The following is a 132,972-nucleotide window of genomic DNA, read 5'->3' as shown; positions in this document are numbered from 1 at the left end:
GGGAAAGTCTCTAGATGTACTGACCTTTTTGTTGGCTTCCCTAGTTCTGCTTGTGGATAGCTGTTCTTGTTAACTGAAGGATGTCAACCTAGGACATGGTTTTTGTGCTTAAAAGCTCACCCTGAGAAAGGCTGGGGGTTATAATGGGATCCCAAATATCCAGTGTAGTCATGGGCTGGCTTAAGCCCATGTCGGCGAGAAGTCTTCTCTGGTGCGTACCCCACATCAAGAGTGTGACATGGCTCTATCAAGTTGCCAGCCAACACAGGACCCACTGTGTGTAAACATGAGAGGCACCATTAGTCCTCTCTTGTCCCCTCACCAAGCATTGCCCTGTGCCAACTGCTGGGAAAACAAAGACATGCTCACAGTTGCAGCCTTGTGAGGTTCATTTGATGGAAAAATAAAAACTAAACTTTCCACCATATTCCCGGCTGAGAAGAGTGCTCAGTGGGGCAAGAAGCCAACAAGTGCAACACACTAGCAGAGTCTCATTCAAGTCTGTTCTAGTCAGGGCTGTTCCCTGTATGCTGCCAACTGGTCATATCTGCCATGTGACTACCTGGCTTAGATTCTTGGCAGAGAGCACAACCAAAACTGGAAATTGTCCTACACTGACTTCTGGACCAGTCCTCCATGGCTTAAAGACCCTGTGAAGTCAACTGTGGTGGTACATAGCTATAATTCAAGCATCTGGGAAGGAAGCTGAGGCAGGAGGATTGCTTAGAGTTCAAGGTCAACCTGGACTACATAGTTTCAGGTCACCTGGGCTAGACTGTGAAACATTGTCTCAAAACAAAAAAATGGCCAACCCAGCGTTCTAGAACTCATCCTTAGGCTGAGAGGGGGCCCTCGCACTTCTGTGGTCCTCACGCTCCTACATCAGACAGGCAGTAAAGATGGCTGAGTATAGAAGTTTCCAAGGCTACCCAGCCTGGCATATACAATAGCAAACAACATAAAATGGTATCCTGTCTTAAACGTGGAAGGTGACTGTCCTATGATCTCCACATGCTACAGTATAGCATGCTTTGGTAGCTATGTGTGTGCACACGTGTGCACACATAGATACATACATACACAGACATACATACATACACATGCGCAACACACACACAGACACACACAAAGAGAAAACAAAAGGATCTTGGGGCTCAGCTGTCAACAGAATATGATCACAGGCTGTCAGGAGTGCCAGGTGTCACGAGGGCTGAGATTTGAGGCACTCAGCATCCAGACTTTTGTCTTCTAATAAAAAGCACCAGATCGGGAGCTGGAGAGATGGCTCAGTGGTTAAGAGCACCACCTGCTCTTCCAAAAGTCCTGAGTTCAATTCCCAGCAACCACATGGTGGCTCACAACCATCTGTAATGAGATCTGTGCCCTCTTCTGGCTTGCAGGCAGAGTACTGAGAATACTGTATACATAATAAATAAATCTTTAAAAAAAAAAAAAGCACCAAATCTGTGCCGGTGGCGTATTCACCATACCATGTAGAGGTGGGACAGTTCCTAACTGACAGCCTGTTACGTGCCAAGTTCCTAGCTAGATGCTTGGCACATAGAGGGTCTCCTTCTGGGTCTGGGGACTTGATACTAAGATATATCTTCAAATGTTTAATAAATTCACACTAATCTACCTATTATCTATATGGAGCATCTTAGTATCAAGCCCCCGGATCAGAAGGTCTGCTATGGTGAAGTGGGTATTGGGAATCGGCTCCTCAGACTCTCACAGTGCCCTTCAAACGTTGGCTAATTCAGCCACAATGGGCACGGCCAGGTGGTTTCATTAGAGTAGTCGGATGGGAGGAGCCCAAACTGGAGCCAAGGACAGGAATAAGAGTTCACGTTTCTCCATTCACAGCTTTGGGACCCCTAGTGGTTCTGCTCCCTGAGCTCATAGTGACCGGTCAAAAGGGCCATGATTCCTACCAGTATTAAGACCTAAAACATTTACATTTCAGGACGGCACAACCCTGAGTCTGTGCAGCCATTCAGGAAATAAACTGCTCTCCCTATCGTCTTTGTTGTTTGGTGACCCTTCACCTTGCCTGCCTTGTTCCCTCTCAGTACCCATGAGATCTGTTTAGGCTACATTAATCATGATTGAAATACCCCTCACTGCCCCATCATCTCAATCTTTCCAAGTTTAACTATGTACAAAAATGGCATCCTGAAGTGTACACAAGTCTCAATACAAGTGTCTTGATGCCTGGTGTAACTGGCTGATGAATGCATGGATGCAGGTCCATAAACACTGCCACTGGGTGAATGGTGCAGAAGCTGGGGCATGGGTGTCAAAGGACAGTTGAGTACCCCCCCCCATTCCATTCACTAGCCACACGTCCTTGAAAAGTGATGGCTCCTCTCCAAGTCTCAGGACGCTGAGATAAACATATTGGTGTCTTTGCTCACGCTACTTAAGGGTTGTTCGCACTCTCTCAGCAACCTCAGCAGCCAGTGATGCCCAGGGAAGCAGTTCTACCTAGCAGGCCAGACCCACAGCAAAGCTTAAGAAAAGAGGACAAGGGACAGTGAGGATGTAACTGGATACTTGGGAGGAGGCTTAAAAGACCTGGCCAACTCTTGCTCTATGCAGCTGCAAGTGTGAGCCCAAAGAGGCACATGGGACTGTTCCACTCCACCCTCTCCAAGTCAGAGTCTTGCCCAGCTCAGACTGACCTGGGTGGACCCCACCCTTTCTATCTCCTGACTCTGACACAGCAATCTCCCCCCAAAGGCTACTCAGGCAGACCTTCTACAGCTCAGAGAAGGTCCCAGAGTGAGTGGACTAAAGGAAAAAAGAAACTATATTGAGTTTGGCTGCAGGCTGTGCGGTTTTAGGAAATTTATCATGTAACCTAAAGGAACCATCCCTCTCCTGTCCCATTACTGGGGAGCACTGCGGCATTAGTTGTCTCTTGGCTGACCTATCCCATCATGGCCACCTGAGAATTCTGTCTACTGTCCCTAGGTCCTTCCCTTCAGAAGGACTCCCTGTATGTCTCCCTCCAGTTCAGTCTGAAGTCTGCGGTAGTGTAAACTGCTCCTTTGACTCCCAACCTGCGTTTTAGCTCCCAGAGGCTAAGAGATGGTTGCAAGTTCCTCCCAGGATGCAAGAGGTGCAGGACTTCCTCCCCAAGTCTAGAGTCCAGATTTTGACTCCCAGGAGTTTGGGATACAAACTCCTACTTAGAGAAGCCACAGGAATGTTGCCAGCTGTCAGCAGGCCCCTGGAGTAAGCTCAGAGCAGATAGACCAGGGACTGAGAGCTCAGGCTGTCACAGAATCCGAATGCCCACGTCTCATAGGCTCATTGCAGGATTCAACAGGATTCAGATACAAGCTGGTGATGGAATTCAGGGAGGGTAGAGGCTCGCCTGAGGCACCACAGCAAGTAAAGGAGAAGACCAAGGAATGAGCTGAAGAAAAAAACTGCAGTTGGGTAGGAAAGGAGTCTCCAGAACTTTCTGTCACCCAACTGGTCCATAGGTATCACCCTGGGCGCTCTCCAAGGCTTCCCCAACCTGGAGTGCGGTGCCTCTGCGCCGACAGGCTGAAAAAGGCACTTCACCTCTGGGACTTCTCTCCTTTCCTCTGGTCCACGCTTGCAAACTCAGAAGACTGAGACAAGAGAGCCTGTGTGACTGCAAGGCCAGCCTGCTCTACAGCGAGTTCCAAGTCAGCTTTGGTTAGAATGAGATCCTGTTTCAAGAAAGACTGGGTCCAGTCCCTTCAACAGTGACCCAAAAATAAAAGGAAAGTTCAAAATACTGAACTGCTCCAATTCACCCTTGACCTTTAGTGGAGTAGAGCCCTAGACCAAGAGGAACCAAGCGGCTGTATCCAGCTGGCCCAGCGTCTCCACTCGAGGCTGAAGTGGTTGGCCAGCCCTTCCCCAGCCTCGAGTGGGCACCTGGAGAGCTCGGGTCTTACTGAGTGCGGCGCACGTGAGTTAAGTTCTAGTCTGTGAATGTGGACTGGGTTGAGATGGTAGTTAGATCAGGCTGTGGGTTGCCATCTAGGAATCTTTTTCTTTTTTCTGTTCATAAGGTTTTCATTTTTGGCCAGGTGTGGTGGTGCATGCCTTTAAATCCCAGCACTCAGGAAGCAGAGGTAGGCAGATCTCTGTGAGTTCGAGGTCAGCCTTGGTCTACAGAGTTCCAGAACAACCAGTGCTGTTATACAAAGAAACCCTGTCTCGAAAAACAAAAACAAAAACAAAAACTCCCAAAAACCACCCCCCCAAAACAAAAATAACTAAAGTTTTTAAATTTTAGTCAGCTGTAATGGCTCACACTTTGTTTGTTTATTTATTCATTCATTCTTCTGGTTTTTTGGGTCAGGGTTTCTCTGTAGCTTCAGAGCCTGTCCTGGAACTAACTCTTGTAGACCAGGCTGGCCTCAAACTCAGAGATCGACCTGCCTCTGCCTCCTGAGTGCTGGGATTAAAGGCGTGCGCTACCACACGGCCTGGCTGTGGTGTACCCTTTAATTTCTGTATTCACGAGGCAGAGGAAGGCAGATCTCTGTGAGTTAAAGGCCAGCCTGGTCTACAAAGTGAATTCTAGGACAGCTAGAGCTATATAGTGAGATCCTGTCTCAAATGAAACAAGAAATAATAATTGACAAGTATTGAATTCCTAGTTATTGGGTTTCTCCGCTGATGCAATAAGTCAAATCAAACAGAATTAATAAGTCCTGATTTAATAAATAGAGCAAAGCAACTCCGGGTGACTCTCAGAAACAGGTCTGGGAACCAGGTCTTGAGCAACTCCAGGGGAGGAGGTGACCCTTGGTGGGCTTTCTGAGGAGCAGGGTCTGGAATGAGAGGAGTGAAACTGAGCAGAGATTCCCAACAGTAATAATCATTTTTTAATGTGTAAGAGTGTTTTGCCTATGTGTATGCCTGTGCATGTGCATGCCTGGTGCCTGTGGAGGCCAGAAGAGAATGTCAATAACCTGGTACTGAAGTTACAGACAATTGTCTCTCTATGTGGATGCTGGGAATTAAACTTGGGCTCTATGAGAGAGCAGCCAGTGCTCTTAACTGTTGAACCATCCCTCAAGCCCCTTTACTTTTTTCTTTTTTAAGACAACTGTGTAGCCTTGGCTGTCCTGGAACTCACTCTGTAGACCAGGCTGGCCTCAAACTCAAGAGATCTGTCTGCCTCTGCCTTCCTACTGATGGGATTAAAGGTATGCTTCTACCTTCTAGTTGCTTTTGTTTTTGAGACAGGGTCTCACTATGCAGCCCTGGTTGTTCTGGACCTCGCTCTGTAGTGTAGACATGAACTCGGAGATTTACCTGCCTGTCTCCCAAGTGCTGGAATTAAAGACATATACCACCCCCAGCAGCATCCAGGAATCTGAACAAGACTGCTATTCAGGATCTGACCTAGTCACTCAGGCTCCCCACACAATCCCTGACTAATATGCTATCTTGGTCTTACCACCAAGGTCCCTCCGCCACCTATCAGGCCTGACTTGCCCCTCACAGGCACTCAGCAGGCAATGGTACAATTATGGTGCAATTAGACAACCTTGCGGAGAGAGGACAAGAAGGCTAAAGGATCACCAGAGCCCAGAGGCACCTTTCAAGTTCCCAGGGTCTGCATCTCTCATGTATGGGATTCAGCATACTCCCGAACACAGTATTTGATGGATACCCGTTTCTCCATAGATGTTTCCTGAGCAGATGAGAAATTTTCCCATGTGGCATTTATGGCCCTGGTTGTAAGTTGTAGAGTGGTGGTCTGAATCTCACACAAAGCTCTGCTGTCACTGTTCTACAATTCTAAACCTGGGCACGTTTTGTCTGGCTAACACAATGGTCCGAATCTTCCCTCAGCGAGCAGTCAAGGCAATCCCCCACAGCCACATCCACAGGGCAATCTAATCTAGATAACTCATTAATACTTCCCAGGAGATTCTGGGTTCTGTCAATTTGACAGTTAAAACTAACCAGCAAACGTGGGCAGGAACCTCCGCAGCAGGACTCCTTTGAGATCACAGGAGGCTCTAAAGAGTCTGTGGACATAGGTGGGCGGTGGTGGTGCATGGTCTTTAATCCCAGCACTTGTGAGGCAGAGGCAAGAGGATCTCTGAGTTAGAAGCCAGCCTGGTCTACAGAGTGAGTTCCAGGACAGACAGTTCCAGAAACCCTCTCTCAAAAACAAAACAAAAACAACCCCCAAACCAAAACAAAGCAAAGACTCTGTTCACATTAAGAGCCATGGCTTCTGGAGCTAATTTGGAGGGACACACCTTTCTTATCTTCCAATAGCAAGACCTTACCCTAGGGAATTGGCTCAGTGACAGAGACAGTAACTAGCCATACCTGTTGTTCACACACCCCCCATGCCACTTTCAAGCTTATATAACCTGTTGTTCACACACACCCCATGCCACTTTCAAGCTTCTATAACCTCAAGTAAATCAAAGCAGAGAGAATCGTTCCCATATCTGTCTAAGAGAGTTTCTAGGAGTGGGACGGAAGAACTATGCCTTCTAGATCTTTGTGTGTGCTCATGTGTTTGGGTGAACATGCATGCATATATGCTGCCCTGTGTGTGGAAGCCGGGTCACCATAAAGGGTCTTCTTCAGTTGCTCTCCTTGTTTATTTATTTTGAGGCAGAGGCTTGTTATGTAGTCCTGGCTTGCCTGGAACTCATTATAGACCAGGCTGGCCTCGAACTCAGAGATCTGTCTGTCTCTGCCTTCCAAGTGCTGGGATTACAGGTGTGCACCACCATGTGGGTGTTGGGGATCTAAACTCAGGTCCTCATGCTTGCCTCACAAGCACTTTACCAACCAAGGCATCTCTCTAGGCCCTATGGCTTCCTGATTTATAAGCAAGATAACAAGACCAAACTAGGGGTGATAAAACAAGCTAGTCAACTTGAAATATGGCAAGAATCCATCTTTAAACATATAAATATACATACATATATATATATATATACACACACACGTATATATTCTGAAGAATGCATATAAATAAAAAATGATAGGACTAGATACGAGGGAACCAGAGTGATGTTCCGTGAAGCCGCATCTCCATTCTCTTCCTGCTGGTCCCCTCTAGCCCAGATCTGCAGACGCAGGGCTGCTGCCCAGGTCAGCTGCATTTCCATGTAGATTCCTGAGGACTACTAGCCAGGAGGGGCAGGATTTGAACAAAACAAGGCAGGCTTGAGGACAAACATACGCCGCTGTGTGTTTGGAAGGCCACAGCCACCTCTGCACAAACATGGCACTCAGTGATCCCAGCTCACAAAAGTTCAACCTGCAGCCCCCTTCCTGATTACTACAGCTATATTTACTGCTTGTCACCAAATGGCTCAGGGCTTCAGTTTCTTAGTCTCTAACAGCACTAAGGCCCCTTCCCCTCTACATTGCCTCCTCCCCCAAGCAGTCTCCAGGGAAAGAAGGCTTGAGGCTAAGCAGACCTGAGGTTAAGTCTTCTAACTGGACACTTAACTACCACACCCAGGGGCCTGACCCAGGGCCAGATGGGTGGGGTTGAGTTACCCGCCAGTCCACTGCTCTCTGACCCCTTCTCACCATGGGGTCTCCCGCCCAGAGCCTTAGACACACACACACATCCCTGGCAGACTCCAGTCTGTCTAAGGCCCCTGCTGGGCTCCGCTGCACAAAAGCACTCTTGTATTCCCAGCCCCCACCTGGCCCCAGACTTGCCTGTTTTCCCAGTCTCTGGCAGGTTCCCTCAATCCTCAGGCCTCTCCCTCTTTAACCCTCTTCACCCCTCCAAAGAGCTGCAGCTCATCTGTGCTCACTCCTGATCCAGACCGCCTGTTGAAGCCATCTCTCTCCTGTAGCCTCCTGGGCTCCTCAGGTATAAGGAAACCCCGATGAACTAACTCGCAAGATAATGTATGGCTTCAGGGTTTGAGGCTTCCAAGGTGAGCAGCTCTGCCCGAGAATACTGTTATGGCGCGTGCAGTGGGGTATGTCTAGGGCCTTCTTGAAGTTCCCCGTAGTGACACAGTGTCTAGCAACAGTCCAGAGGTCCTGAGCTTAAGCTAGACTTGATTCACAAAGATAAAAATAAAACAGGACTCATCTCCTCTGCAGTTGGGTGGGTTCCAAAGAGGCCAGAAACCTACTGTGTGCGATGCCTCGCGTTCCGTCTGGCTGCTCCAGTAAGCCAGATTCTGCCACCCATCTTTAATAGGCCAACTAAAAGAGCTGAAAATAGTGAAAAGCAGAAAAAGGAGATTTATTCAATGTAGCCACACTGTGAAGAGCAGCAAGGAGCTGCAGTGACCGTCCAAGTCTATCTCTGGAGTCCCAGTGTGAGATTTAAACGGAAACCAAGAGACACATGATTAAGCAGTCCTGGTCCAGGTGGCCCTGCTGCCAGTGACCCATTATTGTCTCCTCTAAGTGCTATGACAAGCTGCAAATCTTTTTCCAGGTTCTGACTAGCTCAGGCTTTAGATGATTTTTCTTTCTAAGTATAAGATTCCTTGGGAAGTTCAGATTTCTTGGGTATATCTGTTGCTAAATAGTCCCATAATCAAACAGAGGGACGGTTGTCTTTTTAATATATACTCATCCCTGCCAGGCAGGCTGGTTATACTGGCACTGCTAAGAGGACTCACAACCATCCTCCCCAATGACCCTGCCATAGCCACTCCAGGGCAGGCGGACAGGTGGGCAGAAACAGCACCGTTCCAGGCTCATCCTGCCCTAGGTGTCTAACTGTCCATAGCTATGTTCTCAAACATGCGCCTGGATCAGTACCACCTAGAAGTAATGGAGAAATTTAAGCCTCTACCGGCAGTTTTTGACAGTGGGTGGGATGGGGGCTCCAGACTCTATACATCAAACTCCCAGTGTTGATGCTCCCAGACTCAGCCGGAATGAGACCCACTGACTGACACTGAATGGCCAAATGATCTCCTGCCAATGTAGCAAGAAGGTTCTGAACTTGAAACCAGTGAACTCAGGGGTTCGAAACTCAGCTCCTCTTATAGGGTCTTGTCATCTTTCTTAAATATTTTTTTTTATTGAAAAAAAAAATTTCCCACTTCCTCCTCGCCTCCCATTTCCTTCCCCCTCCTCCCGCCCCTCTCCCCCTCCCCCTCCAGTCCCAAGAGCAGTCAGGGTTCCCTGCCCTGTGGAAAGTCCAAGGTCCTCCCACCTCCATCCAGGTCTAGGAAGGTGAACATCCAAACTGTCTAGGCTCCCACAAAGCCAGAACATGAAGTAGGATCAAAACCCCGAGCCATTCTCCTTGGCCTCTCGTCAGCTCTCATTGTCCTCCATGTTCGGAGAGTCCGGTTTTATCCCATGCTTTTTCAGTCACAGTCCAGCTGGCCTTGGTGAGCTCCCAATAGATCGGCCCCACTGTCTCAGTGGTTGGGTGCACCCCTCATGGTCCTGACTTCCTTGTTCATGTTCTCCCTCCTATGGTACTCCTGTGTAACAGGCCTATTACCTACCTTCTATCTAACTTATTTCCACACAGTACAAGATATCCCTGAAGCTTGCAAAGATAGATTTGAATTCAGGTCTAACTTTAAAGCCTGAGTGAGTTTGTCTGAAGAAATGACAGAAGAGGACAACGAAGAGGAGGATGAGGAGATCTTGGGCTATCAGTAAGGGAGAGAAGAAAGGCATCTCAGAAAGAAAAGAAAATCACAAAGTGTGGCCAAGTTACATGCCATCTTCTTAGAAATGCTTGCTTCTAGTTCTAGGAGCTTAGATAACTGTTTACAGACAGTTGTTTTCTAAACTGAGACACACAATGCTGTAACTGCTAATCTTAGCTAGAAGAAAACCTGCCCCTCCCAGGCTACAGTGAAGGAACAGATGTGTCTCCGAAAGATAGCCAGTGTTGCAGGTCAGTCACAGCAGTGGGATTCTTACAGCTTAAGAGGCCCCCATATTCTGTCTCCTTAGGCCGGCTCTCACGGGACTGTGAGCCCACAAGCAGGCCTTCATCCAGTATGCTCTTCACTGCCGCATCTCCACCACCAAGGCTAATTCTTGGCATGTAAGAACCACAGAGTACATGAATCAACACATTCCCAATGCCTGTAGGACTCGTGGGAACCCTACCAGCTACCAAGATTCTATCCCCCTGATGATAAGAGAGGGTCCTGTGTGAAGCTGGAGAATCTGAACGAAACCAAGAGGCTGGGAATTAATTTCTTTTAAAAATTACATTTATTTATTTGTGTGTGGGTTATGGTGGTACCAAGGTAGGTATGTGGAGGTCAGAGGACAATTTGTAGGAGTCAGTTTTTTCTCATCACCCTAAAATTCACTTATTATAATTTATTTTTAATCTATATCCTTTATTGGGAAAAGCCAAAAACAGTCTGGATAAGCTTAATTATAAATTAGTACTTTTTTTTTTTTTTTTTGGTTTTTCAAGACAGGGTTTCTCTGTGTATAGTCCTGGCTGTCCCGGAACTCATTCTGTAGATCAGGCTGTCATCAAACTCACAAATATCTACCTCATCTACCTATCTCTGTCTCCTGAGTGCTGGGATTAAAGGCCATGCATCACCACTGCCTGGCCATAAATTAGTACTTTTTTTGGTCACTGTATGCAGGAGAGTTCCACCATGGGCCACATGTGTCCTGGGACAGTCATGAGTGCAGCCCAGCATACTTTTATAGCTGACAATCACATCTCAATGTTAAAAGGATGGATGTCATGGAGAGAGTAATCAACACTGTGGCAATAAAGGAATAAAGTTTAGAGAAGGTGAAACTCATCTTACATTAGAGAAACCCTATTTACCTGCTCCTTCAAAGTGAAGAGGTCAGTTTGTGTGTGTCCTCTGGGGCTGCTCCAGGCAGTCGGAAGATGCCCTGCGTGCCCAGATTCCAGTCAGGCCGGCCAGGAGCCAGACTGAACCACAGCAAGGAGAGGGTGCTCTTCTTCAGGATGAGAGAGGAGAAGCAGACCATAAAGCAAGCCCTGGCACACACTGATAAGAACATAGGAAATGGGGCAGGAAGTGAGGGAAGACCTAAAGAAACAGCATCCTTTCCCAAACCGAGTCAAACATTAAAACCCGCAGGATCACTACATGAAGGGTAAAAGGTACAAACCGAGTTCCTTTGAGTTAGCTGAAATGGCTTCTGTTTCAGCCACTCCTCATACGCGTGGACACCACTGCTGAGCACTCTGCTGAGCTACCCGAAGGCAGTCACTGGGCGGGGGAGGCTAGCAGTTTAGCTGTAGAGTGCTTGCTTGCCTGGCCATATGTAAGGCCTTGGGCTTCAGCCCTAGCATTTGGTCAGGTGAGGGGTACACACAAAATTTCTATTTCAAGAAAAAAAATAGTTGTCTTAAAAGCTGGGGACATCAAAGCCTCAGGAGCTAACTTTTTCTTCAAAATGCCATGTGACAAGACCTGCCTACAAATTTCCTTTGGTTTGGAATGCTCTGCCTTCCTCTAAGATCACTTGATTCTGATGAAAGTGGGGCAGGACTACAAAACACACAGGGTCTTAGCAAATGTGTTCTTGGTGCATTTTCACATGTACAGAGCACTAGAGTCATGAATTGCTGAAGAGCTCTCTGCCCTCCCTGACTCCCCGCCCCCGCTCTGAACTCTGCATCTTTAAGTATTTCTGGCTGGCCCTCTTGCCACATGTCAGTAACATTCCAAGCTGGCTACCACATGTGCAGGCCCTGGCCTCCAACCCTCTCCTGCAGAGTGCTCTGTTGTTCCAAGGGCACAGTGGGGCCAGACGGCTCCCATTTCAGCTCAATCTTCAGCTGATCACACATCTCAGAAAGAAAAAAAAAAGCTTCAGAAGAGCCAGGCGGTGTTGGCGCACGCCTTTAATCCCAGCACTCGGGAGGCAGAGGCAGGCGGATCTCTGGGAGTTCGAGGCCAGCCTGGTCTACAAGAGCTAGTTCCAGGACAGGCTCCAAAGCTACAGAGAAACCCTGTCTCGAAAAACAAAAAAACAAAACAAAACAAAAAAACAAAAACAACAAAAGCTTCAGAAGAAAGTTCATACCTGAAATACCTATATTCCTTGAGATGTTTTCTTTTTTTTAAAATTCCACCAGATGAATCTACCAAAGAGAGTTAGAAGACCATACATCTCATAGAAGAGCATACATCTCAGATACGCACACCAGCGCATATTCACCGAATTCAAATGTCTGGGAGAGGCTGTTTTCTCCCCCAAAGACCTAAGAGGGGGAAAACTCACGTGGCTGGTCAACAAGAAATGCAGCCCACCCTGTGAGCAAGCTTGGCCTGGGGCAAGAGCTGCCCTCCCCCACCCCCAGGCCTTCTGTCTACTCAGAGAATCCAGGAGGACTGACTGCATGGACAGATGAACCTTTATTTAAAAAAATAGCACTTCAAATAAATTAAAAGGGACAACCGTCAAGTGTTCAATTGAAGAAATATCTGAAAACTTAGAGAGCCTCCAGCTGCAGTCTTCTCCCCTCACTTTGTCGATGGCAAAGCCCCGGCATCTCAGAGCCCCCACGCCATCTCTCCCAGGGAGTTGAGGGAAGCCCTCCCCAGTGAGAGACCAGACGGAGGGAGCCGCATCTGACTGGAATGAACATTGCCACGTACTTGCTAATACGGGTTTCACTTTATGACCAAATGTAATCTTTCAAAAATAAAAAAGGGGCGAGGGAAGCTGCATGTTTTTTAAAAATTGAAATTATTTAGGGATAGAACACTAACTCTAGTGCCTTTAATGGGCAATAGCAACTTTTTTCCTCCGAAGTCAAACACCATCCCCAGCTGAGCCTCTGTGCTACAAGCTTTTCAGGAGATGTCACCTAAACTTTATTAAAAGAAAAGAGCAAGTTTAAATATAGACACTGGACTAGCCCAGTCTGTGTTTTCAAGTCCACATTCTTCATCTGAAGCACTGCATCAGGGAACCCCCTGAGTCTGCATGTTTTCAAGTTCACAGTACATGGAACCAGTTTTTTCTTTTTAATTTTTCCTCACTCAGAGCAGCCACACACAGTGACCGTTGACGCCAGAACCTCGGGCAGGGCCTTCTCCTATGAGGCCTGGCCAGAGCTGCCCAAGGCTTCTCCTCAATGAGAATCGATGCTGTCATGCTCTATGGATGGGAAAAAAAGCAAGAAATAAAAGCACCTGGTACAGGTTTCATGAGATCCATTCGGATTCACTATGTTCCAAACCCACTGCTGATGCCTTGTGTCCACTTTGTGTGCTCAACAGTTTGTGGCCTTGGAGTTGGTCTCAATTCGAAGAACTGTTATTGGATGCCCCAGAAGTTGATGCAATAGCAGCTCCAGCAGGGCTACTTGTAGAGACTGACTTTCGGATGTGAGGCAACAAGTAGGGGTCACAGGCCAGCTGCTGGACATCGATACGGTCCTCCTTTCGATAGGCCAAGCATCGCCGGATAAATGCCTATAAAAGGAAGTTTCACACAAAAGACTGAGGAGATAACCCTGGTACACCAGTAGGAACCACCTGAGAGACCCACACCACTGCTAGACAGAACAAAGATCCCCTCAGAAAAGGTTTATAGTTCTTTCCAAATCCATCAGGCAGAGCAGAAAAGACAAGGGCCAATGCCAGTACTGGGGTTTGTTGAATATTACAGACATGATTTGACTTCAACCACACTATCAAAATGGAAGCTCCCTTCCCACCCAGTCAGAAGACTCTTATCAAAAAACTTTTCAGTCTTTTCTGGCTTCCTATTTTTAGATCAGGGAAATCAATTTATTCAAATTTTATAATGCAATTTGTTTAAATAAATCAACTTGTTTGTTTTAGCCTATATCCCGTGATGGTCTCAAATTCAGTATGTAGCTAAGGGTGACCCTGAACTTCTGATCCTCTCGCCTCCACATCCAGAGTGGCAGGATTACACATGTGTACCCAACTACATGTGCTTTATGCAGAGCAAGGGATGGAACCCAGGGCTTTACGCATGCCAGGCAAGCACTCTATATCCTCAGCCCCAATGAATCAGTTTTAAAGTCTAAAACATCACATTTATCACAAGTCTGCATTCATAGTAAGCTGATAATGAAGTGTGGTAGCCTCACAGATGACAACACACAACCCTAGCCTGAGGATGGCATGTTGACAGGAGAGGTTACAGAGCAGGGAGAGAACATATATGGAAACTATGTTCTTCATGCTCTATTTTGTTACAAATCTGAACCTAAAACTGCTTTAAAAAGTAAAATCTATCTCTGGATAGAGCTCAGAGGTAGAATGCTTACCCATTAAGCAAATGGCCTGGCAATTAGACTTCCACATAGATTAAAAAAAAAAAACAGGTTTATTTACAAAAAAAAAACCAATCTAAAACATAGAAAGTGATTTTCTTTTCCCATGTTTAATTAAAAAAATATAAAAGTAGAAGAGCAATTCTGGCTTTTCAAAAGCGAAGACACAGGTATCTGCTTGATTGAGGTATTTAGAAGCTAAGAGACATTCCCAAAAATGAACAAAGAACTCCTGGCTTTGAAAACAAGCTTTTCCTAGTAAAAAACACAAGCCTGGGGTTTTAACAGATTCTCGTAGGTTGTAACATGATCAAACAAATGTGATGTCTCTACAGAGCTGCTGGAACAGGCTCTTCAAACTGGGCCACACAGCTGCCATGCTCACACCATGGCCTCCTGCTTTTCCCCATCTCACAATGGTTCTGCCCCCTTCTACAATTCTCTTTCCTTCTCTGCAGAGCACACTTCCCTCGAATCTACACATGGCTCCGCCGTACACATTGGTCAAGTACTGATCAAATAGCATTTCATCATCAAGGTCTACCCTAACCATGCCATAAAAAACGGAGAGGAGCTATCACCTTTCCACCTTAGTACTCCTACTTCATTTCTCCTATTTAAGTCTTAGCTTCCCAGACAGGCCAGCCTCCCTGACAGGCATGAAACTGGGTATCCTTCCTATTACACATCTGCAGGTCTAACTCTACTGGAGTCTACCTATCCTTCCCTGTCCTGTCTCACACAGCCACTGTGAATGACAATCTGCTTGTGAAAATTCCTTTTGCTGAACCTGGGGATGAGGTGGGCAGATTATAAGCAATCTTCTACTCACTGTTCTTTTTTTTTTTTTTTTTTAAGATTTATTTATTTATTATGTATACAACATTCTGCCTTGATGTATGCCCGCATGCCAGAGGAGGGAACCATCAGTACAGATGGTTGTGAGCCACCATGTGGTTGCTGGGAATTGAACTCAGGACCTCTGGAAGAGCAACCAGTGCTCTTAACCTCTGAGCCATCTCTCCAGCCCCCCTACTCATTGTTCTTAAGAATAGTAATATGTCCCCATTCTGCTGCCTAATGATGGCTGAATTTCACATTTAACAATTCAGTTACTACTACCCTAAGAACCGACACTGGCAGCCAGTCATTTCTGTTGACCAATGAATCAAGCTTACCTTTGCTTCAGGTGTGACTACTGGCTTTGGCGGGAACTGTACTTCAGTAGCTTTAAGAATAGTATTTTCTTGTAGAATATCTTGCTGGGACTGATTATGGCCAAAAGGCTATAAAATAAAAACAAAATAAACAAAGGTTGGCCTCTGGTTACACAATTCAGCACTACAGAAGTCTCCACACTCTGGGGATGCTCTCCTTTAATTCTCACCTTTGACTTTAATGGGGAAGGTCCAAAGCTTAAAGGCCAGGCCAAGGCAGAACAGGAACTAGAAGCAGTTTCTCCTATCTCTAGCTTTCCTCACAGCACAGCAAAGAAAGATTCAGCAGACAAATGAGCAGCCTCTTGAACTCTGAGTCACATCTTAGGTGACTACACTTGTCTATGTGCCAGCCAACCCAAGAGGTGCACTAAAAATGGAAAAATAAATCAAGGGAGGCTGGAGATGTGCAGCAACTGAGAACACTGGCTATTCTTGCAAAGGACTGGGGTTTGTTCCCAGCACCCACATGAAGGTTCACAAATATCTGCAGCTCCAGCTTCAGGGGATCCAATGCCCTCTTCTGAACTCAGAAAGTACATACACATACATGCAGGAAAAACACTCAAGTAAATAAAGTAAATCTAAAAAAAAATGCTAATAAAGAACAATTTCCCTCACCCCCAGTATGAGGGATGGAGTGGTGATTCACACCTGTAATCTCATCACTTTGAAAGCTGACACAGGAGAATCACTGTGACTTTAAAGCCTGTGAAGGCTACACAGTGAGCTCTAGGCCAGTCTGAACTACATAACAAGATCCCACCTCAAGAAACAAAACCTAACAAACAAACAAACAAACAAAAAAGTGCTGAGACCACTTAGGGGTTTTAACTATGCTTCAAGTTCCTGATAAACTTTTAAAAACAGGTTCAAGTTTACTATAATGCCTATAATATTAGCAACAACTCAACACTTAGACAGTGCACAAAATAATTATGCTCCACTAGAGTTTTCTTGTTTTGGAGAGGCAGATACAGAAAGAGCAAGAGGTTAAATAGGAAGGCGTTGTCTGAGTTAGAGTTTGGTCTGGAAATCTCATCAAAATATTAAGAGTTCACAGGAACTACAAAACTTCCATTTGTCTTCCTGCCTCAGACTCCCAAATATTGGAATTAAAGGTATGAATTACCATACTTGGCCAAGGAATACTTTCTGACACCACCTTCTCAGCACGTGTGTGCGCATACACACAAAGAGTTCGGAAATGGCTCAGCAGCTAAGAGCACTATCTTCTCTTGTGGAGAACCCCAGTTTGGCTCCCAATGCCTATGTCAATCAACTCACAACCTCTCATAAATCTAGCATAAGGTTTCTGTGCTGCTTAGTTCTGTGTCAACTTAATACAAGCTGGAGTCATCTGGGAACCTTAATTGCCTCCATCAGACTGTCTGTAGAAAAGCAGTGGGTATTTTCCTGAATCTAGATTGATATGGAAGGGCCCACCCCACTGTGGGCAATGTCACCCTGGGAAGGTAGTCCTGGCTGATATAAGCAAGCAAGTTGAGCCAGTCACGAAGTGCAAACCAGTAAGCAGCACTCCCCTATGATTCCTGCCCTGACTTCTCTTCAGTGGTGGTTCAGTGGTGGACTGTGATCGGATACATAAGCCAAACACCCCCTCCTGTTGTTGCTATTTTCGTTGTTTATTTGTCATGGTGTTTATCAGAGCAATAGAAAGCAAACTAGCAGAGTATCTGACACCCTCTTCCAGTATCTACGGGCAAACACACTCATGTACTCAGACAGACAGACAGTCACACACACACACAAGTAAGTAAATAATAAAATTAATCTTTGCCAGATATGGTGATTCATTCCTTTAATCTCAGTGCTCACTCAGGAAGCAGAGATAGAACAATCTCTGAATTTGAGGCCAGCTTGATCTAAACATAGAGAGCTCCAAATTAGCCAGGGCTATGAAGTGAGACCCAGTTCAACAAAACAAAACAAAATACTAACAAACAAAAAACGTATAGGGGGCCTGGGGCGAGGGATAAAGTACTTACTATAAAAAACAAGAACCTGAGTCTGATCCCCAGCACCCACACAAAAGAGCCAGTTGTAGCAGCATGTACCTGGACTCCTAGCACAGGAAAGACTGGGCCAGCAGAATGTGTGACTTGCTGGCCAGCTTGTCTAGCTATGTTGGGTTCAATGAGAGATTTTCTGTACTAAGGACAGACCTGAGGTGGATGGACTTCCAGCCTTCACAGCATGCACAAGAGCATGGTATATTTTTATTCACACCAGCTTATCTGATGAGGTGGTTAAAAATAAAATCTAGGAATTTTTTAAGTTTCAGATCTTATTAGAACTTTGAGAATGGATCTTGGGCAGATTGTTCAATTATTAAATGATTTCCAGACAAATGTTGATATAATTTCAGCAGTCAAGAGGCTGAGTCAGGGGGATTGCCTTGACTCTGAGGTCAGCCTGGACCAACCACGGCTACAAAGCAAAACCTCTCAAAATAAAAATCAACCAACAAACAAACCAAACCACCCTGTTTCACACTGAGTTCACACACGTATCAGAGTCAAATGTCTCATTTTTAAGAATAGCAACATGCATGCCTCTGATGGCTTGGGAGAATTCAGTAAATGCTTTCCAGTCTGGAATTTCTAGATATACAAGAAGCATTTACTGAGAACCCTGTATTTTCTTGAAACCAGTACTTGCAGGATCCCAGTGATTAACTGCAAAGAAGAATCCACACTGAGGGGGTGGACATGGCCACAGGCTGCTGCACTGCCTTCCTCCTCACCTTCCTCCCATAAAGACACTGGTAGAAGATCACACCCACTGACCAGACGTCAACTTTATTTGAGATCTTTGGTGGCTCTTTCCCAACCACAAAACACTCCGGTGGTAAATACCTAGGAGAAAACAGAAATAAAAAACACTCAGGAAAATGAATATATAACTCAAGTCATACACACACACACACACACACACACACAAAAACCAAAATAAAGGACCTTGTTAAAAATATAACACTTAGGCAGGCATGGCGATGCACACCTTTAATTATAGCATAGGCAGAGGCACAGATGGATCTCTGTGAGTAGTGACTACCAGAATAGCTGGCACTGAGGAAAGAGACCTTGTCTCTCAAAGAAACCCAAAAAACAAAAAAATAAACAAGTGTGATTGCATAAAAATCTACATTTGTCTGTGAGTGTGTGTGTGTATATATATATACATATAAATTAAACACTCCAGTTTCAACCATCAGCTTAGAAATATATACAAGTAGGGGCTGGAGACATGACTCCATAGTTAAAAGCACTGCCTGCTTTTCTAAAGGTCCTGATTTCAATTCCCAGCAACAACATGGTGGCTCACAACCATCTGTGATGAGATGCCCTCTTTTGGCCTGCAGATATCCATGCAGACAGAACACTGTATATATAATAAATAAATAAATCTTAAATATATACATATACACATATACCTATACACACACATACACGCACACAAGTAAACACAAAAACACTTGAACTTATGGAGGTTCTTTATATGGCATTAAAGTATTTTATTTCTCAATTTTTGTTGTTGTTGTTTTGTTTTTCAAGACAAGGTTTCTCTGTGTAGCCCTGGTTGTCCTGGAACTAGCTCTGTAGACCAGGCTGGCCTCGAACTCACAGAGATCCGCCTGCCTCTGCCTCCTGAGTGCTGGGATTAAAGGCCTGCGCCACCACCGCCCGGCTTGTTTCTCATTTATGGAGACATAAATATCCTCTCTAGTTTCACTTAGCTCACTCCCCGCTTCCTTTATCAGGCTTGTGCCGACTCTAAGTCTCATCACCACTTTGTTGTCGTAGTGTTTTAAAAATGGGGACCACACCAACGGTCTCATGCATGGAATGAAATGTTCTACCATTGAACTACACACTCCACTCGGCCCACAATACATAGACTTTTCTTTCTTTTTTCCAAAAAAGAATTATTTACTATGTATTCAGGGTTCTGCTGTATATAGCCTGCAGGCCTGAAGAGGGTGCCAGACCTCATTACGGATGGTTGTGAGCCACCGTGTGGTTGCTGGGAATTGAACTCAGGACCTCTAGAAGAGCAGTCAGTGCTCTTAACTGCTGAGCCATCTCTCCAGGCCCCTATATTTAGACTTTCCTAAAATCAACTTTTTTGGGGTGCTGAATATTGAATCTGTTTTAAAGTCCAACTGCATTCAGACCTAGAGATCTCTGAGAGCAGCTTTTTTTGGAAACCTCTACCAGAAATAACTCAACATAAAACCCAGAGAGACATTAAAGTCCAAGTTAACAGAAAATGTTTTATTTTTCCACATTAAGGGCAGATAGCTTGCTGAAGACTAACAATTAGTATAGCAAAAGCCACATAAAGACCCTCATCTAAATTCCTTCTCTCCCCACCACTGGTCTCTAAAGAATCTAGGGGACAGTGGGTTACAACAAATTGTATGGTGTGGAAGGTAAGAACCTCTGAGCATTTAGGAAACCAAATAAATATGCTTGGAATCCTAGCCACAGCTCAGCTGGAAGGCAGAATTCTAAAGATACTAGAGCACTGGTTCTCAATCTTTTTAACACTACGACCTTTAATACCTCATGTTGTGGTGACCTCAACCATAAAATTATTTTGCTGCTACTTGATAATTACAATTTTGCTACTGTTATGAATTGTAACATAAACATCTGTGTTTTCTGATGGTCTTAAACAACCCCTGTGAAAGGGTCACGACCACAGGTTGAGAGCCACTGTGATAGATGAGTTTCTGTAGACTCGGGCCAGTAAAGCCCAGCCTATGGAAAATCTTTTACGTGTTCCCTGCTGTGGTCCTGGTCTAAAAATCTAAACCGAAATCCTTCTTCATTCATCTACCATCCCTGTCAAGCTTGTCTTTTCCATGGCAGACATCTGGAATCCAGAGCTAGACTATTTCACAATGAATACTTTAGCTCAACACACGCTGAAGGTGTAGATCAGTGGCTGTGGGGTTGTGGGTTGAATTGCCAGTGCCAAAGCAAAACACAGAACAAACAAACTACCTTAAAAATTGCAATGAACAGCCAGGCGGTGGTGGTGCATGCCTTTAATCCCAGCACTCGGGAGGCAGAGGCAGGCGGATCTCTGTGAGTTCGAGACCAGTTTGGTCTACAGAGCTAGTTCCAGGACAGGCACCAAAGCTACAGAGAAACCCTGCCTCAAACCCCCCCCCCAAATTGCAATAAACAAAATAGCCTATGAAGGAAGAAGAGAGGGGCAATGAAATAAAAAATGTAATGTAAACAGAAGAAAAAAAATTAAGAACAGCTCTTCCAAGCAGCGCTCAAACTTTCCTGGACCTTTGACTTCACAGTTGCCAGTTCTTTAATACACATCAACTTAAATATGGTTCTGCATAAATAACAAACATAATTTTGATTCTAAAAATGACCACTGAAATGTATCCCCCCCCCCCCGAAAGGTGGCAGGGAAGAAGAGGGGTGGTGAACTCATTCAACGGGCAGAGTGGTAATTTGTTAAGATTTTTAAGAATGTAGCCAGGCAGTGGTGGCACACGCCTTTAAACCCAGTAGAGGCAGGTAGATTTCTCTGAATTTGAAGTCAGCCTGATCTACAGGACATCCATGGCTATACAGAGAAACCCTATCTTGAAAAAAAAAGATTAGAGTGTAAAAGATACTTCAACTTGACAGTACATGCTTGGTAAATCAACTCAGATTCAGTTTCTCCATCATAAATGAAGAAAAACTAGTTTTTCCATACAAATAATACAACAGTAAATATTCTCATTTCCTGCCAAGAGCTTTGGGAGGATTGAGGAAGACAGGCCTATGGTAACAAGCGGTGCCAACAAGCACACTGCATTTTCATCACAGCACCAGTCCTCATACAGCAGAAATGGAGCTCAGAGACGATGCTCAAAGCATAATGTGAGCTCTTGTCTGCTTTTGATTTTGTTTGTCTGTTTTAAGACAGGGTCTCACTTTGTAGCACAGGCGGCCCTTGGATTCTCCCGCCTCAGCTTTTCGGGGGTTGCAATGAAAGGAATGCACCTCCACGCCCTACTCATTTATCTTGCATGTGTTGGGATATGTGTATGGTGTTCACACAAGCCTATCTATGCAGGGACACACACTTGTGTACTGACAGGCGACTATCACAGTACTGCTTGCTCTATCACTTACTCTTCCTCCCATACTTCTTACGAGACGATGTGGTCTCACTGTGTAGCCTTGTCTGACCTAGAACTGGCTATGTAGACCAGGCTGGCATCAAACTCATCGCTTCCGCCTTAAGGGCTGGGATTAAAGGCATGTGCCACCACACCTGGATATCACTGGAATCCTAACTCAGATCCTCAAACTGGCAGTGAAAGCAGTCTGAACCACTAAGCCATCTCTCAAAACCCCCAGCTCACGTACCTTAATGTAGAATTCCGGAATAGCTAAAACCCACAATGCCTTATTTAAAATGTTCTAAACCTACTCTCCAGGCTACTTTTATCTCTCTGGGTCATCATCCTAAAAAAATAACATATTGAGGCTGGTGATTATGACACCATTATTACCAGTACACACTTTAAAAAGTTATGCAGCCGGGCAGTGGTGGCACACGCCTTTAATCCCAGCACTTGAGGCAGCAGATCTCTGAGTTTGAGGCCAGCCTGGTCTACAGAGCAAGTTCCAGGACAACCAGGACTATTATACAGAGAACCCCCAACCCCAAAATAAAACAAAACAAAACCTTTATAGAAACTGATAAATTTTAATAGTCTCAGAACGCTCTATCTTTCATTCACTTGGTTATTAAACTTTTGTTTTGTTTTGGTGGGTTTTTTGTTGTTGTTTTGAGACAGGGTCTTTCTACATAGCCCTGGCTATCCTGAAACTATTATGTAGACTAAACTGGCCACAAACTCATAGAAAAAAACATTCATCCCTGCCTCCTGAGTGCTGGGATTAAAGGTGTGTGCCACTACAGCCAGCTCATTTATTTTACTTTTCATTATAGAAAATACTCAAATATAATAACTAAAGTAGAAAGAACACTCAAACAACCAAGTAACCATATTTTCAACAGCCAAGTAGTGGCTCTCTACATCATCTAATAAGCTACTTTGGGGGAAAATATTGTATAATTTTTATTGAAACTTTAATTTCTGATTTCTACAGATTAGCAAAAATAGTACCAGAGAGCAATGACACAGTGACATCATCATCATCGTTTTGTTTTCCTCTTTTTTTTTTTCCTTTTTCTTCTTTCCTTTTTTCTTGAGACAGGGTCTCAGGGTCTCTGTAGTCTGGATAACCTGAAACTCACTATGTAAACCAGGCTGATCTTATATTCATGGAGATCTATCTGCTTCTATCTCCCAGTGCTGGGATTAAAGTGCACATTACTATACTGAGCATATTTTATTATTTTTAATAGCTATTTAAACGTGAGGAAAAGAGTATGTGAGACAGACTGAGAACAATTTTTTTTAAGAACAAACTTACAAGCATAAAATTCAAAATTCCAATGAATTTTCCTGTGGAGTAATCCTTCTGTACACTGTGCAAATTATGCTGTTATTGGTTTAATTAAGAAGCTGACAGGCCAATAGCTAAGTAGGAGAGACTGGGCAGGAGAGTCAGACTAGGAGAATTCTGGGAAGAAGGGTAGAGTCTGAAGTCGCCAGCCAGACACAAAGGGAGCAGGAGATGAATGTGTCATACTAATAAAGGTATTGCCATGTGGCAGAACATAAGTAACAAATATGGGTTAACTTAAAATGCAAGAGCTAGTTAGTAACAAGCCTGAGTAATTAGTATTAAGATTCTGAGTTGTTAATTCGAGAATGACCACCAGAACAGGGAACCTTCTGCCAACAGAACTCATAACAGAGGTACAAACCTCTTCCCCCAAACTACCAACTGTATATAATTTTTGTGTCGCTTAGTGACAGGGAGACTACTCCATAATAACCACTATGGTGAGTAAACACTATAAATATAACTTCTATTTTAAACCTAGAATTTCAAAGTTTTAATTTAAGAACTGACTCTTGACTATAGATACCATTTCCACAAGCACACGGAGCAACAGAAAGCAGTCCACTGCCCACCCAACAGCAGGCTCAGCTAAGGAGAACAGGGTCATTCCTCATGGTCTGAATAGCATGCCTCTTTCATCTGCTTCCTCATAGAGTTCCTTGTTCCTAGACAGAATTCTAAACTCAGGGTCTTCTGAGGCTGGGCTACAACTGCATGTTACCTACCTCTCCTGTAGTGCTATGGAGACATCTCTAAGTTAATCACTTAAAGCAGAATATGGTGTAAGCACCTCAGAATGAGATGGCTAACAGACATGCATACAATTCTGTTAAACTGTGCTCACTTTTCAAATGGAGATTTTATGGAATACCATGGATTTACTTTATTTTTGTTCCCATCCTGATTTTCACAACTCCTTAATTCTTGACTTGACAGTTGCTCATCCACAAACAAATGCCTCATCTTATCAACACAAGGAAAGGGCTCTACTTGAACTGTAAAGAATTCAGGGCCATTCTTTTAGACACATAAACAACCTCAGTCTCTACTGGCTTGTACAGCCAGCACTGGGTAAGACATATACAACTCTAAAAGCCAGAATACATAGTGCTTTCTCAAGGGTTTAAGAACAGAAAGAAAATAGTACAAATTAATACAAAAAGTCAAACTGCTCGGGCTGGAGAGATGGCTCAGAGGTTAAGAGCACTGACTGCTCTTCCAGAGGTCCTGAGTTCAATTCCCAGCAACCACATGGTGGCTTACAGCCATCTACAATGAGACCTGGCGCCCCCTTCTGGCTTGCAGGCACACGTGGAAGGAATGCTATACACATAATAAATAAATAAATAAATAAATAAATATTTTTTTAAAAAGTCAAACTGCTAAAAAAGACAAGGTATTTTGGTTTTAGCAGACTACATAGTATTAAGGATTAAACACCATGGAATCAATCCAATAGAACCACATATGCACCCGCCAACTTGGCAGATCTCCTGGATACCTACCAATAAGTACCAGCACCTTGTGACGTTAGTTCCATGCCATCCACTGAATTGTAGCTATCATCATCCATGATCTTGGAAAGACCAAAATCTGTAATTTTTATCTCTCCACATGCTGTACCATTTACTAAAAGGATATTACCTAAAAAGATAAAAAAAAAAAACTTCATGAATAAACATAAACTTCTTTATTAAGAAAAAAAGACACGTAAGAAGGGAACATGTGAACACTAAACCTTCGGAATAAAGTAAATCTAATTCTGGACACAAGGAGAATCCTCAGTGTCTACCAGAAACTTCTATTTTCTAAGAATTGCCTGTTTAACGTGCCAAAACCCACTCTGGGCACTGTAAATAAAAATGACTTGCCAAAGTAAAATCATCACTTATACAGTTTGGCTTAAAAAAAAAGGTGGGAAAATTTCACATGAACTTCTATGTGATCTTTGGGCTGGAAAGCTTAGACTAGCAATGTCAGGGAGGTGCGGGTGGAGATACAAAGAAAATATGCTTGGGAACAAAACACGGTGCCACAGCGCCACCTGCTCCTACGGCAGGAAAATGTGGTGACTTCAGTGACTGCAGCCATCTCCAAAACAAAATCACTTTACTATAAATGATTTTCCGGACATGTCAATTATGTCAGAACACAACATAAAGGGCAGTGAGTGGTGAGCTTTTGTACACAGCTACCAGAAGAGCAAGGCTTCCACAGCCCTGCCTAAAGGAGACGGTAGAAACTAGGTTCTTAATACCCACATTCCACTCGACAGCCATTTACATGAGGCATACATAACCAAAACCAACAACAACAACAAAAAACGCCAGCTGAAGATGATAAAAAATAAGGGACAAAAAGCTCTTTGCTTTTTCCTGATGACTACAAAGTTAAATGATAATTCAAAAAGATGGAAAACTGCTGGGACTTAAGGAAATGAGGCATACGTGTTCATATCAGGGAGACCTGAGACAAAGGAACTGCTTCACAGTGTGAGCAATGGGAAAACAAAACGGAACTTGCAAAAACAGCTGTTTCTAAATGACATCATGGGTTTTCCTGGTTCAGCACACAAAGGCATTATTTCTCCAGAGAATTTAATCCAACCCACCCACCCACCACCTACACCCAGCATTGGGCGGCCAGGACTCCTTTCTTCCCACACCTACCCAGGCATCCTTCTTGGCTCCTATCAAATTCTTTGATGCAATACACTTACAAGTCTATTAATAATGTCTCCTAAAATTTAGGCATACCTGGTTTGAGGTCATAGTGTATGATGGGAGGTTTTATTTCATTTAAGTACTTTAAAGCATTCACAATCTGCATAATAATGGATCGGGCCTCTTTCTCCGACATTAATTTGTGCTGTTTCAGGTAGAAGTCCAGATCGTTTCCTTCACAGTATTCTAATACTGTACAAAACCTGAAGACACACAAACCAGCATTTACCAGTGGAGTAAGGAGCAGATTAAACTATCTAAACCACTGCCAGCAAAGACTCAGGTATCACAGCATCTCACTCCTTTCCTCCATGTTCCTTAATACTCTTCTAGCCAGCAGCAGCTGCCAGCAAGCTCACAGGAAGAGAAGTGCTTGCTCTCTTGCAGACGAGTCTCTGGAATCTCCACATTGGCATCAACTGTGCCAAAGTTCACTGTGGCATATCCCTATTAAGGACACTGATAAGAACTATGTTTGAGCTGGCCCTCCCCTTGTAGCAGGGCCTCCACTGCATACCCATACCATGTACTCATTACTAACAGTCATCACACAACTGTCCTTGCAGGTGTTTTATATAATCCCGAGTGCCCAGGTCTCAAGAACTGGTTGTATACTATATCTGGCACAAGACTACACAAATGTGTTGTTATATGGTATGGGTTCTTTTACTTTCATTTATGCCAAAACACAACACACACACCCATTTAAAATTACACACCACTGTTGACACTACAGGCAATGAACCTATCTTCCAAAATGTTCAAACTGATGTATTACTTGAATATTCCTGAGAGATGAATAACTAGGTCAGATTTATCAGTCAGGACTTAACCAGTAATAAAAACCACTTCAATACTAAAGCCAAAGAGCTTCAATTCATAGATTGAAGCTCTAAGAAGACAAACTGTCTAGTGAGGCGCCCTAAAGCCAGAGGGTCCTAGGAAGTTGGTACCGTGAGAATGTAGGTCACAAGAGAACTAGAACCGTGTGCTTGACCACTCACTGACACAGCTGACCCCCTGATGCAGAGGAAGGAAGGAAAACGGTGAGCAGCTATAGGCTGAACTTCAAGCTGCACTACAACGGACTACAAAAAGATTTGCAGAATCTCAGAAATGAACAATAAACTATGCTTTTTATGAAACCTGTGAGGCATGCGGACACTCTTGAGCATGTAGTTGCTTTGGGGTCGGGGGGTAATAGGGTTTCTCTCTGTAACAGCCCAAGCTGTCCTGGAACTAGCACTGTAGACCAGCTGGGATTAAAGCCATGCACCAACGCCTGGCCTGAGCATGTACCTGAAATGTTCATTCTCTGACTGAGATGCTGATATCTGAGTTGGACTCTTGTGGGTTGATTCTTTGGCCCACAAGCAAGCTAGAAATAAAATCTAACTTTATACATCTAAATGACTCTAAAAAGATGTTCTAAACAACAATCTGACTTGTTTGAGCTAAAAACATAATATGAAAAACATAATAAGAGTAGTATAAAATTACTATCACATTGAAATGTGTATACAATTCAAACCAAAAGATAATTCAAGTCATTATATTTATTTTCAAAATAGTTTTAGTATTTATACTTCACAGGAGAATCTATCTAGTTAGTATTCAAGGAATCTACTGAAAGCAAAATAGTAACAGCAGACTGGAGACTCGACCAGGGCTCTCACCCTTGGTATCTAAGTACACTATGTTTCTGAGCTCTACCTATGACACACAACAAGGGTATAGTACGCAAAGGCTCCTTAATGAGAAGGGAAAAGTTTGAGCATGTAGGAGAAAGGACAAGCAAGTATTGTTTCCACAGGAAACATGGAATTTCCTGGATATATCTCTACACATGGGCTGTCTGTCTGAGAGAGTCCGGGTGAATAGACCAAAACTCCTGGACACTGCCTTGGGAGACTGAGAGAACACCTGAAGGTCGGACCTAAGGTATCTTACTTTCTCCTGACGCGGGTCTGAAAAGGTTCCAAATGCTGAAATATCTGTAAACCTGAATAAGTCCAAAGGCTCTGCAGTGCACTGACCTGTATATTACATACAGGATTATCAAGAGTACCAAAGGTCTCTCAGAAGTAATTTCATTTTTCTGATACTCAACAATTGGTCTACACATCAAGAAGGCTGAGCACTAAGATTCCTCCCAATCCTAAAATCTAAATCCCAATTTTTAAAGGCCCATGAACCTGCATGCCAACCTGCAGCATGGGCTGTCTTTACATGTATCACATTAATCCTTGTTTTAGGGTAACAAAACACTGTTGTACTTAAGGCTCACGGGATTCATCAGTCTTTATGGTGGGGCAGAGTTCTCTTCAACAGTTTACACGTGTTAGACCTGCTAGTGACATGTCAGCACCAATGCCTAAAGACTGACTGCTACATTTTCAGGAATTTTGTAAGCTGGAAGCTAATATTTGTAAGACTAAACAAAGTGTGATAAATCCATACAACACAATGTAACCTGGCTATAAGAAGGGATGAACTATTGACACACAAATATAAAAGTGTGGACCTTAATAAATCACAAACATCACATACATGATTCCACTCATAAAGAGTCTAGAACAGGACATCTAAAGGTGACAGAGAGTACTGCTTAAGTAGAGGGAAAGTAAAATGGAGAAGTGACAGTAAAAAGGTTCAGCTTTCTTCTGAGAATAAAAATGTCCTAAAATGATCTTGGATAATGGCTATGTATATCTAGGACACACGTGAAAACCCACTCAACTGTGTACTTTACACGGGTGAATCACATGGTATATATATTAGAATAAAGTCTATTTTAAGTTGGTACCTTAAAATTGCACGAAGTGGAAATACTTATGACATAGATACGGACAATGAACCTTATCTCCCTCCCCATCAAGCTAATTGTAAAGTGTTTACTAGCATACAGGGTCCTTGTCCTTTAGCCAACAGATGTCTGGCTGACCCAAATCTGAATAATGTATGATTATTTGACTGTAAATTGGGGCTGGAGAGGTGGCTCCATGGCTAAGGGCACTGACTGCTCTTCCAGAGGTCCTGAGTTCAATTCCCAGCAACCACATGGTGGCTTACAACCATCTATAATGGGATCTGGTGTGCTCTTATGGCATAAATGCACACATGTAGCTAGAACACTCATATACATAAATAAGCCTTTAAAAAAGATATATCCTATTGACTGTAAATTAATAAATTTAGTTCACTTAGAAAACATTTCCCAGGTCCAGATTTAAGCTCCATTCCATTAGTACTTAATACATCAAGAAAATAAGGTAAGGAAAAATGGTGTAGGACTTACGAGTCAGTGTCCAATGAAAAGTAATCATACAGCTTCACTATTCTAGGATGATCCAGCTCTTTGTGAATCCGGTATTCCCTACATGCATGCCTGTAAACAGAAGAGAAATATAACAAGAAAGCACTGGCCTGCTTTTTAGAACTCACCCTAATCTCTCTACCATTTCCCATTTCGACATGTTCATTTGTCTGTTCCATTTACATCCATCTCGTCATCTCACCTACTTACTCTTTTCATGCATTCTATTTTCTCTAATGATCTCTATCTAGTCACTGATTAAATAGTAGATGCTCCAACATTTCTTAAATGAATGGATGCCGATCTCTTTCAAGACCCTTCTGTGGCAACCACAAGTCTTTCACGTTAATCTTCAAGTACTAAAAATCACAGTCTTTCCCTCTCTTCCAAAGTGATGCTTCCAGGGGCTGGGGAAATGGCTAACTGCCAAAGTGCCTGCCTGCTTTACAAGTATGAGGACCAGAGTATGAATTCCAGTACCACATACCCATCTGTACACCAGCCTCAGAAGATGGATACACAGAATGTCTAAAGCAAGCTGGCAAGAACACTAGCCAGACCACAAGTTCTGGGTGTGACTAAGACCCTATCTCATAAGGTGAAGAATGATGGAAGATAATTACTGACATCAACTTTAGGCCTCCACATGCACACACAGTCATATGCACACCACCCACGTGCACAGGCATGCACACGCACACACACATGCACACACGTATGCACACACAAAGGAAAACAAAACAAGATACTTCCTACCTGCATGTTGATAACCTGGGGTCAAACTAAGTTTGTAAACTACTTGAATTAATGGGTTAAACGATAAATCAACTAGCAGTTATTTTTATTTTTGAATTTCACTACTTAAAAATGTGCTTGCATTGGATATGTACAGACTTTTCAGTATTTACACAGTATTTATGTTTAAGTATGGTATGTCATTTTACATGCTATCTGAAGATTCTGGTACCTGTGGAGGTTCTAGAACATATCCTCTTTGCATACTATGGATGATCATATTAATATTTTTGATTTCTCATTTTCTGAGGTAAGGTTTTACTATGTAGCCCTTGTTGGCCTGAACTTACTATAGAGGAGACTGGCCGGAACTTGCTGCAATCCTCTTACATCTGTCTCTTAAGTGTTGCCATTATAAGAATGCACCACCACAAAAGGTTTCACTTAAAACAACAAAAACTCTTTTTGAGGTCACTACATGCTCTGCAGGTAAAGGTTCTTTCAGCCGAGCCTGACAATCTGAGTTCACTCCCTGAGACCCACATGGTGGGAGGAGAGAACTGACTTCCAAAAGTTGTCCTTTAACCTCATAGTGCTGTGGCACACATACATATACCATAGACAGACAGACAGACAGATAGGCAGACAGATAAGTGAATAAGTACTTAAATAAATGGAATAAAAGAAGCTTTATAAAGCATCTTTCAGCTGGATAGTAGTGGCACATGCTTTTAATCCCAACACTCGGGAGGCAGAGGCAGGCAGATCTCTATGAGTTTGAGGCAACCTGGTCTACAGAGTGCCAGGACAGTCAGAGATACACCGAGAAACCTTGTCTCAAAAAAAAAAAAGAAAGAAAGAAAGAAAGAAAGAAAGAAAGAAAGAAAGAAAGAAAGAAAGAAAGAAAGAAAAAAGAAAGAAGGAAAGGAAAAATACCTTTCTAGTTTAAAATAATAAAGCTATGAACAAACTATACTATATATAACATGTGAAATATGTATCAGCCACATAATGGGGGAGATGGCTTAGTCAACTTGCCTTGCTAGTAAGAAGGACCCAAGCTCAAAAAAACTGGGTGTGATGACACATGGCTGTGGCCCTACTGCTGGAGAAACAGAGACAGGTTGGTCCTGGAGTTCTCTGGTCAATCAGCCTAGTCCACTTCGTTGAGTTTTAGGTCAAACGAAAGACCAAAGTGATGGCTTCTGGGAAACACATGAGGCTATCTTCTAGTCTTCACATGTAGGCTCACACACATGCATATACATCTATATGCACAAGAACACCTGCACACAGAGTAAGAGGTGTGCATGCATATGCAGACAAACAGACCACATACACAAAGAGTACCGACACACATGAATATGGTTATATCACATACATACCAAAAAGTTTTAAAAGTGGTTCTTACTTAGCGAGACAGTAACTAGAAACTACTTTAAGTAATTTATAGTACATTTGAGATGTTTTGCTTAAGGCAAAAGTCAGAAAGGAGAAATTTTCTATAGAATAAATGAAAACAAAAACAAAACAGTGATGGTTTCTGAAGCTGGTATGTTCTGAACCAAAAAGTATATATCAAACACTTAACTTTAAAAAATTAAATTAAGGGGGCTGGAGAGATGGCTCAGAGGTTAAGAGCACTCACTGCTCTTCCAGAGGTCCTGAGTTCAATTCCCAGCAACCACATAGTGGCTCATAACCATCTGTAATGAGGTCTGGTACCCTCTTCTGCCCTGCAAGCATACATACAAGCAGAACACTGTATATTAATAAATAAATAAAGATTTATTTTAAAAAATTAAAATTTAAGCCAGGCGGTAGTTGCGTATGCCTTTATACCAACACTCGAGAGGCAGAGGCAGGCGGATCTCTGTAAGTTTGAGGCCAGAGCACATGAATTCAGATATATATTTACAGATTGCTTTATATGTAACTTTTCCTATTGTAAAAATTTTATTATGTTTTGGGAAATTAAAGAAATATAGCAGGGAAGAAGAAATGATTCAGTGGTAAAGTGTCTGTTGTGCAGGCTCAAGTACCCAGGTTGGGACTCTCCAGTACTTATGAAACAAAGTCAGACATAGCACACAAGAGCTTCAGTGCTGGGGGATAGGGACATGGAGAACTTGGCAGGGTGGGCAAGCCAGTAGTCCAAAAACTCAAGATACAGTGAGATACACTGTCTCCAAAAAGCGAGAGTGAGAGAGAGAGAGGGGGGGGGGGGGGAGAGGGAGAGGGAGAGAGAGAGAGAGAGAGAGAATGTGGTGAAATGGCTCAACACTAAAATCACTTACTATCTGGTAATCTTGAGTTCTGTCTCGAGAGTCTACATGGTTGGGGAGAAATGATTCCCAAGGCCTGTTTTATAACATTTTACATCATGTCATGTTAAATGTGCGCAATGTAAACACTCACAATCATAATTTTAAGATTTTTTGGATTAAAAAAACAAGTCCTAAGATGGACAATGACTGAGAAGATACTCACTTGATGTCTACTGCTTGGCTTCCATATGAATGTGCACACATCCACCATCATCCCAATTCCACCTCACCCACTCCTACACAAACTAATCTAGTGATCTGTCATGTTCATATGGCAAGAATAATATAGCAAGTTTATATTTTGCTTATAGAAGAAGGAAAGGAATTGGGTGTGATTGTGTACAATTATATTCTTACTTGGGAAGTGGAAAGAAGAGAAGCTGAAGGTCATCCTCAGCTACATATCCAATAAAAGCCTAGCCCTGGGTTACATAAGACCCTGCCTCAATCACCCTCCCTCAACTCCAAACGGCAAAGACAGGAATATATCTCAAAACTCAACAAAATAAGGTTTTATTTTCTTCGAGGTTCTTCTGAGTCAAATAAATGATCTTACTCCAAACAAAAGTGGAAATTACCTCCCCAATGGAAAAACTATAAGGACTTACTAGGTAAGGTGATGTTACCAACATGGTGGTATATTTCCTCTTCAGTATTAACCTCATGTTATATCAAAGCATTCTTCAGAATCTATTATATACTTGATCTATGTCAAGTTTAGAGATGCTAATGGCACTTAACCAATTCACTTTTTTAAAAATTAGATTTACTTACTGAGTTACCGGTAGTTGTGAGCCACCATGTGGGTGCTAGGGACTGAACCTGGGCTCTCTGCAAGAGCAACAAGTGCTCTTAACTGATGAGCCATCCCTCCAGTCCCTACTTACATTATTTATAGCACAGGGTTCAAAGCAGGATTCCCTGTCACTTAGCAGAATCAAAGGTGGAAGTGTTGAAGAGTTCCTCCCAAGCACCTGGGAAATGGCCCTGACAGAGGGCTCCACAGACACTCAGATGCCACTATTCCCCTTGAGGAGAAGAGTGAGAAGGGACCACACCCAGCTCTGGTTAGAGGAGCAAAGTTTAGACATAGGAAGCAATGTCAGTTTATCGGTCTATCTCCTTCTCCCTGACTCATTTTTATTTAGATGTATGAATGATAGTCTGTGCATGGGGGTGGGGTGGTTCCATGTGTATGTGCATTTGTAGAGGTCAGAGGAAAGGATCAGATACCCCGGAACTGGAGTTACAGTTGGTTGTAAGCCACCCAACATGGTGATGGAAACTGAACTCAGGATCTCTGGAAGAGTAAGTGCTCTGAACCAGAGCCATCTCTCAGCCCCTCACTTGATCTATTTCCAGCAGAGAGATAAGAGAAAGACAATCAGTTGGCTGGGCATGGTAGCACATATTTGGAGTCCTAACACTTACAGGAGACAGAGGCAGGAGAATCGCTTTAAGTTTGAGGGCAGCTTAGTCTATGTCATGAGACCCTGTCTCAAAGAAGTAAAAGGAAAACTCAAACAGAACATCTCAACCAATAACCACCAGGGCTCAAACTGCTTAAGTATACCAAGGAGGGACCAGGACCCAGATTTGATCCATTTCAAATGGCCAGATGAGCTGAATGACCTTCCAAAGTCAGGGTCAGCCTAAAAGCTAGATTGGGAGTCTACAACTTGGCAAAATATGTACAGGTCCCAGCACAGAAATTATGTTCTCAAAGTTGATCAAACTTGGTCCCTAGAACCAACTATTTTACAGAGGCCAATGTAGAGGTAAGCTACAGAATAGGCTCCAAGGACACCTATGGGATACCTGTAAAGGTGCATGCTCTGGTTCAACACCCTTAGCCACTCCTACAAGTCTCAATACAGCAAGGACAATTTTCATTAATAACTGGCCAGAACATGTAGTTTCCTTCTCTAAAGTGTTCATGGCATTCACTAATGCATGCCATTCATCCATGATGTCAAGTGACTGGAATGCACTTTTAATAATGTATCTGGCTCCTCAGGAACATCTGGGCTGCAGCTGCTTGTAGGGTACTGTGCATAAGGCATATATATATATATATATATATATATATATATATATATATATATACATATATATATATATATAACCCCTTGTCCTCCCTCTCACACAGCACTGAGCTCTACCAATCAGTGTGGTAGGCCCCTGGTGTACAACAGGTCTAAAGCAAGAGTTGCCCCAGTCCAGACATGAACTGTTTGTTGAGAAACTACTTGATTTTCCTTTTAAGACTCAGAAGTTAAGAAAAAGGCTTCTTCAATCCTTATTTATTTATTTTGTCCTCCAAAGTCTTATGAAGAAAAAACAGCAAAACACAAAGGTTGTCTCCATAACAGGAACCATGTGTTACTGTCCAAGGGGCTTGTCTCCTCCTTTCAGGGACAGAACCTGTCTCATTCAACACTTACATCTACCACAATGAGACAAAACTGCTCAGTAGGGAATCTAATAAGCAAATTAAGTCTGGAGTTTCCAAAGCAAATGAGCCATGAACTCCAGTTTTCAGAAGCTCGGGAGGGACTATGGCAAAACCCAACATTAGTGGATCAAAGAAATCCACAGCTGCATATGCAGTAACTACGTAGTAACCTGAGCTACTACATAACCTGCATATGTAGTAACCTGAGGAAACTGCCCCCTTATCCTTTTCAGTCTAGGGACAAAGGAGGACTACCACTTTACTGATGTTCTCAAGAGAGACAACCATAGGAAGTAGAGCACGAAAATCACAGAAGTTTTTTGTTGTTTCTGAGGGGTTTTTTTTGTTGTTGTTGTTGTTTTGTTTTTTGAGACAGGGTTTCTCAGTAGCTATTGAGCCAGTCCTAGAACTCACTCTGTAGACCAGGCTGGTCTCGAACTCACAGAGATCCACCTGCCTTTGTTTCCTGAGTGCTGAGATTAAAGGTGTTTGCTACCACACACTGCCTGGCAAATCAAGAGAATTTTGAGGTGGCAAACAGACAAGTCAAAGAAAAGAAAGAACATTGTACTAAGGGGCTAAAGTCAAGCATGTACCACTGAGGCACAGCAGGACTCTATCCTTTTAACCCCACTGTCTCCTTCCCATACCATTGGGCATTCTCACTGACTTTCTGAAGGCAAACAATGGTTTCTGGTGCTTTCCTTGCTTAATATAGCTGTCATTAGAGACAACAGAAGGGGAGTTAGAAATATGGGCTTCAGATTGAGGTATGGTTGCATCTAAATTTAGCTTCTAATGGTTTCGGTTTTCTAACAGTTTTCTCATTGGTAAGATGAGGAGTATATTTCCTTTGCTGGGACAGTTAGGAAGATGAAAGAAAACCAACAACAATTCAACCAAATCTCTTCCATGATGCACAAATCACAGCTATCATCAATGGGTAGCGAAATCAAGCACTTCAGCATCACTTACTTGTGGTAATTCTCCTTTTTCTCATCTCTCCAGTTTTTATTTAACTGGTGAATTTTCACAGCTACGTATCTTTGCTCTGTTAGATCAAACGCCTATTAAAAAAAGGAATATTTATATTTTCCATAAGTACTAACAAGATTTACAGGGAACTGACTTAAAGCTTTTATTAAACAGGTCAACACAAAGTACAAAATACATTATGAAATGAAAGCAGCAGCAAATGACAGCACGTCATGTTTGCTCCAGTGTTGCAACCATCCTCTTGAAACTTGGGATTAGATAATTCATAAGTCTCTAGACACACTGGCACCGTGGGGTTTATAAGACAAGCTTAAGAATACACCACAAGCAGAAGCCAACCCAGGCCCTGACACTTTCTTCAACAATGTTCACTTTGGACACCATCCCTCCCCGTCTAGGACCTTTCTTCTGAGGTTGGCTCTCACCCTCAGAGACCCTAGGGAGCTCACATGTGTCAACACTGTCTCCCTACTTTTGAAATCCTGAAACGTACACTAATGGCTTCCTATACAAAACAACCCAGATGGATATGATCATTGGTATGATCATCACAAAGCATCCCACAACTCGGTATGTTGTGTTTACTAAATAACAGAAACAAAAACAAAACAAAATAAAAAATCCCAACCTTATTATTTAGGGCCACATCTATGTACTGAGTAAAATCAAAGTCTGAATCCCAACAGTAGTGCACAGGAACAGGCTTTCCTGAAGAGCAGCAGTGCTGGCGGGCCTGGCACTGGACAAGCAATGCTTCTCTATCAGTTCTTACAAATGAACACACAGCTGCACAGTATGCCCACCAGGAACAGAGACTATCACTGTTCCACGGGTGTCCCCAATGTTTCTCTAGGAAAGCAATGTCCAAACCAGGGGGGCTGTTATTAGAAATAAGGGACTTGTCACCCAGGCTAACGCAAAATGAGTATATAGTAGAAAAAAAAAGCTTCACAGAAATGAAATAAATATACTTCTCTCATGCTCTTAAAGAATATACCATTGTGACTTTACTCTAAAAACCACTTCAAGATATTAAAAACTAGGTTATATTACACATAGTCTGTGAGAGCACTAATGCTTATCAAAGCCAACAAAAAGGGTAGAAAATTGTGAAAAGAACTTATCTGTGGGAGGAACAATGTTTATGAAAGGAGAGGTTAGCATGGCCCCTTGACAAAGATGGGAATCCTCAGGTCTAGTAACAGGCGTTGGTCAAGGCACGGTCATCTGTTTTGTAGAAGTTAATTACTGTTTTGCTTGTTTGTTTTTAGTTTTTCAAGACAGGGCTTCTCTGTGTAGCCCTGGTGCCCTGGCTGTCCTGGAATTTGTTCTGTAAACCAGACTGGCATCAAACTCACAGAGATCTGCCTGTCTCTACCTCCCAAGTGCTGGGGTTAAAAGCATGTGCCACCATTACCCTGCTGCTAACTCATTTTTAAATGTTTGATTTAAAAAGAAAGGCTTTGCTCAGCCTAGATAATAGAGGAGAGGGTCTTGGTCTGCCTTAAAGTGGGTGCCTGACTTTCTTGACTCCCCAAGGGAAGCCTTACCCTCTCCGAAGAGTGGATGGGAGTAGGGGTAGGGTGGGAGGAAGGAGGGGGAGCGGGACGAAGGGAGGGAGTGGGAACTGGGATTGGTATGTAAAATGAGAAGATTGTTTTAAAAGAATAATAATAAAAAAAGAAAAAAAGACAAAAGTTTTCTTCCAAAGTGGCTACTACACAGGTGATTTGCTAAGTCAGGTACATAAAACCTTCAACAAGCTAGCAATGCCCTCCCTAATCTCAACTCTTTCTAAGGAGCTAGGATAACTATGTCATCAAAGCTCAAGCATGGTACTTGCAAACAAAAGGTGGCCATGTGTCTGTCAGTAAGATTTACCAGCACAGACTTTAAAAGTATAACTAAGTATGAAGAGCATACTGAAAATCTAAGCAGCCCTGCCCTAAAGGCACAGCCATGGTCCACAGTGCTGACAGGTACACATCTGTGAATGTCCTTATTGCCACTGATGTATACACTTCAAAATGACATGGTACTGTACTTGGAAGGCTGAGGCAGGAGAATTGCCAAGAGTTGGAGCCACCCTGAATCACACTGTGAATTTAGAGCCAGTCTGGGCTAAAGTGTGAAAATGTCTTAAAAACAAAATACAAAATTTACTGGAAGCAATTTTCCTGAAGGTCTTAGTCATAAAGCTTTTGAATTTAAACCTACAAATATAAATACATAGTTCTTAATATTAAAAATTTCTACAAATCAATATTACCGTCTCTTTGTACCCAGTTGTTTCTACTTACCTTGTAAACTTCACTGAAACCTCCTCTACCCAAAAGATGTAACAACAAATATCTGTCATTTAGCGTTGGATGATCCTTAAATCTGTGGAAACGGAATATGTAACATCCTGAAGTCAAAGACTATAGTCTTCCACATAAAGCCACTGCTGAGAGTTTGACAACTGATACCAATACAATAAACTATAAACACAAAGTTACACAGCGCAATATAATAAACAATAAAAGTTATTAAAGCCTGATACTGGTTCTAGTCTTAGTAGCCACATCTCAACTTGGGGCTGTTTTTGATCCCATTTCTTTTTCTCACCGTTTTAAAACTATATCAAGTTACAAGGTATTTTTATATTGCCTTAAAAATAAAGCATTTCGTGTGTTTTATGTGAATCCTCCCGCCCCCCATTTTGAGACAGGTTCTTACTGTGTAGTCCTGGTTGGCCTGGAACTCACTATGTAGACCAAGCTGGCTTTGAACTCAAAGAGATCTACTTGCCTCTAGCTCCCAAATGCTGGGATTAAAGTTGTGTATCCCAAATGCTGGGATTAAAGTTGTGTATCACCATACCCAGCTAATTGAGTTTTTGGAGACCGGGCATACTTTGGCCTGGAAATCCCAATCCTCCTGCCTCAACCTGCTGAGCACTGGGGTAACAGGTATGCACCATAATGGCCCGCCTTTATTGGTTTTGAGACAGGGTCTCGTTATACTCTGGCTTTAGCCTCCCAAGTGCTTGGAATACATATAGATTTGTACGAACCAACCCAACTCATTTTTCCCTCTTTAGATAAGTCTATGGTAAATCTAAAACTAGGATACAGTGTATTCCCAAAAGAGATTCTTCCTATAATCTCAGTGCTCTGGAGGCAGAGGGAAAGTGAAGGAAAGCTCAAGGCCAGCCAGGGCTATATAGTGAGACCCTATCTCAAAACCAGAAGTACAAAGACAGCTAGGGTCACAGTTTGGTAGTGGACTGCATGCCTAGTTTGCATGAGGCCTTACACTCCAACTCCAGTACTTTAAAAAAAAAAAAATTAAAACAATCTCCCTATTAATCCTAAAATTCTTTTATTTTGTATTTAAGAAAGCAGTGTGCCTGTGTAATATTATTATATGAAAGTTTAAATTAAGTAGCTCTAGATTTGATTCTTCATTTGGGCTTCTAGTCAAATTAATTTCATTTCTCTAACTCGTTTCCTGATTGATATGTGCAAGATTATGGACTTGTTATGAGGATTAAGTGTGAGATCAAAAGGGCACTTAGACGACTCTTTCCTGATACATAAAGTTCACAAGAAATGGTAAGTGCTGGTACCTTCCACTTGACAGAATAATGGTCATGGTTCACATGGTCAAACAAAAATATTCAAGCCGTAGCTACATAAAAAAAAAAGTTACAGCTTCAGCAACACAAGGAAAGAACTAATCAGTGATGAGAGCCATTTCCCACATGTAAGCTACTTTTCCTGAATTTAGTCACATAAATGGCTTATGAGCAAAGGGAAGTGTGGGTCTATAGTTACTGTGCTAAATTCAAGAGTCGTACTAGTTTACTCAGAAAATGGAAGTCATCTCACTCTTCTACAGCAACACTGTGGCCAATGCTTCCCATTCCTCAAGGCTCCATGGCTACGTCTATATGCCATACCCCATCCACCCTGATAGCTGCCAAGCTCTACTGTGTAAACTTTACTCATGTAAAATGCTGTACAGATACATATACAAGCTTACTTTTTAATACAAACATCATAATTTTGTTCAAAAGGAACTAAACAGACTTTAGATTCATTTGGCAAACTTAGAAGTGAAAACGTTGCTCTGGACCATACAAGTCATAAAATACTCAGCAACCTCCAGCCCATTATAACCCAAGTTGCTTACTGTGAATTATCTTCATTATGTATCCTTTTTAATTCCCTGATATGTAGATTTCTAACCCTTTCTAGCCTTTCCAGCTCTGCCTGGATTTCTGCTTCTTCCTGAAAAGGGGGGGAAAAAAAAAGCTCAGAATCCAGCGAACTTTACCTTTTCATTTAAAAATGACATCTGTTTCACTTGTAAAAAACAAACAGAAGACACGCTGTATTGAAAAGATTAGTCACCCACTCCTCAGATGTAACCTCTGGGAACTTTCCAGGAATGTTTTATGCATACATATACAGACTTTGCAAAAACCTTATAAAAGTCTGGTATGTAGTCTGATTCTCTACTTTTGGTATAGATTATGCTCAATACTTTAAATTCCATTAATTTAATATCTAAGAATTCATATGTATGTGCATGTTCGTGTGTGTTACACATGAAAACTAATGTGACATTCAAAAGTCACCACCAGTAACAATTTATTAGATGCTTATTGACCACCATCATCATAAATAGCATCCACCAATACTGTGGCTACTGAAAGTTTTAAGTTTTTGTTTTTCATTTAGGTGTATGGATCTCTCTATATGCATGCCATGTGTACAGGTGACAGCCAGGGATGTCAGATCTCTGGAACTGAAGTTACAGGCAGTGATGAGCAGCCAGACATGCTGGGAACCAAACTCAGGTCCCCTAAAAGAGCAGCAAGCTCTCTTAACAGCTAAGCCATTTCATCAGCACCTGGGTTGGTCAATAAAAGAGCTTTAAAAAGAACTTCTACATTCTACATTTATGATATTTTGGAGCTAGAGATGTTAGGTCTATGGTAAAGTACTTGTCAAGCATCCTGAAAATCTTGGGTTCAAATGAACACACGCACCCTAACCCACCACCAACAAAAAACACCTCATATCACACACATGAAAATGATAAGCACGGTACACACTGCCCCATTCCTATAATCCCAGTATTTAGGAAGCTGAGACAGGATGATCCTGAGTTCAAGGCCAGCCTGGGCTATGTAACAAGACTGTCTCACAAAAAAAAAAACAAAAAAAAACAAAACAACAACAAAAAACCCAAACACCCCCCCCCCAAAAAAAAACAAAGAGACACCATGTCTCTGACCCTCAATGAAAAGCTATCTCAGTGACTATCGCCAAAAAATTCTTTTAGGTGTTAGAATATGGATGGTGGAATATATTCTCTTCAATTATTTTAGGCAAAAAGAGCTGCTGATGTTACTCAGACTAACACAGGAGTACTTCTATCAATTTCAGACATATTAATCCTGTATATTTAATTTCTGCTTTAAGGACAGTCACTTGGGTAGCTCTATTAATTGATACATTTTCAGCAGATAGGTCACTAGGGTAAAGCATACTCTTACTTAGTGGCTTGCATTGACTTGAAAATGAAAATCCTACTAGACTACAAGCTATGAAAATAAGAGTAGAAATGCAGAATTCTTGCATCATACAAAACTACAATTCTATTTGTCCAAACAGCCAAATCATCTCTATATCAAATGTAAAGTGGAAAAAGTGGAAATTACACCTCTTGAAAAACATTTTTTCATTATACTTACTTTCTTAAGATGACCTAATCTTAGTTTGAAGATTTCTTCTTGTTCATGGTATTCTGCTAAGGTTAACCTGAAAAACAATGGCACAATTTCAGCAAATTATATGAAGTAATAACATGCTTATTTGAACAAAAATGCTCAAAGTATGCTACTAGGGCATATGTGGTTTTCATATTCAATGTGATTAAGAGCCAGCTTATTTAGAAGTCCTCTGATTAAAATTTCAGATAAGATGTGAAGAAGACTCAAAATCCATAAGTTTAATTTAAGGAAAGAAAAAAGAAAAACAAATGAGCCATATTTTTATATTATTTATGAAATATTTGGCAACACGTTACATAAGCCATAATACCCACCTAACAAAATGTTTTAACTATTTAATGAAAATGTAAAAAGAAGACAGAAGAAAGGGCTGACTTGATGGACAAACACTCACTCTTAGTTCCACCTACTCCAAGCACACAACCTGTATCCTAAGAATAAAGAAGTGAATTTTCTCCATTTCTACCTCTCTCACATTCATCTACTTCAAAGGTTTAAGTTTCACTATTTACATGCATACTAAATTACTGAGACAAAGAGAACACAGCTATCATTTTAGCATAAAAAGCCATAAAACAGAACCTCTGAGATTCAACTATAAGAAAATACAAGAGTAAAAAAAGTAACAACACATTTGCTAGGGCTACTGCAATTAGTTCACAACTGCAAGAATACCTGTATCTAGAACTCCATTTCACTCCAGTGAAAAAGGGAGAAATAGGAAAGGAAGGAAGGAAGGGAGGGAGGGAGGGAGGGAGGGAGGGAGGGGGGGGGAGGGGGGAGGGAGGGAGGGAGGGAGGGAGGGGGGGGAGGGAGGGAGGGAGAGAGAGAGAGAGAGAGAGAGAGAGAGAGAGAGAGAGAGAGAAGAAAGAGGTAAATGACAGACGAGAATTCTCCATGCCTTTAACAGGTTCCATACCAGGAAGGGATAATGATGCATGCTAGAGGCCTGTTTTTGGCTTCTGGTCAGTGGAAAGAGCCAAGTCACAGACATTTTAATTACAGAGTGGACTGAAAGCCTTCCAGCTTGGATTTTACACAAGACTCCAGATGGTAACCACTCATGAACACACTACTGGTCTGGATTAAATTCTAATTATTGTTCTGTGGTGTGTATTCGTGACATGCATGCTCACACACTCCACACCTTCATTATCATTCTTTTTTTCTTGTAATTTATTTAACTTTATTTTATGTACATTTGTGTGAAGGTATCAGATCCCCTGGAACTGGAGTTATAGACAGTTGTTAGCTGTCATGTGGGTGCTGGGAATTGAACCTGGGTCCTCTGGAAGAGCAGTCAGTGTTCTTAACCACTGAGCCATCTCTCCAGCCCCTTCTTTATCATTCTTAAGCCAATGGTTTCATGCACCAGCATTAAGTAATTTTCAAGTAATACTGGAAGGTATCCCTCTGCAAATAACCACAAGACTCATGAAAGAAAATAATGACTTGGGTTGTCTAGAGAATCTTTAAATCTAATACAAGGACTTTGTAACAGAAAACATTCTAGTTCTAAAAATACTGTTATATGAGAAAAAGTGTTTCTCAAACTTTGTTTACTACGGATATTTTTTCTTTTTTATAATTTATTTATTATGTATACAATATTTTGTCTGCAGGAAAGAGGGCACCAGACCTTATTACAGATGGTTCTGAGCCACCATGTGGTTGCTGGGAATTGAACTCAGGACCTTTGGAAGAGCAGGCAATGCTCTTAACCACTGAGCCATCTCTCCAGTCCCTACTACGGATATTTTTATCACTATACTTAATGTGAACTTTAGTTTATTCAGATGTTCATTTCTCCTATATAAACACATAATACGGGGGTTGTTTCCTATAAGCTCTGCACTACACACACGTCACAGGACAGACTTCCTAACATGGGGTAAGGACTGGGTAAGCAGCTTTCTCTCTTAAACAAGAGAAGATACAGTTCCTGAACTTTTTTTTTTTTTTTGGATTTTTCGAGACAGGGTTTCTCCGTAGCTTTTGGTTCCTGTCCTGGAACTAGCTCTTGTAGACCAGGCTGGCCTCGAACTCACAGAGATCCACCTGCCTCTGCCTCCCGAGTGCTGGGATTAAAGGCGTGCGCCACCACCGCCCGGCAGTTCCTGAACTTTTAACACAATTGTGATGTAATGTAAGTAGCATACTTGGCACAGATTATAGGATGTGTTTCTGTGTACTCTCACACACACACACAAATAAAAAACACATATTAATAAGTTATATAATTGTCTGTGTCCATGTTTGTCTATACTAATTTCAGACAAGAAATTTACTTTCAATTAAAGACAAAGGAAGAAAAGAATGGAGAGGGAAGGTATTAAGTCCAGGATTTTCTATACTCTGGTGCAGGACGGCTATGTAATAACTGTTGACTGACAGAAAAAAAAATGATTATACCTCAAGATACTAGAGCAGTGGTTCATAACCTTCCTAATGCTGCAACCCTTTAGTACAGTTCCTCATGTTATGCTGACCTCCAACCCATAAAATTATTTTTGTTGCTGCTATAGAACTGTAATTTTGCTATTGTTAGGAATTGTAATATAAATATCTGTGTTTTCTGATGCTCTTAGGCAACACCTCTGAAAGGATCATTTGACCCCCAAAGGGGTCAAGACCCCACAGGTTGAGAAGTGCTGACTAGTGGTTTCCTTAGGTTTCCAGAATGGGATACAGGGGCATGGGGGTAATGGGGTGAGGAAATGCTTATAAGGTCAAGAATTGTCATATCATAAAATATTCTTTTTCTAAAATAAATCTACTATTTTCTTGGCTTACTTTTTTTAAAAAAATTATATATATATATGGATGTTTTAACTATACGTACGCCTGTGTAACATGTACATGCCTGGTGCCCTTGGAAGTAAGAAGAGGGAGTCAGATCTCCTGGAACTAGAGTTACAGACAGCTGTGAGCTGCCATGTGGGAGATGGAAATTGAACTCTGGTCCTCTACAAGAGCAGTCAGTGCTCTTAAGCATGGAGTCATCTTCAGACCCTTTGGCTTACTCCTAAGCTTGTGTTAACGATGTACTTTTTTTTTTTTATGTACTTTTCTTAAACAGTAAAGAACATTCTAAACTATTAGCCAGATAATTTCCACAAGATAACACCAATTCCCATAAAATGATACCAATTTATCCTAACCTAGAGCTACACATAAGTAAAAATTAATAATGATAAATTTATTTTGAACAGACAAAACAAAATATATGCTATCTATAAGCAACAGTACTTTTCTCTCTCATTTCACACTTTCTGAATAACGAGTGAATAGCTAGGAAAATCAGCTAATATATTTTATATAGTTTTTAATGTGAGTTAAACAAAGCCATTAACATATCTGGAAAAATAAATCTGCAAATTCTAGGGGCCTCTTTAAATTACAGGTGTTTCCAAAGGTATTCAAAAAGGCATCTGTATTCAGGGGATAGAAGACATTTCATTTTACATCATCAAGAACATACGTTTCATTTTCAGCTCCATTGGTCTTGCTTTTTCGTTGTTTCTGTTCATTGGTTGCTGGAGGGACCTGACCCATGGCAGGGGGTTTCCGTTTTGCTAACATTTTTCGTTGTCTTTCTATCTCTTCCCTCTGAGAATTTATCCTTTCCTGTTGCCTAAAAATATAAAAGATATGGCACAGAAAAGATAAGTAATTTAGTTGTCATTGCTGTGGAATGAACACAAACAACTTTCACCTCCATGTCTGACAACTTCATGGACAGAAGTCTGTATTTAACCTTCAGGATGTAAGAGCCAAACAGTCAGGAAGAGTGTTTCCAGAATGAGCCTGTACTTTAAGGCACTACTTATGGCTTAAAGGTGAGGGAAAGTGGGTAAGTATCTGTTAGGACATTATAGACTTGAAAGGAACAACCTTCAGATTCCCTCTTTTTTTTTTTTTTTCTAGCAAAGAAAATAAATCGACACTTAATTAGGAATTGTTGGTACAAAACACCCAGCCTCTCAGAAGTCATGAGTGTCATGCATTCTAACTCTGGCAATTACCATACAAGATAATGCTGAGACTACAGGAGAGTAGCCTAGTGCAGCGTACAACATTATGCCTTTAAAGAATACAGTATTATGCCGGGCAGTGGTGGTGCACACCTTTAATCCCAGCACTTAGGAGGCAGAGACAGGTGGATCTCTGTGAGTTCGAGACCAGCCTGGTCTACAGCGCTCCAAGACAGGCACCAAAGCTACAGAGAAACCCTGTCCTGCAAAACCACAAAAAAAGAAAAAAGAAATAAAAAAAAAAATACAGTATTATGAATACACACATTTAATCTATTCAGACTCAACAAAAAAGGAGGCTTATGACCACCATATTTACTTGACTTTCCATCTATATATACATATACCATAAACACAGGGTACATAAATTCCAAAACATATTTGGAGAAATTGTGGACTACATATTCTGAGAACTCTTGCCTAGGCATGAAAGCAGCCTTAGATGTTCTTCAAACTGTTTAGCTGTGTATATGAATAATAAGGTCAATTAAGCATTGTCCTTCACCTAGATTTACTTTGGGAATACAAAATCCCAGCACATCGTAATATGTCTTATAACAGGAAATGGACATTACCTACTATTTTTTTTTAAAAAAATATATTTATTTATTATGTATACAATAGTCTGTCAATAGTCTGTCTGCAGGCCAGAAGAGGGCACCAGACCTCATTACAGATGGTTGTGAGCCATCATGTGGTTGCTGGGAATTGAACTCATGACCTTTGGTAGAGCAGGCAATGCTCTTAACCACTGAGCCATCTCTCCAGCCCCCATTACCTACTATTTTTAAAATATATTTAAATATATTTTTAAAAATATACTTTATTGTATATGTGTATTGATGTGAGGGTGTCAGATCCTCTGGAAATGGAGTTACAGACAGCTTTGAGCTGCCATGTGGAGCTGGGAATTGAACCTGAGTGCTGCTCTCGAAGAACAGCCAGTGCTCTTAACCACTGAGCCATCTCTCCAGCCCCTTACCAACTATTTTTAATGTATTCATCTCCCCCTGCTAGTGTATTCACACATTCCACCACATGTGTATGTGTGTGTGATAACCATCATGAACCCAGCTGCTACAGTGGCCATGCCTTCCCCACTACTATGAACTACGTACCCTCTCAACAGGGAACTAAAAACAAGTCTGTCCTTCTTCAAGTGTTACCTTTTAGGTATTTGTTCACAGGAAATGAGAAAAATAACAAATACGCCCTACCACCAGAATAACTCCAGAATAATACTTTATCTGGAAACAGGGTCACTGAAGTAGTTAACAAGTCATGCTGGCATAGTGAGCCTGAAATTCAATGACCGATGCCATTACAGGAGGAAGCAAACAGAGCCCACATCAAGAGCATCCCATGTGAAGACAGAGGTAGAACCTGAAGCAATAAGTCACAAACTGTAGCCCTTGGACACCTAGTCTAGGAAAGGGCCAAGGTTGACTGACCTCTGGAGCTTAGGCCTACTACACCTTTGATTTTGGACTTTCTTGCCTCCTGAAGTATGAAAAGGCAAATTTCTCTTTTGTTTTAAACCATAAAGCTTGATGTTTTGAAACTAGCACCTTCAACAGCAAAGTGCATTCTAGACCCAACCAGACTCTAAATAACTAGTAGGCAACGTAGCTGAAAAAACAGATTTTTAGATATTATTTTAACTTCTTCCATTTAAAAAAATTATCTACAAATAGCAAATAGCACATTAACATCTCCAAAAATGATTCTTAAAATACTCTCAGGATTTCATATATTCTTCACAGACACAGTCATGGAAGAGTCTGGACCACCTAAGCATGACCTAACACTCAAGCAACAGAATAAACTGTCTTAGCATGGCTCTGCCTGAGAATTAGATGATACCCTAGAAGATGCTTTGACATCCTTCCACATCTGAGCAAAGCCTAGACAAGCATGGCAATACTGTAATGTAGTTTACCTTCACTGGTATTCTACTTCTTAAATGACCACAATTTTGCACTCAAATTAGACTTATTTAATGTTATTTCAACACAAAGAATTTTACTGCCTTGCCATTGACTGTTTGGAACTTAAATAAAACAGTACTCTGAATAATAATATTTAACATTTTTCTCAGAACTATAAAATGCTCTTTCAACAAGTGGAACATTTTAAAAAGCAAAAAAGTATATTCTAGCCAAAAATATTATGAGACTGATACAGTAAAGCTTTCTTTTAGAGAATTAAAAGATCTCTCAAATATGAGACAAGGAAAAAAGTCAACATTATGTTGAAGTTTCTGTAGAGGCTGTCTGTATGCTCTAGGTTTAAGATCTAATGATTTTGGAGCTTGGATCTTCCCATAAAACCTAGTTACGGTACCTGGTATTTAGCTTCTTCACCCACAAATTACTGTATATGTCACAGTTGACATTCCTTTTTGTTGTTGGTGGTAGAGGGTTGAGACAGGGTTTCTCTGTGTAGACCTAGCTGTCCTAGAACTAGCTCTTGTAGATCAGGCTGACCTCAAACTCAGAGACCCACCTGCCTCTGCCTCTCAAGTGCTAGGATTATAGGTGTGTGAGACCACCACCTGGCTACATACATTTCTTTCATTTTTGGACAAGTATTGCTAAAAAGCCAGGCTGGGTAGAACTCATACATCTCTTCCCTCATAGCCTCCAAGTACTGTGATTGAAGTTATACATTTCTTTATCTACTTTCTTTTCCTTTTTTATTTTATAAAGAAAGAAAGAAAGAAAGAAAGAAAGAAAGAAAGAAAGAAAGAAAGAAAGAAAGGAAAGAAAGAAAGAAAGAAAAGAAAAGAAAAGAAAAGAAAAGAAAAGAAAAGAAAAGAAAAGGAAAGGAAAGGAAAGAAAAGAAAAGAGAAGAAAAGAGAAGACTGGCCTGAAACTATGTAGCCTATGCTGACCCAGAACTCTTGGCAATCCTCCTGTTTTAGACTTTGACTGCTGGAATCACAGGTATGAACAACTACACCTGACTAGTCATGTAGTTTCTTATGCATAGAAACACCATTTGTCAAGTAATCATTCACATTCCCTTACACCTAAAGAATTTCAACTCTGTACTAAAAGTGAGAGAAGTGTGATAGCACACGCCTGTACTAGCAGCACCGCAGAGGTTGAGGTGGGAGGATCCTAAGTTCTAGGCCAGCCAGAGAGAGCTACATGGCAAGAAAAGTGAAAAAACTAATTTACTGGAACAGAACATTAGGAAATAAAATACCTACAACTACTGGGTATCAGCCAGAAACAGCTTCCCAAGAGACAGGAAGAACAGTCCACTATTTACGTTGACTTAAATCCATTAAAAAAACAAAAACAAAAACAAAAACAAAAAAAAAAACCTACCCACTCAGGGGACCAATTTAAGTTTGGAATCTTTATTGTTAAGTCTCACTTTGCTCTTATAGCAAAATCATCATTTTTATACTCTTTACCCAATATAAAATTATCAGAACTTTCTAGGTATTAGGTTGCTGACACAAAAAAATGCTGCTATCAGCAAAAGCTATTATTTCTTTCTTAAAACAAAATTTATTTCATTTCCTTAACATGGCAACCAGTTTTTTGCATCAAAGCCAAAAATGACTACCATCTAACAAGTAGCCATTGTCAAGAACAACTATCCTACCTGGGATTCAATCTGAGTATATTATACAACTTAGGCTACTGAAGATTTAAGTAGCAATATCAACTGACCTCCCCACCCACAAATGTTGAATGGGCAATTTGTTCTTCTTGGAAAAGGTGCCATGCATAGCATGCCTTGGTGAAACTGCCTTAGTGTACTTGAACTAGAGAGGTATGCCTAGCTAATAGAAAAGATGAAGACGATACTCTGTACCCCTAATACTGGCTATGATGCACAAGTCTGCTTTACTTTCAGGATATTCTCTGATTTGACAGCCTCTTCTTAATAAAAAACAAAACAACTATTTGGTACATTTGCGAAGCAAAGACACACAAACTAAGTTTGAGGTTGGTGCTTCGTACACCAATTACTACTAATGTATAATTCAGGTTAGTTAAAATGAAGTATTTAATTATATATAGCATCGATATTTGTAGTTTTCTTTCAGGGATCCATCTGTTATTTATAATTCATTATTGCTTAAAAGTAGTAACATGCTCTCCAATTCACATTAAACAATCTATTTCAACAAAGAAAAATGGGAAAGATCTAGAGATCAAAAGCTGGAGAGTATTTTGATTAAAAATAGTTGATTTAGCTCAATGGAAGAGTGTTTGTCTAGCAGGCATGAGGTCCTAGTTTCAATCCTAAGTATAGTAAGTAAGTAAATTACTAATAAAAAATACAATGTTTTCACCCATCTTCTAGTCTTAGATAAAATTAATCTAACAAATCAAAATAAATAAAGTTAAGGTAACATTATAGATATACAACCAAACACACATACACACTGTCTGTTTTGTTTTTGATGCAGGGTTCTCATCATATAGGTTAGGCAGGTCCAAATTTACTTTGTAGCCCAGACTGGCCTTGAACTAATGGCAATTCTTCTGCCTCCATTTCCCAAGTGCTCAATTACAGATATATATCACCACTTTAGAAATAAAAACTCACAGATGTGTGTCCACATATTTCCTTTTTCAAATCTTGAGCTAACAGTTACTCACAGTTCAAATTTGGTGATTTAAACATGAATTTCCAAATTGGAATAAATGCTTATGTGTTTAAAACCAAAAGTTCTGAGATAGAGAAGTATTCAGGATTCCAATGTGCAGACAGGTGGGCAGTAGGGCTGGTCACTAGCCTGACCGCTGGTGGAGCCCTGGCCTCGAGGAAGTGACATTTGCTGATGATTAGCCACCATCTGTGTAAAGAGCTCCATGGACATGTTTCACAAAGTTCCTTATAGTTCTGTCTTATGCTCAGTCCCAGAGTTTCTATCCTGGGTCCTTGCCAGACTGCTTTTTCTCCAGTTGGCTTCTTATCAAAGTGTACCACCCAGAGACTGAGGGTCTAACAAAAGACTGGCCTACAATGTGAGGCCCACATGAGACGCTGGGATTGAGACCAGTATTTAAAAAAAAAAAAAAAAAAAAAAAATCACTATTAATTAAAAAGCAATCAAGTAAAACCCTGATCCTGTCTTCCTTAGCTCCAGTAATTTTGAATCTTTTAGGTTCAATGCAGAACTCACTTAGAACTCGGAACTCAAGTTTTTGTCCGATTTTCTATGTCAGTTTTTTTTAAAACATTATGGAAGCATGATTCTCAGGATTCTTCTGGCTCAGCCTCTTGAGTATTAGGATTACAAGTGTGTACCACCACACTGATCCTACATTTCTTTTTTTTTTAATTTTATTTATTTATATTTTATATACGAGTGTTCTGCATACCAGAAAAGGGCATCAGATCCTATTATAGATGGTTGTGAACCACCATGTGGGTGCTGGGAATTGAACTCAGGACCTTCAGAAGAGCAGTCAATGCTCTTAACCCCTAAGCCCTCTCTCTAGCCCCAATCGTACATTTCTGATCATAATTAGAGAAAACTTTAAAAATTCAAGTACATTTAAAAGTCCCCTATTCGACCCTGACAGTTGACTTACTTAATAAGGTTTTGGAAAGCATAGCCATCTGTCCACTGTTCAGTAAAAGAGGCTCCATGCCGGACAGTAGTAAAGTGGCCCAATCGCAAGCGGTCCTGCATGCTCTTATCTCTGCACGCCATCTTCTCTTGTTTTGACTGAGGGTAAAAGGACCAAAACAACACTTTAATTAGCAATTTTTACAAACTGAAAATGATAGGACTATCAAGGAAAATACTGTTGATAAGTCATATACCATTTCAAAAGGGAACGAGGGGGGGGAGGAGGAAGAAGGGAGTGGAGGAGACATCCAACACCTAAAATAAACTAGACAGGGACAACTTGTCACCTTCCCAGTCAAAGCAATAAATAGCCAGAAAGCATGTCCATATTACGACCTCGAAAGTTTTGGTCTGGTGTTGTACATGCAAGGAAACACCTCTAGCTATCAAGTTATTAGAACTTTATTCCTTAGAAATCCTCTATTTCAATATTTTCATCTCAGTTAAGGTGTTACACAATGACACACATTAAATCTTAGACTTCAGGCCACATTATCACTAACCTTTTCTATAAGAAGCTTCTTGCTCATGGTGACACATCTGTTTAATCGTTCCTTATATTTCTCTAGCATCTTCTGCTGTTCATCTATCTGCCTTCTCAAATCACAGTTGGCCTTTGATAGAAAAATATATTTTAATTAGTTTTAAAGAAGGTAGATTAGTAAAAAGTACTTTTTAGGAAGAGAAAAAAATCATTACTATCTAAAGTAAGCATGTCTCTATAAAGGTAGTAATTCAACCCTTTAACCATTCTTTGTGTTGCCATGTGAGTGCTGTTTATGTTAAAGCTCTTCTGTTTTTCAATTTAGAAGTTGTTTTGGCAGTGCTATGGAGCCACTCCGAGCCCCTGAGTAAGTCAGCTAACCGTGAGCTCACCAAGAAGCCATGTCCTCAGCTTATTTTTAAAGAGAAAAAGAACATGAACTCTCACGGATGATTGTCCCCAGAGAAGTCAGGACACCCATGCCTACAAGAGATAAAAATAAGATCCTACTTCAAGAATATGAGAGTCTAAGTTAATTTAGCTGTGGTCAGAAGCCTATAGGATGGGTTAGATACTTTGAAAATTTCAAGGCTCCTAAAATAACACAGAAGGGAAGAACCACTAACCCAAGGTCAAATCTGTCTTTGTAAATCCTGAATTTAAAAACAAAACAAACAAAAGAAAAATAAAACAAAAACCTCTACTCTTGCCAAATAACACCACTTTCTTGAACAGTGGGGAAATCTTGTTTAGCAACTAAACGATATAAGACTTTTTAAAACAAATAAAAAAAATTGCTCAAACTTTTCAGCTTTTTTTTAAAAATGTATGGGTATTTTGCCTGCATGTACATCTGTGTGCTGTGTGCATGCCTTCTGAAACCAGAAGAGAACATTGGTTTCCCTGGAACTGGAGTTCTAGATGCTTGTGAGTTACCAGGTAGGAGTTAGGAAGCATACCTGGGTCTCTGAAAGAATAGCAACTGTCCTTAACCACTGAGCCATCTCTTCAACGTCTTTTATTGCTTTTGGTTTTTAAGACAGGAGCTCACCATGTAGGATGTACTGGAACTATTATAGATCAGGACGGCCTTAAAAACAAAAAAATCTGCCTGTCTCTGCCTCTACTCTCTACACAGGCATAATTATTCCTGCTAGTTGTTACTGCAGAATCCTTCTGACCATGTCATCAAAGAAAGAGTTTACTGCACTTGGAGAAGTATCTAGTTCATACTGAAGAACCTACAAGGAAAAGACCAAGTAGTGTGTATATAAAATCTAACACATTTCTAGAAGGTGAGCATTCTCTCAAAGTTTCTGGAGGAATGAACAGAATCAGTCTCTGGCAGTTTAAAGCATGGTTTTTAATAATCATTTCTAGGAGTCCATGGGCAGAAGTTGGCTGACATACCCAATGCAGTCACCCAACATCTCACTAAAACAGAAAAACTCAATGATGAACTAATGCCTGAAAGGAAACTGAAACAAAACCAAACCAAACCTGTGATTTCACCCCATAATATTCTCCAGCACAGAAACACAAAATCTGCCAGGCATAGCACTTAAGAGGCTGAGGCAGAAGGGTGAGGCAGAAGCTAGCTTGAGCTCTAAAGCAAAAAATGTCTGAAGAAAGGAAAGGGGGGAAGGGTGTTTTCATTCAAATCCACAATTTCTAGTCTATTTGAAAAAAAAATTTGCAGCTTCTCTTCTGGGTTTTCTTTGTTGATGGATCCATTCCTTTGGCATAACTTATATTCAAAGAAAGAAAGAAGTGGAGTGTGTGTATAAGGGGAGGAGAAAAGCTTAGGGGTGCAGATCAGTGGCAGACCCCGTGTAATTAGCATGCAAGAGGCCCAGTTCTGGTTAATCTTAACTGTCAACTCAACATAGCTAAAAAAATCTGAAAGAGAGTGACTTGATTGAGGAACTGCCTAGATAAGACTGGCCTGTACACATGTCTATGGGTGAGTGTCTTGATGGAGGAGGCCCAGCCCACTGTGGGCCCCACCATCCCTATAGATGGTCCTGAGCTGTGTAAGAAGGATAACTAATCATGTGCCAAAGAGCCAGCCAGCAAGCAGCATGTCTTTATGGTTTTGCAAGTTTCTATCCTGACTCCCTCAATGCTAGACTGGCATGGGAATACAAGGAAAATATTTTTCTTTTCCTCCTTTAAGTTGTTTTTGGTCAAATTGTTTCATAACAACAGAAAAGGAACTAGAAGAAGCTGTGAGTTCAATCCACAGAAGACAACGAGCAGGGAGGGAATCCCGTAGAAGAGCAGGACAATGGAGTTCAAATCTTAACACCCACATAAAAACCAGACATAGCTATGGAAAACAGCACTGAGGGCCAGAGGAAGATCCCTGAGGTTTATGTCCACCAGCCAAGTGAAAGGGGATGCTGTCTCATACAACAAGCATACATGGACCTGATCCCCTCGTCACATGTGCATACAAGACACACAGACACACACAAACCAACAGAAAACACTTCAAGCAAACTATCAAAATATAAGTAAAATTGTTATTAAGAATAAATGGCTCTTCTCCTTCAACTATGGGGAAACTTAACCAAAAAAAAAAAAAAAAGGCCTAAAAAATGTTAATTCTGAATGAGGTATGGGACCATCAGTTTGAAATGCACAAAATGCTGGGCGTGGTGACACACACCTTTCATCCCAGCACTAGGGAGGCCCAATCATTCAATTAAAAAAAATGTGGATCAGTGATGACAAATTGCATATTCAAAGTACATTTTGAGCTTCATCAAGATGAAGCTAGGTGTCATCTCCTTCCCAGACATGCCATACTTTCTGTAAGTGTGTGGCCAAGTGTACCTCTGGAGGAAGAATGGAAGGGTTACATAGTTCAAACTCACACTGGGAACCAGAAAAGTTCCTATAGAGCAGGGCATCCTGACCTAAGGGACACACCCATTATAGAAAATGGAGAACTGAAGAAAGGAAGTGCAAATCTGCTTGGGTTATACTGTGGATGCCAATCTGAGTGTTCTCAGCTTGGTTGTTGTTATTAATATTATATAAAAAGAACATATACATTTAGGAACCAACAGATACTGTCCTGCCTCATTGTAGGGCCCGAATGATCTAGCAGAATCTACAAATATAATGTTTGAAAGTCTTTAAAACAGAGAAGGTAGGAAGCCCAGGACCAAAGCACCCAAGATTGAGTGTCTTGGTACCCTAGGTGCCCTGAAACATACAAACTGGCACATTGATTCTGAAGAAACAATGTACTAGGAAAAATAAGAAGATGCAGAATATGTTAAACTTTTGGTCAAGAGAATGAAGGAAGCCAAAGAAAACTTCCAGGCACAGACTGCCAAGAGATGCCAATTGTCCTCACTAGAACTTCTATTTCTGAGTCTTGTCAAAAATACAAATTTTTGCCACGCAGTGGTGGCGCTTGCCTTTAATTCTAGCACCTGGAAGGCAGAGGCAGGTGGATCTCTGTGAGTTGCAGGCCAGCTTGATCTATAGAGTGAGTTTCAGGACAGCCAGGGTTATACAGAGAAACCCTGTCTTGAAAAACTAACAACAACAAAAAAAAAAAACAAAAAAAACCCAAAAAACAAAACAAAAAAAGCGCAAATTTTTAAGAGCAACACATACTTGCAGAAGGTACAGTGGGTTAAAAATCCTGATGCCAAGTCTTCAGACCTGAGTTTATTCAATCCCTGGGACTCACATGGAAGGAAAGAGTATCAGGCTGTACTCTGACCTCTATACACAGACCAAGGCAAAAAGTGTATCCACACACAAAATATTTTTTTTTAAGTAACAAATGTGGCCTGGGATACATGAGACCCTGTCTTTAAAAAAGTAATACTAAGGGCTAAAGAGATGGCTCAGCAGTTAAGAGCTCTTACAGAGGATCCAGGTTCCCTTCCCAGCAACCACATGGCAACTCACAACCCTCTGTAACTCCAGTTTCAGACAATTCAATGCCCTCTTCTGGCCTCCAAAGGCACCAGGCATACATGCGGTGCTAATATATGTATATAGGCAAAACACACATACATAAAGTTGAAAAAAAGTTAAAAACAGGTAAAAATGATCAGATCCTAAATCAAGGAAAAGTGGGGAAGATGAGGGAAAGAAGAGAGAGAAAGGTAAATATGCATATATATCCTAGGGTGCTAGGCAGAAGCAGTGGCAGGAGGATTAAAAACTGAAAGCCAGTCAAGGTTAGACAATAGGACTCAGTTATGTACATGCATGCTGCACGTGCATGCTTGCATGTGCGAGTGCACATGTGCACGCATACACATACAGAAAGTAAAAAAATAATGAGATGAATGGTTCTTGTAAAAAAAGTTTTTAAAATGCAAAAAATAGGATTGGAGAGATGGCTCAGCAGTTAAAAGCACTTACTACTCTTACAGAAGACCCAGATTCAATTCCCAGCATTTACATGGTGGTTCACTTAATTCCTGGTTCTGGGGATCCAATGCCCACTCCTGACCTCCATGGTCTCCTGCACATATGTGGTGCACATATATTCACACAAGCTCACACACATACATATATAAACAACTAGTAAATCATCTAACAACAAAAGTTAGAGGGGGCAGAAGTAGAAACAGGCAGCTCACTGACAGCTCGAAGTCAGCTTAATCTAGATACTGAGTTCTAGGCCAGCCAAGTTCCATAGAAAGACTATGTCTCAAAATAAAAGGAAAGAAAAGTAAAAAAGCAAGAATATAAAAAATGAGTATTTTCAAATGGTAAAAATGGGAAACTTAATCCAATAGTTCTACATGGACTACAACTCCACATACCTCCTTCCCTAACATAAATTCAATATCAAAATGCTATATCATAAATTCTCCAACTTAAAGAAGGCATTTAGAATGCAGATATGATTCTAGTTCCTCCTCAGGTGCTCACTGTTTGCTGTGTTATCTGGCTATAGTACTTATCCACAATATGCACAGGACCCAGATATGTAGAAGTGCTTATAGAGTCTCTTAGTACTCTCATACTTACTCTTAACAAATCATCTATTCTTCCTTCCTTCTTCTCTAAGTCAGAGTTCTTACTGTTTTCTAGTGCAGATATTTTTTCTATTGTGAGGTCAGACTACAAAGACAAAAGCAAACAAATTTAGAATTAGTCACAAAACATTACATGCCATAACATTTTTCTTTTTCTTTCTTTCTTTTCTTTTGGAAGATGCATTTGCTAATATCAATAGCTGGATAGATAACACAGAAAATTAAATCTGTTTTACTCATCCCATTCTTCAAACCTTAGCAATATCTACTAAACCCATACTGCAAAAATATTAGATCTGGAATTAACTATACAAATCCTCATAATACTGTACATTAAATAAAAAATATGTAACACTGTAGAACTAAAATCAGCTTTGACTAAAAAGGGATTTCAGGACAGGACACAAGTCTCTAGGAACAAGCATGCCCTCTAGTGGAAACAGAGAGAAAGTAGAAAGGCAGAAACGTTCTGAGCACTCAACTATCTCTTCAACATTCAAACATTGGTGGTTCCAATAAAATTAAGATGTTATACCATTCTTGACTGACAAGCATCCTGTGTTGAGGGGAACACAGACAAGAACACCCAATAAACTAACTTATCATCATGAGAGCTGGAGCAAAGATCTACTACCCTTTTTAAATATAACTTCCTTTTTCCTTTCCTTTTCTTTTCTTCAGACAGCCTGAGCTGGCCTTGAAACCAAGATTCTCCTGCCTTAGTCTTCCCATTGCTGGGATTTACAGCCATAGGAAAATCTCTCAGACACATTCAGTTAATGTTTACAACAGTCTCTAAGTTTTTTTTTTTTTTTAAAAAAAAAAACTTCTGAAAACTGCTTAAAGAAGGAATTTGGTTGGTATAACACATTTTGAAATATAAGTAGGTCTTGTGAGTAAGTAAGCAAGTTTAGGAAATAAACTACTTTCTTAAAGTAGGAAATTAACATTTATTGAAAGCCCACTGTCACCACTGCCTGAGGCAATTGAAATCATCCTAATTTTACAATATATTAAAAGTAAACAATAGAGACAGAATTTGAACCTAGGCCCTGAAACTTTCAAAATGTGTGCTCTTGTTCCCATTCCATGCTGCAGTCAGTAGAAGCACACATCTTACTAATGACCAGAAAGGTGAAGAAAGACCTGTTAAAACACCTTCCAAAGAACATGAAATACTCGTAATACAAATTCTGAAGAGACTACACAAAGGGGTATAGTCAAAAGTAAAGGGAAAATCAAGAGAAGAGTTACAGACTTCCTATGTTGTTTGGCCTATTCCTGAGAACAGCTCTGCAGTGTGTTGGTCCCCAACCTACCTGGGTCTGTCTGTGCTGGATGGAGATCTGTTTTTGGGAGCTGCAAGAATGTTCTGTATTGCCAGAACCCGTAGAAGAAGGACTGTTTTGCTGAGCCTATAATAAAAGTACATCACCAATCACAGGAAGGTTTTGCATCTTTCTCCACAAACGTGTATGAATAGAAACAATTACCTCTTTATAAAACCTTTCTAATTCAAGCCAGAAGTCATGACCAAGAGGAAAATAAAACAAGTTAAATATGAGAGCCAAAAACTAGACGTGGTACTTTCGTGTTTCTGAAGATAGGCTTTAAAGAATCAAATGTTTATAAATTATTTTATATGTAAATTAGAGAGTGGTTAGTTATTCCTATAATTTTCTTTTTTCACTTATGTTTCAATGTGCCTTTATCAAAAAAGGTCAGTAATGTAAACAATGCAGAGGACACACAGTCCAAGCAGAAAGGATGGAAGTGGTGCTGGAGATGGCTCTGTTATCAAGAACACTTGCTGCTCTTACACAGGACCTTGGTTCGATTCCCAGCAGTCACACCAAGTGGCTCATTACCATTTGTGACTACAGTGAGACTGTCCATGACAGCCAGAACTGTTACACAGTTACCCTGTCACAAAAGGACCGCAAAATACTCATAAAATTCTCTTGAATTCAAATATTATCCATTAACACAGAAATATATAAATCTCAGCTGGGCAGTGCTGGCAAACACCTTTAATCCAAACACTTGGGAGGCAGAGGCAGGTGGATCCGTGAGTTCAAGGCCAGCCTAACCTACATAGCAAGTTGTAGGACAGGCTCCAAAGCTACACAGAGAAACTCTGTCTCGAAAAATAAAACAACAAAAACAAACAAACACACAAAAAAAGAAGTATATAAAACTCTGGGCTGCTCGGTGATATTTCTACTTGCTGATTTGACATGCAAACACATTTTTATTTGTGTGTGGTATATATGTATATAACATGTTCCTATGTGTACATGTGTGTGTAAATACTTTTATTTGTGTGTGGTATGTGTGTATAAGATGTTCCTGTGTGTACACCAGGCCAGTATGGAATATCTTCCTCTATCACTCTCCAACACATTTTTCTGAGGCTAGATGTCCTGCATGCTTCAGAAGGTCCTCCTATCCATGCCTCCCCATTCTGTGATTCTAGGTGTACAAAGGTTCTGAGCATCTATACTCATACTTGAACACTGTTTATCACCCGAGTTATCTCCCCAGATTCTATTTTAAATGACATGTGTATGTGTGTGCGCGCGCGCGTGCGCGCACATGTGTACATATAAAGGAGTCTTTTGAAGTTGCACTGGTGGTACTGGGAACCAAAACCTATCTTACATGTGCTAGGTAGGTAGGTATTTTACCATTGACACACAAACCCAGTCCAAAGCAATGTTTAAATTTTTAGGTGTAATATAATCCAACAATTCAGGAATTCATTCACAGTACTCTTTAAATCAAGGTACACCTAAAACATAACTCATCGCATAGATAACCAGGAAATATTAGATATCCTTAGAATTATGAGATAATGAAAATACAGTTCTACAAGCTCAGAGAATGCAGTGTTTCCAAGCATGTAAACTTAAGAGTCTTGGAGGTTCACTTAGTGCTAGAGTAGAATTAGGATATACAAGGCCTGCGGTTTAATGTCAAGCACCACAAGAAGAAGAAAAGGAGGCAGGTAGGGAAAAAGAAAATACCAATTTCTTCCCACAGTTTCTACATACTCTTTTATTACTGCTGCTACTAGTGTTAGATACATATCATCTACTGAACAATCACATTGCCAATTTAACATGTAATCCTTATTTTAAAAAAGGCTGAGGCTGAGTGTGGTGACATATACACCATTAATCCCAGCACTCGGAAGGCAGAGACCGGCAGATCTCTGAGTTCAAGGCCAGTCTGATCTAAAGAACAAGTACCAGATTGGCCAGAACTACATAGGAAGAACCTGTCTCAAAAGTACAAAAATCTCAGATGATTCACTTGAAGTGCATGTGCTTGCCATGCAAGTATATAAGGACTACGGTTCAGATCACATCTCCCTGTAGAAAAGATGAGCGAACATGGTGGTAGTATGTGATCCTCGCAGTAAGGGGCAGGGAAAGAGACATTAGTCTAGCCAGTTAGTGAGTTCTAGGTTCGGTGAATCAGTTAGCTTAAAGTGTTTGCTCAGTAGATGGTAGTCATATCTAGCACAGTATTAGGAACAGTAATAAAAAATATAGAAATTATGGAAAGAGGTGGGCAGTGGTAGCACATGCCTTTAATCCCAGCAGCTGGGAGAGAGAGGTAGGAGGATCTCTGGATTTGAAGCCAGTTTGGTCTACAAAGTGAGATCCAGGACAGTCAGGGCTATACAGAGAAGCCTTATATAAAAATACCAAAAGAGAAAAAAACAAAACAAGAAATTATGGAAAGAAATTGACATTTTCTTCCTCCTCATCATCTTTCCCAACCTCCTACTCCTTTTACCTTAAAAAAATTAAGGTAGAGAAGCAATCAAGGAACAATACCCAATGTCAATTTCTGGCCTCCACAAGCACCCACACATGTACATGTGTACACATACAAACATACACACAAATTCCTATAAATTGGTCATTGTTATTTTTTTTTATTTTTATTTATTTATTACGTATACAACATTCTGTCTGTGTGTATGCCTACATGCCAGAAGAGGGCACCAGACCCCACTACAGATGGTTGTGAGCCACCATGTGGTTGCTGGGAATTGAACTCAGAACCTTTGGAAGAGCAGGCAATGCTCTTAACCTCTGAGCCATCTCTCCAGTCCCCGGTGATTGTTATTTTTATTTTACAGACAAGGAAACCTAGGTTACCAAGCTAGTTAATAAGGCCATTAGAACTGGGGGATGTGTGCATCCACACTAATTGATCTCAATGACAAGAGTAGATGGTGGTGGTACACACCTTTAATCCCAGCATTTAGGTGGCAGAGGTAGACAGATCTCTCAAGTTCAAGACCAGCCTGGTGAATGAGTGAGTTCCAGGGCTTCCAGAGCATCCAGAGCTACACAGAGAAACCCTGTCTTAAAAAACCAAAATAAATAAATAAAATAAATAAAAGTTTGATTAGTTCTAATTCACAAAGACACACTGAATGGAACAAAATCCCATTTTAGACACAGTGGATTTTTTGTCTGTTTGTTTGTTTGCTTGTTTTGGTTTTTCGAGACAGGGTTTCTCTGTAGCTTTGGAGCCTGTCCTAGAACTTGCTTTGTAGAACAGGCTGGCCTTGAACTCACAGATATCCACCTGTCTCTGCCTCCCCATTGCCAGGATTAAAGGTATGTGCCACTACCCTTGGCCTAAACAGTTTTTAAAACTTGGGAAGCAGAGGCACCCAGATCTCAGTGAATTTGAGGCCAGCAGCTGGTAGGACAGAAAAGTCCCTCTACATATGGCACCCAATGTGGGAAATGTCATCAAATAATCATTTTGTATACACTGAAGATGTGATCTTTGCCCAGGCACCTTTCACCTTCTGACTGGTTTAAGAAAGGAGTTGACCAAAAAAAGGAGGAAGGGAGGGAGGGAGGGAGGGAGGGAGGGAGGGAGGGAGGGAGGGAGGGAGGGAGGGAGGGAGGGAGGGAGGGAAAAAAGAGAAAAGAAAAGAACTGACTGGCTGGTAACTAGGAGGCAAGACACAGAGAACACTGGGAAGAAGGGTTAAGTCTGAGGAGTTTTGATCGAGATGCAGATGAAACGAGAGATAAACGTGTTCTGCCATATGGCAGAGAGTAGCTAAGAAATAAGAGTTAGCTAGTAACTGCCAGGCGGTGGTGGCACACGCCTTTAATCCCAGCACTTGGGAGGCAGAGGCAGGTGGATCTCTGTGCGTTCGAGACCAGCCTGGTCTACAAGAGCTAGTTCCAGGACAGGCTCCAAAACCACAGAGAAACCCTGTCTTGAAATAAGCAAAAAAAAAAAAAAGTTAGCTTGTAACAACCCTGAGCTATTGGCTGAGATTATTTTGGAGTGGCTGATGAGACACAGAGAAACTCTGCTTACTTGTGGCACCCAAACATTAGGCACCTACAGCCACATAAAACCTGTAAAACCTTTAAAAAGGTCTTAAACACACAAAAACTGAGCCAAACACAGCTTCCTACTCTCATGTCTCTCATGTAGGCTGCAGTGCCAAGGCACACCTCCCAGCAGCCCCCTGTGGGAGGAGCCAGCTGCCATGCACTAAGGTAAGCTACACTGGCAGAGGCTGATATAGCAGCTTAAGATTCAATTTATGGGGGGCTGGAGAGATGGCTCAGAGGTTAAGAGCATTGCCTGCTCTTCCAAAGGTCCTGAGTTCAATTCCCAGCAACCACATGGTGGCTCACAACCATCTGTAATGAGGTCTGGTGCCCTCTTCTGGCCTTCAGGCATACATGCAGAAAGAATATTGTATACATAATAAATAAATAAATAAATAAATAAATAAATAAATAAATAAGATTCAATTTATGCAATTGAAAAACTAATACAGATGTTCAGTAAAGACAGATCCAGACAGAAAAAACTCTAAACGGACTACAGTGTGTTTAAAAATACACATAGGTTTGGGAAAGAAAAGAAGGTGTTTGTAGTCATAGATTTGAAAATAGTTTAAAAATAATGAAGTTCTTAAAAAAAGGGGTACTGCGCGCGCACACACACACTCACGCCGCCACACAAAGATGGAAAACCACAGGGAGTCTGGATCCTATATGTTATTATGTTGTCTTTAAATTTTTTGACTGCTAATGAGTGAGTGATAACTGCTGAGACATTTGATTACAAAAACTGATAGATGAATCCAAACTAAATATTTTAAAAATATCTTAACTTTAAAATGGAAGTCAAAAGATACGTTGCTTTGGGGTAAAGGTTAAGGTTTTGTTTCCACAGGAGAGGCTGTGGATTCATTTGAGGCTGATATGGCTCAGGCTTGACTGGGGAAGACCCCCTAAAAAATCCTGACAACAGACATAAGGAAATAAACCTTAAAAAAAAAACCCTACAAGATACATTAACATATATTTTACCTGCTCAAACATAAAATGAAAAATCATCTTCAGCAAAAACTTGTAAACAATACAGTCTATACTTGTATTAATACAGATACGTAAGTTACCTTTAAATGTTTATATATTTTCAGATAAAGTTGACCAACACCAATAAAAAGAGAAGACCCAGATGATTCAACATCTCAGAATACTTCCGTTACAGTTACTGCACCAAGAACAGCTTCAAAACTGCTGACTGAGATGGTTCAGCCTCAAGGCTGCCCCAAAAATACTGGTGCCCCCAAGCAATAGGAAACAGTTTAGGAAAAAACAATACCCATATTCCCAAAAGATGGGTTATGGATGTTTGTTATCATCTAAGGGATTTGGTTACAAATTGTTATTGGTCATAGTCAGAAAAAAAAAAAAAACTAGACAAAGGAGTCAAGTTCAAAGATCTCTTTCTAAAGGAAAAAGGGGGATATGATATAGAAATGATGAGATGAGATAAAGCCTAGATCACTGACTTTAACCCCCCAAAAAACTATTAATCTTAAAACATTTTACATTAGTATGGATTTTGTTTTATTGATACAAATTAAAGTTATTTTTGTCATACTGAATGTATGTTTTTATTCTTATGGGGTACTGTGTTTATGCAACTCATTTAAAAATGTAATGTATAATTTAAAAGTACAGGTTAATAAGTCATCTATAATAATCAAACTTGTAGTCATATTAGGTATGTTTTCAAGGTAAAAAAAGACACATTTAAATAGGTGGTCTCCAAACACTTCAAAGACCTACAGAATATGACATTTAATCTGTTTAATAACCTAAAGCTTTTCATGACAGTGAGACACGTGTGCTCTTGGCAGCACCAATTTACTTCAAAAGAAGATGGGCATTGAAGAACCTCTGTTTGGAGTTTGCTTTCTTTATGGCAAAAGCTAGCATCTGGGTAAAAAACTGCCCTTGCCTAAATTGCTGACAGTATACTCTCCAAACGGGACTCGTAGGATGTAAAATAAACAACTGCCAAACTTTGCCAACACAAGATAGGACAGTCCTTCAAAATTCCCTGCTTTTCAGAAAAATCTGCCCGATATAATAGGCCTATAGGCCAAGTTGGATGCCCCAACATTACAAAAGAACTTTGAGCTTGTCTAGGCAATCTGATGTCCCTGGGGGTCTTTAATGGAGTCAAAGACTAAATAATTAGACTTAAAGTTTTCCTTAGTTATGATAAAAGGTAAGTTAGGTATAAAATTTTAGAGTGACAAAGATAAATAATAGCACATTTTCTCTATATTTGTTAAATACAAATGGAATGGATATTGAAATTCTGTTGTATATACTTTTACTATGTTAGAGTTAAAACCTCCCTCTTTAGTTAGAAAAAAGGGAATTGCTATGGAACAATCTTTTTGTACAATATGAATATGCATTACTCTCACTGGTTAATAAAGATCTGACTTGCTGATAGCTAGGCAGGATTTTCAGGGCAGAAGAATGCTGGGAAGAAGTGGAGTTAGAAGAGACACCATGAAGTAGGCAGGATAGGAAGTACATACAGGAGGCAAACAAGCCTCAGGGCAGCACACAGATTAATAGAAATGGGTCAATTTAAGTTATAAGAGCTAGCTAAACACAAGTTTAAGCTTGGTCAACATAATTAAGTCTCTGTGTGGTTATTTGGGGAGTGGCTGCCAGAACACAGAGAAACTCCGTCAACAATAACCAAACGGATAAGTGACAGAAGGGAAAAGAGAAAATGGGTATTGGACTTTTTTTCTAAATTTAGAATTTCTGTACTTCAAAAGACACCATGTGGACTAGAGGTGGACTGAGGCGTATGACTTGTATGAATGAAGAAGTTCTGGGATCAATTAAGAGCACCAAAAAAGAAAGAGGACACCAATGAAAAGGCAGTGTAACAGCCCAAAGAAAAGAAAAAAGGTATCTGAAAGGTATTTGATAAGAGTCTTCAACTAGATTATGCATAGAATCCTTGTATTTCTTTTTAAAAAAATATTTTATTTGTTTATTTATTAATTATGTACGCATTGTTCTGCCTCCATGTATGCCTATAAGCCAGAAGAGGGCACCAGATCTCACTACAGATGGTTGTGAGCCACCATGTGGCTGTTGGGAGTTAAACTCAGGACCTCTGGAAAAACAGCCAGTGCTTTTAACCTCTGAGCCATCTCTCCAGCCCCAGAACGCTTATATTTCAACAATAAAGATAACCTAATTTTAAAGGGAAGGGGGGCAATGGAGGGCTACATAAGGTCCATCCTCAAAATAAACACAATAGAAGAAGAGACTAGAATTCCCTAAACTGTCTTCCATGTGTACAAACTCCCACACCCTCTGACAAATAAATATTTTTTAAAGAGCAATGGAATCCAATACATATTTGTCCAAAGATACATAAATGACTAATAACCAAATAAAGCACAGTATTTGTTATTTATGAGATGTAAAAGAAAACCTCAATGAAATATTTACACTTAGCAGGATAGCCAAGAAAAAAAAAGTTAACAAGTACTGATAACAAGTACATAGAAGAGTAAAATATCTTACTGACAGGAATGTGAAATGGTCCACCTGCTGTGGGCAAGTCTGTCAGTTCCTCCAAAGTATTTACCAAATGACCCAGTGATCTTACCCCTCAGCATATACTTAAGGAAATTAAAACAAGCTACCTATACAGAAGCAACTTCTACATGAATGCTCATAACAATATAATTTCTAAGAGCCAAAAACTAGAAACAATCCAAATCCACATCAACTAATCAAAGAATAAATAAAGCTAATATCAACAGGACACCAAAAATGATAGTTACAATTACTAATGATCATCCATGAAAAGTCATAAAGCCAGGACTGGAAATAGAGTTCAACTGTATAGCATATGCTTAGCATGTACCAAGACTTGGGGTCAATCCCAGCACACACATACATGCATACATGATAATACAATAAAAATAAATTCACTAGGCTATTACAATTCCTCAGTATGCTGAGGCTAGAGGCCATGAATTCCAGACCAGCTTGATCTAAATTTAACAGTTATAGAAGAGAATACTAAGCCAATTTCCTACCTTAAAAAATTAAATGTTTGTTTTAAAAATTAATGCTTAAGAGATGGTTCAGCAGTGTGCTCTTCTAGAGAGTGTAAACTGGGTTCTCAGCACCCACATTGAGGAGCTTATTACCACCTATAACTCCAGCTTCAGGACACTAGACACCTCTAGCCTCCAGGGATCTGTACGCAATATATACATACCCCACATATACACATATATACATAATTCAAAATAGAGATAAATCTTTACAAAAACTAAAATGGAGCACTGAAGGGGTTGGTTCAATTGGTAAAGTGCTCACTTAATTCAGATCCCTAGAAATCACTCAACAGCCAGTCTAGCTAACTGCAAAACTCTATGTTCAGAGACCCTGTCTCAAAAAAATTAAGTGGAAAGTTAAATAGTAAAACATCCAATGTTTACTTCTGGCCTCCATATGCACTTAGACTTTTTACACATATGCACAAACATATACATATACCACACACAGAAAACTATACACAATTTAAAAAATAAAATTGGCAACTAAAACTTGTCGAGTACATATAAAACCCTAATTTAGATTCCTAGTATTAAAAACAATTGAACTTTAAGGACATCTGTATAAAGCCGGGCGGTGGTGGCGCACGCCTTTAATCCCAGCACTCGGGAGGCAGACGCAGGCAGATCTCTGTGAGTTTGAGACCAGCCTGGTCTACAAGAGCTAGTTCTAGGACGGGTACCAAAGCTACAGAGAAACCCTGTCTCGAAAAACCAAAAAAAAAAAAAAAAAGGCATCTGTTTAAGCCAGGAATAGTGCTGCACACCTATAAATGCAGCACCTTGGAAGGGGAAGACTGAAAGTTCAAGGTCACCTTTGGCTGTGTAGTGAGTTCCCCAAGGTCTAAGCTCATAAGCCTGACCTACACGATAACCTTTTCAAAAAAATTTAAGAACGTACATTGTGGTCTTTGCCCAAAGGTTGACTACAGCTCTGGGTGCATGTGGCACCAAGGCGGAAGGGGGGGAGGGGATAAACTAAAGTAAATCACTCCAAGAGAGATTATGTTGAGAGCTGAAGACTGACCCGAGCCTCGTGTATGCTAGGTCTGAACACGGCCACATCCCCAGGCACCAGCATTTCTATATTAGATTCAAAGTTATCAAGAGACCAAACTGCTCAAACTGCACTGAAGAAGACGAAAGCAGCAGTGAAACAAGTGAACAGGAAGTCTGCTTGAGAGCCTGGGAAAATGACAAGACATGAGGGGCCAACAGAACATATTTTAAAGCACAGACCAAGGAAAACATGGTGGATGTGGGAATACAACGCTGGACTTTTTTAAAGACTTATTACAGGGCTAGAGAGCTGGCTTGTTGGTTAAGTCCTCTGCTCTTCCACAGGACCTGGGTTCAATTCCTAACACCCAGATGGCAGCCCACAATCATCTTTAACTCCATTTCCAGGGAAACCAATGCCCTCTTATGTCTGCTGCAGACACTGCATGTATGTGGTACACAGATATACATGCAGGCAAAACACACGGAATATAAATACATCTTTACTTTACATTAAAGGTAGTGGCACACACCTATAATCCCAGCACTTGGGAGACAGTAGCAGTTAGATCTCTGACAGTAGCAGTTAGATCTCTGAGTCTGAGGCCAGCCTGGTCTAGAGTGGGCTCCAGGACAGAAACTTGTCTCGAAAAAGAACCAAAATAAGTAAGTAAATAAAGATTGATTATATAACATACATTATTTGAAACAGAAGTGAAAATCTAAACACAATTCAGAAAATCAAAAATACAATCTGTCAGCAGTGGCTACCTCCTCGGGGAGCTTAAAAGAAAGACTTGCATTTCTCCCATTAATTTAAGTCTTGCAAATTGTGCAAATATAGTATTTTTATAATTTAGAAGATTATATACTTCCAGAGGATCCAAGTTGAATTCCCAGTGCCTACATGGCAGCTCACAACTGTCTGTAATTCCAGTTCCAGGAGATCTGACACCTTCCCATCAATGCACCTAAAATAAAGTTAAAAAAAAAATCCCTCTTTGGGTTTGGAATATTGTTCAGTGAACGAGTGTTTGCCTAACAAGATGAGGCATAGCCAGGTATGGTAGCACACACCTTAAGTCCCAGAGGGAGAAGGAGGTGGATCTCTGTGAGAAACCAGACTGGTCTATTTAGTGAGTTTCAAAACAGCAAGAACTATATGATAAACCCTATGTCAACAGCCCCCCAAAATGTCACCCAAAAAGATGAGGCATGATTCAATTTCAACCAACACAAAAAACAAAAGATGAACTCTTGATTTTCTGTCATCTGTTATTTTTACGAACATGTAGTTTTCACTGTTAGGATAAATATAATTTCTCTTATTAACTGTATAGCATTCCAACATATGAATGTATTATAATTCATTTAACCAATCTATTATGAAGAATCGACAGTTCTGACCTGACAGCTTACATTCCAGGGAGGAATGAGTTATTCAGAGTATATTATACGACCGCTAAGGTAATGATGTACCTAAGGAGTAAACCAACACAGGGCCCAAGAGTTGTAGTCAGGCTGGGTCTCTCTAGAAGAGTTCATTTAAACAGAGATCAGAAAACCGAGAGAACAGGAGACACACCTATGTCTTAGGGAAGAATGTTAAAGCAAGAGCAAGTATAAGCCAGGTATAGTGGTGCAGACCTGTAATTTTATCATTCCAGAGGCGGAGGCAGGAGGATCAGGAATTCAAGGCTAGTCTTGGCTACACAGTAAGTTTAAAGATAACCTGTTGAAGAGAGACACTATAAAGAAATCTCACACTATCTCAGAATTGAATGAATAAATAAATAAAAGGTTATTTATTTAGGGATAGACTCACAGATCACAGTCCTCTGTTCGAACGGGAAATCCAGCAGCCTGAAGAGAGGGTAGCACGCTTTACAATGGCATTTATAGTATAAAAGGCCACACCCAAGTGGGTGGGTAACTTAAAGGCTCCTGGCTGAAGGATTTTCCTACAGCAACCTGGGATATCTAAGACTGTTTTACAACCACACTCCACCCCAAAGTGCAAAGGCTTTAAAGAACAAAGCCAGTAGTACTTGAAAAATAATGCAATAAAAAAGCATTAATAAAACATTATTTAAAAAAATACACATGACCTGGTTAGAAAAGCAGAGAATAGCAAGAGATGGGGGAGGGGGCAAGCAAGCCATGCAGGGCCATTTTAAGGACTTTTAAAACAAAGATGCCACAAATGGACTTGGATTTCAATACTACCTCTATTTGCCACTGAGAAAATTAAAAGGAACAAACACAGAAGCAGGAGTCAGGACAAAGTCTCAGTGGGAGATATAGACTTCAGCTACAGTGGAAGTGTGGACAGAATTAAGTAGAGGAATTCAGAGCATATATTCTGCAGGTAAAATCAGTAAGATTTAGTGTTCTGGATGTCAGGTAGAATATAAAGAGATAAGAATAAACATTTTTAGCCAGCAATAGAGGAAAAAGCAGACAATTCTGAGATGTGTAAAACTGTAGAAGAAATAAGTGCTGAGTGGAGAATCAGAATGAGTTCAGCTGTGGACACTGACATCTGATACACTTATTGGACAGAAAAAGGAGATGACTGGAGGCAGGTGACTGTACAGGTCTGGAATTCAGGGCAGAGATCTGCAGACAGAAACTTAAAAATCTTCTGTATACAGGTGACAGGTTTTAATGACAAACTAGATGAGCTCTCATGTAAAAAGCTGGCATAGCAGCACACATTGGTATTTATAATCCAAGCAGTGAGGATTGGAGACGGGCATCTCGCTAGCCAACCAGTCTACCCAATTGATAAATTCAGTGAAAGTTCTTATCTCACTTAGTAGAGTGGAGCTACTCTAATGCTGACCTTTGGTCTCCATACATGCATCCATACATGAACATATGCCCCACACATACAAAAGAAAAAAGGACAGGAAAGTCAGATCTACAATAAAAATCTAATAGAGATCTTTGAATGATAGACAGTGGAATTGAATTAAACACACACACACACACACACACACACTACCAATGAGTGATTGCATTCTCACAGCAAGGATTTTATGTTACCCTCTAGCCCTCTACAGCCCAGGCCACCAACTGTATGACAGACTTCTTAATCAGACTGCCTTGATGTCATGGAATACTTTCTTAGCACTATTGGAACTTTGCCTCAAGAATAGAAAAATACTAAATTTTTTTTCAGAGTTGTTTAATCATCCAAGGAATGAGAACCCTCTTCTGTAGAGACAGTATAGCTTATCCTAGGGAGACTTAGGAAACACATGTGACCTAAAGACAGGATGAGCTAAAGATTGGAACAATGACTCATAAGATACTGTATTCCTTTCCTCTCCTAGAACTTCCAAGCAAGCTTTCAAGAAGTAGTTTATGGTTTATGTAATTTATGATTCCCTGATCCAAATTTTTAAATTATTTTTATTTCCTTTCCTTAAGACACCCAAAGGGCTGCAGAGATGGCTCTATGGTTAAGAGCACTCACTGGCTGCTCTTATAGGACACAGGTTGGTCTCTGGACCCACACTGAGTAGGTCACAACCATCTGCAACACTTATTTCTGGCCCCATGATTACCAGGCATGTATATGGTATATACATGTAGCATTCACATGGTACACAATTAACACGTAGGCAAAACATTTATAACTTAAAACAAAAACAAACAAAAGATACTGAACACTTCCATTACCTTTCCAAATAGAGTTGCATGTGGGTTAACAGCTATGATATATTCCACAAAACAGAGAATCAGGGATGGATTTTTTACTACAGAAAATGGACATGAGGCAAAAGTGGGATTGGGGGTAACTTCTTTTTTGAGAGACAGGGTGGTCTTGCTCAATATTCCACAGGAGGCACACACCTGTAACTTCAGCACCCAAAAGGCTAAAGCAGGATTACCTCAAGTTTGAGGCCAGCCAGGGCTACTATGTGAGAGCCTGTCTCAAAAGGAAAAAAAAAAAAAAAGAAAAGAAGGAAGGAAGGAGAAAATAGCATCATTTTGTACATTTATACCTTCCTTGGCAAAAACAGGCAGTTGACAAGACACAGAAACTAAGAAAAATAGAAAATTTTGATTCAAATTACATTATGGCAAATTACAAGATTTTATACCATTTGAATTCTTCTTTCTGTCTCTCTGTCTCTGTCTCTTTCTCTCTCTTCTAGAGATAGGGTTCTCATATAGCCCAGGCTTGCCTCAAACTTACTATACAGTCAAAGATAACCTTCAACTTCTGGTTCTCTTGCTTCTACCTCTCTGGCACTGTGACTATGCCCAATTTTATGTGGTGCTGGAAACTAAACCTGGGCATCACGGATGCTAGGCAAACACTCTCTCAACTAAATAGCAGTCTAAATACATATTCTTTAAAAAGAGAAAAAGGGGCTGGATAGATGGCGAAGCAAAGAGCACTTGATGCTCTTCAGAAGACCTGAGTTTAATTCCCAGGACACACAACAGATAGGCTACAAGGAATCTGATGCATTCCTCCCCGTTGGGCTCTGTGTACATCAGAACACCAGTACACATACACATATGGAGACACACACATATATTCATAGGCCAAGCTGAAATGAGTAAACAGAACATTCCTTTTACAAAGTGAGAAGAAGGCAGGTGAGTAGACGGCCCACATATACAGGGATGCTCTCTTTAGAAGAGTGCCTGCCTACAGAATAAAATACTCAAATACTAGTTTGCACAAGTGTTAGGTGGAGATTGGTGCTTTCTAGTTAGATGAAATTTTGTCTGAAATGGAATCTGTATTCTCTTTACTTTTTTGTCAACCTAAGATCACATTTTCCTTCCCACTGTACACTCAAGCCTTTGACAAGAGCAGCCTCTCCTAAGAGCTTCAGCCACAGGGACTAGGTCAAGTACTGCTTTAAGAAGTGATGAAGAAGAGCTGGAGACTGCTCAGCAGCTGAAGAGCTGGACTGCTCTTTAGAGGACTCAAATGTAGTTCTTAGTCCTCATGATGAATGGCTCACAACCACCCAGAACTCAAGTTCCAGAGGATCTGACATTCTCTCTGGACTCTGGGTACTCGCTCTCACATGTATACCCTCGAACAGGGACACACATAATTTAAAAAGCATATCTAAAAAATTTTTAATTGAAAGTATTTTAAACAATTAAAGAACAAAAAACATCATCCTCTCTATTAATAATCCAGCTTCATCAAGAAATCCCAAAGAGTAAACATTTTTAAACATGCAGCCTTCTACTCACAGAGACGAAGGTGAAGCAGAGGCCAGCTCCCCGTGGTGCTAACTGCTCTGTGTCAAGGCGAGGTTTTGCTAGCATCACTGACATGAGGGTTGGCAGAGGAGACTGCTCTTCTGAGGCCTCCTTCACAGCACTGCCATCTAAACCATACAGGGGCTGTTCTACTCGACGCTGGAAAACAGTAAAGAAAACACACAAATGACGTGAGAAAGATAACCAGAATGCTTACAAAACATGCAACAAGTTAGAATGGCTATTATAAAAATGTATGATTCAAAACACAAAAACAGCTCTGAAAACAGACTATAACAACATGGTCACTGCATTGTTCAAACCTGAGTAAATACCTTACTCAGATGATGAAAAAAATATTCTAATAATTCAATTTTACATAACCCTGAAGAGGCAGATTACTTTGTATTGTTCAGTAAGTCACCTTCACAATACTCTCAACCTTACACAGGATATGTTTAAGTAAATGAAGAACTAAAATAACTGCTGCATGGCTTTATAGACAAGAGTTTATTACACTCTAAATTCTACTCTCAGTATCTAAACTAAATAAATGCAAAGAAATCTAAACTAAATGCAAGCAGAGCAAGCATAGGATAGTAAAGGAGAAACACGCCACAAGTATATATGGTTTATGCCAGAAATTCATGGTTAAACATTAGCAAATCCAAAATAATTTATTCATTACACTGATGATAGAAGAAAAAATTAGGATTCTTTTGGATCATAAAATTAATCTGTACATTGTCAGGCAATGTTTAAAAAAAAAAAACAGAAGTATCCCATTTTAATACCTAAATGAGTATTTTCTTAAAAATCACTAAAAATATTAGTAGAGACCCTTCATTAAAGTTGGGAAAAGGGAAGAGTAACACACATAATACAGAAAATTTAGTCAATGTGATATAAACACTGGAAGATATTTAAAAGTGTCATTTTGGATGACATAATTATTCATAAAGGAAACCAAACAAATCAGTCAAAAAATTTCAGTAAGAGAGACAAATAAAAGATGGTTCAAAAAAGGCAACAGCATAGCTGCACATCCACTGTCAATTACCATCAGCAAGTAATAAGGAAAACCACATTCAAAATAATAAAACATCAAAAAACATGTAAAATACTGACTGAAAAAAGTAAACAGTTTCACAGGTAAATATAAAACAATCTAAGCTGGTCCAATGACCCATGCCTTTAATCTCAGCACTGGGAAACTGAGGCAAGCAGATCTCTGTGAGTTCACAGCCAGTCTGGTCTACATAGTAAGTTCTAGGTTAGCCAAGGTATATGGATTCTGTCTCAAAAAACAAACAAAAGACAGTCTAAATGATGGTGTCCTAGTTCCTGAATCCAAAATGCACCAATTCCAAATTTCTCTAAAACTAGTAGAGTTTTTATTTATTTTGTTCTATGCCTTGGAGGGGAGGGAAAAATTCTCACTGGCTTTTAGGTTATATTAAGGGCTTACATAAAAATAAGTCACATAATTTTTAATAAAGAATATTAGGGAAAACTCACTAGATACCAAAATTTACTACAAAACCCGTTTCCTAACGACATTCCTGTAATCCCAACACTTGTAAAATGCAGCATGAGGATCACTGAGCTCAGTCAGCTTGAGTTATAACGGGTGATGACTTGTCTCAAAAAATTTACCAACTTACTACTCATTTATATATTTTTAAAAGTTTTATCAGCAAAAACACTGAACTCAGAAACAAATCCACATAATATGGATACATAATTTATGATTAAAGCATATTTCACAGTAAAGGGAATGTATTTGTAAGACTGGCACACTATTTTTGAAGTTATCTGGAAAAGAGAGACAGTAACTTCCTATTTTCTATTACATATAAAAACTGTAACAAGAAACATAAGCAAATGCTGCTGTAAGTAGTGAAAAAGACTTTTACACCAGAGGACACAGCATGCATGTGAGCTTTTATAAGAATATCAAGGAATAATTTAGAATGTATAAAATAATAGAGAAAAGACACATAGTTGAATGGAAAGACAACATAAACTTATATTACAAATTTGCAAACACATTTACAACATACATGACACTGAGGTAGGAATATTAAAATATCCTCCTACCTAAGAATAAGAAAAAGCAAATAGTCCTATAGATCAGCAAAAGACACAGAAACTCATTGAGAGTAACTGAAACAACCATTCAACATATGAAAAATGTTTAATATCCCTAGTTAAAAAAAATCAAAGTTAAATCAAGATATTTTTCTCACTGGAAAGACTGTGATGACAAAATTCAACAGTAGGTGGCTATGCCAAAATTAAGAAAATCAAACTGCTAATAATCTTCTAGAACTTTACATAAATAAATATATATTTATATACACACACATACACACACACACACACACACACACACACACAATCTCCTTATGTAGCCCTGGCTATCCTGGAACTTGCTATAAAAACCAAGTTGGTCACAAATTCTCAGAGATTTACTTGGATCTCTGCTTCCCAAGTGCTAGGAATAGGAGTACACCACCAATGCCTGATCTTTAAAAATATGCTCTGACTTAGGAATTATACAGAAGCATATACAAAGAAGTTAACTGCTGGCCGTGGTGGCACACGCCTTTAATTCCAACACCTGGAAAGCAGAGGCAGATGGATTTCTGTGAGTTCAATGTCAGTCTGGTCTACAGAGAGTTGCAGGACAGCCAGGGTTGTTACACGGAGAAACCCTATCTCAAAACCTACCTGTTAAAAGAAATTAAATACAGCATTTCTTATAAAATACAAATAGTTATAGGACATTGAATAAATACAACTGGAATAAGGAAAACTAGTATACAAATATCCTAGAGTCTAAAAACACCAACTGCCTTTTGAGGGGATGGTGCTGCTTAAGTATATCTCTAGTTGTTGGGTTTTTTTGGGGGGGTGGGGTCTTAGATAAGGTCTCACTGCTATAGCTTTGTCTGTCCTGGTGTTTACTATACAGTCCAGGCTGGCCTCTAGCTCACAGATCCACCTGCCTCTGTCTCCCGAGTGCTAAGATTAAAGGCATGCACCAGCACCCCAGATCATTTTTATGTTTTCTTTGAGACAGAGTTTCACTAAATGGGGTACACAGGTCATCAGCTTGCTCTGTAGCCAGAGTGGGCCTGGACTTACAATTTTGTCTCAGCCCCCAGAGAAGATGAACTGCCAGGCCCCAGTTCTAGAAAGGGCTGTTTGGTTAAGGGACTTTACAATACAATTTGTGTATGTACACATACACGCACACACACACACACACAAACACGCACACACACAAACGCACACTTTACCAGGAACAATTTCTAAGTTATAATAGCATGTATTTTAATCCACATCTAATTTTATCTTACTCTGACTTTTAAACCAATTTTTAGATTTATTTTATATATATGAATGTTTTGTCTGCAAACTTGTATGTGCATAAATACATGCCTGTTGGGTTCCCCGGAGTTACAGGGCTACAGATGGTTGTGAGCCCCTGTGTGAGGGCTGGAAATCAAACCTGGGTTTTCTGTAAGAGCAACAAGTACTCTTAACTGCTGTGTCATCTCTCTAGTCCTTTAATTTTTATGACAGGGTCTGGTTATTTAACCTCAAACACTGACCCTCTTTGCTTCAACTTCATAAGTACTGGCGACCACAGCTGCACACCACAATGCCTGGCTATTTAACTATTCATTATAGAAAGTAAAAGTAAACAAATTTATCAAATGCTAATGACAAATAAATTTAGCCTTCTAATCTATAAGTAACTAGTCCTCCTCAAGACCAACAACCCTACCAGTACAGCAGCTTGGGCTGGTGCTCTCGAATACTGTGATTACGGGTGTCACTAGAGCATGCTTACCAAGTCAACCATCCTGCCCTCCACTCAACAAAGGCTTACCAGGGTCTAAAGTCTTTAAAGCTTTCTGGATAAAGGCAGGCTAAAATGCTTGGATAAATCTTCCCTCAGAAAGCAAATTTAAAGACACCACAGACAATGGGCACAGCTAAGTGCACTACAGAAATGCACACAAACAAGGCTGTGGGTGCGCCATTCAGTAAGGGATGCATAATGAGACCTTGTATCAAAACAGAGATTTTTTAAAGGGCAGGATAAATAACATAAAAACATCAAAGATTTGATAAAATATATAGGATCTGCTAGGACAAAATCTAAGAGCACATCACGAGTAATGTCAAAGTCATATACGGCCTCAAGGATACTTGCAGACACTCATTTCCCATCTCCAGAGCACCATGATGTCAAGTAGCCACTGAACCAAAGCTCACCCAGGCAGAAAACTTAACAAGAAGCACACTCTCCATTTCCACGACAAGGTGGCCTCCAATGCACTCAACTACACTCTTAAGAGTGAACCAAGAGAAAACTTTCTTCCTTTTACCCTCAAGTGGCTGCAAGGAAGTTGCCTTAGCAATGCTGGGGATTGGGACTTAAAAAATGTTAAGACAATCCAAATCAATTTTTTGAAAGCTGAAACAACAAAACAAACCATAATAAACAAAACAAACAAATATAGGCCTTAAATTTGATAAAAGTTGAATCAGAAAGGTAAACTTTCTAAGAACTAAGAAGCAAATAAAAATTCTTCCTTGAAAGTGGAAAGATGGCTCAGGGAGGGGTTAAGAGTGCTGGCTGCTCTTCCAAAAGTCCTGAGTTCAACTCCCAGTACCCACATGGTGGCTCACAACCATTGTAATGAGATCTGGTGCCCTCTTCTGGCTTGTAGGCAGAACACTGTATACATAATAAATAAATAAATCTAATAAATGAATCTACAGATTCAATGCAATGCCCAGCAAAATCCCAGCAAAATTTTTCAAAGACCTCAAAAGAACAGTATTCAACTTCATATGGAAAAGCAAAAGACCGAGGATAGCCAAAACAATCCTGAACAATAAAAGAACTTTTGGAGGCATCACAATCCCTGACTTCAAACTCTACTACAGAGCTACAGTACTGAAAACAGCCTGTTATTGGCATAAGAACAGACAGGAGAATCAATAGAACTAAATAGAAGACCCGGTTATTAATCCACACATCTTAGAACAGCTGATCTTTGATAAAGAAGCAAAAAATATCAAATGGAAAAAAAGAAAGCATATTAAACAAGTGGTGCTGGCATGTTGATATCAACATGTAGAAGAATGAAAATAGACCCATATCTATCACCACGCACAAAACTCAAGTCCAAATGGATCAAAGACCTCAAGATAAAGCCAGCCACATAGAATCCTATAGAAGAGAAAGTGGGAAGTACACTTGAATGCATTGGCACAGAGAACCACTTCCTATATATAACCCCAGCAGCCAGACACTGAGAAAAACAATTAATAAATGGGACCTCCTGAAACTGAAAAGCTTCTGTAAAGCAAAGGACACGGTCAACAAGACAAAATGACAGCCTACACAATGGGAAAAGATCTTCACTAACCCCACATCAGACAGAGGTCTGATCTCCAAAATATACAAAGAACTCAAGAAATTGGACACCAAAAGATCACATAATCCAATTAAAAAAAATGGACTGCAGACCTAAACAAAGAACTCTCAACAGAGGAATCTAAAATGGCTGAAAGACACTTAAGGAAATGTTCAACATCCTTAGTCATCAGATAAATGCAAATCAAAATAACTCTGAGATTCCATCTTACACCTGTAAGAATGGCCAAAATCAAAAACATTGATGACAACTTAGGCTGGAGAGGTTGTGGGGGAAAGGGAACACTTCTGCATTGCTGGTGGGAGTGTAAGCTGGTACAGCCCCTTTAGATGTCAGTGTGGCGATTTCTCAGAAAATTAGGAAAACAACCTTCCTCAAGACCCAGTAATACCACTTTGGGGTACATATCCAAAGGATGCTCAATTGTGTCACAAGGACATGTGCTCGATTATGTTCATAGCAGCATTGTTTATCAAAGCCAGAACCTGGAAACAACCTAAATGCCCCTCGGCCGAAGAATGGATAAGGAAAATGTGGTGAATTTACACAATGGAGTACTATACAGCAGAAAAAAATAATGACATCTTGAATTTTGCAGGAAAATGGATGGAGCTAGAAAACATTATTTTGAGTGAGGTAACCCAGACACAGAAAAACAATTATCACATGTACTCACTCATAGGTGGTTTTTAAACATAAAGCAAAGAAAACCAGCCTACAAACCACAATCCCAGAGAACTTAGTCAACAATGAGGACACTAAGAGAGACTTACATAGATCTAATCTACATGGGAAGTAGAAAATAAGTAAACTGGGAGCATGGGGACCTTGGGGAAGGGTTGAAGGGGGAGGGGAGAGGTAAGGAAGTGAGCAGAGAAAAATGTAGAGCGCAATAAAAATCAATTTAAAAAAAAGAACCAAAGAGAAAAAAGAAAACTAACCTACTAAGACTAAATAAATAAAATAAATCTTAAAAAATTCTTCCTCAAAGAATAACTGTATCTTCACAGCCACAAATAATTTTTCATTAACACTGAGTACCTCACTAGAAAACTAAGTAAATGAAATAAAACCACAAAAAAACTAAGAAAATCAACGGCAGAAACAAACTGATTAAAACCTCAGATGCTAGTATAATAGACTATAAAATCATGTATAAGATGTAGAGAAAATAAGAGTGCAGTGGTAAAATACTTGCTGAAAAAGACCTGTGGTTCAACCTCCAGAATCACAATAAAGATTTTCAAAAATAAAAGGGGCTGGAGAGACGTCTCAGCAGTTAAGAGCATTTGTTGTTCTTGCAGAGGACTCAGAGTCAGTTTCCAGTACCTACATTATGGCTTACCACCATCCATAACCCGTGTGCCAAGGGAGTGGACAATCTCTTCTGACATGGGCCACAAGGTACACACAGGGTTCACACACATATACATGGGCAAAACATTCATCATTCATACACATAAAAATTTTAAATCTTTAGTAAATAAAAAGAATGAATAAATAAAGAAAGCTTGAAAGAAAAAAAGAAACAGCAGAGAGCCTCAAAAAAAAAAAAAAAGAAGCAGTAGCATGCTTAGGATAGAGATAGTTCACAGTAGAGCATTTGCTTAGTATTCAGCATGGTCCTGGTGTTGAGCCCAAGACCTCACAGAGACAAACAGAAGCAGTAACAAAAACTAAGAATTCAATACAGCAAATGAGAGACAATGAAACAATCTGGAACTGAGCAGCAAAAAGAAATAATCTACAAAGATGCATAAACAGCATGAAGTAAAGCAGCAAGGGAGCTAATGCAGAACAGCATAGAGCAGGGATGATAGACAATAACTATTCACAACTAAGGAAGCACACCAACCCACAGATTCCAAAACACCAGAGTCAAGACCAAAAAGAAAAAAATGTAAGAAAATACATGATGAAACTTCAAAAAACCAAAAGCGCAGCCACAGAGAGCTGGGGATATAGCTCTCAGTGTTAGAGCACTTGCCTAGCATGCATGAGACCGTGGGTTCAATCCCAGCATAATGAAAAATAAAAGTGAATAAAAGGCAGGCACAGAGCCAAGCGTGGTGACAAATAGCAAGAATCCTAGAATATGGGAGAAGCAGGAGAATCAGAAATTGAAGTTCAAGGTCAGCCTGGGCCACATGACATACTTTTTCAATCAATTAATCAATAGCCACATAAATAAATAAATGAATGAACAAACAAATGAAATGTAGTGGTTTCTTTAAAAGAAAGATTTATATAATTCATGAAGAAAAACTCCAACCACATTATACTGGCCAAGAAATATATTAACAAAAAGTTGATTGTATATAAGCAGAAATATTTAGACCACATAATGGTTTGGATATGCTAAAATAAGACAGGACACATTTACAGAAAAAAGCCTTGAATTAGTTCAGCAGTGAAGAGCACTAGCTGCTCTTCCAGAGGACCTGAGTTTGATTCCAAGCAATACAGAGCAGTTCACAACTATCTGTAACTCCAGGCCAAGGGATCAGACACACTCTTCTAGACTCTGCAGAACAGCACACAGTGGTACACAAATATAAACACAGGCCAAACACCCATACAAATAAAATTGTTTTTGAATAACTGCAAGGAAATAAAGATATCTAATACATAGGCAAAGTTTAACATAAACACATGAAGAAACAGACAACTACAATCATAATGAGAAATACCTACACTTAACTGATAAAATAAAGAATCAAATTTAGAGCCTGGTGCATACCAAGCAATGTTCTTTTTCTTTTTCCTTTCCTTTTTTTTTTTTTTTTTCCTGGGACAGGATTTCTCTGAGTAGCCCTGGCTGTGTTGGAACTCTCTGGGTATACAACTGCAATGGCTATGGGAGAGTATCCTGAAATGTGGGTATCTAATTGGGTAGAGCTGGGGCACAAGAAAGAAGAAAAAAAAGAAAGAAGAGAGAAAGAAAGAGAGAAAAAGAAAGAATTAAAAAAATCGAGACAAAAGAATCATTTACTGAAAGGGGGGTACAAAATGACACTTTATCTATCAACTCTTCCTTTTCAACAATTTTGAGAAGCCATTGGGTCCCATGCATTTTTGGATGCTAGAGACTGAAAAATTGAACAAGATATCTCTTGTATGTCAAGTAAAGGGAATGGTTTAAAGTAACTTTAGTTTTATATAATAAAACACTAACAGATGGAAATAGCAATGAACAAGAAAATATAGCAAAGTGTCTTCTCTCACAAGGTTAATATTTTAGCAGGAGGAGGTGGGTAATGAGTTAATGGTTAAAAATTAGAACACAGAAACTGTCAAATAAAAATATACTAATATTAAGGCTGAGGAGAAAGCTCAGTTGGTAAAATGTTTGAGCCGCCAGCATGAAGACCTGAGGTGGATCTCCAGATCCCACTTCAAAAACAGCCAGGCATGGTGGCACATGCTTTTAATCCCAGGATTCAGGAGGCAGAAGTATGTGTGAGGCCAGCCTGGTCCATATAATGAGACACTGTCTCACCAGCTCCCTAAACAGAAAGAAAGTAACACGAAAAGACAAAACTGAAGGGGCAGGGAGAGAAAGGCACAGGACACTTGAAGCCAGGTTTCACCTTCTGAAGCCATCTGATAGAAGGGTAGAACCAACTCCCACAAGTTGTCCTCACATTCTGTGATGTGCTTGCACGCGTGCACAGCTGAGCGTGCATGCCTGTGTGTGTAAAAATGGCCACGGTGGCACACACGTGTAATTCCAAAACTGGATAGATGAGGACAGAGAGATCGCTGTCAGCCAGTCTAGCCTACTTGGCAAGTTCCAGTCCAGTGAGTCATCATGTCTCAAAACAAATGAATGGCACATGAGGAATGACATCCATCCAAGACTGCCTCCTGGCCTTCACATGTACGCACACACACGGAAAAGTAGGTGTACCCTCACACACAGAGAGAAAATGTAAAACTGTACTACTACACACTAAAAACAATGAATGATCTACAATAAGCAAGACAAGATGAATAAATCTCAGAAAGGTAATACTGAAAAAAGTAGCCAAACACAACAATTCATACTATATGACTCCTCCTATGGAGAACAGCTATGCCTGTGGAGAGAAAGGGCTAAAGTGGCAAGGAACACAATGGCGATATTTTAAGACTAGTAATGGTTGGTTCCTTATGTTGTTGCAATTTATGAAAACTATAGACTACTGCATTTGTATTCTTATAAAAATAGAAATCAGTTTAAAAAATTAAGGATATAACAAACTTTGTGGATGGAGGTGAAAGAAGGAGGTAGAGGGAGAGAAACTGAGAGACAGAGCAACAGAGACAGGGTGGAGCAATGGCTAAATAGGCAGAAGGACTTGCCACACAAGTGTGATGACCTGAATTCAAATCCCAATACCCTCAAAAATGTTGTGCATGGCTAAGGAGCTTCTGTCATCCCAGTACTCCTATAGAGATGAAAAGCAGGGACCGACTATCCAGAAGCTCAGGTCAGATGACCTGAACACGTAGTGCTGGTGAGATCCTATCTCAAACAACCTGTAAGGTAAGGACAGACACCGCAGCCTGCAGCTGTGGCAACTGCACACCTACATTCACGAGTGCATGCATGTGTACATGTATGCATGCACTCATATATGTATGTATACATGCATATCACGCACGTACACACGCAGAAATTAAAGCAAGATTGGAAACAGAGTGACCATGTGTGAGGAAATGCTATTTTAGAGAAGCTGGGCAGGGGAGACTACTCTGTTAAGGTCATTTTTGAGCAACATCCTGTTAAAGAAGTTGCTGGTATCTGCCAAAGAATAGTTCTAGAAAAGAGAATGATACAAAGGCCCTGAGGAGAAGAATGCTCACAGTGCTCAAGAAAGCCTGCATGACTGTTGCTGTAGGGAGACAGGTAGGCAGGAACAAAGAGCAGGCAGGAGCTATTAGGCCATGTAGCAACTTTATCACAGAAAACCATTCAGTTTTGCCAAGGATTGGCAGAGTAAGCCTTTTACTTGTTAAACTGCTTGGGCCACAAAACTATATTGGGCAAAGTTAAAGCCATACTGTAGATTGAACCCAGGGCCTTGCAAATTCTAGGTAAGCGTTCTACTATTAAGTTGCATTCCAACCTCTTAAAAAACAAAAAAAAAACCAAACAAACAAACAAAAAAAACCCCTTTATATTTACTTTTACCCCAACTCCTAAGATCCCATATAAAAACACACTGGTCACATTATGGACAGTTAAGTGTCAATAAATTATCAAAAGGTGCTAGAATAAATTAATACAAAAGCCTACATTAGTTAGTTCAGCAAGTACCAGCATCAACACTACTACCGACTTTTAAGTGAGCTAATACTTTGCCTCAGGGTTGTGCTAACCTGACTTTACAGGAATGCTTACAGCACCCCTAGCCTCTGTCCTCCTATGCTTCCCATGCCCTAGTTGTAACAACCAAAACGATTCCAGATATAGAGAAAAGTCCCCTGAGGGAGCATTAACTGCCTCTGGCTGAAAACTACAACCTTGAAATCTCAAAGGATGAAAACAAACCTATCTCATATACATCATAGCATCAGGTTTTCTACCACATGAGTGAGTAAGCCTAGAAGATCTGAATATAAGAATCTGATTAAATTTTTTAAAGGAAGAAATTCAAATTTAGCAATGGTTTAGAACCCAATGTTTGGCTTGAAATGACTTCCTTGACAGACTAGTGAACTAGACAGGCTTAAAGGCAATTTAAGAATCAAAGAATAGATTAGCTCTTATACAGAATTGACTTACTAATAAAAGACGTGAATCTAGTAAGTGGTTTATAGGCAATAGTACGAAGTTTACTCCCTCATGCCTCATTCCCCATGGGTAATTAATGGAAGAGAGACGGCTGCAGTGTTCCTGGGCTGCTGGTTCCTATATAACAGTGGCAAATTTCTCCAGGTGAGTGCTTACCGGTAAGGGATTGGATAAGGAATGTTGCGGTGAGGATCGTACAACTGGTGGAACACTTCTGCCAGGGCTGGCTCCTGGCCCGCTTCCCCCAGCAAACTGGCCAACAGGGAAAAATGGATATGAATAATTCAAAACAGTACCATGCTTCAGAAGGAGAGTAAAAGATTAATATACAAACAGATTTTAATTATACATGGCCCCTTTAAGTCTATACATCTCATTCTAGAGAGAAAATGCCATGTAAGTCAAATCTATCTTTTCAATGAGGTTTTTGAGAAAGAGCTCCCAAAGAAATGTAACAAGATATACAGAAAACATGGGTAGAAAGCTGAAAGTAAGCATGGTTTTGGACAGACACGAGAGAAGAACGCCTTTATTTTTTTTCTTGGTCTCAAAACACATGAAGCAGAAATAGAGTAGTGCAGAGGGTGTTAGTCATCTTTAGTAACCACTTAACAATGAGTCGCTGAGCTCATGACATATTCCACTAGGCTAAGGGAAAGGACCAAAGGAGATTCACGCCATTATACCTTAGTCACTGAGACACAAAACCTAGTCTGGCCAAGAGAAAGTGCACTTCACACATGAATTCTTCTATCATCACAGACAAGACACATGATACAAAGTTTACACCTAGCAAATCAGCAGCAGTTTCTTCATATTACGAGATGGGCAGCATTAGTTTGATGAAGATGGAAACAGAAAGGGCAAGATCACAGTAAAAGGCAAATATTGCTCTCTAATGCCTTAAATGAACAAGAAGATTTATTAAGTTTTTTAAAGTCACTGGAGGTTGTTTATTTACCCCCACATTTAACTTACCTCAAAGTAATCACTAATTTTATGTCCCCTAGGAGTGCCTTTCCCTGAAAATGAAACCACAGTTAAGTACAGTTTTGCCAATGCATCACTGAAATGTGTTAAGTAGTAAAAGCTCAGTAACTGATCACAGTGCTGTCAACTCCAGAATCAGATTTACTTTTACTTTTAACAAACATATAAAACCTGTATACTAAGGTTACTCTACCTCCTCTACAAAGTAACTGAATGTGCACTGATGGAAAGAATTTTTCAGCTTGTTTTAAATGCAATAAACTTTCTTTTATACATATTTATCCATAACAAAATCAGGAAACAAAATTCTTCTATAATCCACATCCCAATTTAAGAGACCAAAATTCAAAACAAATCATTAGAACTATAGAGCTGATCCCACTTCACACAATTGTGTCACTTTGGGAGACTTCCCTTACACAAGACAGAATGACTTACCTATACATTTTTAAAAGGGAAGAAAAAGATTGGGAATCCCAGTCCTTAGACAGGACAGGGAAAATCTAACACTTTTCTTAATTATATATTTGATGATAGAACTGTTACAATTTCATCCCAGTGGGCTCCAATGGAAGAGCAGTCCTGCAGATGAAACCATTTCTAGCTGCTGCTACTACTACTACTAACAAATTTCATAGTTAAACCCCAATGTACCCTCTTTCCCACATAATTCTTGTTTGGTCTGAGGAAAAACCTGTGGTGAGAAAACCATTCAAGTACATAGGGAAAACAAAAGCCTCCAAAGACTTGATTCTGTTTTGTTAGGTATGTATCAAAGGGCAAGTCTGCAATAGCCAGATACTCCCTAAGATATACAAACCTCTGTTGTTGGGGATCCCTCTATAAACACTAATTACTTGCTGGGAGTTAGACAATTCCAAGTGCACAAGAACCCTGTGTTTCAGTGTGAAATGATTACTACCTTGGCTAGTTTCATATGGTTCAGCTTTTCTTTTCCGATTTCGCTGGTCATTCTGCTTTTTCTCAGGAGTCTGAAATATCATATATATCACAATTAGAATGTTGGCAAATTTTCACATTAGGATAACAGTATATATAAAATATCAAAGATACAAAAGAGATATGACTGGCACAGACAAATCTTGAAGCAGTGTACTGCTCTTGGAACAAAGAAACAAAGTATGGGGCCTTTAGTCAAACCTAAACAATTCTTGAGAAATTATTTAAAATATCAGCTTTTCAATGTACTCAATAATTTACAATTGTCACAAAATTTAAATAAAGATATTTTGGCAGTACCATAACCCATGCTCGTGATCCCACAAGCAGGAATGTAGTGGGAGCTGCAGGCCGCTTCCCTGCCACCCCAGCTCCCAGCCGCCTGGCTAGCTTATGCCCCGAAATAACAACATTCTGTCCAGACCTGCACAAAATACTCAGAGACTATTTGCAATTTTAAAAGACATTAATCTTGAAATTTAACCATCATTCTACTTTCACAGGATCCCCCAGAAAGAACATCGCCCCCATGGCAGCTGGAAGTAACTCTAGAGGACGACGTCCCCTCTCCCAGTAAAGTTTGCCCTTGGGTTTAGGGACATCATTTAGGGGTTGATTATAATTGGTATACGGTTGAGGGTTGGGGAAGGAATTTTATAAGCTCAGGGATCATTTGAAAAAAAAAAAAGAAAAGAAAAAAGAGGGATAATAGATTGGTACTTGTTGGTACTTGTGAGTTATTGTTTTGAGACAAATGTATTGGTATCGATTCTTATATATTGATACAAAGTGAAATTATATTGACTATTGTATGCATGCATGTTTCTACCTCTGTTTAAAAACATTTTTTATGTATTGACATATATTGTATTGATATATACTGTATATATTTACCATATTGCAGTGTACATTTCTACCTCTGATTAAGATACTTACATATTGCTTGTGTATTGATATATATTTACCATACTGCAATGTATATTTGTACATTGTTTATATTTGGAGGTCATTGTCCTCATTTGTTTCACAGTTGTTTATTGTCTTAGTCTTTAAGTTAGATAGGTATTGAGAATTATATAGATCAATAGTATTCTAAGTTTGTCATTTATAATTAGACTAATCAGGTTCTTTAGATACATAGAGATTATACTCAGTATAGATAGATAATCTTCAACCTCTTAAAAGAGCTGTAGAAAATGGCCTTTAGTCTAACTCAGAGTTTTGTGGTAGTGAGACACAATTGCTCCTGGCAACACCGCTCTATTCCCGAGAGAATGTTGAGCACCAAAGACACTCCACCTGGAGCCTTTCTTCTTGGCTGAACTGGCCTTTGGGTAAAGAAATGCCCATACCTCAACCACTGAGAGAAATACAGAGTATCCGTGAATGGAAAAAACAGGACTGTCATATCCTGCCAAGACAGGGTAAGATAGTTTTGACAAGTTTCTTGCCTTTGAAAATGGTATGTCAGTTATGTTAGGCCTTAGCCAAAGTTGGTTGCTTCAACGCTGCAAACGTGACCTTGGGTGATTGCCCAGGTAGCTAGTTGTCTCTGTGATTTGTTGCATGTTTTGGAAGTTGTTTGATTGCACTTCCTATTTACTCAAGTAACATTATTTCCCTTCTCAGATCTTCAATGGGGTTGAAGACTATATAAATGTAGTTACTTTCGACTCATGACTTAGCCAAGCTATTTATTATATAAGACCTAAGCTAGTTAGAATAGGATATTTGTATTTATTGTATATAATTTCATAGTAGGTTTAGAACTCTCTTACTTAAACAAAAGGGGGAGGTGTTGCGGGAGGTCCTTCCGCTCCTCCAGCCAATAGCCGCCGAGATACCAGCCCATTGGGGCGTGGTCTCTTTCCCTTTAAAAAAAGCGGCTACTTCCCTCCTCTCTCTCTTTACTTCCTGCTCTGGTTCCGGCAACTAGACTTCTTCCTAATTGCGTGCGCAGAGGGCTATTGTCTGGGACGGTGATCTGTAAGTTTATTCCCCTTTAAATAAATACCACCCTATTAATCACAATTCCAAACTGGTGTGGGATTGTTTATGACTTGCGCCTTCACAGGAACAGTGGCAAGATCTCAAATTCAAGGCCTGTGTGAGTATACAAAAGACCCATCTCAAACTGGACGGTTTGATCCTTTAATCACAGCACTCAGGAGATAGAGACAGGCAGATCTCTGTGAGTTCGAAGCCAACCTGGTCTAGAGCTAGTTCCAGGACAGGCTCCAAAGCTACAACAAAAAACCAAAAAAAAAAAAAAAAAGACCTGTCTCAAACAAACAACAAAAAAAGAATTTTTAAAGGACATATGTCAACTCATAGAACTACAAATCTCTTTATTGAAAAACTAAGCCCTCCTAACCAACTGTCCCCCTCAAAAAAAAAAAAAAAACAGAAGTAAAATGGACAAAGACCTACGTACAAATCTCTTTATTGAAAAACTAAGCCCTCCTAACCAACTGTCCCCCTCAAAAAAAAAAAAAAAAACAGAAGTAAAATGGACAAAGACCTACGAATGGTTATGATAATAAACCTGCGACAGGCCGCATCAAAACTGCACCAAGACAAGAGTACACAACTCCACTGACATGCCTGGATTTATATGTGCTACCCCGAGTCCAGACTAAAGGTATGAAAATGAAAACAGTGTTGTTTAGGTACGGCTCCTTACCTCTACTTCTTTATCACTCAAGGACCCCACGCTGCATAAACTCTGATTGGAAGACTCACTGTTGAGTGGCCCCTGGAAGGAAAATGATTTTTAAATAGAAGTTTTCATTTAAGATGACAGCAAAAGTATGCAAGAGGTCTGTTGATTATAATGTCTAAGTCAGATTAGTAGTCAAGAGGCAGCTTTACAACCCCTCCAAGCCAAGATGAAAGGCACTCAACTATAGCACTGTGTCTTCCATGTTCGAACTCTCTACTTACTGATAACTTCATGTGCCTTATACATGTACAGGTCTTCCCTTCAAGAGCATGCTCACACATTCTGAAGTCAGGAAGCGGGAGGGAGAACTGGGATAAGGAAGGAAGGAAGGAAGGGGAAGGAAGGAAGGAAGGAAGGAAGGAAGGAAGGAAGGAAGGAAGGAAGGAAGGAAGGAAGGAAGGAAGATTAACAAATGTTGGGGCCTGGAGAGATGGCTCAGAGGTTAAGAGCATTGCCTGCTCTACCAAAAGTCCTGAGTTCAATTCCCAGCAACCACATGGTGGCTCACAATCATTTGTAATGGGGTCTGGTGCCTTCTTCTGGCCAGCAGGCATACACACAGACAGAATATTGTATACATAATAAATAAATAAGTAAATAAATAAATATTTAAGACAAAAAACAAATGTTGGGCAGTGGTGGTACATGCCTTTAATCCCAGCACTCAGAGAGGCAGAAGCAAGCAGAGCTCTTTGAGTTTGAGGCCAGCCTGGTCTACAGAGTAAGTTCCAGAACAGCTGGAGATACACAGAGAAACCCTGTCTTGAAAAACCAAAAAAAGAAAAAAAGATAAACCCTTAAAACTACAAGCAAGTATTCAAAGACATTTAATGATGTGGGAGAATGGTCTGTATTCTAACAATTATATTTTAAATAAATGCTAATTGGCCAGTAACCATGCAGGAAATATAGGCAGGACAATCAGACAGGAAGTAGAGATGGGTCAAGGAGAACAAGAGTATTCTGGGAAGAAGCTCTTTCTGCAGTTGTGAGCGCGCCACAGAAGAAGCAAGATGTGACTGCCTCGCTGAAAAAGGTACCAAGCCATGTGGCTAACATATACTAGAATAATGGGCTAATATAAGTTATAAGAGTTAATAAGAAGCCTGAGCTAATGGGCCAATCAGTTTATAACTAATGTAGACCTCTGTGTGATTTCTTTGGGACTTAATGATTGTAGGAACTGGGCAGGACAGAAAACCTCAGTCAACAATTTAAAATATAAATAAGTGCTAGGTGTGGTAGTGCACACCTTTAATCCCAGCACTTGAAAGGCAGAGGCAGGCAGCCTTGTCTATGTAAAAGCTCCAGGCCGGGCGGTGGTGGCGCACGCCTTTAATCCCAGCATTCGGGAGGCAGAGGCAGGCGGATCTCTGTGAGTTCGAGACCAGCCTGGTCTACAGAGCTAGTTCCAGGACAGGCTCCAAACCACAGAGAAACCCTGTCTCGAATAACCAAAAAAAAATAAATAAATAAAAGCTCCAGGCCAGCCAGGCTAGAAGAGAGTGAGACTCTGTCTCAAAACAAACAAACAAACAAACAGATGGGTTTAGTCTCCTGTACTGTCTCACCTCCACAAAAGCAAAATTAAACAATTATAAATGACATTATTAGGGTTGGAGAGATGGCTCAGCAGTTACAATCCCTTGCTGCTCTTATACAGGACCCAGCTCTATACTAGGTGGCTCACAATCTCCTGTAACTTCAGTTCCAGGGAATCTGATGCCCTCTTCTGCCCTCCGTAGACACTGCAGAGTGCACAAACATACATGCAGGCAAAGGCACATAAAATAAAAATGAAGGGGAAAACAAGCAACATTATTGAGGACCAGTGAGATAGTCTGATGGGCTAAGGGACCTGTTGTGCAGGCTCAGTGATCGGACTTGGATCCCCCAAACCCACATGTAACATAAAAAAAAAAAAAAAAAACTGACTCCAGAGTTGTCCCCTGACCTATACACAAACTATATACTGTATACAAAGAGATTGCCAGTAAACTTTGTGATGGAAAGAACAGAAAATAAGCATGAATGTTCAATGATACCTAAAGATGAATGCTCTGGAAGCCACCCATCCTGGAATATTACTTAGGTACAGTACACCCTCCTATTAAAAGTGTATTCCTGACAATGAAGAAATGGCTTCATGGTTAAGAGTACTTGTTATTCTTGCAGAGGACCCAACTTCGATTCCCCGTGCTCACATGGTATTTCACAGCTATCCATAAACCCAATCTGGGGAATCCAATAGACACACATCACGTGCTTACACTGAAACCTGGACTTTGTGCATGTTAAGGCAAGCATTCTACCAACTGAGCTACAACCCTAGTGTTTAGTCTACAAAATAAAGTAGGGGGAGTATTGTGGGAATTCTTTCAGCCAATAGCCTTTTGGGTACAGGCTAATTAGGACGTGGTCTGAGGTACTATGTATGGATTGTTAAGCGCAAATGGGACGCATGCTATCTAATCTTGGGTGATGGTCAGAGTTCTGTTCACACCTTCCAGTACCCACAGAGTTCTACCCTTATTGTGAATTTTTCCCCAAATAAATATTTATTACCCTTTATTCTGGGGTCTCATATACTTCTTTCATTACACCTAAATTTTGGCACCCAACGTGGCCAGAACCCAAACTTAACCACCTGGTCCCTCAACAATTCCACCTCATATGCCATTGAGCCAATAAATACCACCCAAAGATCAGTTTTGGACTACCAACTGCTCAAGATGATTCCAACTTGGATAGCTGAGATGGTCCACCTTCTTACAAACTCCAGCCAGAACTTCAAATAAGAACTTCAGAAAAACCCAACCCACTCAGAGACTGTCTACAATTGTTACAGACAGTACTCTTTTTAGAACTATTAGTTATAGACAATTTACATTGGTATAGATTCTTGTATACTGATACATATGTAAAATTATCTTTTTAGTCCTTTCTAAGATAATTCGCATATCGATACAAATTCAGGTTATATTTGTTACATTGAGTATGCTCCTATTTCTGTTTACAATATTTGTATACAAATGAAAAGTTATTTTGTCAAGTTGTGTGTATGTTTCTACCTCTGCTTAAGATATTTTGTATATTAATGCAATTTTAATATATTTTTATCATATTATATTATACATTTCTACCTCTGATCAAAATATGTATACGTATTGTTATAATTAGAGGTCAACGTCCTCATTGCTGTACATCTGTTCAAAGACTTAATTTTTTATAATGTAAAGCTTTAGTCTTTAGGTTATATAGGCATTAAAAATTATGGGGGGAGGAGAAAGAGGAGGAAAAAGAGAGGTGGCACATGACTTTAATTCTCCTCCAGCACTCTGGAGGCAGAGGCAAGTGGATCTCTGTGTGCAAGACCAGCCTGGTCTACAGAGTGAGTTCCAGGACAATCAGGACAACAAAGAGAAACCCTGTATCGAAAACCACACGCCCCTCCAAGAAAAGAAAAAAAAAAAAAAAAGAAAGAAAGAAAGTATAGTGCACCAGTTAAAGTGCACTTCCTGGTGTTCCAGGACTTGAATTCAGTTCCCAGCACCAATGTAAGGCAGCTTACAACCAACTACCTGCGACTCTAATGCCCTCTCTGTCTTCTACAGGCACCCACAAGCTTGTGTCATACATTCACATGGAAACAAATATACACTAGTAAAAGCTTAATAAAATATAAAGTTATTGGATAGGGCAACAGTAGACTATATGAGGCCCTGACTCTGAGTCTTAGCATAGCAACAAGCCATCATTCATTCATTTACTGTAATAACACTAACAATCAACATTCATGCAGCACTTGCATAAACACGACATTCCACTTTTAGCTCTTTATTTAATTTGCACAGCTGATAAAAAACAAACCCATATTAAGGCATCCATTTGATTTCTGACAAAAGCGCAAAAGCAATTCAAAAGACTAATTATAGAAATTGAGAATAAAAGTCTTGCAGTAAACAGTCCTTAAATATTTAGATTTCCACAAGCAAGAGTTAGCCTTAATTTAAACCTCACATGGTATTTTAAACATTAACTCTAACACAATCACTGAAGACAGAAAACTGCTGAGTGGGTCAGGGCTTGGCTCTGACGGAGAGGCATAGTTATGACTACAAAGAGGTGGCAGGAAGCAACTGTGGTCACCACAGTGCTGCATTTTGATTTGCATGGTCACAAATGCTACTAAAACAAAGTAACTGCACAGAAGCATGCCAACATGCCTTTGTAAGTATACATGTGTGCACACAAATGATACCTGAGTAATGTATACTCTGAAACAATTCTGCTGACTGTGCTGGAGGTATATAGTTTAGCAGCAGAGTAAATGTTAAGTATTCATGAGGCCCTATGTTTGAGCCTCAACATCACAAAAAAAAAAGAATTTGTGTGCATTAATTCAACTTCCTGGTTCTCATACTATATTCAAATTTCATAATTTGAATGGGGTAGGGAAGGATGCATAGATGGAAGCTCCTTATATATTTTTTTAATTAATTTATTTGTGTGTATTCATGTTTGTTTGTGCACCATGCGCATACATGGCTTGTAAAGGCCAAGAGAAAACATCAGATTCCTTAGACAGCCAGATGGACAGACTACGTAGGTACTGGGAACTGAACCTGAGGTACTCTAGAAGTGATCTTAACTGCCAAGCCATCACTTCAATCCCTTCTTGTATAAATTTTTTACAACTTCCTATAAATCTAATAATTTTGAAATGAAGTTTATAGCTTTTAGGGTTTACGTGTTGAAACCCTAATCAATCGCCAGCACTCTGAATAATATACTTAAGCACAGAAGTTTAAAGAGTAATTAAATTTAACCTCTCTTAAAATTATAATTATTTTGTGGGTTTGTGTGTGTGTGTGTAACAGAGAAAGAGAGAGAGCCTATGGCACATGCGAAGCTCGGATGACAACTTAGGAGAGTTGCTTCTCTCTACCATGTTCCCAAGGACAAAACTCAGGTCATCAGGCTTGGTAGCAAGTTCCTATCCTCACTGAGCCATCTAAATTATATTTGATTTACATTGGGTCATTAGAATTTGCCTAATACAACCAGACTAGTCTTTTTTTATAAGAGGACATCCGGACAATGAGACAGAGAAGAGAGGGAAGAGGGAAGGCAGACAAGAAGGTAGATGCAGAGACCACATAAAGACACAGCAAGAAGGCAGCCTCCTGAATCCGGGGACACAGACTTCAGAAGCAATCAAATCTACTAGTGCCTTGCTTGCTCTTGACTTCAAGCTTCCAGAATTTGAAGAAAGTTTCTATTATTCAAATCACAGTCTATATTGTTCTGATAGCCCTACAAAGCTAATATATAACACCTTGTAAAGTAGCTACTATTCTTACTTACAGATGAAAAAAATGAAGGGATTATGAGAGTTATTAACCCACTTCAAGTCACACAGTTTTTCCAAAGGTCTGGGATAAAGAGACCTAGTTCCAAACGCATATTCCTGCCAAGAGGTGGTGGTAAATGCCTTTAATGCTGGCACTCAGGAGGCAGAAGCTTGATCTACAGAGCAAGCTCCAGGACTAACAAGGCTACAAAAAGAGAGACCCTATCTTGAAAAACACAAACAAACAAACAGACAAAAACAAAAAACCCACAAATATATATTCCTAACCATTCAGCTATACTGACTTAGTCTATATAACAGAAGAGCTAAGATTGGAGAATGAAAGCTGAGTGGTAGTGGCCTTTAATTCCAGCACTGCGGAGGCAAAGGCAGGCAGATCTCTGTGTTCAAGGCTAGTCTGGCCTACAAAGTGAGTTCCAGGACAGCCAAGACACAGAGAAACCCTGTCTTCAAAAACCAAACCAAACAAGACAAAACAAAGACTGGAGAATGCAATGAATCTACTGAGAGTCAGGCTCTGCTTCAATAGAATCCTGGGGTGTGGGAATTAATATTGCAGTATCAAAGAGTAGAAGAGTAATTGTACTGACAGTTTATGCCAACTTGACACAAGCCAGAGTTATTTGTGAAGAGAGAACGTCAACTGAGGAAATGCCCATCCCAGATAGATCTGCCTATACACAAGTCTTTAGTGCATTTTCTTGATTCTGTGGTTCTCAACCTTCCTAATACTGTAACCCTTTAATACAATTCCTCATGCTGTGATGACCCCCCAACCATAAAATTATTTTTGTTGCTACTTCATAATTGTAGTTTTGTTGTTATGAATCAAAATATAAATATCTGTGCTTTCGGAATCTTAGGTGACCCCTATGAAATGGTCATTCAACTCCCAAGGGAGTCATAAACTAAGCTAAGAATCTGTCTTGCTTCTCAATTGACATGTGGGAGGGCCAAACTCACTGTGGGCAGTATCATCCTGGGCTGGTGGTCCTGGGTACTATAAGAAAGCAAGCTGAGCAAGCCAGTAAGTACTGTTTCTCTATGACCTCTGTATCAATTCCTGCCTGTAGACCTCTGCTTTGAGTTTCTGCCCTGACTTCCCTGGATGACGGGCTATAAGCTGTAAAACGAAATAAACCCTTTACACTTCCGAGTCACCAGCCACGATGCCCAGTTTCTGTGGTACTGGGACTCTTAACTAAGGGTATTTCATGCATTACAGATAGGTACTTTACCACCTGAACTAAGCCCCAGTTCCTTCTAGCACTGTCTTTTCATTTTAACGTTTTAAATTTTATTTTATTTATATGAGTGTTTCATGAATGTCCATGTACCATGTGCATACCCAGTGCTCAGGAGGCCAGGAGAGAACGTTGGATCCCCTGGAATTGGAGTTATAAACTGTTAAGTGCCAGGAATAAAACAGAGGTCCTCTACAAGAACAGCAGGTGCTCTTAACCATGGAGCTATCTCTCCAGCTCCCTGGCACCGTCTCATTAAACATGTAATATAACGATTTCCTCTAGGCTTGCCATGACCTCTGCTATCACAAAAGCAGAGATATGGCAATACCTGCATCTTAACAGGAACCTGACAGAATCAAAGAGGAGTCAGGATGTCAATCCCAAGGACTGTCATCTTCCTTAACAGTGGCATGAGGTGACATGGTCTACCGAGTGCAAGCATGTCCTGAAAATGGTCTAAGGACTAGAGAAAATACTGCAACCTCTGAAATTGTAAGGAAGCTGTGGCAGCACTTGTGTGGCCAATACTTTTAGTGATCAGATACACAACTGAGGCTGAGCTGTCTGCCTAGAGCAGCAATTCTCAACCCATGGCAAACCTGTATCTCCAAAAATATTTACATTAAAATTCATAACAATAGCAAAATTACAGTTATGAAGTAGCAATGAAAATAATTTTAGGGCTAAAGGAGTCCACAACATGAGAAACTGTATTAAAGAATCGTAGTATTAAGGTTGAAAGCCACTGGGCTAAGCCAGGCATGGTGGTGCACACCTTTAGTTCCAGCACTCAGGAAGCAGAGGCAGACAGATCTATGTGAGTTCGAGGCCAACCCGGTCTACAGAGCAAGTTCCAGGACAGCCAGGGATACACCAAGAAGCCCTGTCTTGGAAAAAAAAAAAAAAAAAAAAAGTCACTGGGCTAAAGGAAACTTGCCTGTGTAAGGGAGGAATTACAATGAGGAACAGACACATGGCAGGCTTCTTCCGTCCTAGCCAGAGTTCTTAGGGAAAGTCAGATCTAGGCTTCTGAACTTCTAGAAAGTTATAAAAACCTAAACAGTTCATGGAGAGGTGAATGACAACAAAAGGCAGGTCATCTCTATGACAAATCTCCACCACTGCTGTGGAAGGTGATTAACTGGGGGGTGAAACCATCCTAGATGCTCCCCTAACAGAATGGCCAAGGCTAAGGCTGACTATTTCACATGGTAATATAGATTTGTGCCAAGCATGGTGGCACATGCCTTTAATCCAGCACTTAGAAAGCAGAGGCAGGCAGCTATCTGTGAGTTAAGAGGCCAGCCTGCTCTATGTAACAAGTTCTAGGCCAGCTGAGAATATATAGCGAGACCCTATCTCAAAAGTAAAAAAAACAGATCTGTTGGTATTATACTAACATGTGAAACACTTGGGCCTTAGTGAAAAGGACATACTTAGGTCCAAGACAGCCTACATAGAAAGACCCTGCCTCAAAAAACCAAAACAAACAATAAAACAAGCAAGCAAGTATACTAGGTATGAACACACTGTGGGACACTCCTTGTGCCCCTCTACTGGAAAGCTTCATCTGCTGCTGCAAACTATAAGCAGATTTGGGGGACTGGGTGAAATGGAGCCCCCCTACAGAGACAGAGCTTATTCAGCCAGCCCAAGCCCTTCCAACAACCAAGCGTGCAGTAGTGCCCACACCCATGCTGCTATACCGTATACCTTTTCTGACAGAACTGACACAAGCCATGGGATCCTCCTGGGACACACTTCTTGCATTTTATAGCAGTCACAGAATCTAGAAGTCAGCGAAAGGCTTTCTTCTCAGTTTGGTTTATTAACTTTGCATGCTACCAAGGTTCTCATTGCTAAGTAGCTCTTTGCTTTCTTCCTGCACAACAGAGTCACCTTCTCTCTCTCTCTCTCTCTCTCTCTCTCTCTCTCTCTCTCTCTCTCTCCCTCTCTCTCTCTCTTTTTAATGAATTTATTTATTACGTAAACAGTGTTCCACCTGTACATATGCCTCCAGTCCAGAAGAGGGCACCAAATTTCATTATAGATGGATATGAGCCACCATGTGGGTTCTGGGAATTGAACTCAGGACCTCTAGAAGAGCAGCCAGTGCTCTTAACCTCTGAGCCATCTCACCTGCCCCCTTACCTTCTATTTTTAGTTATGATTTTGCTTTCCACAGACGTAGTTACTTTCATTCAACTATGGTCTGAAAATTACTCAGTGGAAAAGTCCAGGAAGAAGTAATCCTTAAAGTTTTAAATTGCATGTTGTTCTAAGCAAGCTGATGAAATCTCATCCCGTGGAGTCTGTCCTACCTTCCATGTGAACAGCTCTGAGTCCTCCCTCATACCGACACCTGTTACTTAGCAGTCCTCTTGGTGAGCACTGACTGCTGGCGGCACTGCAGTGCTCTGGCTTCCTTACTCATTTTTCTTACTGGCTCCAAACCCAAGAGGAATGATGTCAGCCAACTGGGGTACAAGGAGAAGCTGTAAAGTGTATCCTCTAAGTGAAAAGGTGAAGTTCCTAAGTTAATACAGAAAGAAGAAAAAAAACCTGTACACTGAATTTGCTAAAATTTGTTATGCTGAGGTTGCCAAGATAGGTCTCCTATGAAGCTATGAAAAAGGGGGGAAAAGGTGCTGGTTTTGCTCTCACACCTGAACTACAAGAACTAACAGCCACAGTGGTCAGGTAAGCTAGAAAGGGTTTCCGGTTTCCACCAGGGCATTTGTCCCTGTGCATTAAGGTGGGACTGCTGTAGACTAATTTTCTAGATGTTATCTTTACTGTTTAACAACGGATCAAATAGACCAGTTATACAGGTAAAATTCCTGCTATGGAATATTCAAAAGTTAAGAATGAATCTTGGGTCAGGCATGGTAGCCCGTGCCTTCAAGCTATACAGGCAGGAGGATCTCTCTTAGTCTGAAGCCAAAGCTTGGTTTACATTGAAAGCCAGCTTAGGCTACATAACAAGAAAAGAATGAATTTTGTTGTTTGTAAAATTTTAGACAGCACAGTTACTGAAGCCTCTCCTGAAGCCTGAAGAACACTGAAACCCTAGTGTGAACTACAGAAAACAAATGAAACGAACAAATCAGGCTGAGGACCTTGCTGCTGGGCCATCCTGCTAGCCACATGTCCTGTTTAAAATTTTTTATTTTAGGAAACTTTCATGGCTAGGGATGAACCTCAATGGTTTTCACCCCCAGCACTGCAAACTGAAGAGGGACTAGAGCAGCCGTTCTCAACCTGTGAGCCACAACCCTTTGGGAGCTGAACGACTAAAGACTAAAACCATCGGAAAATAGTTACAATATGATTCACTAGAGTAGCAAAAAAATGATTTTTTAAAAGATTTATTTATTATGTATACAATGTTCTGTCTGTATGCACACCTACACGTCAGAAGAGGACACCAGATCTTATTACAGATGGTTGGAAATCAATATATGGTTGCTGGGAATTAATTCAGGACCTCTGGAAGCGCAACCAGTGTTCTTAACCTCTGAGCCATGTCTCCAGCCCCCGAAATGAAATGGGGTCACCACAACATAAGGAACTGTATTAAAGGGTTGCATTAGGAAAGTTGAGAACCACTGGACTAGAGAGACAGCTCCAGGTTAAAGCACTTAAGGGTATGAACAGAGTCAAGATCCTCTAGCCCAGGTAAATACAAGTGGGCATAGCAATCCTAAACTCAATTATTCTCCTGTCTCTCAGACACTGGGTTATAAAAATACTCTGAGGCTGGAGAAACAACTTAAAGGTTTAGAGTATGTACTACTCTTGCAGAGGACCCAAGTTCAGTTCCCAACACCCACGTCAGGCATGCCACCTGTAACACTAGGGACACCTGCACTCACATACACATACATATACACATAACTTTCTTTTAATTAAAGAAAATAAACACTGGTTTTCTACCACAATGAGTGCTATACAGCATGGATTGAGACAGGGTCTTACTGTCTCTTCAAGGTTGTAGACTGGTCTAAATGTGGGCAAAGGTGTTACCATCAGACTTTGATAAAGACGCATATTGGAACTACTGTAAGAATCAGCAATAAGAGGCCGGGCGGTGGTGGCGCACGCCTTTAATCCCAGCACTCGGGAGGCAGAGGCAGGCGGATCTCTGTGAGTTCGAGACCAGCCTGGTCTACAAGAGCTAGTTCCAGGACAGGCTCCAAAACCACAGAGAAACCCTGTCTCGAAAAACCAAAAAAAAAAAAAAAAAAAAGAGAGAGATTCAGCAATAAGGGCTGAAGAGATGGCTCAGAGGTTAAGAGCACTGACAGCTCTTCGAGAGGTCCTGAGTTCAATTCCCAGCAACCACATGGTGGTTCACAGTCATCTATAATGAGATCTGGTGCCCTCTTCTGGCATACAAACATACATGGAAGGAATGTTGCATACATAATAAATAAATAAATCTTAAAAAAAAAAAGAAAGAAAAAAGAAAAAAAAAAGAAAAAAAAAAAGAATCAGCAATAAGAGCAGAAAGGATAGAAGACCTTTAAAGCAGAAGGGGCATTAGGGGCCACTAAAGCAAGAGTACTGTGACACCAGCATTTTTAGAATGTCTAAACTTTGCTCCTCTAACCAGAGCTGGGTGTGGTCCCTTCTCACTCTTCTCCTCAAGGGGAATAGTGGCATCTGAGTGTCTGTGGAGCCCTCTGTCAGGGCCATTTCCCAGCTGACATCCTGAGGAAGGGGTGTTCTTGCGACCTCCAGGTGCTTGGGAGGAACTCTTCAACACTTCCACCTTTGATTCTGCTAAGTGACAGGGAATCCTGCTTTGAACCCTGTGCTATAAATAATGTAAGTAGGGACTGGAGGGATGGCTCATCAGTTAAGAGCACTTGTTGCTCTTGCAGAGAGCCCAGGTTCAGTCCCTAGCACCCACATGGTGGCTCACAGGTCCAAGGGACCAGATGCCTTCTTCTGACCTGAGGGCACCAGGTATGCACACCGCTCACAACATACGCAGGCAAACACTAAAACACATTAAGCAAAATAAATCTTTTTAAATTTTATAAAAAGTAGCAAAAGAAAAAATTTTGGTAATACTAAAAATTTATTATAATTTGAACCAAAAAGATTTCCCAAACTGTACTGACAACTTGGTACCCATTTCAGCCATGTTCAAAGATGGGGCTTTGCAGAGTGGATCAAAAGAGCTCTGACCTCATCAACAGATGGGGTGGTTTTGGTTTGGTTCTTTTGCAAGATGGGGTTTCTCTGTATAGACTTGGCTATCCTGGAACTATATATATAGGAGTGTATATGTGTGTGTATAAAATCATGTTGGCCTCAAACTCAGAGATCCACCTGCTTCTGCTTCCCAAGTGCTAGGATTAAAAGTGTGCACCACCACTACTTGGCTGTTTTATTTTTTGTTTGTTTTAATGTATTACCTGTATTTACCTATATATGTATTTTTGCACGCATGAGGGTGTATGTGTACATGTGTGTGGAGGTACACATGCACTATGGTGGGCGTGTGTCAGTCAGAGAACAAGCTGTGGGAACTGTTTCTCTTCTTCTACCACCTGAGTCTCAAGGAACTAACTCAGGCCATCATGCTCGGTGGCAAGCACCTTGACCCAATGGGTCATCTTGGATGGGGATTTTAATCACTGATAGTTTCCTGACAGGCTCTTGGAAGGTGACAGAAACATGGGGGACTTAGGCTGATAAGGTCAAGTTGTCTCTGCACCCTTTCTTGATCTGCTTCCTGCCATCATGAGGTAAGCAGCTGTACTCCAAGCCTTCTCTACAATGATGTTCTGTCTCTATATAAGCCAAGAAACAACAGAGTCAAAAAATCAAACTGAAACAGTAGACAGAAATCAATATTTCCTCTTTGTCAATTTTTCACAGGTAATTCTGCTACCACAATGGAAAACAAACATAATTAAACCCAGGGCTTAGGCAAATGATAGACAAGTATTCTACCACTGAGCTACATCCCCAACCTTAAATATACATTTTTTTTTCTTTCTTTGATACAAGGCCTGATGGAGGAAGGTCATTGGTTAACTAATAAAGGAACTGCCTTGGCCCATTTATAGGCCAGCCCTTAGGTGGGTGGAGTAAACAGACAGAATGCTGGGAGAAAGAAGCCGAGTCAGGAGTCGCCATGATTCTCCCACTCCAGACAGACGCAGGTTAAGATCTTCCCTGGTAAGCCAGCTCATGGTGCTACACAGAATATTAGAAATGGGTTAGATCAATATGTAAGAGCTAGCCAATAAGAGACTGGAACTAATGGGCCAGGCAGTGATTAAAAGAATACAGTTTCCGTATAATTATTTCAGGGCATAAGCTAGCCATGCGGGCGGCCAGGTGCCGGGGACGCAGCCCTGCCGCTCATATTACAACAGAGTGGCACCCAACGTGCTAATGAACTCCACGTAAAACCTGAGAGGGCTTAAAAAGGAGAGAGAGAGAATTTAAGACAGCTTTTTGCTGTTTGTGGGTTGCGAGCGGCAAAGAAATTGTCCTGATTCAGCAGCAGGAAAAAACTGGCTGTTTTAAAATGCCGGCTTTCTGGGCTGTGCCGCCATCGCGATCTCTGTCTGGCTCCTGCGGGAGACAGAGCTTTTGAATGGAGCATTTGGAGTAAAGAGCTACGGCTTGCTTGATGGCAATAGGGACTGCTGTGTGCCTGGAACTGTGTGTGACTCAGGGGTACCACCAAATGGTTCTGATGCAGGAGCAGCTCAGCTCCGCCATGAGGAACCCTGCTGGTCTCAGGCAGGAACTACCGTAATTACCATAATAACAGCACAGTTAAGGTTTCCGCTGGGCAGGACACACACAGGCGGTACCGTATTATCTGTATATGGTGCAACTTAAGTTTTTAAGAAGTGCTTAACATTTTAAGAAATGCTCCTGGATAGTAAAAAAAAAAAATTACAGATTCACAATAGAACTGATTCAGACACTGTTGGATGAATGTACGTAGGCTTGAGAGAGAGAAAAAAATATATATATAAAGAATAAAGTTAATGTCTTAAAAAAAGGGTAAAGTCTTTAAAGAGACAGAGTACAGATAGTTGTAGATTAAAAGAAATAAAGAAAAATAAGCCACGTAAAAATGGAAAATTTACAGAGAGTCTGGATTATGTACATTGTGCTTTCTTTAAAATTTTTGACTGTAAAGGAGCTAACTGCAGAGAGACATTTCATTATATGGGCTGCCAAGCTAAACCAGAATGGATATAAGGGTATTATGATTTCAGAATATGGGTCTAAGGATATGATACTTTGGAGAGGGTCTTCTTTTGTTTTCACAGAGGATGAGACTCTATGGATTGCGTCTATCTCGATATGGTATGATAGACCACGCCCTCCTGAAAGGTTACTGTGAACACCCTCAAAAAATTGCTTCACTCAACTGCCCACCGAGATGAACCTGGCACACAGGTTATACCGTGAAAGACCTGAATAACAGCGCCCCCATTCAGCAGGAAGCAGTTTGGAGAGAAAAAACTGCGCCCATATTCCCAAATATTGTTTATAAATGTTCTTTTACATTTAAAGGGGGAAATGATATAGATATGAATAATTTGCATTGGTATGGATTTTAAGGTCAATTTTGTTATATGTATTTCTGATCTTGATTACTGTATTGTGATTGTATAGTTCATTTAAAATGTAATGTATAATTAGGAAATATAGGTTGCTAATGGATAATCATCAGTAATAGTCAAATTTGTAGTCATGTTAGTTAGATTTTCTAGATATATAGAGATATATTTCAGTTAGATAGGCATTCTTCATATCTTTCAAAGACTGCAGAATATGGCATTTAAATGTTTTAATAACTTAGGACTTTTCATGACAATGAGACACATCTGCTCCTGACAGCACCAATCTACTTCAAGAGGAAGATGGGCATCGAAGAGGCTCCTTAAGGAGTTTGATAGCCATTTGGGCAAGAAACTGCTCTTGCCTGGACTGTTGCATAAACTGGACACAGAGAACCCGCAGAAAGAGGACTGCTGAACTTGCCTAAAGGTGAGATGGTCTTTTGGGGTTCCTGGTTCATGAAAGAGTCTACGAGACATTCTGCAGGACACAGCAGAAAGTGACTGAACTGTCTTTGGAATTTTCCTGATTCATGGATGCCCCAACGGTACAAAGGAACTTTGGGTGACTGTCCAGGCAGCAAGATGTCTCTGTCATTTCTAGAATTTTCTTATTTCTTGTTTACTTAGGTAATATTATATCCTTCTGGAGTCATTGATGGAGTTGAAGAATGGATAGATAGTTATAGTTTTCCTTAGTTATGATAAAATAGATATAAATATTATAACTGTAATTCTTGCTTGATAACTGTTTTGCTATATGTAATCTTACTATGTTAAAGTGAAAGCCTTTTTTTTTGTTTAAACAGAAAAAGGGGAAATGATGGAGGAAGGTCATTGGTTAACTAATAAAGGAACTGCCTTGGCCCATTTATAGGCCAGCCCTTAGGTGGGTGGAGTAAACAGACAGAATGCTGGGAGAAAGAAGCCGAGTCAGGAGTCGCCATGATTCTCCCACTCCAGACAGACGCAGGTTAAGATCTTCCCTGGTAAGCCAGCTCATGGTGCTACACAGAATATTAGAAATGGGTTAGATCAATATGTAAGAGCTAGCCAATAAGAGACTGGAACTAATGGGCCAGGCAGTGATTAAAAGAATACAGTTTCCGTATAATTATTTCAGGGCATAAGCTAGCCATGCGGGCGGCCAGGTGCCGGGGACGCAGCCCTGCTGCTCCTATTACAACAAAGGCCCAGGTTGGTTCTGAACTTGCTATGTAGCCAAAGCTTAACTTTCTGATCCTCTTGCCTCCACCTCTGGACTGCTTAGGACCTCAGGCCTGTATCACCATGTCTGGTTTATGGGGTGCTGGAGGTTAAATCTAGGGCCTCACAAACAATAGGCAAGTTTTCTACCAATTCAGCTTCATTTCAAGCTCCTTAAATGTATATTCTTTTATCAATTTTTTGAGAAAGGCCTTTGAAGTTACAAATAAATGAAGTGGGGCTGGAGAGATGGCTCAGGGGTTAAGAGCAGTGTCTGCTCTTCCAGAGGTCCTGAGTTCAAGACCCAGCAACCACATGGTGGCTCACAACCATCTATGAGATCTGGTGCCCTCTTCTGACCTGCAGGTGCACATGCAGACAGAACACTGTATACATAATAAATAAAATCTTAAAAAGAAAAAATATATGAAGTGTAATCTTATAAAAACCACACCCATAATTTATCTACAATTTCCAGTTTTGATTTCTTTTAAAAGCAAAATAAAAACAAAAGATAATTGCCAAAGACCTAATGAAGATTCCCCCCACCCAAAAAAAAAAAACTGCAGTAGGGGGGGTAACGCACACCTTTAATCCCAGCACTCAGGAGGCAGGTGGATCTCTGTGAGTTCAGGCCAGCATGGTCTTGAAGTTCCAGGACAGCCAAGGATACACAGAGAAAGTTGCAGTTGGGAAAGAAGATGAAAACGAGCAAAGTATAATGGTATACACTTATGAAAACGCTATAATGAAACCCATCAGTTTATAAACCAACCTGTATGTATGTATATACATAAATATTTATAGAAGTGTACATATCTCCTTACTGATACCTTAATTTAGTCTTTCTAGGGCAGTTAACCTAGTTTGCAAAGAAATAAAAAAATCTTTGACTTGCAATCATACTTGTTTATACAAATCAATATTATGCAATTACAAAGCACACTGTAATAAAGTGATCCTTAGCAAGTCTATAACTCAACTGATGGGAGCAATTCTGTGTTTGACAACACAGCTTGTAAAAAGAGAATGGAGAGTATCTACTATATCACTGAGTTAAGTACAGATCTGTTAAACAACATCTCTCTTATAAAGATATAAATTAACCTCTATATATCTTACAGATATATATAGCAAGGGGGCCAGGAGATAGCTCAGCAGATGAAAATACTGCTCCCAGTTTAGTTTGGGGATTCACATGGTAGAAGGAGAGAACCAATTCCCATAAAGGAGAAATGGCACATGCACCAATTCTGAACATACACATAAATAAAATGTAATAAAAAGTATTTTAAGTATATTCAACCAGGTTCAAGCAATAGTACAAGAAAGGTTGGACTCCATCTACCCTTCCATCTCCAGAATCAGAGACAACACACATTTAAATTGCTAACCAGGAGCAGAATAAATAATATAAACTGTGACAAGTCTTAATTGAAAACAAGATATAGTCAGTTTTACATTATGAAAAGTGAATTATCCAGGGGCTGGAGAGATGGCTCAGCAGTTAAGAGCATTGCCTGCTCTTCCAAAGGTCCTGAGTTCAATTCCCAGCAACCACATGGTGGCTCACAACCATCTGTAATGAGGTCTGGTGCCCTCTTCTGGCCTGCAGACATATACACAGACAGAATATTGTATACATAATAAATAATTTTTTTTAAAAAAGTGAATTATCCAGTGCTTAAAGAAAGAGATCTTGAACTAGGCATGGTAGCACACATCTTTAATCCCAACACTTAGGAGGCAGAGGCAGGCAGATCTATGTGAATTCAGGCCAGAATGGTCTACGAATCGAGTTTCAGGACAGCCAGGACTGTTAAACAGAAAATCAGTCTCAAAAAACCAAAAAAGTAAAATAAAAAGCTTAAATATTAAGACAGTAAGAAAGTAAGTTCACAACCTAATTTAACCTTATCGCCTCAAAACTGCTAAATGGATGGTTCCAGGTCTGTGTAAAAAGCGGCAGCTAAAGGCGGGCAGTGGTGGCGCACACCTTCCATTCCAGCACTTGGGAGGCAGAGGCAGGTGGATCTCTGAGTTTGAGGCCAGCCTGCTCTACAGAGTGAGTTACAGGACAGACAGGACTAAACAGGGAAAACCTGTCTCAACCAAAAAAGGCAGCAGTCACATGGAAAGGATGTACCTATAGGCTTCTTGGAGTAGGTAACACTTCTTTTCCTGATTACCAACTGACAGAAAATATCAATCTTTCAAACCAAAACTACACAATGCATACCAAACCCTAAACAAATTAATTCTGGTTTAATAACTATTATTAAATAAACCTAACAATTTTGACAAAATTAATGTATTAGAGTACTGTGCAAGAACCCAAAAAAACTGCAAAATTAAAAGCCAAAATACAAACAAGAAGCTCTTGAATATAAGTAATAAATATGGCAATTTGGCCATTTTGTTTTAACCAAAATTCTATGACTCATACTGACTTTCAGGTGTAAAGGAGTGAAAGCAATATGACAGAAGATCTCCAATGACCAGAAAGTTCAAATACTGCAACAACTCACAGCCCGCTTGGCCATTTGGAAACAGTCCACAATGGCACTGACTGTCGTCCTACTATGGGCATCAGGAAGTATTCAAAGTATCCTGAGCACTTAGAAGAACTCAAGAGACTGCAAAGATCCCACTAGATGGCACCATCACAGGCTATCACTCTGCTCTCTCTGGAGCAGCAAGGGCGGAAACCTTTCTTGATCTTAACAAACTGAAAGCTATGAACAATAGTGACATCCTCACTGGGAAAGCAAATGACCCATAGCAAGTTGTGTAAAACCAGAAGAGAAGTCTCACCAAAAGCCTCCTTTTTACCCAATCCCACTGCCTCATTTCAATCAATGACCTAAGAGATATAATGCCTAGCCCTAACCCTCACAGGAAGAGAAGCAGTAAAGGAAAGTGCTATCTTTGCTGATGTGGGGCCTCCTCTTGTAATCCCAGCACTTGAAGGCAGCAAGGGCAAGAGGATCAGGAGTTCAAGGTCATCCTCAACTACTTGGTGAGTTTAAGGCCACCCTCAACTACATGAGACTCTCTCAAAAAATGTTCTATAAAAAAAAAAGAAAGTTATCTTTTCTTCTTCCTGTCTCTGCAAACAATGCAGTAACTTACTTTTCTTTCAAGTCTCTTGACAAAAATCAACTGTTTTCTGCTGATCACTAAATATTACATTTATTGAAATAAGTGTACTCACCATGATAGACATATCAAAATATACAATTAATGGCATAAAAGCAACTGAGTACTGATGAACTTCCTATCAAACAGACACTAACTATATGAAAAGTTTTATTGAGGTTTTGGGTTTTTGTCTGTTCTCTAGGACAGGGTTTTACCATGTAGTCCAGGCCGGCTTCAAACTTGTGATCTTACTACCTCAGCTTCCCAAGTGTACATAAAAGTTTTCCCACAACTTGTTTACATGATTTTAAGTTGCAGTCTGGGAAGTAAAATCAAGATGTCATTCATTCCCATCACTAGGACCTATTTCAAAGGTAAACTTTGATATAACCATTATGCAGCTACACATAAAAGGAAAGAAGCTGGCTGGTTGGTGGTAGCGCATGCCTTTAATTCCAGCACTCGGGAAGCAGAGGCAGGCGGATCTCTGTGAGTTCGAGGTCAGCCTGGTCTACAAGAGCTGGTTCCAGGACAGGCTACAAAGGAAAGGAAAGAAGCCACCCCAACAAAGATTAGTAAAAACTACACAAAGTTTAAATATAAACTTTCTTAGTAGGAAATCATGTGAATAGATTTAATTATGAGCCTTAACTGAATACAACTATAATCCCAGCACTTGACAGAGACAAGAGGACCACGAGTTTGAGACTAGCCCAAACTGAGTTTCAGGGCAGTCTAGGTTGTACAGTAAGATCCTGTTTCCAAAAGAATTAAAATAAATAATGATAGATAAATAAATAAATGACAGGAGTTAAAAGACAAAACAGAGAGGGGCTGGAGAGATGACTCAGTGGGTTAAGAACACTTGCTGCTTTTCCAGAAGATCTAGGTTCAATTCTCAGCACTCACATGGCAGCTCACAAGGGATCCAACACCCTCATCCAGACAGACATGTAGGCAAGATACCAATGTATAATAGAAAGAAAGAAAGAAAGAAAGAAAGAAAGAAAGAAAGAAAGAAAGAAAGAAAGAAAGAAAGAAAGAAAGAAAAGCACACACAACAGTGTAATCCCAGACCTCAAGAAGCTAAGGCCGGAAGATCACTAGTTCAAGCCTGAGCTACAGAGTAAGTTAAAAACAGCTGTCTAAGTGTACTGACACATGCCTTTAATCCCGCACATGGGAAGCAGGGCTACAAAATGAGACCATCTCAAAAAACACCACCACAAAAAAAACACCAAAGGACTAGAGACACAACTCAATGGTAAGGTCCTTCCCTAGCACATAGAAGGCCCTAGGTTTGATCCTTTATACCACAAAAATCAATCAATCCATCAACGATTATAAACAAGTCCTAGTATGGTCACTTATGTAGTACCAGCACCCAGAAAACTGAGATAGGAAGATCAGTAAGAGTTCTAGGCCAGGAAAAATAAATGTGTCATCATTGGCCCAGATATAAATTTAATATTCAAATAATACTGTGTACTTCTTTATGAGGCCACTTCCCTTTGAACAAATAATTTATGTCTGCAAGTTCATCTTCAGTATGTAACAATCAGGGGTTTAGCCACTCCAAAGTGCCACCAAAAGTCAATTACTAGAGTAGCTGAAGACTAAGTATTCAAGCACATAACTCCAGCCAGGTAGGATGGTACATGCCTGTATCCCAGTGCTTACCAGCCTGGGGTAGCCTGTAATCAATCACAGGTCAATCTTGCCTACCCATCTCAAAAACAAAACAAAAACTAAAAGGACCACTAAAGCTGGAAGTGGCAGTTCACCCTTGGGTGGCTCCCAGTACTTGAGAGATGGAAGCAAGAAAATCAAAGAGTTCAAGGCTAGCCTGGGCTACATAGCAAGTTCCAGACCAGGCTAGGCTACATGAGACCTTATCTCAAAAACCAAGATTTATTAACTATTAAGGTAACAAATCCTGTGCTTCCTTATCAGAGCTCTAATATAGTTCTTGTTGCAGTATTTCTTATTTCTCTTCCCTTCTCTGCAGGTTTAAAGGCACCACACTGAGATATCGTCCACAACACCTGTACAATGCCTAGCAGACAACAGGTATTATGTGCTTTTCAAACAAGTAAAAACTACCAAACTATCCCAGCTCACTAAAATTGTGATCCATCAAAGTTGGGTTTTCCAAGTATAAACCTAACATACACCTTCTTGTTGAAGAAACAACTGGCCAGAGAATGAAAGTTAACAAGTTACTGTAAGACACAGCATTACTTTAAAAAGACGGAAATCGATTACACATATCAGAGATTAAAATGCACATATCACTTATCTCAAGCTCAAGTAAAATGACAACCTTGGGTGGAGCGAAGCTTTTAAACAAAACATTACAAACAGACATATATAACGCACTAAATCCATGCCATGATAACAGAGGGGTAAATAAGCAGGTACAGAAAGACACACAGAAAGGCAGAACAGTGTGAGCGACATTCCATCTGCCCAATGATGTGGGCTTGGTCTCAATTTACACTTCCACAAGAACGAAAGTAGTAGGAACCAGACAGACAGTGCAGCAGGTAACACTGTGTTCTTCCAGAGGAGCAGGTTCAGGTACCAGGACCACATGGCAGTTCACACCCCTCTAAACCTAAGTTCAGCACATGAGATGCCCTCTTCTGGCCTCTGCAGGCGCGAAACATGCATGCACATGCATGCAAGCAAGCACTCATATAGATAAAAAACAAATTAAAAGGATGAAAACACTTTACTAGTAGGAATTAAGGAGAGTGAAAAAGCAGTCTAAGGAAAGAACCGGGAGAAACCTGCTAGCTGCAGACTTGGAGAACTGACAGATTTCACCAGATCCAACAGCACTCCGTATGTAACCCCAACAGACCCCGTGTGTGAAGATCCAACAGCACTCCGTATGTAACCCCGACAGACCCCGTGTGTGAAGATCCAACAGCACTCTGTATGTAACCCCAACAGACCCAGTGGGTGAAAGATTTACAATGACTTTCTTCCTGAATGACTGAGAAATTTTAACAAAACACAGAAGAAACCCTAGACCCACATCCGACCAGTATCCTTGCAACAAGTCCCTCAGGAAGCTTCCGCTCTATTCAAAGAGGAAAGAAGCATATTCTCCCAAACTAACCCTTAAACGTACTATAGGAATGACTGGCAAGAATTCAAAGTTCACTGGTCCATGAAACAAATCTCCCCTGTAACCAGCATCTCCTGCCACCCAAACCTTCTATTCCATTCCTAAATGTGTCCAAGTCATACTGTGAACGTCCGTCTTTGCCAGTACTCACCTTACTAACGCCAACTCCAGTGAACCTGGCCTCCAGTAATTCCTGCCTCCGTGGGTCCAGACTATGCAATTCTTCCATCATTTCTACAGGAGGAAAGAGGGTCAAGAAGCCATGAAAAACCAAACGGAAGAAAAAGTTTCATGTGTAAGAAAACGCACAGGAATTAGTAAACCTCCAAGAAAATAGACATTCAAGTGTTATATTCATCAAAGTTATTTGACGTTATCAATAGCTATTTTAGATTACATAGCAGCTCAAGCTCTCTTCTATGAGAGTCTTTTCTTTTTCCTGACTTTCTAGTTTGATCTTTACTGGGGGAGAGAGACCCATTCCCACCCTTGTAATCCCAACATGAAGGAGGTATAAACAGCAGACAGCCTGGTCTGCCAGAACTTCACGATGAGACCCTGTCTCATAAATAAAAACTAAGTAAATAAGAAGAAACAGCAAACTATCTCTGCAAAAGGTAAGTGGAGGGGAAAGAAGGGCAAACCTGGAAGCCGCTCTTTCTATCCGCCTTTCCATCTAAGTGCTTTCAGACATTTCTCTCCCAAACACATAAGAACTAGTTCTTAAGCTAAAAATATGATTCATTAATAATTTCAAATGAATACAGAATGAATCAGAAGCTGCAAATAACTTCAAATAACCCTACTGCATAGCCCCTTTCCCTGACAGCTCGCAGGAGCTAATGAACTGGAATTCGCTCATTTTAAAGTTAATGAAGAACCCAAGATAAACCGTCAACCTACATTCACTCAGGATATTAAAATTAACGCTGTAACAATTCCTTCGCAAAATCTTTTTTCTGACCACTCCTTGAAGCAGTAGGTTTCTCTTCACTCTGGACGTCTGCTTTTAGCACTCCTCCCAGGCAGGGAGGGGCAGGACGACACCATTTTTAAACTCCTTCCCCGACCAATTAATGCAGACACTCGGAGCCAGTCCGGCCAACCTTTGGAAGAGCGAACTCTTGCACCATGCATCGCAAAGCTCTTCAATGTAAAACGTGGGGAAACATCATGTCATAGAAACCCTTCGACCACACCACCGACTGTGTTCGACTGGCTTAATTTTTAAAGTTCACCGAAAACATGAATCAAAACCTCCTCTGCAATCTAATAACTCCACAATTTCCAGTAACATCCCCTCCACAAGTCCTAACTTTCATTTCCCTTCCTGGACTGAGAGAGCCAGGGGCAAAGGGTGACAAAGTTTCACTCACACAGAACAAGTACTGGTTGGAGAAGGAATTAGGACACTGTTAGAAGGGCAGAAAGGCATCTTTAAAATAAAAAAGACTGGAAAGAAAACTGAGTTTTCCCTAAGTAGGTAAGTGGCCTTGCTAGCCACTCGCCCTGCCCTAATCGAGGTCGGAATGGCAGAGGTTGCAGTCTCTCCCCAATCCCAAGGTCCCTGGAAACATTTCCCAAACCTCCATCCCCAGGCCTGGTCCGGAAAAGGAGGCCCCAGCAGTTATCCCATTTAATGTCAACTCATGTTGAGAAAATCTCCATCTCATCTCTTTCCGGCGAGCTTTGGGACCGGGATCCTCCCAACAGCCCCAACCCGGGAAGCAGGACCGACGGGGCCTGGTCCCGGCGCCCCTCTCCGGCTCCAAACTTTCCCCTAACTCTGGGCCCACCTGTCACGGAGGGAGCGGGGGACAGTGTCGGGGGCGCCCGGGAGGCTGCGGAGGCCTGGGGCTCCCCGGAGTCCCCTCTCTCGGCAGGCCGACCGCCCCATTCCCAGGCCTGGGCCTGGCCCATCTTCGACCCGGCCCCTCCGCGACCCGCAGCCCTCGGGGAGCGCCTCCCGCCTCGGTGCCCAGGAGCTGCGGCCCGACGCCGGCCCGGGTGGCAGCCTCCTCAGGCCGAGGGGGTCCCCGGGACGGTTACTCTCCCAGGCCCGGCACCCTCCGCCGGCCCGGGCTCGGCTCCTCACCTGCCGCCGCTGCCGCTCCACGCTCCTCTCGGGAGGGGCCCCGACCCGACCCGGCTGCTGACCGCTCCGCTCTCCCCCTGGGCAGGCCCGGGGCGGAGCCGGGGCCTCTCCTGAGCGCCGCAACCCCCTGCCCGGGCAGCCGCCGCCGGCGCCGGGCTCCACGAGAGGGCGGGCGGGGGAGGGGGACCGCGGAGGCCGCAGATCCCCGAGCTCGCGTACGGAGCCAGGCGCCTGACGCGGGCCCGGGCCCGGGCGGCCGCGGGGGGCGCGGGACCGGCCTCCTGGCGCCGGACAAAGGCCAAGGGAGGCGCAGAAGGGCCCGGGTCGGGCCGGGAGTGGGGGCCCGCTCGGCCGGGGGCCACTCGGGTGCGGCGCCGAGGGCGGGGGTGGGGGGGTCGGAACCGCTGGTGCCCAGGACCCGCCTCCGGCCCCTTAATCCGGATCGGTTCGGTCCGGATTAGTAGTGATCGGTGTAAACACACTAGTGAAACCGCGTGTTTCCTCGCGAGATTTGCACGGCTGGGAGGCGGGGGGGGGGTTCCAGAGGTGGGGGGGTTAGGCCGCCGGTGGGGGAGGGGACGCGAAGGTGTTGTTGGGGGGGCGCTGCCCCGGCGCTCCGCCTCCTCCAATCAGCGGCCGGGCTGGCGGGCAGGGGTTAGCCGGGGGACCCCGCGCCGGCCGGCGGAGCAGGCCGCGCCTGACGGGGCTGCCGAGGGCGGGCGGCTGGCAGCGCGGGCGACCCGACTGCAACGCGAGGGGCGGTTGGTCGGCCCGGGGGCGCCGGGGCAGCGACCGGGCCGGAGCCTCGGGAGCCGCCTTTGTGTAGCCAGCGATCGGGCTGCGTCCCGGGCCGCGGAGCAGCGTCGGAGCGGCCCGCCTGCCGCCGCCGCGCTGGCCCAGATCGCCACACATCTGGGTGAGGAGTGAGGCTGCTCTGCCCGGGGACGGATCGGAGAGGAAGGGGGCGCCGGCGCGAGTTCTGGGGGTCACGGAGTTCGCGGTGCCCACCCGATGGCCGCCGAGCCCGCCATTCCCCGCAGCCATCGTCCAGTTCCCCAGACCCTACACCACAGGCGCGGAAACCTCGCCGAACGCATCCGCCTTCCTTCCACGTACCTGACCGGCCGGGCGTTCTCCAGGGACAAAGGTGTCCTGGGAGCAGAGCCGAGCCCTCACCAGTGTGCCCCCCTCCGGAGCGGAGGGCTACCCCCGGGGGACTCTCTCCGAGCACCGAGAGGGAGGTTCCATTGCAACCTCCGGTGACAGAACGGGCCTCCCGGGGTGCTCGGGGGTCTGAGGGTAAATGGCAGCGTGGAAAAACAGGCCTGCCCCCCACAGTGTCTGCTGAGACGGTGAGCTGCGATGGGAGGGCTTCCTGCATGGGAAAGGGCTCCCCCTCTGACCCCAGCGCCAAAGGGAGAAAAGTCACTTTCTTCACCTAGTCTCACGAGCCAGGACACCGACTTCAAAGTAACTGCTCGGCTTTGTCTTTTCCTCTGACGCTTCCTTGACCAGATATCTGAACGAGACTGGAGGACTACAAGCGACTCACAAGAGAAAGTCAGGCTTTTGAACGGCCGCTCGAACTTTTCCAGGGGTTGGCAACTACTGCAAACGGAGTTCATATTTCTTCCTTATTCTTTTTTTTTCAAAATATCGACTGGACAAAGACCTGCCAAACGGGCAAAGGATGGCAAATTCTTCTCTGCCCTTCAGAATTCAGGCACTATAGAAAGACTCAAATCGGAAGTCTTCCACATCCCAGACTGCCTGGAAAGATAGCTTTTTGAAGGGCGGAGGTTAGGGAAAGGGGACAAGGTGGAGCATGCATGCGTCCTGAAGCATGGAAAAGAAGAATCGAAGTCGTGCACTGGTTCCTCTCCGAACAGCACAGAGGGAGAACAAATGGGCCGTTCTTCATTACAGGAGGACCGAGGAAATAATTCAGCAGTTGGACAGAGTGATGCATGCTTTTAATCCAAGCGCTCAGGAGGCAGGGGGAGGATCTCTGTGAATTCCAGTCCAGCCTGGTCTACGTAGTGAGTTCCGGGGCAGCCAGAGCTACACAGTGAGACCAGCATCCATGGGCGGCAGGTCACAACTGCGTGTAACTCCAGCCGCTTACATGGGCACACACAGTCACATAATTAAAAATAAATCTAAAAAAAAAAAAAACATGCCCTGCAACTTAACTGTGCAACACGGCCTGGCCTCAAGGCAGTGTGCTGGGCTTACAGGCATGCAGCCACCATGCACAGCCTAAAAATAACTCCTTCAGATGGCACTGGATGTCATAAATCAGGAGAGGAGAACGTAAGAGAAGGGAGTGGAGAGAGCTGACGCTGGGTTCTACTCCAGCTGGTCCCCACACAAGTTGTCTGGGCCAACTATCGAATAGTTTCAAGTTTCACCAACCTCTTGCTGAAGATTCCCAGTGCCCTTTCAAGATGGAAAGGTCCCTTTGGGGCTTTTTGTTTTGGTAGAAGGTCTAATATACCTGAGGCTAACCTAGATCTCTCAGTGTGGCTGAGGATGACCTTGAGCTTCTGATCCACCTGCCACTATCTTCCAAGAGCTAGGATTCATTACAGGCTACAAGCTAGGCAGTCTTACCAAATGAGCTACATTCCCAGCACACAGACACATCCTTATTAGTGTTTTTAGAGTCTATGTAGCCAAGATTGGCCTCAATTCTCAATCCTCCTGCTTCAGCCCTCTAGGAGATGGGAGTTATAGGCATGTGGCCTGACACCTGTCTCCTAAATGCAAATTTTTTTGTTTTTGTTTTTTGTTTCTTTTGGAGACAGAATTTGTCTGTGTAACAGTTCTAGCTATCCATCCTGGAACTTGCTCTGTAGGTCAGGCTGGCCTCGAACTCACAGAGATCCACCTGTCTCTGCCTCCTGAGTACTGGGATTAAAGGTGGGTGCCACCACCACGCAGCCTGAGTATATTTTTTTAAGGAATCACTAGAACACAGAGATGAATTTTTTTTTCACTCTTTTTAATTTTCTGTACATGTCAAAGAACCTAATACCATCCCAGGTCTCCTTACCCGAGACTCAACAGCCATTCCAACAGAAACTGCTTACAGGAATTGCTTAGAGTAATTGAGTGATTCTTTATATTAAGCATCATATAATTCAAAATATCAATACACTACTAGCCAAGCATGATGGTGAACACCTCTAATCCCAGTACTCGAGAGGCAGAGGCAGGCAGATCTCTGAGTTTGAAGCCATCCTAACCTACAGAATGGGTTCCAGGACAGCCAGGACTACACAGAGAAATCCTGGTTTTAAAAAAATAAAGGTCAGGGGGCTGGAGAGATGGCTCAGTGGTTAAGAGCATTGCCTGTTCTTCCAAAGGTCCTGAGTTCAATTCCCGGCAACCACATGGTGGCTCACAACCATCTGTAATGAGGTCTGGTGCCCTCTTCTGGTCTGCAGACACACAGACAGAATATTGTATACATAATAAATAAATATATATTAAAAAAAAAATAAAGGTCAGGAGTTGGTGGTGCATGCCTTTAATCCCAGTACTTGGGAGGCAGAGGCAGGCCTGGTCTACAAGAGCTAGTTCCAGGTCAGGCTCTAAAACTAAAGTGAAACCCTGTCTTTAAAAAACCCAAATAAATAAATAAATATGAATAAATAAAACCCACTAAGATAAGAAAATACACCTCAAAAAAATTGAAACATTCTGTCATTCTCTATAATATAATTTAACCAAGGGTTCATGTGTCAATTTATATAAACTGTGTTTGGTCATGTGGGAATGGCAAGTGATGCTATCCCGTGTGGAAGAATCTAGGTGCACAGGGTGGTGCACACCTTTAATCCCAGCACTCGGGTGAGTTCAAAGCTAACCTGGTCTCCAGAATAGCCAGAGCTACACAGAGAAACCCTGCCTTAAACAGAGGAAAAAGAATCTAGTTCCCATGAGTGGAAACCTAAACATGGAACTAGGTGCTCATGTGGCTCACTGGTCCTTGGCTTTAGACTCCGAAATTCAGAGGAATGAAGGAAAGGGCATCCAGATTCAATAAAAGTCACAGAGGATAACCATACATCTGGCTAGACATACGTGAGAGTAGCTATGGTTTTCTCCAAGGTTTGTTGTGCAGATTTCAAAGCCAGTGAAGGTTACTTTGCCCAAGAATTGGGAAATGTGGGCTAAACTTCAGCAGAATCCTTTGCTGTACACTTTACGGAGTCTGTTGTATGTGTTCTGTATGGGACTGCCCCCGAGAATTTTCATTCCTCGTGTGCTTTCCTGACATTTGCTTTTGGAAGCGTGGAAAGCAATCTGGTTGGTTGTTGAAGAATTAACTCGTAGGAAAAGTACCTTGAGGAAAAACCAGGGTCCGTTAAGCCCATTTTACTGTGTACGTGTCCTCTTAGACCCCTTAAAATCTTAGACTACAGATTTTTCTAGTTTTTTTGTTTTCGTGTTTTTGTTTTTGAGACAAAGACTCACTCCGCCCTAAGCTGGCAGAGACTTGCAGCAGTCCTTCCTCTGCCTGTCATGTGCTAGAATTACAGGTGAGAGTCGCCACACCCATCTCCGGACACATGTTCTGGAATCTTCCATAATGATCACCATCTTCATCAAGAGATGGTGATACAGAGCCAGAGAGATGGCTCAGCTGTTAAAGGTTAGGCTCACAACCAAAAGGGTAAGAGGCGATTTGATGGGCACTGCTGCCACTAAGCCTAACATCTATCACTGGCCATGGCCGTAGCACTTCCAGTTCCTGGTGGCTCACACCTTTAACATCCCTGCGCCCGAGAGGCTGAGGGTTATCAGGGTCATCCTGAGATATCTCCTGTCTCCAAAAGTGAAAGCAGCATCAGGCAGAGTGGGCTGATGGTGCCCCTGTTTGCTGGCACTGCTGCACCTCTGTCCTCTAAGAGGCTGAGGTGTAATAACCTGGAGCATAGACTTTACCCTCCAAAAAGCCCTTGATTCTGATCTTGGCCTAGGCTCTTAAAGGGTGTGCATCCTTAAGCTCCAAGCATCAGCTTTTTTATCCGCGAAATGGTGTTACGACCTCACAGGAATGCTGGAGGATTAAGTGAGAAAGTTTTGGGCTGGAGAGATGGCTCAGAGGTTAAGAGCATTGCCTGCTCTTCCAAAGGTCCTGAGTTTAATTCCCAGCAACCACATGGTGGCTCACAACCATCTGTAATGGGGTCTGGTGCCCTCTTGTGGCCTGCAGGCATACACACAGAATATTGTATACATCATAAATAAATAAATTGAAAAAAATAGTTTATATGCCTGACAGTAATCCCTGAATTAAGGGACCCCAGTACAACTTCCCATTTCTGCCTGGGCTCTATGCACTTCTCCATAGTTTGGTTTGGCAGTGCAGTTTGATTTGGAAAAACAGGCTGCCAGCGGACTGAGCACTTGCAGCAGGAAAGGGATTGCATGTCATAAAAGCATTACATTTTGGGGGGTGGTTATTCCAATTTTTGGTCAGTGTAACAAATACCTGAGAAAACTTACACAAGCTAGGGCTTATTGGGCTCATGGTCCTAGGCTGCAATGCTTCACGTCAGAAGGGCAGGATGGAGCAGAAGTGTTCATCTTGTACAGGAACAGGAAGTGGCCTGAGACAAGATATGCTTCAAAGGTCTGCTCTCAGTGACCTGTTTTTCCTTCCAAGGCCCTAAGAGTCATTTGTTTATGAACTAATACATGGACCGATTGTTGAGTCATCCATATTGGCCTTTGTGCCCATCTTCTGAAGCCTAGGCTGACCTGAAACACACTAACTAGCAAGGATGATTTTGAACTCCCCATCCTCCTAGCTCTGCCTCCCTAGTAGCAGGATTACTGGCCTGCGCCACCATACCCATATTAGTCTTTCTCAGCAAAACGGACAAGAGAAACAATGACAAGAGCCCTGTGTAGCTGGATGTGGTGGCTCACGTTTGTGATCCCAGCACTCAGGACACAGGCAGGAACTGTGTTCGAGGCCAGCCGATGGACACTGAGTTCTGTGCCAATGAGGACTCCGAACAAAGGCTTATTTGGTCTTAAAAACCCTGAAAGTAAAAAAGAAAAAAATAGAAGCTGACAAAGTATAAAAACAAAAATCACCTCAGATCTTCACATTAACCTTGTTTTTTTTTTTTTCTTTCTGGAATCTCAGGGAGGTTGACATGTGGGATTTTAATCTATGTGTACTTTCCTGCAAGCAGATGATTGACGGCATGTCTGTTCTCCATTAAACAGTTATTTGATGGTTCCCAATATCGTGTTAACTCTAAGACTGCTCATGGACTCACGGTCACAGTTTTCAGATGAGGAAACCGAGAGGGGATGAGACTGGTGTTGGACACCAGTCTTGACAAAAATACCTCTTGCCAGGTAAGGGCATGGGGATTTAGAAAGACTAGTAACGAATACGAAGACAAGGTAGCAATAGGCTCATGTTTTTGGGCCTCCACAGACTGATACATCTGGAGATCAGGCCCAGAGCCTTGCATAAGCTAGACAACCACTCTACCACTGAGCTAAATCCTAAGCTAAGCAATCATTCTTCCTGCACAACACAGCTCACAGGAGAGCAGAGATGTCCACAGAGAAGAAAGAGATCCTCAATCAGCGGCAGGTAGGTCCTGGCTAGACGGGTGTGAGTAAAGCCTTTTAAGAATTGATCTTGTAAACCGGGCAGTGGTGGCGCACGCCTTTAATCCCAGCACTCAAGAGCAGAGGCAGGTGGATCTCTGTGAGTTCGAGGCCAGCCTGGTCTTCAAAGTGAGTTCCAGGACAGGCTCCAAAGCTACAGAGAAACCCTGTCTCGAAAAACCAAAAAAAAAAAAAAAAAAAAAAAAAAAAAAAAAAAAAAAAGAATTGATCTTGTACCGGGTGGTGGTGGCACACGCCTTTAATCCCAGCACTCAAGAGCAGAGGCAGGCAGATCTCTGTGAGTTCGAGGCCAGCCTGGTCTGCAGAGTAAGTTCCAGGACAGCCAGAGCTACACAGAGAAACCCTATCTCAGAAACAAACAAACAGGATTGATCATGTGATGCAGATGAAAGCAGCTCTAAACTCTTCCTGGAAGACTCCAGGGTCTGTAAATTTTTAATAGTACTATAAAAAGATGGGTCAATTGAAGGGATCAGAGGAGAGTAACTTGTGAATGAACGGCACTATCAACAGCAGCTGACTTCTGTGCTCTACAGTGACTCCTAACTACCCACACAGCAGGGGGCCAGTTATAAACTACACAGTTGTGGGGGTCTCCACTAACACCAAACACTTGGGTGTGCACATTAAGACAGACATGATACCATAATCATGTATAAACTATTCCACCTTTAGTGGGAGGACCAGACATTATGCAGAAACCTGTTTGCCTCATGATAAGGTGATAATGATGGCTGGGATGTGAACCAGGGGTCAGGAAACTCAACCTCCAGGCTCCATTTGCCCTACCTGTCCTTGTATGAATTTTGAGCTAAGAATGATTTTTATGTTTTTATACGGTTGCACACATTGCCCAGAGTGATGCAGAACTCCTGCAGCCTCCCAAGCAACTGGGACAACAGGTCCACTCCTAGCTTACATTTTCAAACGGTTGGAAAAAGAAATGTTTTATGACATATGAAAATTATCCAAGCTCAAGTTTGATTCTTTTATAACAGTCACATATTCCTTTTCACACCAGCTCACTGGAAAAGAAGCCTTTGATCTCAGCACTCGGGAGGCAGAGGCAAGAGGATCTCTGAAAATTTGAGGCCACCCTTGTCTACATAGTGAGTTCCAGGCTAGCCAAGGCTATATAGTAAGACTGATGGAGGAAGGTCATTGGTTAAAAAATAAAGAAGCTGCTTGGCCCTCATACGTTAGAACATAGGTGGGTGGAGTAAACAGAACAGAATGCGGGGAGGAAGAGGAAGTGAGCTCAGATGCCATTTCCTCTCCTCTCTGGGGCAGACGCGATGCCACTCCTCTCCAGAGCAGACACGATGAAGCAAGCCGCCAGGTCTGACATGCTGAATCTTTCCTGGTAAGACTGATGCTACACAGATTATTAGAGATGGGTTGATCGGGATATGAGAATTAGCCAGTAAGGGCTAGAGCTAATGGGCCAAGCAGTGTTTAAAAGAATACAGTTTGTGTGTTGTTATTTTGGGGCATAAGCTAGCTAGGCGATCAGGAGCTGGGGCAGCAGGAACACAGCCCGCAGCTCCCCCCAACAAATGGCGCCCGACGTGGTAGCAGCAATTTCTCAGGTCTGCTCTGCTTGCTAGAGGCAAGCAAGCGCTCTCATCTAAGAGAGGCTTCCTGACTCAGCTTTAGCTACAAAACCCTCAGCTCTTTTAAGAGGTCCTGCCACGAAACACTTAAAACGGTGTTGGTGAAAAGCTGACTGCATGCTTGTTTGTTTTCAGCCGTAGCAGGAAAAAAGTTGTGCTGTTTTAAAATGCTGGCTTTCTGGTCTGTCCTGCCAGGGCAAACTCTGACTCTTTCAAGTAGGCGGTCCTGACTACGGAGCTTTTTGAGTGTTGCTTAATAACTGTTGCAGTTTGCTTGCTGGCAGGGACCTTGAAATGCCTAGAGTTGTAGCGATAAACGTGGCTACAGTAGGTACCTCAGCCACGAGGCTGGAAAGCTAAGGAATGGGCTGGATCCAGCCGTCAAAGCCAAGGCTTTAGTCCTACTGAGATTGCTTGATAAATTAAAGACTCATATGGTCAGAAAAACAGAGAGAGATACAGTAAAGAGAGCGTCAAAAACAAAGAAAACTTCTAAATGGTTTACAGTATGTTAAAAATATATGCAGGCTAAAAGTTAAAATTCTTAAAGTAAAAAAAAAGGAAGAAAGAGAGTAGTTGGGTGTGGTAGTACACACCTTTAATCCCAACACTTGGGAGGCAGAGGGAGATTGACCTCTGTGACTTCAAGGTATGGTAGCACACACCTTTAATCCCAATGCCTGGGAGGCAGAGACAGAAGGATCTCTGAGAGTTCAAGGACAGCCTGGTCTACAGAGTTATTCCAGAACAAAGATCTACAGAAAATCTATCTCAAAAAGTAAAAATAAACAAAATAGAGTTAAAATAAAGCTGCACAAAGATGAAAAATACACAGAGAATCTTGACACTGTATGTTATTATGCTCTCTTTGAATTGTTTGAATGCTGAGGAAGGAGCAATAGATGCTAAAAGATATTTGTTTATAAATGCTGCTGAACTAATCCAAGATAGATATTTTCAAAATACCTTGACTTCAGAATTTGGATCTAAGGATATGATACTTTGGAAAAGAGTTTCTTCTTTTTTTTTTCACAGAGGATGAGACACTGTGGATTGCTTTTATCCCAATATGGTATGATGGACCACGTCCTCCTGAAGGGTTGCTGTGAACACCTTCAAAAAATTACTTTGCTCAACTGCCGACTGAGAGGAACCTAGCACACAGGTTATACCATGAAAGACTTGATTAACAGCGCCCCCATTCAGCAGGAAGCAGTTTGGAGAGAAAAAACTGCGCCCATGTTCCTAAATATTGTTTATAAATGTTCTTTTACATTTAAAGGGGGATATGATATAGATATGGATAATTTACATTGGTATAAGTTTTGCTTTGTTGATATAAATTTAAGTTCAATTTTGTTTTATGTATATATATATGTATGTATGTATGTATTTCTGATCTTGATTAAGGTATTGTGATTGTGTAGATCATTTAAAAATGTAATGTATATAGGTTGTTAATAGATAATCATATTAGTCAAGTTTGTAGTCATGTTAGTTAAGATTTTCTAGATGTGCACAGATATATTTTAGATAGGCATTCTTCATATCTTTCAAAGATTATAGAATATGGCATTTTAAATGTTTTAATAACTTAGGACTTTTCATGACAATGAGACACTCTGCTCCTGGCAGCACCAATCTACTTCAAGAAGAAGATGGGCATCGAAGAGGATCCTTATGGAGTTTGATAGCCATTTGGGCAAGAAACTGCTCTTGCCTGGACTATTGTATAAACTGGACACAGAGAACCCGCAGAGAGAGAGGACTGCTGAACTTGCCTAAAGGTGAGATGATCTTTCGGGGTTCCTGATTCATGAAAGAGTCTGCGAGACATTCTGCAGGACACAGCAGATAGTGACTGAACTGCCTTTGAAATTTCCTGCTTCATGGAAATGTCTTTGGATACTATGGACCTGTAGGCCGAAGATGGATGCCCCAATGGTACAGAGGAATTTTGGGTGACTGTCCAGGCAGCGAGATGTCTCTGTGATTTCTAGAGTTTTGTAAGTTGCTTACTTCTCATTTACTTAGGTAATATTATATCCTTCTGGAGTCTTTGATGGAATTGAAGAATAGATAGATAGTTATAGTTTTCCTTAGTTATGATAAAAAAATAGATGTAAATATTGTAACTGTAATTCTTACTTGATAACTGTTTTGCTATATGTAATTTTGCTATGTTAAAGTTAAAGCCTTTCTTTTTTGTTTAAACAGAAAAAGGGGAAATGCCCGGATAGCTCAGTCGGTAGAGCATGGGACTCTTAATCCCAGGGTCATAGGTTCGAGCCCCACGTTGGGTGCCATTTGTTGGGGGGAGCTGCGGGCTGTGTTCCTGCCGCCCCAGCTCCTGGTCGCCTAGCTAGCTTATACCCCAAAATAACAACACACAAACTGTATTCTTTTAAACACTGCTTGGCCCATTAGCTCTAGCCCTTACTGGCTAATTCTCATATCCCGATCAACCCATCTCTAATAATCTGTGTAGCATCAGTCTTACCAGGAAAGATTCAGCATGTCAGACCTGGCGGCTTGCTTCATCGTGTCTGCTCTGGAGAGGAGCGGCATCGCATCTGCCCCAGAGAGGAGAGGAAATGGCATCTGTGCTCACTTCCTCTTCCTCCACGCATTCTGTTCTGTTTACTCCACCCACCTATGTTCTAACCTATGAGGGCCAAGCAGTTTCTTTATTATTTAACCAATGACCTTCCTCCATCATAAGACCCTGTCTCAAAAATTAAGAAAAAAAATCACCCACTCTGGGTGGCCTAAACCACCTCAATGACAACTTGATTTTGAGTATGTAATGGAACACAGGTTCGGAGTCAGTAAGTCTCTTTTCTGCAGCTCCCTGTTCAGGTGGTAGAGGTCACAACCTGAGCCCCAAGTCAAGTCCAGCCATCCACCCTCAATAATCCAATAAGAAGAGTCAAACTAAAAGTGGGGAGCAGAAAAAGGAGATTTATTCAATGGCAAAGGCTCCAGAGAACCCCAAGTCCATTTTAGGGGCACTGAAGTGAGGCTAAAGTTTAAATGGAAGGCCGGAGGTTTGCACATCTGTAGACTGAAGTTTCTATCCCACCCAGTCCCGCAGTTGTTCAGTTCCAAAGAAACACACAGAGGCCTATGTTAATTATAAACTATTTGAACTTTTGTTCATGCTTATTACTAACTACCCCTTACAACTTAAATTAACCCATAATTCTTATCTATGTTTAGCCATATGGCTTGGTACCTTTTCTCTCTTTTTTTTAAAAATGTTTTTTTTTTAATTTTTATTTATTTTTTTTAAATTGGCAGATACTGACATTTATTTATTTATTTTTATTATGTATACCATAGTCTGTCTGCGTGTATTCCTGCAGGCCAGAAGAGGGCACCAGACCTCACTACAGATGGTTGTGAACCATCATGTGGTTGCTGGGAATTAAACTCAGGACCTTTGGAAGAGCAGGCAATGCTCTTAACCACTGAGCCATCTCTCCAGCCCCCGGTACCTTTTCTCCATAAGGCATTCTCATCTTGCTTCCTCTGCATCTGGCTGGTAACTTCCTCTCTACCTTTCCTCTTCCCAGAATTCTCCTAGTCTGGCTGTTCCACCTATACTTTCTGCCTGGCTACTGGCCAATCAACATTTTATTAAACCAATATGAATGTCAAATCTTTATTTGTACAAGAGCATTATCCCATAGCACACATCTAAGCAGTCCTGGTCAATGTGTGGTTCTGCTCACCTCTGACCCATCCTTGTCTGAGCTTCAGTCCCATCCCATGTGGGACAGTGTGAAGTCTTTCTCTGAAAGACAAGTGCTTCCCATACCCCCACCCTCCACCCTACCTCTTGCTATATTACCCAGTCCCCACCCCACACCTGACTGGTGCCTTTTACTTCTCCCAGCATGGGATGCCTGGGGAAATCCCTATTTCTTCGGGATCCATTGTTTCAATTGTCTGGTAGACAGAGAAAAAAAAAAAAAAAAAAAAGAGCCGGGCAGTGGTGGCTCATGCCTTTAATCCCAACACTAGGGAGGTAGAGGCAGAGGCAGGCGGATCTGTGAGTTTGAGGCCAGCCTGATCTGTAAGAGCTAGTTTCCAGGACAGGCTTCAAAACTATAGAGAATCCCTGTCTTGAGGGAAAAAAAATCTTCATTTCTGCCAAGCCTATTACACCACTGATGCCACCGACCGCTTCCAAAAAACAGCAGAGTGCCCAGGGACTTTTAGTGAGTGCTTCTGAGGAAATGCAAATGCCTGGGGTGTAACCCCATGATTGAAACCTCAAAATTCTTTCTACAGATCAAGTCCCTGCTGTGGCAGCCTCCATGAATCTGGCTGAGACAGTGCACCTGTGATCCTATACCACTCCCGCACGGTGGGCAGCCTTTGCTTTTCCTAACCAGGACAAAGGAAGAGCCGCCTTTGTCCCAGCATCCCGAAACTTGGAGAAGACACTGGAGTTTATTTTATTCAAATCGTTCTTGACTTTCCAGGGTGTTAAGCAAATCCTCTCTGCTCTTTATTCAGTGACACGTGCTTCTCAGGAGGACCCTTACGAGAATTCTGAGAGTTAATAACACCACCCCCTCATGCCCCAAACTTATCACTGTGTAGTGTAGATACAGTATTTAGGATACTGCCTGACTGGTGGGAGGGGCTTCCACCTTGATGTCCGCAAACCTGCTCTTCCATCGCTGACTCGGTTTAGCAAATGTTCATTCTTTTCTTTCATAACTTAGATAAAAAACTTTTCAATTATTCTCTCTCCCGCTGCCCCCAGCTCCAGCACCTGAGCCCCACCAACCTGCTCCCACCTCAGGGCCTTTGCACCTTGCACCCTTTGCATGGCTACCAAACTCCTAGCTGACTTAACCGTGCCCTCCCTACCTGTGTGCACGAGACAAAGGTACAGCCTTGCCATGGCAGAATGAGAAGATCCCCCAAGGCAATAAGCAGCTAATTGTGTGTCGGGTGGAGTAAGTGCCGTGCAGGAAGAGAAATCCGGGTACTTGTACAGAGTATGAGACCCCAGCAGCAGCGGGGGAGGGCAGGGACAAATTTTCTGTGATAATGAGACATGTGGAGGGGTGCCATGAGGACCAGGAGTCGTCTGGATGTGAGCAGGATCATCCTCAGAAAAAGCCAGGCCCTCCATGAGGGCCAAACACCCAGGCAGAGCAGCCTTCCTATGGCTGTGAGGCAGCAAGGAACTGTGCCCGATGTTCAGTTATCAGCTCGAGAGTCAAGGTTTAGTGCCTCATCCCAGAGGGCAGAGACTGGAACCAAAGCGTTTAGCTGACCATTATTGGCCAGTATGGACATTTCATCTCATCTTTTCAAAGACGGTTGATCTTTTAGATTTTAGGTCACAGCCAGCCTGTGACCTGGATAGCTCATTTCAGACCAGGTGTCTCTGAGTTCAGCAAACAACAGGCCCAGGCTTCCTAAGTTGCTATCCTGGAATCCTGGAACTTGCTCTGTAGACCAGGCTGACCTCAAACTCAGAGATCTGCCTGCGAGTGCTGGGATAAAAGGCGTGTGCCACCACTGCCAGGAGTTATTAATTTTTTTAAGGCTTATTTGTGTTTGTTTGCACAAGTTTATGTGCACTTTGTGCACTGGAGAGCCGGAGGAGGGCAGATCCCTTACAGCTTGGGTTACAGGCAGTTGTGAGCTGCCATGTAAGCGCTGGAGAGTGGAATCTGGTCCTCTGCAGGAACAGGAAGCCCTCCTCGGCACTAGCCATCTCTCCAGCCTGTATCAGAGATTGTCGCTTGTTTTTTCTTTTGTGATTGGTTTGCTGAGACGTATCTCCTACTTCACAGCACAGACTAACCTGGAACACACTGTGTAGCCGAGGCTGGTCTCAAAGTCATAACTAACAATCCTATTTTAACCTCCCAAATACTGGGATTAAAGGCTTATATTACCAAACCCCAAAGCTATTGATGTCTTGTTGTTGTTTTGAGACAGAGTTTCATACAAACCAAGGCTGCCCTCAAACTCGCTAACCCTGAGCCCGGCCTTAAGTATCCTCTGATCCTCCTGCCTCTACCTCCTGAGTGTTCGGATTACAGTGTAGGAAGGAGGAGCGGTGGGCTATGTCCTGGCCGCCTGGCCAATTTAACCCCCCGAAATAACCACACTGAAATTATATTAATTAAATTACTGCTTGGCCCATAAGCTCTAGCCTCTTATTGGCTAACTCTCACATCTTGATTTAACCCATTTCTAATAATCTGTATATCACCATGAGGTCGTGGCTTACTGGAAAAGATTCTAACCAGCGTCTGTCTCAGGCAGGAGAATCATGGTGTCTGCCACATTGCCCTTCTTCCCAGCATCCTGTTCTGTCTACTCCGCCTACCTAATTTTTTGTCCTATCAAAATGCCAAGGCAGTTTCTTTATTCAACCAATGAAAGCAACACAAATGCAGAAGGACCTCCTACGCCATTACAGAAACCCATCATTATACCTGGCTGTGCTGATTTGCTTCTGTGGTACTGGGATGGAACCCAGGTCTCAGGTGTCATAGGCAGGTAGACCAGGCTGGCCTTGAACTCACAGAGCTCTGCCTGCCTCTGCCTCCTAAGTGCTGGAATCAAAGGTGTGAGTCACCATCACCAGGCTTTCCTTTGTTTCTTACAGGGCTTTTTTTTTTTTTTTTTTTTTTATGTGTATGCGCCGTCTGCCCACAGAAGGAAGTGCTGGGGAGTCTGGCAGCTATGAGCAGTCTGATGTGGGTGCTGGGACTGCAAAGAGCACCTAAACCATCTCTCAAGTTCCTCTTCTGGTTTCTTTTAACTTAAAACATGGTCTGTTCTGCACCTTGCCCCTTACCCCTGGCCATTAGTTTCTGCTTCCTTTACAGGTTTGGAGATGAGAAGTAGTCAACCCCTTAGTGAGCCCTTCAGGTTCAGCATCTTTGCCAAGTATGGCAGCACACACTGGGAACCCCAGCACGTGGGAAGATGAGGCAGGAGGATTGCTGTAAACTCAAGCCCGGCCTGTGCTATACTCAGGTCTACAGTTATGTGGTAGCCTCTACTACAGAGTAAGATTCCCCACTCCCATCCCCCTGAGAAAAAAAAAATCAGGCTGGAGAGATGGCTCATTGATAGGCTCACAGCAGCAGACAGACACCTTGCTCCAAACAAGGTGGTAGGGCAAGGGCCAACACCAGTGGTTGTCCTCTGATTACACACACACATACACACACACCGCCAAAGACACGCTCTCACGCATCTATGGCTGTACATAAACACACACACACACTGGCAAACACATGCTCTTACACATCAACAAGTGCACACACACACATTGTAAACATTCAACAAATAATCACAAATATTTTTTGTTTTATTTTGGTTTTGGAGACAGGGTTTCTCTATTTAGCCACCCTGGTTGTCCTGGAACTCTCACTGTATACCAGGCTGGCTGCAAACTCACAGAGATCCTCCTGCCTCTGCCTCTCAAGTGCTGGGATTAAGCATACGCCACCACTGCCCAGCTCACAAATATTTTTTAAATGGTAAAAAAAAAAAAAAAGAAAGAAACAGACCCTATCCTTGTGGAATCCGACAGACTCCTCTGTCTTAGATGCTAAGTGAACTGTGCCTTTTTTATTTCTTTCTTTTTCTCTCTTACCCAACTTTTTTTTTTGAGGCAGCCTTTTTTTCTTTTAAAGACTTATTTATTTATCAAGTATACAGTGTTCTGCCTGCTTGCACACCAGAAGAGGGCGCCAGATCTCATTATTGATGGTTGTGAACACCACCATGTGGTTGCTGGGAACTGAACTCAGGACCTCTGGAAGAGCACTGGCTCTTAATCTCTGAGCCATCTCTCCAGCCATGGCGGCGTTTCTTTGTGTAGCTCTGACTGTCCTAGAACTCAGAGGCTGACCTTGGAACTCAGAGGTCCACCTGTCCCACAATTAATAAGAAACCAAAGACAGATGTTGGGGTTCAACCTGAAGGTCAGAAAAGAAAAAGTAGCCAGTCATTGGCTCTTACCTCTACCTCAATCCGAAATGGCCATCCTGCCTCCAGAACTCTCAGAATGAGACTGTGTAAGAGCTGTCTCCTCCCGTTTTATATTCCTCTCTAATACTGGGAGTAAAGGCGTGTATCACTACCACTCGGTTTCTATGGCAAAGTAGTGTGGCTACTGGGATTAAAGGTGTGTGTCACCACTGCCTGTCTGTAAGGTTGATCAGTGGGGCTGTTTTACTTTCTGATCTTCAGGCAAGCTTTATTTATTAAAATACAAATGAAATGCCACTACAACCACCTGCATCTTCCTCTTAAATGTGTGGGTGCATGTGCTACCATGTCCAGTTTTGTTTGTTGGTGTGGATGGGTGGGTGGTTTGTTTTTTTGAGACAGACTCTCACTGTGTAGCCATGTGGTCTGGATCTTTCCATGTGGACCAGGCTGGCCTCAGCCTCACAGAGAGTCACCTGCCTCTGCCTCCAGAGTACTGGATTAAAGGTGTGTGCCTTTTATTTTCTATAAAGCAGGGTCTCCCCATGTGGCCCTGGCTAACCTGGAATTCATTAGGTAGACCTGGTTGGCTTCAGACTTTTGGCCTTTACTCAGGTCACCTTCCGAAACTACAATGTACAGGTTTACATTTCCTTAGAAACTTAGATGGCACATTTTCAGACAGTCCCTTACACTGTATTTTTCTAGGTAGCGGACCTCACTTGGCACTGGGTACATAGAGACAGGTGGATGCTGGGGGCTCCCCCGCCAGTCGATCTAGCCGAAACAGTGAGTTCCGGGTTCAGTGAGAGACCATTTCAAAAAACAAAAAGGGTGACAGGAGACACCTGACATCAACCTTTAGACTCCACACGGGCACACATACATGAAGAGTCTTTCCACGTGCACAACACACAGGAGTACACACACACACACCACAAACCAAGTGCAGGAGGAGGACAGCACCCCAGAGTCTGGTTCGGCAGGCTGGGGGAGGAACTGATGTCTGCATTGCTGTTATCTTCCCTGGTGAGGCTGAGGCAGCTAGTCTGCAGACCACTCAGTGTGGGTGCTTTGGTTTTATTTTAGTTTCCCTCTCTCTTGTTTGCTTATCTATTATCTATTTTTGACACAGGGTTTCTCTGTGTAGCCCTGAGATCCACTCTGTGCACTATCACCACCGGGCAGCTTTCATTTTTCTTGTGGTGGGGGACTGACCCAGGACTGTGTGAATACTTGACCAACATGGTACCTCCAAGTCGGCATCACTGAGCTCCACCCCCGTCCCGGGAACTACTTTCCCAGCTCCCTTTCTCGGCAGTCAGACTGCTCTTCCCTGCCACAATGAACACATTTATCGTGTTATGCTACCCAGTGCGTGGTTGGTGTGTGGGCATCCAGGATCCTCCTCCGTCACCTCTGCAGCCCGAGGCCCAAAGAATTCTGGGGGAGGGTCATGGGCACTCTTCAAGAAGAAGCCACTCAAGTTCATGGGGATCGTGAGGATAGAATTTAGACTGGATTCCACCAGATGCTGCAGAGGCTGGCTCTCTTTGGAGTTCTGTGTAACCCGAGTCCAGCCTGGCCACCAGTTAAGAGCAAAGGGACTTTGCTCCCTGCCTGTCTAGAAACATACCTGGAGAGGAGACAGTCCCTGGTCCAACTAAACCTTGAACCTGGGCTCTTTCCAATAAAATACAACGGGGGTAGGTTGGGGCTTTGTTCTTTTTAATTTTATTATATTTGTTTTTGAAACGGGCTGTTTACTTCGAATTTTTTATTTTGTTTTTGTGTTTTTTTGAGACAGGATCTCAGTATGAGCCCAAGTTGACCTCAAATTTGTGATCCTCCTGCTTCAGCCTCCTAAGTGCTGGGATTAAACACAGGAACCACCATCCCTGACTGAGGGGTTTAAACCCAGAGAGTTGTCTGTTGTGGAAAACATTATTTCTGAGTTACAAGGATAAAGAAAGCATTGAAAATGACCTCTGATGCCTTTCTTAGATCATGCAGAATCAGGGTTGGCCCTGAGGGAAAAGAATCATGTTTGAGTCCTGTCCCATCCCAATGATTTGAGATGCTGGGTCCTCCTCCCTCCCATGGAACTAACTGCCAATGTCATGGAGGCTGTGTGTTCGTTTGCTGGCGATGGTTTCATGTGGCCTGAGTTGACCTCTAACTTGCTATGTAGCCCAAACTAATCTTGACTTTCTTGCCTCAACTTCCCAGGCAGCCTCCTGAGTTTTGTGCGGTCTTGTTATCCTGAAGACTCCACAAAACAAGCCGAGTGTGTGATGGACCCACGGGTTCAGCAGAGACAACACTTCCTGAGTCGGCCTGAGTGGGGAATTGCAGGGGCTGCTTGGTGAGGATTCAAGACCATCCCACTTTAACCTCCTCCACTTCACTCTTCCCAGACTAACAGACAACTCCAAAGCCCTCCATTGTTTCTGTTGTTCTTTCCACAAGGGGAAAGCGGGGATGCAGCACCCCCCTGCCCCAAATGACAGCCGAGTTTTCCACATTTCGGGAAATCACAGGAGTCCGCAATCGGGAGCACAGCGGATGGGGCTCACTCTACAAAATCATCTTGGCGATCACAGCAGCTTTATCTACCAGGTAGGCACACACTGCCATTGGCATCTTGATGGCCTCCATGAGAGCTGCCCAGGGCAAGCCAGCATCTGCCACTCACTTGATTGTAGTGCAAAGGCTGTGGCCTGGCAGCCTGGAACACCGAGAAGCCTGACCAGCCAGGAGCAGGCTCAGCGACAGCAGCTCAGGGCTCAGATGGTCCCTGGCCCCACCACTGCACAGCCCTGCCTGTCACAGATGGATGGCTTTCACAGCCACAGATTCACGGTCTTCACTCTGCCTCGTGAGTGAGAAGACAGCAGCTAAGGACAGATCTCTGACCTTGACACATAAACAGCCTACAGATTGCACTTGCCAGTTAATAAGGGGCGGACCCAGGTTCGCCAATGCCCTTCTGCTTTAATTAGAACCAGCATTCAAAGGCCTCTGGGTAAAATCTTCCATCTGAAGTAAAGCTGAGAAGTTACCACTTCATTCATTCACTAGCACTGACAGCCATCCGTGAACAATTATCTGTGCTCACCATTGTGCTAAGCACTTTTAAGGGAGGTGCTTCAAGAATTCCCAAAGCCCACTCACTCATGCCCTGTCAGAAAACAGGGGACAGGCAGGCAGGCAGTCAAGGGAACACGCTCTTATTTCACAGACGTTCCAGCTCGTTTCTGCTGTGTGACCTTTGGCACACTAGTTAACCTCTCGGCCCTCGGTTTCCTCTAGGGGTTAATGATCCCACCCTCCAGCGGTTTCAGCAAGTTTAAGTGAGACCATCTGAGTACAACAGTCAGTGAGCAGGCACGCAGCCACCATAGGGCTGGCCCAACCCCCTCTCCCTCCCCATCCCTTTCCCCTGGCACTCTGCCAGCCACGGGGAGCCACAGGGGGAGTCAGTCTCTGCCCTCAGTCCTGCTGAGCTCTGTCACCCACTGACAGTGCTGTTTCTCCAGCTATAAGATGGGCGGCCACGGCTCTAAGAAGACCATCAGTAGTGAAGCCAGAGGCTCTCCCTGAGGAAAGGACCATGGGGACTCACCTTAAGGTATCTGCTACTGGCTTGCCATCAGATGTCACAGGGGTCTTCGGTAACTATGTCTTTAATTTCCTGAATGTTCTTCACGTTAGAGTTGCCGGCACTTGCAGGTTGAGTTAGTGTTAATCACACTGTTAAGCATTCGTGTGAGGCGGTCACCAGGAAAAGCCAGGAGGACCCTATCTATCCCGTGCTCACCTCAAACCTTGCTCTCCAAAGCCTCAGGGGCCTCTGGGCCACCTGGGCTGTTCTCTGGGGGGTGTCCTGAAGCTCACTGCAACCTACCTTTCAAGTGTCCTTCTGTATTTATTGTTTTGAGATAGGGTCTCACTAGGTAACTAGCCTGGAATTCACTATGTATCCCAAGCTGACTTTGAACTCACAGCCATGTCTGCCTCCCCCTCTTGACTGTTAGGACTAAAGGGGTGTGCAGTAACACCTGGCTGTTTTTGTCTGCTTTGAAACAGTTTCTCTGTGTAGTTCTGGCTGTCCTGGAACTAGCTCTGTAGACCAGTCTGGCCTCGAACTCACAGAGATCTGCCTGCCTCTGCCTCCTGAATGCTGGGATTAAAGGTAATGTACCACCACTGCTTTTTTTTTTTTTTTTTTTTTTTTTTTTGAGGCATGATCTCATTCTGAAGCCCGGGGACATTCAACTCTATCTTCATTTTTATCCTCTTTTTTTTTTCAGGAAAAAAATTAAGCCTAGAGAAAAATTGAAAAAAAAATTACTAGTCTCTGTCTAGGTTTTTTTTTTCTTAATCAGAATTTTGCCACTTTTGCACACTCTCCCCATCTCCATTAAGTGTATATAATATGCCTCATGTATGTATGTGTAGATACACACACATGTACAGGTTTAACATTGTTGAGCCACTGAGAAGTTTCAGAAAGGCTGGTCTTTCATTCTTAAACACGGCTACTGAAACAGCCCATTTGGCTCCCTGTGCCGTTCCCTGAAACTGAGCTTATTCTTTTTTTTTTTTTTTTCTGAGACAGAGTTTCTCTGTAGCTTTGGGGCCTGTGTGAGTTTATTCTAGAGGCTTCTAGAGGCACCCAAGGGTGAGGAGCTGAAGTCCTGTCTTAAATCCTTCTCCCTGAGAAGCAGGGAGGTCTGAGAGAAGAAGGGCGAATGGTGTGGGAAGTCCTTCTGTGTATGGGTGGCTTTTATTGGTTAATGAATAAAGCTGCTTTGGC

At 41.7% G+C, this 132,972-nt stretch overlaps 1 protein-coding gene across 4 annotated transcripts; it reads right to left on the bottom strand.

Moving 5' to 3' along the window:
• Positions 1–12,335: 12,335 nt before the first annotated feature.
• Positions 12,336–113,124, bottom strand: Tlk2 (tousled like kinase 2). 4 transcript variants are annotated; one of them, XM_057773333.1, is made up of 22 exons: positions 113,008–113,124; positions 109,948–110,030; positions 88,050–88,121; positions 85,329–85,398; positions 84,395–84,438; positions 83,573–83,668; positions 72,167–72,334; positions 57,789–57,884; positions 56,462–56,554; positions 51,471–51,581; positions 50,927–51,063; positions 44,810–44,962; positions 41,290–41,356; positions 39,720–39,817; positions 37,844–37,925; positions 35,523–35,614; positions 29,013–29,102; positions 25,748–25,917; positions 24,497–24,635; positions 18,233–18,344; positions 15,427–15,534; positions 12,336–13,415 (listed from the first exon to the last, which is right to left on the bottom strand). In XM_057773333.1, the coding sequence occupies exons 2-22, from the start codon at positions 110,026–110,028 to the stop codon at positions 13,242–13,244; spliced, it is 2,253 nt and encodes a 750-aa protein (XP_057629316.1). In that variant the 5' UTR covers positions 110,029–110,030; positions 113,008–113,124; the 3' UTR covers positions 12,336–13,241. The 4 variants fall into 4 exon arrangements, with proteins under 4 accessions (XP_057629316.1, XP_057629315.1, XP_057629317.1 ...); XM_057773332.1 differs by lacking the exon at positions 113,008–113,124 and adding an exon at positions 111,892–112,356; XM_057773334.1 differs by lacking the exon at positions 113,008–113,124 and adding an exon at positions 110,700–110,717.
• Between the last annotated feature and the right edge of the window lie 19,848 nt (positions 113,125–132,972).

Source organism: Chionomys nivalis, chromosome 7, assembly GCF_950005125.1.
Source record: "Chionomys nivalis chromosome 7, mChiNiv1.1, whole genome shotgun sequence".
Taxonomy (NCBI): domain Eukaryota; kingdom Metazoa; phylum Chordata; class Mammalia; order Rodentia; family Cricetidae; genus Chionomys; species Chionomys nivalis.
The sequence above is the reverse complement of the archived record's forward strand: the minus strand, read 5'-3'. Positions and strand labels throughout refer to the sequence as shown.

Coding starts and splice junctions, on each gene's coding strand:
- Tlk2 (XM_057773333.1), bottom strand. CDS start 110,028: ATGATGGAAGAATTGCATAGTCTGGACCCACGGAGGCAGGAATTACTG. Junction 51,582..56,461: donor GAATAGATGATTTGTTAAGA/GTAAGTATGAGA, acceptor TTTCTATCAAAG/GCCAACTGTGATTTGAGAAG. Junction 37,926..39,719: donor CATAATGAAGATAATTCACA/GTAAGCAACTTG, acceptor CCGTTTCCACAG/ATTTAAGGATCATCCAACGC.